Source organism: Podarcis erhardii (assembly GCF_964252035.2).
Source record: "Podarcis erhardii genome assembly, chromosome: 6".
Taxonomy (NCBI): Eukaryota; Metazoa; Chordata; class Lepidosauria; order Squamata; family Lacertidae; genus Podarcis; species Podarcis erhardii.
Window position 1 is genome coordinate 47,590,420 of NC_138510.1, and position 144,179 is coordinate 47,734,598.

Consider the following 144,179-nt stretch of genomic DNA (forward strand, 5'->3'; position numbering starts at 1 on the left):
AACCCTCCCCAACAGCATGTAAAGCAGAGACAGGAATAAATTTGGTTCTGATTCCTGCCATCACAAACTCATGAGCTTTGGCCTGCATAGAATAGCTGTCAGTTCACTGGCGTTAACAGTCAGAACCAGGTACAGGAAAACCTGTCCAATGAGCATCAAATGAGTGACTGATACAGAAGTTGATTTGCATGATTTCCAGGCAGGGCCAACCCATTAGGCAGAGTAATGCAGTTGCCTCAGGTGGCAGATGCCAGAGGTGGTGGCAGCCCTCCATGATCCACTGGAGTCCCCTAAAGTAGCCTATTCTGAACCCCCTAAACTAACCTGCTCCCAGTCTAGTTGGATTCTGTTTAGGGGTTGGTGATGCTGTCATTTCCTTCACCTCAGCCAGCAAAACACACACCTGCCAAGTGCCCTGGAAAAAACGAGACATCCAATTTTTTCACATGAGAGGGTGGCAGCCATTTTGAATGCCGCAATCTCACATGTTCTAACACTGCACTGTCACCCCCAAAAAGGGCTTGGGAGTGGGGCCACAATCTTGCCCAGTGCCCCAAAACATACATTTTTGGGTGCCATGTGAGATCTCACCATGGTAAAAGCACTTTTTCAGGGCAAGAGTGAGACACAGGTCATGTGACTCATCTGGGAGCTTGCCTCGAAAGACATGTGTTCCAGTCTTGGGTCTGAAAAAGTTGGACAGTATGCAAAATATCCTGTACTGACCCTCTTTCCAGGGCCTTGTGCTAACCACTAACTTCACCTCCATTGTCAGCAAATTCCAGGCCTCATGATCATAATATTCCCACAGGGTTGAGATCAGAGCCAAATGGATGCTTCTTCTGGTTCCTGCCTGCAAATCACTAACGAACAGAAAGGAAAGTGAAACTAAATGAAAGCGACTGCTTTACCCCCAAAAGGGATATCTCAAAATTGCTAAACTAAATTGAATTGTTAGAGAATACTCCTAAATTTCCATAATCAACATAAGCACCATCATAACAAGGTCATTTGTGAGGGGGATGCTGCGGGTGGGGTAGAGTGGGGCAACCCCAGATCTTTCGTTTGCCTTCTGCCCTTCCTCCCACCCCATTTTTAATAATAATAATAATAATAATAATAATAATAATAATAATAATAATTAAAAAAATAATAAAAATAATAAATCCTGTTTTCCTTGCTTATTGGTGAACCAGGCATGCTGCAAAGCACAATGCCAGCAAGACTTCACCAACCATCTTCATTTGCTCAGAGGCCTAATTTGGTTTCTATACATATCAGTTAGCATATGCAGGTGCATGTTGTGGGTCTTTAAAGTGCCTAGCCCAGCTTCTTGCCAATCTGGCTCCCTCCAGATGATTTGGGCTGGGGTGATGGGAGTTGGTCATCTTTGGAGCACAAGAAGGCTTGGTGCTTCCTGCTTCTTCAGCTATCTAAAAGGATATTCACCGATGCCAACAAACGCAGCTCTAGATGTTGATTTGACTTACAAATCCCTTTATAAATCTGCCCAGAGCTTTGCCCTTTCACACTTGGAATCCCAGAAGCAATGCAGAACCTCTCTGCCTGGCCTGTCGTTCAGTAGCTACAACTGAGCAGCTAGGAGGTTAATTGTGTTTATTTTTGTATGCTTAAATGTTGATTTCATATGTATATATTTAATGTATCTGTTATATCATCTAGCCCTTGAGAGAGAGTGAGAGTACAATATAAAACCAAAATGGAATAGCTAAATAATAATGAATAGCTGCAATCTCACAATGCTCTTCTCCTGACTAAACCAAGTGACCAGAGAAATGCATATGCACACACAGCAGGGCAGGGGCAGGGGGGGATATGACAACTAGAATCAATCCCAGGATGTCCTGGGGTCACATAATTCTGGAGGTCAGATTGTAGCAAACTGACCAGCTGGAAAAAGTGGCCGACGCTGCTCAGCTTTTCCAGAACTCTCCCACCCCTTGACTGTTTATTATAAACAGCCATTTCACCTCAGAGATTTCCCAGTAGGTTCTAGAGGTCACTGGGAGGCTGCAGGTCACGGTTAAACAGCTCTCAGTTGTAAGGCCTTTAAGCGAATGGCTCAGGTTAATTATTTTAGACCCTGCCCCGGGAGCCACTTTATTGCTCCCCGAAGAAGAGAAAAGGAAAGGCTCCAAATTCTGGGAAATTAGACACTGCGCATGCAGTGTACAATAGAGACCCATCCTTGCAACTCCTTTGGTGCAATCCAGATAAAAGAGGGTGTCTCGAGGTACCATTAGTAGCAATGGAAATTAAGAGCAGAGCTCCTTGTTTCCACCAACTTCAGTGGGGTTTATTTCCAGAGGGGTAGTCATGTTCATCTGTTTGAAAGCCAGCATGTAGGTCATATAGCACCTTGCAGACAAAAGCACTTGCAGACTGTTGCTATTTTTGGGTGGGATTCAGTCACATACTGGCAAATTCAAGTTGCACAATGAAAGTTTATTTGGAACTCTTGCACAACAAACCTACTTCCCCCAAAGATCAGATTTTTAAACGTATTTATTGCAATAAGGAAAGTGATGAGGAAATGCGCTAGACAGTGTGGGGAAATGTCCTATAACCTCCCCACAAACCAACCAGAATTCACAATAAAGAGCCATCAGGATGAATGCTCAATAAACAGGTAATCTGGAAGCAACCAAAGGCTGTAATCCTAACCCCACTTACCTGGGAGTAAGACCCAGTGAGTTCAATAGTACATACTTCTGGTAGACGTGGTTAGGATTGCATCGCAAAACATTTATTACGGCATGAGCTTTCATAGGCTACAATCCACTTCATCAGATACATGAGGCACTTTCATGAGTTACAGAATATATACACTTCAGTTGTGGGGCAGGGGATTGTAAACAGTGAGGTCAGAGGGAAGTGTAATGCAGACATTTCAGACAGTGATAATTATGTTGTGAACAGTACTTATTCACAAAACAGTAGCTGGTGGTAAAACAGACATCCTGGCATTAGTAAGCTAATTACCAAATGTAGTGTGGAAAAAACCCTTTGTCCTGATTCAAGCCACAGTCATGCATCCAATTTTCACTTGATCATGCCCCATGTTTGCCAGATCAGCTGCCCCTGCTACTTCATTCTGTGTGGAAACCACAGCACTTCCACAACACCACCATCCATTACTCCAGCTGTACCTGACTATTGAGTGTTCCTCCCAATTTGATTGCAAGGAGATTGGATAACATTGGCTATTTAATGTGCATTCATTCTGACTGGTTTGTGGGGAAGTTAGATGATACTGTGCCAAAGCAATCCTGCACTTTCCAGCGCATTTTTCGGACACTTTCCTTGTCACAGTAATGTCCGATCTTCTGGTAAAGTGGGTTTGCTACACAAGACCTGCCAATCAACTATAATTGCATAGCCTGTATTTGCCAGTATGTGATGAAATCCCACACAAAACCAGCAATGGTCTGGAAGTGCCCAAAGGCTTTATCATACAGATCCAGAGTTTACAATTAAAAGGAACACGACAAGGTTGCCCAATCTCTCCATTGCTTTTTATATCGGTCCTGGAAGTTTTGTTAAATATGATTAGAAGGGACCAATTGGTAAAAGGTATACAAGTGGGAGCCAAGCAGTACAAATTGAAAGCATTTGCTGATGATTTGGTATTGACTTTACAGGAGCCAGAATCAAGCACTAAAAGAGTATTAGAATTGATTCAAGAATTTGGTCAGGTAGCAGGCTTTAAGTTGAATAAGATGAAAACTAAAGTTTTAGAGAAAAATCTAACTGAGATTGAGAGAGATAAATTTCAGGAGGAGACAGGATTGACACTGGTTAAGAAAGTGAAATATTTAGGGGTTAACATGACTGCCAAAAATGTGAATTTATTTAAGGATAATTATGAAAAATGTTGGACTGAAGTGAAAAAAGGTTTAGAAATATGGTCAAATTTGAAGCTATCGCTGTTAGGCCGAATTGCCGTGATAAAAATGAATGTATTGCCAAGAATGTTGTTTTTGTTTCAAACATTGCAAATTTTGGATAAAATGGATTGTTTTAAGAAGTGGCAGAGAGATATCTCTAGATTTGTCTGACAGGGCAAGAAGACTCGTATAAAATTTAAGATATTAACAGATGCTAGACCTTAAACTTTATTATGAATCAGCCGCATTCTGCAGGCTGAGAGAATGGATGCTTCTTGAAAACACTGATGTGTTGGATTTGGAAGGTTTCAATAATGTATTTGGTTGGCATGCATATCTGTGGTATGATAAGGTTAAAGCACATAAAGTGTTCAAAAGCCATATTGTTAGAAAAGCATTGTTTAATGTTTGGATAAGATATAAGGATTTGTTAGAAAATAAAACCCCAAGATGGTTGTCACCAATAGAAGCAAAGGCTCAGAAAAAACTCAATATGGAGGCTAAATGGGCGAAGTATTGGGAAATTTTGGAACAAGAAGGAGACAGACTAAAATTGCAGAGTTTTGAAAAATTAAAAAACAGAGTGTGAGACTGGCTCCATTATTATCAAATAATGGAGGCATATAACTTGGACAAAAAAATAGGCTTCCAAGTGGAAAAATCAAAATTGGAAACAGAACTGCTAGACTCTAAAGTTAAGAATTTGTCAAAAATGTATAACCTGCTGTTGAAATGGAATACTCAAGATGAAATGGTGAAATCTGCTATGATTAAATGGGCACAAGATGTTGGACATAATATTATGATGGCTGACTGGGAACAGTTATGGATCACTGATATGAAATTTACGGCATGCAATGCCTTAAAAGAGAATTTAATGAAAATGATCTATAGGTGGTATATAACACCAGTCAAGCTTGCAAAAATTTACCATTTGCCTGATAATAAATGCAGGAAATGTAAGGAGACAGAAGGTACTTTTTTCCACCTTTGGTGGACATGCCCAAAGATTAAGGCATTCTGGGAGATGATCTATAATGAAATGAAAAAGATATTTAAATATACCTTTCTGAAGAAACCAGAGGCCTTGCTTTTGGGCATGGTCGGCCAATTGGTGCCAAAGAAAGATAGAACATTTTTTATGTATGCCACAACAGCAGCAAGAATACTTATTGCAAAGTATTGAAAGACGCAAGACCTACCTACCAGGGAAGAATGGCAGATGAAACTGATGGACTACATGGAAATGGCGGAAATGACTGGTAGAATCCGAGACCAGGGAGAAGAGTCGATGGAAGAAGATTGGAAAAAAATTAAAGTATATTTTAAAAAACATTGTAAAATTAATGAATGTTAGAAAGATGCTGGAGTGAATTTACATGGTCTTAGCAGAAAGGTTGTAAAGAATTAAGTTAAAATGGATTGTTAATGGGTTAAAGTGAAAAATTCAAGGTGAAATTGCGTTAAGATAAATTATGGAACAAAATCTGAGAAAGAGGGAAAGGACTTGCTGAAACAATTATGAATTAGAATACAAAAAGGGAGGCGTGAGGAAGTCAAGGAAATAAGTAAATGAAAGATAAAGATACGAAAATACTGGATGTTAGTGTTTTTTAAATGTTATTGTTTAGCTGTATTGTTTTTCTTTTTTCTTTTTAGTATTGTATTTTCTTTTAGTTTTGAAGTATTGTAATTTCCCCCCCTTATTATTATTGTCTATTTTTCTTTTATTTGTAATTGTTAAACCTTAATAAATATCTTTTTTAAAAAAAACAGAGTTTACAATTAAAAATTCTCTGTGGCAGTCCTTGCATTCATGAAAGGGTACTTATCTGATGCCAGTATCTTCAAACATCTCCATACACTTTTAGGTGTATTACTTACAAATCTAAGTAGCTTTGGAAAATACAGCAAGCCATGTTGGCCTGTTAGAGGCAAGAGGGACTTCTAACAGTAGCCAAATATATTTATGAGGATCAACTGAGAGGTCACAAAGTCATGCATAAACTTTCAAGTTCCCTAGAATAGTTCTTCAGGCTGGGTTTAAAAAAACAAACAAACAAGTAGTGAGAAAGGCAGAGAGGAAAGATCCTGCTGGTCACAATGAAAAGTCCTAGTCTGCAGTTTGCAGAAATCTTAGAATAGAATATAGAGGCATTTTCCTGCAGCTGGAAGTTTGATTAGAGCTCAGGTTGCTGCAACACATGATAGGATGAAGGAGCAATGGCAAATAGATTGCAAATATAAAAGACAGCAGTTAAGAGCATAGGAAGAGCCTTTTTAAAGGTAAAGGTACCCCTGCCCGTACGGGCCAGTCATGTCCGACTCTAGGGTTGCGCACCCATCTCACTTAAGAGGCCAGGGGCCAGCGCTGTCCGGAGACACTTCCGGGTCACGTGGCAAGCGTGACGAAGCTGCTCTGGCGAGCTGGCACCAGTGCAGCACTTGGAAACGCCGTTTACCTTCCCGCTATAAAGCGGTACCTATTTGTCTACTTTCACTTAAAGGTGTTCTCTAACTGCTAGGTGGGCAGGATCTGGGACCGAAAGATGGGAGCTCACCCCGCCGCGGGGATTCGAACCGCCGACCATGCGATCGGCAAGCCTTAGGCGCTGAGGTTTTACCCACAGCGCCACCCGTGTCCTTGCTAGATCAGACCAAAGGCCCATCTAGCCTGGTAATCTCTTCTCCCAGGGGCCAACCAGATGTCTATGATAAGCAGGACATCATAAGCACAATAGTCCTTTCCCTCTCATAACGAGAAACCGGTATGCAGGAGAGAGGTAACTAATATGGTGCCCTCCAGATGCTATAGATGACAGCTCCCATCAGCCCCAGGCAGCATGGCCAACAGACAGGGATGGTACAAGTTCTAGCCCAACAACTTATGAAGGACACAACATTGGCTACCTGTGAAGCAGGATATAGCCATCAGGAGCAGTAGCCATTGTTAGCCTCATCCTTCGTGAGCTTGAAGAGCATTGCACTTATCTGAACAGCACAATTTATGCTTCGTCTCTGAGGTCAACAAGGATTATCCTCTTCTGAATTCTGATTAGAAGAACTGATGGGTTGCCAAAGCCAATGAGAGGCAGAAGTAAAGCCAACTCTTTGTAGTTTTGTAGTTCCGCAAGGGACAACACAGAGATGGAGGGAGGAGGAAAAGGACAGGCAGGGCCGCCTCCTGGAGTGGTTGTTAATAGGAAAGCAGGCAGGTGGGAGCTGGCTGAGTGCAGACCAGTGCTGGCCCTTCTGCTTCACCCTGAACAGAGGGGAACCGCCCAGGAGGTGGAGGTGCGGCCACCCCTCAGCTTCTGCCACCTGAGGTGGTTGTCTTCCTCCCTCTCTGCCCAATGGTTGTGCCAGCCCTGGAGAAGGGGAAGGAGAAGAAGAGAGCAGCATGAAATTGCCATGCCAAGTATCACCATTGTGGCAATGTGTGGTGATCACAATAACAAAAAACAACAACATTGTTCTGCAAAGCCTCATGTGGGTTAACTAAGAAGAAATCATCCACCCGGAAGGAGCTGATACTCTGTGCAAAGCAAAGCGCTGGAGCTTATTAATGCTACTGATGTCCATGTAGCCCTGGGGGAATGTGGATGGCGAGGGAAGATGGATGTGTCTGGCGCACTTTGGAGACAAGTTGCTCTTAGGGGAGGGAGAACACTGCAGAGCAGAGCTGCCTGCCCCGTAAGCTGTAGGGCCCTTAACCCTGCACATTTTGTCCCGAGCCGCAGAGGTGCAGTGCCAGCTGGAAGGCAGGCCACGGCATGTTGTGCTGCTCAGGGAGGGAACTTGCACAAGGCTTTTTACCTGCTCATTATCTGTGATTCACCTGTGACTCTGCCTTCCGCTTCCACACTAGGAGATGCTTCAAAGGGATGTGGGTTAAGAGGAAACCTGCGACTCTCTTTCATCCGAAAGTGAGGCCGTCAAGTAAACAGGGAGGCTGGAGTTTCTGGCTGGGTCTGTGACTCCAGGAAGGGGTGGAGAAAGCAATGAGCTTGATTCACCCGCGTGCTGTACCTTAACCCTGTGACAAGCCAGGCACCTGGTGCTCATTTGGATGTGCTCTAGGATGGAAAGAATGCAAAGAGCCCTAGAGGATGGGAGGAAGGAAGGAAATGATTCTTTTCTGCTTACAGGTTCAGGGTGGAATTGAAAATCCCTGCCGCAGACTTACTGTGTGATCCTGGACAGTCACAGATGTTGGCCGTGTAAAAGAATTGTAGACCCATACAGTTGGGAGCAGTCTTGTCTGCCTGACTTTGGGCAACAGGTTGGCAGAAGCTTAATTAGGCGAACCCCCTTCTCAGTGGAAATCTAGAGCTGCAGTATCACCTAGCAGACAGCTGCCTGCCTGAAGACCTCTAGCGAGAGAGAGCCCACCACCCCTCTAAAATGACATATTTTTCTGCCTAATCTCTTGGCAGCATCCTAAAAGGAATGTCATTCACACTAATTCTATGTGTTGCTCTCTTAGGCTAAAGTGGGGATAAGAGTTTTCCATGACAAAGCATCAAACATGTGGAGTCTTATTGCCCAAAGGGCTCTGCTCATACCATCAATGCACGAACACAGGCTTCCCCAACCTGGTGCCCTCCAGATGTTTCAAACTACAGCTCCCATCAGCCCCAGGTGGTGTAGCCAGAGGGTACCAGGTGGAGAAGGCTGCCCTGACATCTCACACTGGGGGCCACTGAATCTGGAGGGTACCTTCTAGCCTATCTCAGCTTAAACCTAGGCCATGACTTTTACAAGAGATGTGGTAATTAAAAGCGAGCTCCCATTATTTGGCATGCACTTTGCAGGAAATTAGTAGAACAGAGATCATTTAAACATAACTTCTTTAATCCTAAGGAGTCATAAAAACAGGCAACACAGCTTATCCTCAAATGACTCTGCCTGAAATGGAGCTATTAAAATCCCAGAGTGATGAGCTTGAGGGGAAATGCTAGCACACCCTGGACTGTATCCATGCAAACATGGTACTGTAATAATAGTTGTTTTTTTAAAAAAAGCAATAGGAACAATAACGTCACCTTGAGGAGCGTCTATGGGTGCTTAATTGCCATACACCTGTTGCTGTTTGTTCATGTTCCTGCATTGCAGCCTGAGACAGAAGCTCTAGGAGAATTTCGACATCCTCAAACAGAGCTGGTTTTGTAGATAGAGTAATGATATGTCCCTATGGTGAAAGGTACATGCTATACATTTAAAGCACACTCAAAACACATTCCCCTCTCAAAGAATTCCAGGCCCTGTACTTTGTCCATCACAGAGTTACAATTCCTGCAACCCTTAGCACCCGGAATTCTTTGGGGGGAAAGAATGTGCTTTGAAGTTATAATGGGTACACAGCCAAAGTGTACCAGTTGCTGGTTAATAATGAATTCATACCTAATACTTGGGCTGTCGTGAGATGTCTTTCTTCACTGCAATACATTTTGAACATTTCTGGATTCTGTGTGGCGTGCTAGAAAAAAATGAAGTGAATGATTCTGTATGGCATGCTAAATACATGCACCCACAGTATCAGTTCTAAAGCTTTCTAAACTGTAGGGTAGGAGTAATCTATGTGGTCCAAAACAGATAGCCCAGAAGCCATAGAATCATAGAATCGGAGAGTTGGAAAGGACCCCAAGAGTCATCTAGTCCAACCCACTTCAAGTCATTAGGACTCCAACTCCTCTCATCATAGGTACCTAGGAAGCTGCCTTATATTGAGGCAGACCTACTGGCTCAGTATTCTCTACCCTGATTAGCAGCGATTCTCCAGGGTTCCAAAGCACTTCTGTAGAGAAATAGATATTTTGAAGTTAATTTTTCCAAATTTATTTGATGGGGAATGCAACTGGAATTCAAACAAAAGCAGCTTGCATGCTACTGTAGCACCAATCCCTTTGTTTACTTAATATGAAACAAGTGTAGCTTGTTTTCCCTGATCAAAAGCTAGAGGTTACATGTAGGAAGTGGTTGCAATTGGGTCAAGCTGCCAGGGATTACAACTTGACTCAGCAAGCTATTTTAATTGCTCTCCTCCTACCATCTCGCCTCTTATTTCTCAAGAAGGTGGCCACCTATTCTTCTGGGCTGGTTCTTGTGCCATTAACAGCTTTGGGATGGCCTTTGTCCTGCATTCCCCATCCAATAACATTGGGGATGCTAACTTCTAAGTATGTGTTACCTTGCTTTAAGATACTGAGTGTGCCTAATCGGAATCCCTGCCCTGTTCCTGTGTACTATATGAAATGGGAGGAAAGCTCCCATTGATGCAATGGAAGCTTTGTTCCTGTTGTGTCTAAAGGGACCCCTGACCATTAGGTCCAGTCGTGACCGACTCTGGGGCTGCGGCGCTCATCTCACTTTGTTGGCCGAGGGAGCCGGCGTACAGCTTCCGGGTCATGTGGCCAGCATGACTAAGCTGCTTCTGGCGAACCAGAGCAGTGCACGGAAAGGCCGTTTACCTTCCCGCTGGAGTGATACCTATTTATCTACTTGCACTTTGAGGTGCTTTTGAACTGCTAGGTTGGCAGGAGCAGGGACCGAGCAATGGGAGCTCACCCCGTCACGGGGATTCGAACCGCCGACCTTCTGCTCAGCAAGTCCTAGGCTCTGTGGTTTAACCCACAGCGCCACCCGCGCCCCTGTCCTGTTGTGTCTAGCAGGCCATGAAAAAACAATTACACACAGCATCACAATGTGAGAAGAGTCCTGCTGGATCAGGCCAAAAGCCCATCTAGTCCACTATATCGTTCACGCAATGGCCAACCAGATGCCTGTGGGAAGACTGCAAGCAGAATCTGAGTTTACAGAACCAGTTGGAAGAGACTCCAAGCATCATCTAGTCCAGCCCCCTGCAATGCAACAATCTCTCTGCTTGTGATTCCTAGCAACTTGGTTTCAGAGACTTACTGCCCCCAACAGTGTATGTAAAGCATAGAAATCATAGCTACTGGCCATTGATAACCTTGTCCTACATGAATTTGTCTAACCCTCTTCTAAAGCTATCCAAGTTAGTGGACACCACTGCTTCCTGTAGCAGTGAGTTCCATAGGTAAACAATGTGCTATGTGAATAAGTGCTTTCTTTAGTTTGTCCCGACTCCTCCAACTTTCCATTTCATTGGATGGCTCAGAGGCATGCCTGGTTTGGCCCTGGGTTCATTATAAGCCTGTTTATACCACCAGTTCTCCTAGGACAGCCAACACTTTCCTTGTTTCAGCTTCTGATTTGTAAGCATATCTGAAGGATGGCTCAGATATTGAAATGAGGAAAAAGGAAATCATCAACTTGGCAATGTATGGCAATGTTCTCTGCTCACCCGGATGATAGAAACACTGTTAGTTTAGGATAACAGGAACACAGCGATTACCAACTTATCTCTCTAATTGTGTAAGCAAGCGCTATGTCAGTCTTCAACATCTGAAAGCTTGTCTCGGATGCTAGCCACTTCCTGAGAAGTACATCAGAAAAGGCTCTGATAGCTACAAATTTAACTAAGCAGGTCAAGCAGATCTGGACTGAAACCAGCCACCAAAAGTACCATATGAGTTGCTTACATTTAGCTCCCTTGAGGGTTTCACTTCATCAGGTGCTACAGACCTAGGAAAGACTAAGGACAAGTGAAAGAATAACAGGGCAAGAAGCAATTCATAAGCCCAACAGGGACCAACCAAAGTTCAACTCCATCTTAAAAAAAACTCCAGAAGGATCTCTTTCTTTCTCTGACTTCTTGCTTGAACTGTGAGCTCCTTTCCTCCAAAGGCTGGTTTAGATACAATTCCTGGGTTGCTTATCCTTGACAGTTCTGCACACAAAAGCAGTAACATTTTAGGTGCTCTTCATTCTGTGTGTCATCCAGTTATGTGCAGAGTGTACTACCTGCCCACATGCTGATGTGCAACAGCCAACATTGCGCATGAAGGGGTGATGCACGTGGCAAGGGGAGTTGTAAACATCACTCCTTATGGGCAGATGGGCTTTTCAGCAGCCAAGCCATAATATCTAAATTGGCCATTACCTCTTGTTGAGTAGCAAGGCCCCTTCCAGCCACCATCCCAGCAGCTGAGCTTTTGCAATTGGCTTGAAGAGCCATAGTTACGCACCCCCCCTTTCTGCAGTAGCAAACCACAACCTGTTCCCAGCTAACTGTATCTCTCAGGAGTTGGGCAATGCCCAAGGCACAGGAAAAGAATCTCAATGCCCCCTCCCTTCTGCCCCCTCCCAAGTCCACTGTTTTCGCTGCCTGTTGTGAAAGAGACTTATCAGAGAAGTAGCGTAATACTCAGAAAACACAGCTTCCAGGAAAGGAAGGAAGCATTGGGTCACCACTTACACTCTTTTCCAGCAAACAAGCAAAGCACACAGATAACAAGGCCAGCGGTATGCACTGTAGAGGAATGTGTGTCAATAGGGAAAATATGTGACCCAGCATGTGCTACTGAACCTTTCGGTTTTTACTAAAAATACTTTCACTCCAGCACAAGCTGGCTGGATCCCCCTGCCTGGTTAATTAACTCATTGCCATTTATGAATGGGAGGGGGTGTAAGTGACCCTGTCTCCCCTGACAGTGAGAAGGAATCTCATTCTATTAAATTAGGAGTAATTCAATTTGGCCTGGTTCTCTGCTCTTTACACCCTCTGCAGATCTGTTGCTTTCCTACTTCTGCTGAAACGAGTCGTATTATGACTACGCATGAAAGGGAGACTGGGCCTGACCCCTTGGCCTTTGTTATGCACATGTTATCCATCATGCCACCCACTTGATTAGACTCAGCGAATGGGGTACATAGAAAAGTAGGTATGCCTCTGTCCTTTATACTCTGTCCTGTATACTTAAGATCCACTGATATTCACGGGACCTGGGTGTGCCTATAGCTTTACCATAACTTCCACTATAGAGCTTCAGAATGCTGATGACAACGTAGTGTGTGCACACTCAGAGGATGTCCTCCAAACCATTCTAAATATCTTCATAGAAGCTTATGAAAAGCTTGGCCTATCGCTCAACAGCCAAAAAAATAAAGAGCTGCACCAACAAGCACAAAACAACCCCTCTGCAGTGCCACAAATCCAACTCAATGTACCGTCGAAAAATGTTAATCACTTCTCCTACCTGGGCAGTTATCTTTCTACAAGGGCCAACAATGATGCTGAAATCCAGCATTGCCTGAGCTCTGCATGTGCAGCTTTCTCCCAATTGAAGTGCAGAGTGTTTGAGGACTGCGACATTCTCAGGGAAACCAAAATGCTTGTTTACAATGCTATTGTACTACCAACCTTGCTGTATGCTTGTGAAACATGGACCATTTATAAACGCCATCCTCAACTCCTCAAAAGATTCCATCAACGGTGTCTCCAAAAAAAATTACAAATCACTTGGGAAGACAGTGTACTGAAAGAAGCAAAGATCACCTGTGTCGAAGCAATGATTCTTCAACATCAGCTTCGTTAGACTGGTCATGTTGTGTGGATGCCTGATTATTGTCTTCCAAAGCAACTACTCTATTCTGAACTTAAAAATGGAAAGCGTAATGCTGGTGGTCAACAAAATAGGTTTAAAGACTCTCTCAAGGTAAATCTAAAATAATGTAGTATAAACACCGACAACTGGGAAACACTGGACTGTGAGTGCTCCAATTGGAGTACAGCCTTTACCATGGGCTTTGAAGACGCTTGAACTCAGGACGAAAGGGAGAAACGTGCTAAGAGGAAGGAAGACTTGGCAAACCTTTACTGTGATCAACTCCTGCCCAGAAACTGTGGAAGGAGGTGTGGATCCAGAATTGACCTCCACAGTCACTTACGGACTCACTATTAAAACCATGTTTATGGAAGACACTCTTACTCGGCCATGAGTGATCACCAAAGAAGAAGAAGATAGTTTTTCAGAGGGCTCTTTTAGAGGGCAAAGGGCAGCAGTTTGGGCAAAGACTGGACCATGTGTCACGTTTTCTGTTATGATCACATCCTAAGCAATTATGTCTGAACCAGAACTCTGCACACCTTGGCTTTGATGTATCAGGCCAGGACTGGGTATGATGTGGTCAGTGTGGTTTTCTCCCACCCTGTTCCTCTGTTCCATTGCTCCTTCCTCTATTTGGCCATGCACTGTGTGTAACTGTGCCATGTGGCTGCTTGCAAGAATCGTCTGGACCACCATGGAGGTGATGGTTGGTTGGTGAAGGACTCTGAGAGGCAGGGAAGGGAAGATCTCCCAGGGAGGGAGGCTGGGAGAAGAAAAAGGAAGCTCCTAGGTGAGAGCTGGGAGGGTCCACCCCCTACTGTGTGAGACAAAGATTAAGCTCTATCTTGGAGAGAGGAATCTGCATTTTCTTTTCTTCTGTCTTTCTCTGTTTTTGTTTCTTTCTAGATTAGTTTCTTTTCTTTTCTTGCATTACGGAAAATGTTTAATAAAGTCTTATGGTGAAAAAGAAAAGAATCCTCTGGGCTGTGCACTTGCATTTTTTGGAATGCATTCAGAGATCTTACTCAGTCCCACAGCATCACCCGTTGCAAAGGGGCAGCATGAATGTGTCTGTGATAAAGCAGTAAAGCTATGAATATGTTTCCCACTCAGGAAATTGCAAGCCTACAAACAGGAAAAGGGTCAGGGGTGCATAGATGGACTGTGGCGCCAAAGAGCTGCTGAAGAGGCTATGTGTCATCAAGAATGCTGATTTATTGAACATTTGCATAGGATTGAATATTTCCACGGCACTCGTAGCGCTTACATATTTATGAGTTGACTTCCTGATATCTTGTTGCACAGGTGCCAAGGTCTGTACAAATGGCCCCCAAACAACCCTTTCATTTTAGGGCTTTTCCAGTGCAGTGTGTGAATTTTAGGGTGAAAGGTAAGGGATTCTCACCTGTTCCACTTTTTTTTTTTAGCTAAGGATGCCATCCTAAAAGAGAATGGGTCTCTTCCTTCTGGAATCGGAGCAGTGCTTTTTTGCAGGGATTGTGCAGATGCTAAGTAATTAATTAGTGAACAGGATTTACATGCTGCTCCATCATCAAAACCCCTTAAGAGGTATATAGGCATGTTTCAGGCAGCATTGCCCCAGCAAGCATTTCCACGGTGGGAACAATGCTTTCGCAACAGCCAAACCACCAAAGTGAACTGAATTGCTGGGAAATGCTGCTTCACCACTTCCTACCTCCACCATCCTTATTAGCACAACCACTGGGTTTGGTGCTAGATGCCCAACTAGCGAAATGGGAACTCCTCCCCCGTCACCATCACTACCTACAGGCATTTCTGATTGCTTTTGAAAGTAAATTATTATTTTTCTAATTGCAATGTGTGGGATTCGTCTAACAAGTCCCATCAGTGCAAGCCCTGCGCCAGCAAAATGGGGCTTTCCCTCCCTCTCCTCCCCCTTCCGCAGTCCCTGCACCCACCCAAACTGGTTCCGGGGGTCAGGAGAACCCCTCACCCTGAACAGTACATGGGGCGGGGAGAGGGAGAAAGAAGAGAGGGGATTGTTCCATCTGGAAAGCTAAAATGCTTGCACTGAGAGGATGTTCTTCCCAGCGTTACACTGAATCATGGTAGGTGGGGTCTCACTATCTGTATGTTTTGTAGTACACCCGCCTGGCTTGTCAACAAAGTAATATTTTTACAAAGAAGCTTTAAATTTTTTTTGGGGGGGAGGGGTGTTGAAGGAAGGGAAAGGTGCAGGAGATCCAGGGCCCAACAGAAAGGCCTTGGCCTTAGGCATCCAGGGCCACACATTAATAACATTCATGGCTATTGGCCCAAGTTCTTTGGGAGCAAAGCCTGCATGGTTCTGGTATATATTACCTGACTAATACATTCAAGACCTGGCTCCTGACCTCATCCCTTGTAGTAATAATAACGATGACTGATGTGAAGAGAGGAAGCAGAAGTCATGAAATGGTTTTCTTCGCACCTTTCTCTCCTATGAACAAATACACAGTGGAATTATTGGCAAGGATTAATCTTTGATCTTATTAGGCCTTGCTTTTCCATCTGCCTTGAATTTGCAATGGGATTCCTCACAACACCACTTTATTAAGGACATGACACCGCCAATCTGTGGAGAAAAGCTGCAAATGTTTTTTTGGGGGGTGTTTTCTCTTTCCCCAATAAATTTTCCCTAAGAGACGAAATTCCCATTGCTAGACATATGCCAACTTCTGTTTGTTAAGTGGGCCTTGTAACATAAAAGCTTGACGGGGAGGGCTCCTCTAATCATGCATTCTAGCAGGGGTTACAAAGAGAAAGAATCATTTTTCTTTAGTGCTGTCTGATCGCTGCAATTTACTTGTAAAAAATAATAATAATCTGCAATTGGAACTGCGGAATGAATTTGAAGTTCCAATATTAACACTCACCTAGGTTGCGACAAATAAAAAATTAGCACAGCAGGATTCACTGAAAAGGAAAGATGCACAAAGCGCCACGTATTTGGGTTAGCAAACTGGTTAAATGTTTGCTCAAAGTGCATCTGGTTTTGCAGTTACCACTTCCAGTATGACCTTTGTTGGTAGCAAGGCTTGGATGTGCACTACATATACATCCAGCTCTCCCAAGATACTGTTGTTGAAAGGTAAATACAGGTTGCAGCAGTTCTCCTGGGTGTAGCCTCTGCAAACTAGTCTGGCTGGGGTGGCTGAATATAAGTCATTATGAAACAGTAGACAGTTGTTATCACCTCAGAAGGAATCCCCCAGGTCTGTGCAAAACAGAAGTTACCAAGGGGACTGGAATGGGTGTGAGGTGATGGGAAGGAGGTTTGGGTTTTTGACCAAGGTGTGCTGGGAAGAAGAAAGAGGAACAGAGGAGCTGTTGGAGAGGCCAGAACTCCATGGCGGGGCTGGAGGACCAGAACCATCTTGGCTGCTGGTTGGAGAGGCTACAACCCAGAGCCAAGCATGGCTGGTTGCTCTAGATTCAAACTAGCCGAAACCATGAGAGAAACAAGAAGAGACCCTTTGGACATGACAACGCTGTAAGATTTGCTACTCCCTCCACCTACACACTCAGGTGTATTTATGCAAATAAACTATATATCTTAAAGTCACTACTGTCTCCACCGTGTCTTGACTCTCAGCAGAAACGCAACACTGGGATGAGTGCCTCCAACCCCTTGGAATCTTGCTACCGGCCAGCCGAGGTTGGGGGTTGGCATGCCACATTGGTAACAATACAGTGGTACCTTGGTTCTCAAATGCCTTGGTACTCAAACAACTTGGAACCCTAACACTGCAAACCCGGAAGTAAGTGTTCCGGTTTGCGAACTTTTTTGGGAGGCCAAACATGCTCCATTTTGAGTGCCACAATTCCATTTTGAGTGCCACACTTCCGTTTTGAGTGTTACACTGAGGTCTGTCTGTTTTTGCCATTTATTTTGTGTTTTTGTTTTTGCGGCTTTTTTGTTTTGTTTTTGTGACTATGTGGAACCCAGTTCAGCTACTGATTGATTGTGTGTGTGGCTGCAGTACATTGTTTATTGCTTTGATTTTATGGATCAATGGTCTTGTTAGATAGTAAAATTCATGTTCAGTTGCTGTTTTAGGGGTTGTTTTTAAAAGTCTGGAACGGATTAATCCATTTTGCATTACTTTCTATGAGAAAGCGCGCCTTGGTTTTGGAACTCTTTGGTTTTGGAACGGACTTCCAGAATGGATTAAGTTTGAAAACCAAGGTATCACTGTATTAATTGCTATGATGATGTGTTCCCTACTGTTGCTGTCTATAATTTGATATTGCCCTGACATAACCCTGCCTGATGCTTTCCTCCTATGACCTTCCTTCTCCCAGTATTAATGCTGACATGGTCTAGGTGGGGCCTTTTCTGTCTACTGCTTCTTCATCGTCTGCAGCTTCCTGGCCTGCAGCAGCCCTGTATTATCTTGAGACACGTTCTTTTGGCACAGTTCCTGGTGCTCAGTCCTTGATACCCAGCTATGCAGGCCCATCTTCCTAAAGGAAATATTGTCAGAACATTCATTACAGGAAGAACGATGAAGCGTAGGTAGCCCATTTCCCCAGATCAGTCCCTCTCTTCTCACCTCCCGCTTCTCTGGTTTTCCTTCCATGGTAAACTCTTTAGGGAAGTACCGGTACTTTCAAAAAGAAAGAAAGATTGGCTTCAAAGAACAAGATTCTGCTTCTCACTGGCCTTTCAGCACCACCATGCTGTTAACTACTTGCCAGTAGCATACTTTCTTTTAACCAGTAAATAAAGGGCCGTGTGAACTCCCCTCTGGGGCCACGTGCTATGGAGACCCAACTAGGAAGATCAAGATTGCTGACATTGAGAAGGCAAGAGCCCTTTACACCCATTGAAATGTGTGTAGTCTAAATACAAGGGAGCATGAGCGTATGTGCCACCCCTCTCCTGATCACCATGCGTTGATCAGTTTTGCATGTTCCATACTATTGCCTTCTGTGATTGGATGTTGCCCTGATACAACCCTGTCCAATATTCACCTCCTATTACCATCCTTCTCCTATGCATAAGAAGCTAGGTTCTTTTCTGACATAATCTTCATTGTTGATTATTTTCCCGTCCACGGGAATTCAAAGACGAATGCACAAGGTCCCATCCAGGCATTGGCCAAACCCTGACTGGCTTAGCTTCAGCAAGGTGGCTGCATCACATGCCCTCAGATTATGTCCTTGGGACATTTGAAAGAGGACAGGGAAGCCACTCTTGCATTGGGAAGATGGGGATGGTATCACACAGGCATCTCTGGGATTTAGGGCTTGGATGAGCACCAGAGGTATATCCATCTCCCTCTTTAAAGCCTTCATGCAAACGTCCTAGGATGTGTCTTAGAAAGGAGGCTGGAACATAAGAAATGTGATCATTTTATTAATGTGGCACTAGCATGTTAATATCATTTCTAAGTATACTGGGGCAGAGAGATGTATCTGTATATACGAAAAAGACAAGGAGTTGCTGTTGTAGCCACCAGGGAAGATCAATTGTATAAGCACGGCCCTTTGGGTAGAAATATGCTGGCAAAGTCAGAAGAAGCAAGGATACTAATGGGTACAGGGGACAAGGGACATTGGCAGTGGAGCAAAGGATTGTTCGTCAAACTGATATTCATTGCCAGGCACAGTCATCAGGACGTTTTGGAGCTCCTGCTCACCAGCAGCTGATTCTGCTTCAGTTATGCCTGGACTCTAGCCTGAAACTAGAAGATGTTGGAGATTTTAGATTGTGCATCTCCACCAAGCTATGTCCACAGGAGGGACCTCCAACATGGCCATCACACCTGTAAAAAGACCCTTGAACATCAGTAATCTAGAGCAGGTCACAGCTTTTTGGTCTGGCTTCCTCTTTTGTCTGAATGTCAAGGGAACTCAGCTTGCTGCTGTCCCTTGCCACGTCTGGGGTATGGAATGATTTTATTTATTTATTTTAGAGCATTTGCTCAGTTTCATCTAAAGGTGCCTCCAGACTGTCAGTGGGAGGGATTTAAGCACATCCTGGAGCTTCAGGTTGGTGCAATTAACGTGGATTAAAGCCCTCTGTCAGCCTAGCGCAACAAGGGACTTTTTGCAGTTTGGAAAGTGATGAGGAAATATATTGAAATGGAAGGATGAACAAAGGATTGACTTGAAGGCATATGAACACCCCACAAGAAGATCAGGACGAATGCAGAATGATTGCTCATTGTGGCATAACCTCCCCACAAACAGAATAAAGGCTCAACTCCAGACATGGTATAACTGCCATGGAAGCTTTGTGTAAGCAAATCAAAATGAATGTGGAATGAATTGGTCATCTGGAGGTGCCTTTATTTCTGTGTCTACTTTTTCAGCCTTGCCTTGCCTTTCACCCTAGGGCTCCTTCATTCCCACTGATTGTGTGGGGGAAAGGGTCTGGCAAACTGAGAATGTGTTTGTGAATGATCCTGGCAAAGTGGAGGTGAGGAGCCTTCTTTTACCAAATGTGTGTGAGCTCACATTAAAGACATGGAGCCTGTTATCACTGCAGAGTGCAAGGCTCTTGTGAGCTACAAGCTTGTGCCCTGAGAGAAGACACTTGCTGCACTGAGAAAGGCAAGGAGCAATGCCCAGTGGATTGCCAGACAATGTGCCAATGACTACTGGCTAATGCCGCATCAGAGCATTCAACTTGCTGCTGACACTCTGAGGAAGCTCTATAAAGGCTCATCAACTGTTTTGCCCAAGCCTGGGTAGAATTTGACCTCACCTTCAGCCTGACAAAGACCAACATATTGGATCAGGATGCCGCCAGCACTACACACATTAGCATTGGTGACCACACGCTTGAGATGGTAGATGATATTGAGCATGCTGCTTTGTGGAAGTGAGTCGTGGGCAACTTATACCCGCCAGGAACGATGCCTCAATGCCTTCCATATGCACTGCATCAGGAAGAGTTTGGCCATCAGGATAGAGTCTCAAACAAAGATGTGCTCTTCCAAGCCCACATTCCCAGCATGTTCACACTTCTGTCTCAACAGTGTCTGTGCTGGCTGGGTCATGTACATAGAATGGAAGATGGCAGGCTCCACAAGTATGAGCTCAATGGGGAGCTTGCTTCAGGCACTAGGCCTGCTGGCAGACCAGCTCTGCTACAAAGATGTCTGCAAACATGACATGAAAGCTGGCAACCCTTGCAGACAACCACAGTGCCTGGAGACAAACAGTCAGGCCATGTATGCACAGCAATGACCAGAGGAGAAATGACCGCTGGGAGGAGCGCAGAGAGAAGAAACGCCATGATGTATCTCCACTAGCAAAACCTGATACCTTCATCTGCAGCTTCAGCTGCAATAAAACATGTCTCTCCCATATTGGTCTCTACAGCCACAGCAGGTGCTGTAACTGGCCAATGGTTTGATTTTATCTCTGATGGCACACTCTTCCTTTGTCTCTCGAGACAGATGGATGCCAGCAACAATGTGTGTGTGTGTGTGTGTGTGAGAGAGAGAGAGAGAGAGAGAGAGAGAGAGAGTAAAATGGCAGCTTCCCCACGCAGAATCTGGAAGACATTCAACAGAGCAGTTGCTCTCACATATTCTGTCACCACCGCAGATGGGCTCTGCTCACACGAGAGAGAAAGTATATCATTAGCACTGCTGAGTTTATCAGGGAAAGAGGGCCTTCAGCTCTTGTGAGTGGGTCATAGGAAAGACGAGCACCAGACCAGACAATGTGTCCAGCCCACACGCACTCCAGTCACTTTGTCTGGACATTCAACATTCAACAAGGTCGGGTGCCTCTCTGCCTGTCAGACTGTGAAAGGCAACAGTGGGAACTGCTTGCACATCAGCATTTGATAGAAATTAAGCCATATGACTACCAGTTTCAGGGTATTCCTTTTTCTTAGCTCTCAGGCAAAATCAGAGGGACAGATTTTCAGGAGGCCTAATGTTAGAAGCACAGTATCAAAAGCAGTCAATTTTCATCTGAACAGTGAATCAAAGGTCATGCCCTGGAAACAGAGGTATTGCTAGCCTAGAATGCCCAAGGCTGTGTGCATACCATGTGTTCAAAGCACATTTTCTCTCTCTATAAGAATTCTGGGAACTGTAGTAGACTCCTCACAGAATTATAGTTCCCAGCACTTTTAACAAACTCTTGTTTCCAGGATTCTTTGAGTGAGCTTTGCATGTGCTTTCAATGTATTGTGTGTATGCAGCCCTGAGTCTTTTGCACTTGGCCCTGAATCTCCCACTCCTTCCCCCTTTTTAAACTTAAAAAATTCTTAATTCTTAAAAAAGCTTAAGAATGCCTGAGACTCCACCCACCATCATGTCTGCCCAGAAGAGGACAACACAGGAAGCTGCCTTATCCCAAGTCAGACCAGTGGACCATGTAGCTCTGGATTGTCCATTCTGACAGGCAGTGACTCTTCAGGGTTTCTGGCAGGGTATGTTCCAAGCTCTACTTATTTATATGCCGCTTTTTGGCCAAAAAGGCCCCCAAGGTGGTTCACAAAGAATAACCAGGGACCTTCTGCATGCAGATGATCTTCTAGTGATCTATGGCCTCTCCCTTAGTAAATTTGTGTTATGCTGAGCCTGTGCCCCCAATCATTAAAATACCTAGAAATGCCTTGCTTGTAAATCTCGCAGCTCCCATTTCAGTGATGTGGATGGATCTTGAGGAAGCTGATTTTCACCTGCTAATTGCCAGACAACTAGGGTTGCCATATTTCAAAAAGTGAAAATCCAAACACAATGTGAGCTTCTTCTTCTTTTGGCAAATTCTCCAGAAATAAATGAAGTTTTTACCATTTTGGGGGGAAATCTAAAAAATAATTTTAAAAAATCAACACTTAACATATGTGCTACCAGATATTTTAGCCGCTTTCCCAAAATTCTGCCCAGACATCATTTTTCAACAGACAAATCCTGTCTATATCTGGGAAATTCCAGACCTAGAAAGACAACCCCTTTCTAAAGGGTAAGTGTGGGTACCAAATAACTCTGGAGCTGTGCTCAGGAACCCTCAAGGGATTCGTTACCTGGAGTGGCATCTGTGCATGTCCCTGGCCTTAATTCTTGATTAGAAGGTCCTTGATATTTTAAGTTCCCAAAGACAAGGATGGGGCACTGTGCTGCTTCGTTAGACTTCTAAAAAATGAGACTGACAAATATCTCCTCTGGCCTTCAGAACCCTTACTTATGAGCTGAGTTAAACCAGCTTAGGCCCAAGTGGACTGTATTTCCTGCAGACAAGGGATGGCCTTCTGTTGACCCTGGTTTCACAGTGACACTGAAGTTGTGAAAGCTGGCCCAGTTGTTCGATGCTTGTTCTGCTACAGCCCCTGTGTGTGACCTTGAGAAAAATGACTCAGTCTCACTGGGTTTGAGGTTCTGACCTTAAACACTGAATAACACCTCTGCATTGCTGAAGTCTTGAGAGGATATTCACATGCTACTCAGATCACAGTTATCCTAAAAGTATTATCAGTATTAGTAGATATTATGTGGGCTGTAATCCTATGATTGTTTGCTTAATTCAGTATATGTTTTTAGGACTGCAGCCTTATATGGCATCATCAATGTACTGACACCTTTACTGCAAAGCATTCAAGCAAAGATGGGTCCCTGCCCCGGGGAGCTTACAATAAAAAGTCTGGCAGGACATAGCAGCATCCAATAATAAATTTAGGCTAAGTCTACATAACCCCGAATAGGCTTTCCGAAAGAAATCAGCTTAGTAATTCTATCAACCACCATCAAAAATTACAGCAAAATAGTTTTCTATACAGATTGCAGCACAGAAAGGAGAGCACTAATTTTCCGCTTCCCCAGAGATCACTTTTCATTCATGGATTTCCAAAGGTGATAAGAGCAGCAAAGGGGGACTCAGGACAGGATGGTGTTGAAGGCAAGTTTAGAGAGGTGGTTGGTGCCCATTAGGATTGGCAGGGAGCCCACCAGTAGGCAGAGCCAGAGCCAATGAGGGGCAGAGAGCCAACTCACACCAGTTATGTTCCCCATCCTCCTGTCTGCTGAGTTCTACAAGAGGCAACTCTGAGACTAAGGGGGATGAGGAGGAAGCTGAAAGGAGGTGCCATTCTCAAGACTGTGGGCAAACTGAGGTGGCAGTGGGGGTGCCCCATTTGGCCTAATGAGCCAGCTTCCCCTGTTGTAGGAATGCTCTTCATCTCAGACAGAAATTATGGTTTTAAAATTGTAAGGGCATAGTGCCTCTAAGCATGTGAAGAGTGCCTCCTGAAGAGCACAATCATGTGTCTTATTTTATATATATATACATTATGGGAGGTAGAGAAATAACAACAAAAACATAGGGCCAAACGTTTTTGTTGCTATTTCCTGACCCTACATCCTTTGTTCTGACAATTGACCAAGAGGATGGCATTCTGGCTGGGCTGGTAAGATTCTGGCAAGTGGGCATCAGTAACTCTTGAGCAGAGAGGATTCCTCAATAGTGTTATGAGTTTGTGGTGTGTCAGGACTCCCTTTTTAATTTCTGGACCCCCGCTTCTAGTTCCTGAATCAGACACTAATCAGACACTGGATTTAGCATGTTAAAATACAGACCAGGAGTCAGCCTGGCAATAGCTTGCTAAATATGAGTCCTTAGTGGGACAAAGGGACAGACTCTGTGCCATAGGGCAAATGGGAGGGGGCCCTCCCTCACCTCCCTTAGTAAGAAAGACTAAAGCCTTTGGAGTAGTTTTTAGAGTTGGAAGGAGAGAAGTTCTTTTGAGGACTGCAGTTGGGGTTGATGCGGGCTGGAGGAAAAATAGTTGCACACTTTTAAATGCGGCAAGCTGAGATGAGGAACTGAGGGCCATGGCTGATTTCTGCTGGCATTCAAGACGGTGGCCATTGGAGAAGCAAGAACCTTTTGGAGTGTGATGCTGGGAGCCCTTCCACCATAGGCTCAGGTTGTATATATGTGTAAATAAACCATATCTCACAAAGACACCACAGTCTCTGCTGTGCCTCATTTCTAAAAGAATCCCAGGTAAGCACGTGGACCCCTGGAAGCTTGCACCGCTTGGAGATTGGGATGGCTTGTAACAATATCAATAAGCTTAGAGGACGAGCCTCCCCTCTCCCCAAACTTGGCCTTCAGCATGATTAACCTTTACCAAGGGAGACACTAGTCTTAATCAAAACTTAATCAAGAGAAAGACTCTCTGTGGTGAGAGGCTTCATGCCAGGCCTGCCTAACAATAAGAGGCCCACGCAGGGCATCCTTCTCGCAATGGTTTCTAACCTGCTGTAGGATGGTTTCATCATCAGAACAAAAGAAGCCGCTTCCTGATGCAACAGGTGGGAGAAGCCTGTGGTGATTACGTTTGTGAGTAGCTGTGGCAGGGAAGGGCTCCCTGGACAGCTTTACTCCCTTAAGGGGAATCCTGAGCACTGCTGCCACATCCCTTCCATCCCCAAAGAAAGCCTAGCTTGTGAATGACTCCCTTTCCCTCTTACTGAATTGCTAGTATTGAACCAGCAGCACTCGGGTCATTAGACACACAGCAATATCCACCCTTCCCTGCCCATGGCCAGGGACGGGCTTGACATCTGGGTCCCTTTTCCTTCTCTCTGTCCAGTCACTGTGAGATGCACACCTCCAGGGTGGGGAAAAGAAAGGAGAGAGAGAGAGAGAGAGAGGAGAGAGAGTCTCACTGTGTGTGTATGTAAAGCAACTGTTATAACACTGCCCTGTATCTAGGAAACCAGGCTGGGGAATAATCTTGTTTTGGTCCTGAGAGCCATCGCTGAGCAAGAGTCATTCTCAGCTAGATCACCTGCATCTCATACAGGTGTCTGTAGCATGCTGAGCATCCAGTTCCCCGCTTGGGGGACAAAGCACTGGTTAGTGGGCTATGTGACTCCAGGACAAGCTGTACTGTTTTGGTACCGCACAGACATCCCAGAACTGGGACATGCTTCAGCGGCGTAACAATAGCACAGCTGTCACATGCACGCAGATACACTCCTCCCTCTCCCTCCCTCCTGCCCTCTCTCCCTCTCGTTCATAGCCTGAGCCCTGAGACTTCTTTCCCAGATCACTCACTAGGGAACCCACTGTATTTGAGAAATTTCTGTTCAGGGAAGCAGTCAAGAAGGAGGAGTGGTAGCCTGGCAGCAAACCCTGGGATGCCACTTGCACATAATCAGCTCTCTCTTGGCTGGCAAAGGCTGTTCGCGTTCCATAGGATCAGATCAGGACAGCAGAACGGGAGCGCGAGGCAGGTGCAAATTGTGCCTTGGAGACGTCACAACCCAATGCCAGCAGCATCTGTACCAGATCACAATGTAACTGACTGCAGCGTGACTATAAAGTGTTGATAGTTACTCTCCAGTTTCAGGATATGGCACCGGTCCGCTTCCTCTCCCAGGCTCACATTCAGCAGCAGGTCAAGCACAAAATGCCCTTTGCCATTCATTCTGTGGCATTTCCTCTTATGGGAACCTAGAGCTGCACCACTTCATACTTGAAAATAGCAAAAAGGAGCAGAGAGAAGGGACAGCCACCCAGAGTGGCTCATTGGTGTGTGTGTGTGTGTGTGTGTGTGTGTGTGTGTGTGTGTGTGTGTGTTGGTTTTCTCCCCCTCCCTTTTCTTTTCTTTTTTGAGGGAGGGTGGGAAGAGAACCCTGGTGTTACTTTGGATTTCTGATCACTTGCAAACTTTTACTTTGAATCTCTTATTGATTGTGCAGCTAGAAACAAGATGGTGGTTTCTTCAGACCCCCTTTCTATTGCACATTTATGATGATTTGTGCTCGTGCGAGTATCAGGATGCTTATATGTGAATCTGCTTTCAATACTGTTTGCCCCTGTAAAAGCTTTGGGGCAGTCATACTGCCTGTAGCAGCTTCCCATGGAAAACCAGTCCCTGTGCATATGCCAAATGTTCTGGATATTTGCTTGCCCTGCTTTTGTTGCACTGCAGTGCCTCTCCAGATGACAATAATGCAGTGACATTGGGCAAGTATCACAGAACAACTAATAAAGTGGACTGGTGCGTGGACAGTCCAATATTAACCCATCATTAATGCACTATTATGAATCAAAGGCATGTTGCAGAGTACACCAAGAAACAAAGAAGCGAACACCCATCTAGGGGTGAGAATCTGGAGGCAGCTGTGGGTTGGGAGAATAGCTATAGGGAGCTTAGCAAGAAGGCATGCCATTGTAGGAGGAATGCTTAATCTGAAATAAACACACAAATCCTTCTCCCTTTAGTCTGAGTCTTTCTCTATCTGGAGTGCCTGCTGTTTACCAACTTTGACATCCTATTATTTAATCTGAATGGCAGATTAAGTAACCTCCCAGGGTAACAAAATGTCTTGAATTGACCCTTCCTATCTAAGCATGAACTTTCCGACTTTTGAAAAACACTGTAAAGCTTTCATTCAATTCAGACATACATCTAACCACCAGGGATTAGCATGTGTGTATGTGCAGACATGTAGCCACAGATGCACATGTGTGTTTGTATTTCTTTGTGGTTTTTCTGGTAGTTTTTATTTCATGTTTTAAATGCTGCATACTTGAATGTGGGTAGTAGCTGATACGGTGTACGGATTATTTCCTCTGGGCCCGAGAGCTTTTCTCATTGTTCCATAGCTGTGCCTTGAGAAAATCTGATCTTACCTGCTGAACTGAAGCTTGGTCAAGCAAAATATCCCTTTGGATTTTCCGCACATCTGATAAGATCTGATTCACAGGTAAGATCAGGTTTTAGCAAGAACACAAAAAGCTCTCGGATCGGGGGGAATTAATTGGTACACAATACGAGCAAATTATGGATCAAGCAAAAGTGTGGATGAGCCCCTTTTGGAGCTGGGCTAGAAAACTGAAAGATACCGATGTCCTGTATGAGAGTTCTTAATGTCAGGCCCTCTTGCATTTCAGAATAGACATCTACAGGCTGCAAATGCATGTTGCAAGATACTTCACTTGCTGCTTAGACATTCTGAAGCTCAAGAGTTCCCTCCCACCATCACTGCCTTCCCACTTTAGTCAAGACTCTATGATATGCACCAGTCAGGAGGCCAAGGGGCAGCGCAAAAGCAGCAGGGGAGAGGAAGTACCACACTTTAAACCACATTTCCCATGGGATGGTTGTGCTGCGCTCAGTCCCACCGAGTGGTTTGGGTCACTAAACCTGGGATGAGTTATAGTTTCCCAAAGGAAAAGCTTTGCTAAGCAGGACCCCAGGCCTCAGCCAACCAATCCCCTTTCCAGAATTGTTGAGCAAAAGGAATGTGTTCCCCTTGTGTGCTTTGGTTTCATCCATGGGGGCCTCCCAAGTTGCTTGCGCCGCTGGATCCATGTAGCAAGAGAGCATGAAAAGATGAAAGACCCTTTTGCTCTTACTTCCTCCTCCCCCTTCTTGATCTCTGGGACCTACAGCTTCCCTACAGCAGAGAGCAAGGCTTTCCCATGGTCAGAGAGGTCAGCATTCCTGCCTGGGCGCTCACAAAGAGAGGAATGCGGGGAACGCACCTGAGAAATGAGCAATTCCTTTCATTCCGGGAGGCGACATGCAGAGACATATAAAAGCTGTCCAAAGCAAGCTCAGCTCCCCTTTGCGCAAGGTGGGAAGAGCTGCTTCTGCGGAGCACTTTGGAAAACATTTAATAGGAAAAGGAAATGCCGTGAGATCCATTCCATCACAACTCAGAGGGTGAAAATGCCCACAGCTTCTCAGCCGAGTATGTTGTATGAATTGATCAGTCCCCACCCATGCTGAGGGCCTTTCCATATGGCTCTATCAAAGTGTGGTCCAGTTGCATAGCAGTATTTTATTTTTATTTTTTTTGCAAAGCAGTCTTGCGACGCCCTTTTCAATGACTATAGAAGGATCATTTCCAGAAGGGTAGCTGTCTTAGTTTGCATTGCAGCAAAAAGAAAAGAAAAAAAGGACAGTGCTCTGTAGTGGTTAGAGCAGGGGTCAGCAAGGTTTTTCAGCATGGGGCCGGTCCACTATCCCTCAGACATTGTGAGGGGCCGGACTATATTTTGAAAAAATAAATGAACGAATTTCTATGCCCCACAAATAACCCAGAGATGCATTTTAAAGAAAAGGACACATTCTACTCATGTAAAAACACGCTGATTCCTGGACTGTCTGTGGGCCGGATTTAGAAGGCGATTGGGCTGGATCTGGCCCCTGGGCCTTAGTTTGCCTACCCATGGGTTAGAGTGCTGGACTAGGACCCGGGAGCCTAGGGTTCAAATCTCCACTCAGCCATGAAGCTCACCAGTCACCTACCTCTCAGGGTTGTTGTGAGCATAAAAGCGGGGAGAGAAGTTTGCATGCCACCTTGAGCTCCTTGGAGGAAAGGTAGGATATACATACATGCATACATACATACATACATACATACAACAGGGAATTTTGTGCACCTTAAAGATGTAACAAATGTTATTATAGCACAAGCTTTCAAGGAGTTCCAGCCGATCTCATAAGATGCATAGAGTGTGATCCTCAGTTGTCAGGTGTAATGGGTGTAAAGGAGTTAAAAATGTAAAGGTTGGATACAAATGGCAATGAAATGCAAATGTACAGCCTGAGACCATTCAGTTAGTGTTTAAATATATGCAACATGACTTCTCAATGCCTGTTGCTGAGCCATGATGCTGAACGCTAACCGCCTCTGACAACAGTATAGTTGGCTTGTGGTACAACGAGGTGATCTTAGTCACTGATCATAACAGTATCAGTGGTCTTATGGGACCCCACTTTAGATCACTATATCTATCACTTCACAGGGACATGGGTGGCACTGTGGTCTAAACACAGAGCCTAGGGCTTGCCGATCAGAAGGTCGGTGGTTCGAATCCCCACGATGGGGTGAGCTCCCGTTATTCGGTCCCAGCTTTTGCCAACCTAGCAGTTTGAAAGCGCATCAAGTGCACGTAGATAAATAGGTACCGCTCCGGTGGGAAAGTAAACGGCCTTTCTGTGTGCTGCTTTGGTTCACCAGAAGCGGCTTAGTCATACTGGCCACATGACCTGGAAGCTGTCTGCGGACAAACGCCAGCTCCCTCAGCCTATAGAGCAAGATGAGCGCTGCAATCCCAGAGTCGTCCACGACTGGACCTAACAGTCAGGGGTACCTTTGCCTTTACCTTTATCTATCACTTCAAACCGTAAACACACAATTAACATTTCTCTCTCTCGCTCCATGCATTACAGCTGCTTCCAAATTCCTGGTATGTTAGAGCAGCAGCAGCAGAGAATTTGTGAATCCTGATGGGGAAAAGGAGCATCCTGAGCATGTGCACTTTGGCATTTAAAAAAAAAAATGACTTCAAGCATGGTGCCTTCATCGACAACAGGAATGAAATGGAGTTTGTGTCTCCTGCACTGATGCTAAATGCAACCACTTGGGAATAAGTCCCATTCTGTTTTGGAGAAGGGTGGTATCGTTAAAAATAATAAAAGGAGCATCTGTAACAATGTACCTACCAGTACTTGGCTGGTTGACCCCTGACTTAGCCCTGAAACAGGTGTGGGGAGTCTGTGGCCCTTCAGATGCTGTCAGATTATGACTCCCATCATCCCTCATCATTGGCCATACTGGCTGGGGCTGATGGGAGTTGGAGTCCAGTTCCATCTGGCGGGCCACAGGTTCCCTCCCCTCCCCTGAAAGCCTGGCTTAAAGCAGAGCAGCTTCTTATCTTTCTTCCCACCCTAAAGGATAAACAAGGGAGCAGCCCCTGAAATGGGCATTCTCTGGGCCTGCTGGGATTCCTTCTCTGGAGGGAAGGGATCAAAGCCAAGGCGAGAGGCAAGCACTTACCACCAGTGCTATATGCAAGCTCCTCTAGAGATGCTTTCTAGGACCGGTACCTCTTTTATAAAGAGAAGAGGCTGATCTCAGAGTGGGGGAAATTTTTTCCCTATCTCGCACTTGCTGATTGTTCGACTGCTGAGGTTGAACTAGAGAGAGAGAGAGAGAGAGAGAGAGAGAGAGAGAGAGAGAGAGAGGAAGCAGCCACGGCAGATCACCCCTCCTCTGTCTCCTCCACACACACACACCCTATGCTCTCCACCCCAATTGCTACTGGAGTCTGGGGTTCCTGCACATGACATCATTTCCCACCAATCACAAAGGGCCATTGCTTCAATGACTGCAAGCTGGGGGCCCCACTTCCCCCTGCTCATATCCAACACAAGTTCAATGGTATGCAGTGAAAACTGACCCGTCCCTGATCAGAGAGGGGTGGAGGCCGCTGGTGAGCTTCTGGTGCGGAGGGCTGTGTGGCGCACACAACTGCACAGCCCCAGACAGCTGCCAAGGCCCCTGCGCAGGAGCAGCAGGAAGACCATCTCTTCCCGCCAGTGATTTGCCGACTCACGCCACTGATCCCCAAGTCCTTGCTGTAGCTCATGCCCTCTAGCCCATGAAACAGCAAGCATCCCATAATTGACAACCACTCCATCCCTTCCTTAGGCAGGATGCTAACAGCCACCGAGCAAAATGCCCCTGTACAAATGCACACAAATGCACACCATTGAGCACAGACGCACATGTAGTGGTGGGGGAACCCACTCCTTTTGCTGTGCTCTTTTCTTATTTTTCTTTTATGCCCATAAACCAAAGCCCAACTCTTGCTACATCTGTGCAACCAGCTCTGCTGATACAGGAGAACTGTATCCTGATACATTGGAACACATGGACTTCCTGGGTATCCTTGGTCAAGTCACCTGTCTGTCTCATATACTCACTGCAAAAAGGGGAAGTTATTGACCAATATTACCGTGTGGGAATCATAGAACCATAGAATTGCAGGGTGGGAATGGTACCCTCAAAGGCCATCTGATTCAACTCCCTACAATGCAGGAATCTGTTAGCATAAGTCTTTCTTGAGAGACAATGGAGTGAGCCTCCGAGGGTGAAGTCAAACTGCTACGTTAGCAGTACTGAAGTGACCTCTTTGGGATGCAAGTCTGGACAGTGTGTATGGAGGTCCTGGGTGGCCCAGACAACAAGACCCCCCACCTCAGCCTTCCTTATGTGGTCCAAAAGAAAGCAGAGTAATACATTTGACACCAGCTTGACTGCAGGAGTTGCCGGAAGGAGCCATACAAGGCACCATCCAACCATCTTAGGGACTCCATTCCAGATTTGTGTAGGGTTTACTCCTGAGCCTTTTCTTCTCCTGAAGATATCCTGCAAGGCAGCAGAGATTTAGGATCAGAGTTTTCCTAGATGGGCTACCTTCCCAGGTTGACAGGCCCCATCTGCCCCTCATTTCCCTCTACAGCATGTGCTGAAACTGCCTTCTTGACCGTTGGACCCAGTATTGGTCTTGTCTGCTCAATTCACCAGAGCCTGTCTTTGTATGCAGGGGAAGACTCTAACTCACCAAGGGTTTGAGCCCCACCAGCAACCTTCATCTGGTTTAGTGGGCCGGTCAAAGCTGTTCCCGGGGTGTGGCCACTGTCACCTACTGACAGCTTCTAGGATCTACAAGTGAGAGCTGAGTGCAGGGTGGGGATCCAAGGTGGACAAACTACCCCAGAAGGAGCACAACCAGGGGTACCACCCCTCCCCTAACACCCTATACACCTCAATGCAGGAATCACAGCTAAAGAATCCCTGTTGTAGTGAATCAACAAGTCTACATACATTTTGCATGGTAAAATGTGCTGTGTAAATAAATAAGAATTAAAAAGAGGAAGGTCATTCTGAGATGGGTGGCGCTCAGGGTTTACTGTGCAAATGCAATCTGCATTTTCCTATTGAACTTTCATTTTCAACCACCTGTAGCTTGTTTTAAGTGGATATGATATTCCAGTTTTCCCTTCTAGAAATATTGATCCAAGCCATGCTTTGTTATGATTTGTTTGGGTGAAATTCCCTGAGATCACAGTTAGTGAAGTGGGGTTTGTGTATGTGTATCTGTAACTCTAGCATAGCACTTGATGCTGACACTCTGATTTTCTGCATGGGCAGAGTCAAGCCCATTGAAGAAGCTGGCCATATCAACATGCTAGCTGGCTCTTTCTGAATGAACTCTGTTCCTAGCAATTGAACCACTCCACCGTCTAGTCTCCACTGAACAGGCAAAGCCTGGAGTGGTCGTGTGCTCAAAGGGGAAAAAAATGAATGGGCAGGCAAGGGGAAAGACATCTAGACCCAGAGGCATCTAGGAAATGTGGAGCTCCCTGTGACATTGAAGGGGGAAGATGCTGGAATGTAGCCGGGAAATGTGGCATGAAATCCAGGCTTAAGGCTTGATGACTGATGATCAAACAGTCGCTATGACTAGATGTAGGAGTCAAAACTGGCTGCTTCCCTTGGGAATTCTCCCAGTGAAACATAATAAAGCATGGTTTGGACCAGTTTTTCATCCAGAGACAATTTTTTTTTAAAGTGTCATATATCGTTAAAACAGAAAAGTGTAAAATAATACGCTTCTTATTTACGTGTAAATCACAGACTTCATCCAGGCAGACTGACAATCCAGCAGATTAAGAGCGAAGAAAGGAGTTCTTCACATTGCCATGGAAGGGTTTTCATCTAGCGACTTGTATGGAAAGACTGGGAATTTTTCTGGGAAAGGGTCTGGCACAAGGCAATATTGAGCGAACAGAAGCCAAAGAGAATGTAGGCTTTCTGAAGCCTCAAACTACTGCTGATGGCCACTGCAAAGGGGACTCTCAGACATTTGCACACTGTTTGGAGCAGCCTTCGCCAACCTGGTGCCCTCCAGATGTTTTGGACTACAATTCCTATTGTTATAAGAATTTTAAGGTCATATATATATAAAAAAATAAATGTTAATAACTGTATATATAAACCACATGTCTGAAACCCCACAGATTAGGTCCTGAAGAAATTGACCTCAAATATTTTTCGCAAGGTCAAAGTGGGAAAGCTCCCCATTGTCTCTTTCCTCACAAATCCTGTCTTAAGGGCACATTCAAGATATGAACAGGGTGTGAGCCTGTGACCTGTGACCTAGATTCAGGAATTAAGTAGTTATCATAACAAAGAGTGGCCAAAACCCAGATAATGCAATCAGGTAACTTGCCAGACAGGAGATAAACAACACACTCAGATTTCTGTTGTAGACCGCCTTTTCTGTGATGTAGGTATGATGTATCTGGGGAATGGTCTTGGGCTACACCCCTTCTGTGATGTATGTATGATGTTTCTGGGGGTGGACTTGGACTCCAGGGCGGGCAATTTAAAATGTCTATATAAGGGCAGGCACACCTTTGTTCTGGGTCCTCCTCCTCTCTCCTGCGTGTGGAGGAGCACCCTGTTGCAACAGCATTAATAAAGATCAGGCTTACTAGCTGCCTTGCTTCTCAATATTCTCTGGTTGGCCTCTGTTATTTTCTCCTACCAAGAGAGAACCTAAAAAGAGGACTCTATATGGGCTCTTGGGTACCCCATAAGGGAAAAAGAGCAGGTTTTTTTTCTTATATCACTATCATCTCCAATCTTGATGGCACCTGTGTCGCAAAGTATATGCCTGAACCCACATCTGTGTGCAGCACTCGTGTGTATTGATTCACACAATACCAAGAGGTCTGGGATTTTTTGCTAGAGTTATGATGCGTGTCCGCTATGAATTTGTGTTTAGCTCCAGTCCCAGGTCCGCAATAAGTTCTTACACAAAAGAAATAAAAAACACTTGGTGTATTGTATGAAATGAAATTGACAGAATGTATAAATGTGTACGACACATACACACCTTGATCTAAAGAGTGAAATAATCTCTACTGTCAAAAGCCTACAGAAAGTGAGTGTGACAATTTTGCCACAGAACCCACACTAATGGCAAATCAAAAGATGAAAAATGGAGGGTAGTGGGTATACCTGTCCTTGGGGCAAAGTGTGTGTTGGTTCTTTGAAAGTGCTGAGTAAGTTCCTTGTTTGAGCTTGGAGAGCTAGCTAACCTTTGAAAATCTAGGGGTTATGTACTAATTTTAGCCAATGCATAGACAAGTAGCTCAGTTGGTGTACCAAGAGACGCTTAACCTCCAGGTCATGAATTCGAGCCCCACATTGGACAAAAGATTCTTGCATTGCCGGGGGTTGGACTAGATGACCCTCATGGTCCCTTCCAGCTCTAGAATTCTATGACTATGATCTTGACTAATGGAGAAAGGAGGGAGCCTTTGAGATGAGTAATCCCTATAATTTCATTATTTCTATTGTTTCTTCCCAAAGTTCCCTACCTATTTCCCGTTTTGTTTATTCTGCTTATTTAAAAGTTGAAAGACTATAATCCTAGTGAGGAAGGACTAAACTGGTTGTCCTTGTTTGCTTCCTGTCTTAAAGTTATTTTGTCTGTATATGCAACCATTCTTTAACAGGAGGTGTTGATTAGATTTTACTGGTAACTAGATTACATGTGCTGATCTTTATACAAGGTAATAGGAACTCAGGATATCTCCTCAGTGCCTTCCAGGATATGTTTGAGATAAAACTGGTAGCAGGATCAAGAAAGTTCATAATGGGGATCTCCTGTCATATTAAGTTATGCCAACCTTTTTACACATCTGAAGAAGTGTGCATGCACATGAAAGCTCATACCTAGAACTAACTTACAGATAGGTAGCCGTGTTGGTCTGCCATGGTCAAAACAAAATAAAAAAATTCCTTCCAGTAGCACCTTAAAGACCAACTGAGTTAGTTCTAGGTATGAGCTTTCGTGTGCATGCACACGAAAAGGTATCTGAAGAAGTGTGCATGCACACGAAAGCTCATACCTAGAACTAACTTAGTTGGTTTTTAAGGTCCTACTGGAAGGAATTTTTTTATTTTGTTTAGAACTAACTTAGTTGGTCTTTAAGGTGCTACTGGAAGGAATTTTTTTATTTTGTTTAGAACTAACTTAGTTGGTCTTTAAGGTGCTACTGGAAGGAATTTTTTAAATTTTCTTTTTACACATGCCATTATCTGCAGTGACACACCCCTATTCACATGTGGTTGATGAAGGCTGGTTTGGAATACATGGGTCGAGCACAGGGACCAAGGGAGCTTTTACTGGACACATGTTAAAAGATAACAGCTGCCCAGACTGGGTCAAACTAATTCTGTGCTTCAGCCTGGAAGCTTTTCTATGATGTTCCCACATATATTTATTTCTCTGCCAAACCTCACACTATGAGTGAGCTGACCTAGATTGCTTCTGGGTCAGCTAGAAGGCAATATGATGAATTTACTTTCAGTGCTCAGATATTCTGAAGAGCACCAATGAGGGTCAATCTGACCCAAGGCAACGTATTTTTTAAATGAAAATTCACAAGATGCAGTCTGTTAAAACAAAACTAAGAGTCTTGTGACACCTTCAAGGCTAACAAATGCCATAATGCATAAGTTATTTTAAGATGCCATGAGATCTTTTTTTGGTATATGTGTAAAGGTACTTTTAATTAAGGGACGTGGGTGGCCGATCAGTTCGAATCCCCATAACGGGGTGAGCTCCCATTGCTCAGTCCCTGCTCCTGCCAACCTAGCAGTTCAAAAGCACGTCAAAGTGCAAGTAGATAAATAGATATCGCTCCAGCGGGAAGGTAAATGGCGTTTCCATGCGCTGCTCTGGTTTACCAGAAGTGGCTTAGTCATGCTGGCCACATGACCTGGAAGCTGTACACTGGCTCCCTTGGCCAGTAAAGCAAGATGAGCGCTGCAACCCCAGAGTCGTCCACAACTGGACCTAACGGTCAGGGGTCCGTTTACCTTTACTTTTAATTAGGCCTGGCACTGAGCACAGTCAGCCCATCCATTAGAAAAATGTGTGCCTCTCAGAATGATGCTCTGCAGCTGGCATCAGTCAAAGAGCTTCTCATGTCTCTTAAGCCTTTACCTGTTTCACAATCTCAGCTACAGCCTAGTTTGATTGGTGCTTTTGTTGAACTTAAGGTAGGAGGAATATTTCTTTTTTTGTAGGTGTCATCATCAATCTACATAAAAACAACAGACTCCTGTGGCACTTGAAACTCTAATAATTTCCTCTTTACTTTCTGAACACCATACTGTTGTTGTTGTTGTTGTTTAATTGATTAGTCGTGTCCAACTCTTTGTGACCCCATGGACCAGAGCACGCCAGGCACTCCTGTCTTCCGCCAGGGACTCCTGCCTCCCGCAGTTTGGTCAAACTCATATTGGTAGCTTCGGGAATCATAGAATCATAGAATTATAGAGTTGGAAGAGACCACAAGGGCCATCGAGTCCAACCCCCTGCCAAGCAGGAAACACCATCAGAGCACTCCTATAGAACACTGTCCAACCATCTCATCCTCTGTCGTCCCCTTCAGCCTAAGCTTCAGGATCTGTCCTTCCAGTGAGCACTCAGAGAGAGGCCTTAGACCTAAAAACTAATGAGGAGGAATGACTGCTGGGAGGAGCACAGAGAGAAGATACGCCATGGAGCATCTGCAGCAGCACAACCAGATGCCTTTATCTGCCCTAGCTGCAAGAAAACATGTCTCTCCCATATTGGTCTCTACAGCCACAGCAGGCGCTGTAAGCTTCCCACAGTTTGACTTCACCACCAAAGGCACACCCCTTCATTGTTTCCCAAGGCAGATGGATAATGGCAGATGGATAATGATCACTGGATGCATTACCTGGCTAGTCTGGGCCATTCTTTTGAAAAGGGAAATACCTTAGTTCTTGAATCCAGGTCACAGGCCTACCCTGCTCATACATTAATATGCTCATTTGGGGAGGTTTTTCCAAGATATTCCCTTCTGCAAAGGAATATTTGGGATCATTAAAAGTCAAGATGGTTTCAGGATTGCTCTCCTGTACTATTTCGGACATATACTTATATACTTATGTATGTGTTTTTACCTTATGGACTTATGAAAATTCATTTCACCACACCCTAGAATTCTTATAAAACACCTATTGCACACCCTCAAATATTTATTTCATCCTATCTTGAAAGATGGCCCATTCCTTCCTATGTATTGAGGATTTACTGTGATTTGTTTGCAGAGAGGTTATACATTGTTGCATGAAGCAATTGTTATCTAACACTTTCCAGTGCATTTCCATCCTTATTGCCTAAAGCCCAGTTTTCTGGGGAAGCAAGTTTGTCACACAAGAGGCCCAAATCAATGCTAACGGTACAACGTGAATTTGATGTTTGTCCTTGCTAACAGACAAACACCCGCCTCGCCCCATCTGAAGCAACTCCACACCAAAAGTGGCCCACTTCGCAGAGATAGGAAGCTAAAACTCTAGAACCAGCCTCTGCAACAAACTCTGATGCAAACTCTGACCGCCATATCTATCTGAGTAAGAGCACCATTATGGACCCAAACAACACCAATCATACCATCGAGGGTTCATTTGCCTGCACATCTTCCATTCAAACTGAACTGCCTCTACACAATGGGCACAAAACAGATGTTAAAATGATAAAATCATTTCAATCCCCCTAGTCATTCAGTAAGAAACAGATTTGCAAGCCACCATACTTCACCATGATGAATGAGATTTCAGTGGGAAACTACCAAGTTGGGATTCATATGCAGATTTGACACTATCAGATCTGGACTGAATAGAAACTGGGTGTGGCTAGGTCATGATGTGTTTATGCATACTATTCATCTTGCTTTAGCTTTCCCTTATCACTTGGGGGTGGGTCACTCCCACTCTTACTGAACCTTTTCTCCTTTTCAGTTGGCCTTGATTGCATTTAACTCTGCATCAGAATGGGGCACACCTATCTCTTGCATTGCTGGCCTGGTCTCAGGGATTTATTTCCTAAAACTCTTTGCCCTTCTCTTTTTCTGACTCTGCTCATGTAACCACCACTCATGTATGTACTGTAAAAGTGACCTGTGAAAGCTAAAGCTACAAAACCAAGGCTACATACACACAAAAATCTGCTGCAAGTGTCACTCTACATTCTCCATAGGACAAACCTCCCAGTCACTATGGAGGACAATAAACATCTACAAATCTGCCATTAGAAATGACATGTAGGAAAACATCTCAAGCACTCAATACACTGTCCTTCTGATCTGAAGGTGACAACACCTGAGCAAAGGAATGTCAAAGGGAGGCTCCAATGCGAAACTGCAAGACAGCTCATCAAGATCTTTTAATTCTATTTAATTAGGCCTGAAGAGCAACAATGAGTTCGGATCACACACTATAGATACTAATTAGCACAGCCTTTTTAAGTTGATTACTCCATCATCTGTCACTTCTTGTCAAAGGTTACTGTGTTTATTTTGTATACATTCCAAGCTTAATTCAATTTTCACTGGATACTTCTTACCTTTTATTTTGTTCTTATTTCACTGCGTACTGTCACACACACCCATACCTGTAAACTGAGTACTTCGTGTATCTGATAAAACTGGAAGCTATTACAGAGTTTAAGTTCTGCTAGCTCTCTTTATATTTTTTTGTAAACCGCTTTGTGAGGCTTGCCTGAAAAGCAGCATATAAATATCTCAAATAAATAATAAAGAAACAAACCGTGCACTCCTATGCATGCCTTATTCCCAGGCAAGTGAGTATAGGATTGCTGTCAAAGCCTGCAAGTCTAGATGCTTTACTTTGATGCAATTCTTATAATTAGCACACAGTTAATAGGATGTGATTGGGTGATACTGAGCTCTGACTGGGCTGATCCAATATTGCACAAGCAGATGTCCACTCATGTCCTGGGACTTCCCCTTCTTCTCTTGCCACCCCTTGCTCTCCTCAAAACTGCTCTGGACCCCTTGGAATAGGTTCAGAGGACATGCAAGGGGAGGGGAGTGAAAGGGGAAGTCCCATTGCATGAGTGGACATCTGCTTGTGCAATATTGGACTGCTTGTGCAATCTGTTCTTCTTCTGCACGGACATGACTGGATACAACCCCAAACCTATAGTCATTTGGTTAGGGCTGGGGTTGATGGGAGTTGGCACTGAGTTGCCACAGGAGAAATACGTAGATGGAGGTGTGTGGTTTTGTGTGTGTGTGTGTGTGTGTGTGTGTGTGTGTACAAACACACGTATATGATACAGATAGGTACGTATGGGTGTAAACACACAGATCCCATTCATTATCATCATATGGGTTTCATGTACAAATCGCACAAGTATGTGTGCCTCTTCCACACCCAGCCAGACCTCTCTTTCCTCACCAGGCTGCAGGAGGTTTTGCTTGTAAACAGCAGTCACTTAGTAACACTCTTAATCGGTTGCCGCTGGACGATTATTCATCCCAGGCTAACCTTAAACCCTGCCCCTTCTCTGCAAGGCACCCTTAGAACAGAGGAAATTCCACAGCTCTGAGGTGATGTGAAACAAAACATGAGCTGCCATCCCAAGTCCCAGCCAAACTCTCTCTCTCTCCTCCCTGTCCCCCCCTCTGACACTTTCCAATAAAGCAGGGCTCTCCCTCTGCATATCCACCCCTTCCCCCCTTCTTCATCCTTTTCTGGTTTAGGCATTGTAACCCGATAGGCTGGAAATGCAGTTTCTTTCATCTTCCATTTCCCACATCCTGAGAGTCTGGAGAGAAGGAGCCCACCCAGAGAAAGGAATTCCAGGCATGTGGCTTCCTTTCCATCCCCCAACCCCCCATGTGGCTCCATTCACAAAGCAGATTAGCAATGGCAAGTAGGCCTCCATTGAGCCTCTCCCCACAACTCTTCCCTTCCTCCTCCCCCTCCCCCTCCCACCCCCCCCAAAAAAAGAGGAGAGGGGAAAAGCACTCTATAGGAAATATCCCAGGTACAAACTATGCCTTTTCTGTGGCATCAGGGCGAAACTTCTCTGTGGTCCTTCTTCCATCCCTGAACAGAAGACTTGGCTTTTAAACTGGGCTTCCCTCTTTTATCACAAGGAATGGAATTCAGAATTCTTCCTTGGTCTGAAAGAAGCCTGAAAGGCAAATAACAAGCATTCTTACACACCAACAAATAATATAGTGGTGGCATCATGATCTATGGGAGATCTCAAGGCATGCAAAAGGGTGGACAACTACAAAGAAGTGCAAGTCCAGAAAGTTCAAACCACAGCAGCAGTACCAGCAGATAATCACTCTCATTAAAAGTACATTGGTTTTTAAGAGCTCAAGCTTAATGCTTGTGCCCCCCCTCACCCCCCACCGCAAAAGAAAATAAGTGCTGTGCATCCATAACTCATGCTGGCCATAGGGAGTTGTGTGTTACCAGCACTGAAAGTGAAAATATGTGGTGGAGAATCTGTGAGTGATTAAGTATGAAGTCTTTAGCATATCATCTCCTTGATCTCAACGTCCAAACAAACATGCCAGATTGGGAGACGGATATTCATCTTCTCATGTTCCACAGACAGAAGCTGAGGAGTAATTACATTTAATGGCTTCAAAAAGTTTTAGTGGTAGTGTTGGGTTCCTGGTCACTTGCTTTCCTTCCCCTGGGCAGCCCACATCTCCTTTAGGTCAGCTGCGGATTGGAAGACTGAATTCAAAGTCTAATATAGGGATGAGGAACATGGAAACACTCCAGGTGTGGAGTTACCAACTCGCATCAGCCCCGGCCGACATAAGCCGTGGTCAGGGATGAAGGGAGATGAAGTCCAGCAACAATGGGAAGGCAATAGGTTCCTTATGCCTGCTCAAGTCTGACAATTGCCCATTCATGAACAGCGCTAATTGAAGCAGGAAAGGAACTAGGATGTGGGGGAACTTGGTGTTCTTCCATGCTCTCCTGCAGATGTATTGTGCCACCTTTAGCCAGCTGCTGCTCAAGAACAGCTCACACATTACTCTCGCATTCACTCCCAGGCAAGTGCATGGTGTTCACTCTGTTCTGACACTGCTCCAGAACGCCCTGAACACAATCTGTTGACATGAAGGCCGGTTGCTCTAAGTCTAAGGCAGAGATGGCCAGAGTCTGTGGTTTTGAGAGGCTAGTCTACCCACCAGAGCATGGTATATTTTGCTGTACCATCTAGTTCTTCTCTGGATGATCAAACTGTATAATAACATTATGTTAACCAAAGTGTTACATATAAGCCAGCAACACACAGTGGAAAGAGCTGGGCTAGGACTGGGGACCTCTAGGTTCAAACTCCCATTTAGCCATGAGGTTCTCTCAATGACCTTGGGCTGGTTGCTCTCTCTCAGCATAGCAGAGTTGTTTTGAAAGCAAAATAGGAAGGGAGGGAGCCAGACATGCTGTCCTGACTTCTTTGGAGAAGTGGAATAGATAACGAAAATCAAACACAAATTTGAAAAACAACTTCCTTTTTTCTGACAGGTTTAAATGGTGGGCAAAACTTTTACCTAGCTTTGGGTCATCTCCAATTAAGTTCTACTCAGAGTAACCCATTTAATGGACCTAAGTTAATCGTGTCCATTAATTTCAGTGGATCTATTCTGAATTTAACTATTGTTGGATACAGTTTGGGAAGTCCGCAGAGGTCTGGATGGCCTTTATGTAGCCACCACTGTTCTAGGGCAATAGCAATAATTTGCTTGCCTCTATCTGGCAAAATGAAAACCTCCGAGTTAGTACCATTCTAATACCTGAATATATGGTCTCAGAACAGAGTACAGTGCAGCAATTACCCCACATAAAGGTGCTGTTAAAGCGGCTTCAGACTTTACCTTTGATATTTAGAAACCAGCTACCCAGTTCAAAATATACATGTGTGTAGATATGCGAATGATGTGCAGAGACATACATTGTGGTTTTAGCCCACGATCAAACTTGAGCAGGGGCTCAGCCCCATTCAGGCAGCTTGTTAATGTGAATCATGTGAGCTGCAAATTATGTGGATGGATGCCTTTCATCAATGATGCGTTTATTTTGCCAGCATACAAAATTGTGGGATGTGTGCAGCTAAGCCCTGCTCATTATACCTACTGAAATGAATAAACCTAAGTTAGTCATGTTCATGAACTACTCTGAGTAGGACTAGCATTGCATACCACCCATAATGTCTGAAATGGGCTTAACCTCTGTCTCTGTTTCCTGTGTACAAGCAGAGGGAGGGGGGAAGCATATTGCCTTTCATTCAGGAACAGCCCAAAATAAACATACATATGTGTTGATATTTCAGCAGCTTCAAACAAATGCTGTGTTATGTACTCACAATCTCCTAGGAGATACAGAAGCATTAACTGATTTTGCTGATGAATGCAATACTACGGATATCGCAAAAAGTAGAGTGACATATGACAGATCACAGAGCAATCAATGATAGTCGGGGGATAAAACATGGATCTTATGGCTTCAGAGAGGATGCACTGACCCTTAGCATGTCCTTCCTCATTTCCATGTGTCTAGCATTTTGGGGGCTCTCAGGCTTGTACTTCAGCTACAATTAACTTCCTTCCTTTGCAAGAGTAAATTAGAAGGAATGATACCCTGGATTGCCTGGCCATGGAAAATCATTTAGAACACATCTAACATGTATTGACTTTTGCTGAATCCAAGGCTCAAGTTTTTATAATGTTATGGTACCAGACAGAATGCTCATATTTTATAGCATGCACGAGCCTGCTTGAATTATTTTTGTTTTAACACAGAATTTAGTAATGAACCCAGCAAGCTCCCAGGACAGAATGCATTGCAAGCCCAGTTCTGACAGCCAAGGAAAGACACTCCAGTTATTTGTGTTCAGTGAATTGAAACCACAAGCTGGTTTTGATACCAACCGTTAAAAAAAACAAAAAACACCCTGATTCACTAATTATAATAGTAGAATCCCAAGAGAAAGAAGGATCTAAATAAGAGGAGGGTGAGAGAAAGTTGGGGAAGAAAGAAATATGCATGTAAGCTGAGTAAGGGACACTGCAGTTCCAAAGGCCCAGCACAACAATCAAGGGATAAAGCAGTAATTAGGCCTGATTATCATGCAAGGCAGCTCTGGTTGGATTGGAATGCAGCTGAAGAGACTGAAAAACTGGATGGATTGTTTGCAGTGCTGGGGACTGACCCTTTGTGCGGAGGCTGCTTCTCAGCCAGCAGAGCACACTCTAGGCCCCTCCAGAGGTCCTTTTTTATTGTGGATTTATGATTATTTGTTTTCATGATGGTATTGGGGTGGTTATACATGATTCCACTTTCAATACCATTTGCCCCTGCAGACGTTTTAGGGTAGCCATGCCGCATCACTTTCAATCAGTGCATGCCCCTTAGCTTCCTGCAGAAATCTATGACTTTGTATACAACCAATGTTCTGGGTGTGTGTGTCCTGCTTTTGCTGCACAATCGTGCAGGAGTGCGCCTCCAGACAGCAATGATGTGGTAACACTGGGGATTACAGAACTAATCCAGCAGAACGAAGTGTGTACGCCCCATTATAAACCCACCACTAATGCACTATTACTGCATCAATTACATGTTGCAAAATAACACCAGTCTGGCGGAATCCAGAGAGAAAAATTAGTTGCAAATGCAAAATGTGATCTTATACGAACACAACATATTGCTAACAGAGCAGGGAGAGGATGCTGGCTTCTGGAATAGAAAAATGTTTTTTCACATGCCCCAGAACCTAACTTTTCTTTTTATCTTTTGTCCCACTCTCTTTCTTTACAGGTTATTTTGTGCTCCTTCTGCCACTCTCAAAGTGAGAAGGGTTCCAGTTTGCACCAGTGTAAAATCAGTTTCCATTGGCAGAGCTCTAGGTGCTTGCTCCAGGTATGAGTCTGAGAGAGCAAGAACTACAAGCAAACTTTATGCACAAGCAAATGAAAGGATTCCTACTGGCAGAAGTGCTGATCTTCAGCAAAGCAGGAAACACTTGCGGGGGTTACAACAAAGTGGTGTGGCTCCTTCCTGCACAACTAGTTCATTCTTTAAAGAGAAACTAGAAGTGAGTGACACTGGATATCTTGCACTACTGACACTGCACTTCCCCATGTGTGGACTAGGGGATCCATTACAAAGCCTGGGGTTCCGCAGGTGTGCTCTGTGGACAAACAGAGAATCAAGGCAGATTAAGCATGGGCACTATGTAGCTTCCAGCTCTCAAGTGCATTGAATGAATGCACACGAGAGCCAAAAATATAACTGCAAAGAAGCACCCTGCAGAAGAAGGTGCTAAAGTGAACTGCAATAACTAATGAGGAACTGATATCCTTGGCAGCTTGTACTGTAACTTGAGGTGATAGTGGGAGGAGGGGTATTTGATATCAACTGGGAAAGTAGGTTACTCTAAACAAGCACAAGAAAGGGAGCAAGTTGGAACCCCCCCTTTCTTTTTTTACATCTGGAGTATTCTAATTGTTTAAACAAGGGAACCATGAAACCCAAAGTGAAACAAGGGAAATATTCAATGAAATCAAATATGCTTTGATTTCTGTAGAAGGAGACATTTACACACAATTGACTCCATGTGGGGAATAAAAATACTTTTTCTGGTAACCACTCTGAAGAAATGCCATTGTATCAGGGACAAGAGACGTGTAACAGTGTGATTTTGCTAGGTCTGTGCCTCCCTCTCCTCATGGATGTCAAGACAACAGAACTTCCCCAGGGTCGCTGACCAATTTGCGATCATTTTTCTATAGTAGCTACTGGGATCAAATTTCAGCGGAGAGCTTTGCTGTCTACCTGGCTAGATGTGGTGTCACAAGCCAGAATGAGTGCTCACTCAGCGTCTTTGTGGGGCGGGGAATATCACCATTTGGTGCCTGTGTGAAAATTGACTTCCTCGAGAGGTTGTTTATGCAACCAGGAATATATCTGTCAGTGTTTCACAGCTTATTGATTTAGGGGGTTATTTTTTCTGGGATAAGCAATGCTGTATCATGTTTTTGGCCATGGCAGTGAATCCTCACAGCAAACAGTGCTTGGGTCCTGGAGGAGATTATGGCAGGGCAGGGGTGGGGAAAGAGTGACATGATTGTAGAGTGGGGGGGGGGGAGAAAGGATGAGAAGAAGGTAGACAGAGATGAGGAGGAAAGAAAGGGATGAGCAAGAATGTGTGTGTATATAAGTATGTGTGCAAGAGACTGAGTCAGTGAGTTAAGACAAGACACAGAGATGGATGGGAGAAAAAGAGTGAAGGGAGAAAGTGGCAAGGGAGACACCAAGATGAGGAAGAAGGTGTGGGGACAGAAAGTGCCACAGGAGAGGAAAAGAGTGCCTCTTATTGATTTGGAACTTAGATGGCAAATGGAGATAGATGCAGGGAGAGAGTCACACACCTCAGAATTTACTAGCCCAGCACACCCTTCAACATTTCTCTGATGAAAGTAAGGCCATCCTATTCCATGATGATGATGATGATGACAACAACAACAACTTTATTATTTATACCCCACCCATCCTACTAGGTTGCCCCAGCCACTCTGGGTGGATTCCGACATATAGCATACTAAAACATCAAACATTTAAAAACCTTCCCTATACAGGGCTGCCTTCAGATGTCTTCTAAAGGTTGTATAGTTACTTATCTCTTTGGCTCAGAGGTCGCATAACTCCATACTCTTCAACATATCTCTGTTGAAAATAGGGACGTCCTACCATACCCTCCAATATTTCTCCAGTGTAAATAGGGATGCCCAAAGGAAAAGTGGGATATTCTGAGATCAAATCAGAAACCAGGACGGCTTCTGTAAATCTGGGACTGTCCCTGAAAATAGGGACACTTGGAGGATCTGGCCCAGATCTTGAATGCAGGCCTCTGATCTTTATCTGCATGGGAACTCCATGCATTAATCTTGCATTCCTGGGTAAGCATGTGGATTTTGATATGCTGCAGTCCCATAACCACCTCACCTGGGAGGAAGTTGGGACATCTGAGCAGAGTTATATAGGATTGTGCTGACAGTGTATTAGCCGCATTAATCTCCCAATAAGAAACCACTGATTTATATGGTCACATTTAAGGAAATTGTTCTCCCTCAGGACAATTATGTATGTGAACAAGCCCTGGGAAATAAAAGCCTGGTGTGAGCAGCTAACCACAGAAAACCTGGCCTTCAGTGAATGGTGGGAATTACCGGTAAATGCACAATTTGCAGTTACTTCCTTCAAGTCGGGGATCAGGAACCTGTGGTCCTTCAGATTTTGTTGGATTATAAATTCCATAATCTCCTACTATTGGCCAAAATGGCTGGGGTTGATGGGAAATGGGAGTTCAATAACATTTGGATAGGCAAAGGTTAGAAACTTCCTGCTTTAAGTGCTGAATTTCAGATTCATTCTGATCTTTGTGCAAACAACATGCAAAGGCTAACATGCTGGGCAACTACTAGCATTGTCTGTTAATGACAAGCTTCTGTACAGCTGCATCTGAAACTCATGGCTGCAGCTGGGTCAATGCCCAGAGGCAATAAGGCCTTGGGGTACACAGACTTCTGCTCTGCCTGTTGCAAGATCAGTCTAACTGCATGTCCTTCAGCACACCAAAGCCCAATGATACCAGCCACAAATTCATTCTAATCACTTGTCTTATTGAAATCACCACTCCGTGTTGACACAAATCAGTTTCGACATATAGATCATGGAAAGAGTCAGACAGCTTTTGGTTGATTGTATATCCCTGCAGGTTAGACGATGCATGTTAATAGGGCAGTTTTGTCCAGTGTTTGTAAACAGAGAAGATTAGATCTAGGGCTGCCAGCTTGGCACCTTATGCCATCAGTTTAAAGAATTCAGCGATAATCCATTCAGAACAGAATGCAGGCTTCTTAGTACTAATTCACATGACTGCTGAGTGCAGCGCTGGACACTTTAAATAGCAGATTGACGTTTGCTTGAGGTGAACGGGTCATGTGAGGCCCAAATCTCCAGAAAGTGTGTGGAGACATGCGTAACTGTGGTGTGGACTAACAGCTGAAACCCCTCTCACAACCCCATTCACCAAGGAGAAAGCTAGAATCTAAGCAGAACTCAAAACAACCAAATCATTCTCGTTGGTAATCAGCTAACAGGGGAGGAAATCTCAGTCAGCAGGGCAGGTCATTTAAGGAAATAAATGTTTATCATTTATGGTTGTACCTTTTCACTTAAGAAAATAGAAGGGGGAATTTGTCATGGTTGAATGACTTTAGCTTTCAGGTTAATTAGTTCTGATCCATTCTTGCTGGGGGTTTTTAACCAGACCATAATGAAAGAAGGGGATGAGACAGAACATCTGCTTCCAAAATGTGTCTGGGGAGACTGTTCCTTTCTCTGTAGGCCATGCACGGTCTCTTCTTCCCCTTGTTTTCTGTATGTCATGCTCCCACACATTAAAAATAATGTTAGAAGTGGGCACTCTGGACCAAGGGGAAAGCTAGCTGCCTGGATCTGTCAGAGCTCCTTTGTCTTTAACAGTTTTTGCCTGTGTCAGGCAGCTGGTGGCAACAGAAATGGAGCCGCTACTGGTAAACACCAAGGTGCAAAATGAACCTGAGAAAACAGAACATTTTCAATTCTTTCATTTACCATTCAGATAGGATCACTTGCCCCCAATCATGCTAGGGACTGTATACAAGCAAGTGAAATACTGAGAAGATTGAATGAATGCTGCTGCTGAATAATACTTTGGGTATTATTCAACTAAATATGTGCAATAAAACTTTCCCTGCTCTCCTCTCCGCATGCATTCCCATATCTGCTCTATAGGGTTGGGGAAACCCTAAGACATACTTGGCAGAGGGAGCAGAGAGAGATAACATTCCATTGTGCAAGGAGAAATGCTTGCTGTCACAAAATGCTCTCCTTAGCACTGCACTGAATACAACCCTTGTATATTATTGCGTTGGTGTTTTCTACAGAGAGTATGAAAATCGATAGCCACTGCTATCTCAGAATATGCTTTACATTGACAACCAAATTTTTATATTTCTAGAAAAAGACTTAGAAGTGATAACAATAAAGCTTGGGAGTGGGACCAACTATTCCCTTTTAAACTAGGCTGATGGGCCAAGGTCAGGCAGGGAAAACAGTTCTCTCTAATGTGAAGTGGGGACTCAACTGAGGTGAGGAGGAAAGATTGACCCCTGGCTGAGCAGGGCTGTCTTCCCATCCATCCTTTCCAGACTAGAAACGCATACATACCATAACTGAGCCTACATACCAGACACAAACCCATTTCTGCCATTTATCCATTGAGAACAGTGGCGTAGCGTGGGTTGTCAGCACCCGGGGCAAAGCAAGTAATTTGCGCCCCCTAACCCTGGATTTGCGCCCCCTACCCCTACCCCTAACCCCCAAATGTTGCGCCCGGTGCGGCCGGCCCCCCCTGCAACCCCACGCTACGCCACTGATTGAGAATAGTTATAATAATAATAATAATAATTTATTATTTATACCCCACCCATCTGGCTGGGTTTCCTTCTTATTACCTTTAGGGTCATTTTCAGACATCTCATTTACAGTTTTGCTAGGGCATGTAATAGGGGGACGCGGGTGGCACTGTGGGTAAAACCTCAGCGCCTAGGACTTGCCGATCGCATGGTCGGCAGTTCGAATCCCCGCGGCGGGGTGAGCTCCCGTCGTTCTGTCCCAGCTCCTGCCCACCTAGCAGTTCGAAAGCACCCTTAAGTGCAAGTAGATAAATAGGTACCGCTTTATAGCGGGAAGGTAAACGGCGTTTCCGTGTGCTGCGCTGCTGCAGTCTCGCCAGAGCAGCTTCGTCACGCTGGCCATGTGACCCGGAAGTGTCCTCGGACAGCACTGGCCCCCGGCCTCTTAAGCGAGATGGGCGCACAACCCCAAAGTCGGTCACGACTGGCCAGTGCGGGCAGGGGTACCTTTACCTTTACCTTTAGGGCATGTAATAGATCTCTTTAAAAGAGTCTTTTCCTGCCCATTGCAAGGCTTTTGATAGACATACTGATCAATGTATTGAGCACTGATTGAGTCATGTCTCTTGCACCTCATTCACACTCTCAAATTGATTAGATTAGAGTTGGGGCAGGCCTTAAACTGTATGCCTGGGGCCCCTTTAATTCCTGGATCCAGCAAAGGTTGAATTCTAAAGGAGGATTCAATTGTTGGTATAGTCAGGGCAGCTTGAGTTAATGGCCCACTAAATTTGGGTCCTTAGGGTAACAAAGAAAGTGCTTTGTGCCAGAGGGCAAATGGGTGGGCCTCCCTCCCTCCCCAGCTGTTGGTGAGAAGGGTCAGAGTTGGCTTAAAAGCAGATTGCAGACAGAAACCTGAGAGGGAGAGAAATATTTGGTTTCTGCTTGACTCCAAGGCTGTGGCTACAGGAGAAGCCAGACCTTCTTGGGGTGTTAATGCTGTGAGACCCTCCACCATAGACTCAGGTTGTATATATGTGTAAATAAACCATATATCCTAAAGACACCACAGTCTCCATTGCCCCTCATTCTGAGGAAACCAAGCACCTGGACCCCTTGGGGTCTAGCACCATTTGGAGTGTGGGGTGGCATGCAACAGTATGTACCTTTGGCCACAATCATAGAATGAGTTGCTGCAATTGTCATTCTGCTTGTTCAGTGTCCTTCCCTTATATGTCCTCAAGTTAAATCTCCCCCCCCCCTTTATTCTGCCCTTCCTCCATAGAACTCTGGAAAGTGTATGTGACAGCCGCTTCCAAATTATCCCATGATGTATTTTAAGCAGAGAGGCAGTGAGATTGGCCCAAGATGACACAGGACCTGAAGTCCTAAGTCCGATATTCTAACCATTACCCCACACTGATGCTCAAATCTCTGGCAGACTGGAGGTAGGGTTTGTCAGGATGCATGTATAACCTGCTCTTTCATGTCCTACAATGAGATTCTTTTGGAATAGTGGATATTACAGGAGAATTATGTTATTCAAGTACATAATTTAACCACAGTTACAAATAACCTCTTTGCTCTTGAATGATTCCAGGACAGGTTGCTGTAAACTAAAGAAATAGCACATGAAGCACTATGCCACTGTTTTCCAGTGTTGGAGAATATGGAATCAGTTCTCTTTGCTCTAAGAATTCATATAAATAAGTTGTCCATACATAAACCAATGTACACAACTTCCCAGGCCACTCTTTTATAGTTGCCATATTTCTTTCCAGTAAGAACAAAAAAGCTAATTGTGTTTTTTAAAGAACTTTTCAGCTAAAAAGGAATATGTTTCCAGAAATAAGGAGTGCATTGAAAGTTATTGGAGTTAAATTTGGCATATGCAGGGCGGGGATCCCTGACGAAATGCAGTGTGGGATGCAAGCATCTTAATGAATGGAAAGAGCACTTCTTCCATTATCTACCTATCACATGTTCTCTCCATTCATCCTATCAGAATATGAGTCACCTTTTATAGTTGCAAATGTTCCAAGAGGGATTATATACACAACAACTCCCAGGAATGACTCTTTGGTTATCTGTGTTCTTGATGACTTCAAAATTATATATAGACGGATTTAAACATTTGCTTCTCTGCCGTACGTAATAGTATATTGATTAGAGACAGAGTGTGGAAAACATTACATCTCCGCTGCATGTGTGTGTTTTTTCACTGTTTCTCCTGAAATCTCTTATGGAACAACAGTAGTGTCTGAGGTTTGAATGCCAAGTTCTGTGTGAATTTGGAAAAATAGTTAGATACTTTCAGTTCACAAGCAGTCTGAACAGCTGCGTGGCCACAACTTAAACACTAAAACTACAATCACTAGAATTTCCAGTAAGATCCATTAATTCCAAAGCAATTCACCTCCCAAGTGTGTGGGATGCTGGGAGCTCCCAGTCTGTTTGGGAGGAGAAAAGAAGAGAACACAGATTGGCGTCTTCTGTAATAATTTAGAGACTACTGGCTGTAGTTCTTTGCTCTAAATGTTAATAGACTTGAGTAATCAGAACCCACTACTGGTAAATTATTTATAATATCTTTGGAACTCAGGAAAGCAACTCATCCAGCAACTTCTATAGAAACATACTGTTGAAAGGTACTTTGGTCAAGAATTCCCGGCTGGAATTTTTACTTTTACCAAGGAAAGAGGGCGTGTGTGTGTTTGGGAGCATGTGCAGATGTAGCTGCCAATGCACATGTTTTCAGGAAGAGATGAAGTCATGACAAGATTAGCAGAAAAATTCAATTAGGGCTGACTTCACCATGGCAGCCAAACAGGTCAAGTTTGGGACGGTGACGAAGGCGTTTGTTATTATCAGAAAGCCTCTAGTGCTTGCCAAAAGTAATGTAACTTCTTGCATTGAAGCCTGGATTTGAGCCAATGAAACTTCAATCTACTTTTAACAGAAGAACTTCTTCAGAGAAGCTGTCAGCCATTTCTAACAGAGAAATCCTATACGGCAACTGTGCTGGGGGCAGAGACAGACTGCTGCTCTGCAGGCAGCACGGACATTGTACGGAGCATCCTTTGCAAGATGGGGGCAAGCCACAGTGCTTGTCTTTACATATGTATGTGGCAATGTGCAGTCACACAGTCACATGCATATATGTATTCTATGCATTTAATAAACTTTCAGTAAGAAAGAATTCAGTTTTTGAAGCATAACTGTGCTTAGAAAAAGTTGTGGGACAGAGACGAAGTGGTAGAGCTTATGCAAAAAGCCCACATTCAATTCCCACCTTTTCCAGGTACGAATGGGAGTGACTCTGTCTCAAACCACTACCAGTCAAATGTAGACAATACCGAGCAAGGTGGACCAGTGGTCTGACTCAGTATATAAAGCAGTTTCTTTACATAGGCGTACCCAGGATTTTTGTTGGGGGCAGGACTTTTGTGGGAGAGGGCAGAACCTACATGATTGGTCAGTTAGTTAAGTATCTCTTAACTAGCTGATAGGGGGGCAGCTGCCTCCCTGCCTCCCCTTGACTACACCCATGGTTTCTTATGTTCTTATGTAGGTTGTGGAGCTCTTTGGGTGATAGAAAAAACACTTGTCATTCAAGAACGTGTTTTTATTTTATGGGTCCAGAGAAGGACAGCATCCCCTACAATATTAGCCCCAAGGGAAGCTGCATGTGAATCGTAGCCTATCAATACTACTTGAGGGTAGCAACCTATATCACACTGGGCAATTGTAATCTCCCTGCTTCATTCTGTCATTTGTTTCTTAGATGCCTTCTGATAAATTGAATTCAGAAGTAAAGAGACAGTAAGTATCCCAGCTATGTTCCTTTTACAAATATTACCACTTGCCTATTTTTGGTTGTTTTATTCCTTTTGGGTATGGATATATACAGTTTTATGACTACAGAATAATAGAAGCGCTGAAAATGGAAACATAAAAACAATATTATGCTATGCCCTCATCTTGCACATTAATTTATCTTTCTTGATAATAGCAAGGTTTGAGGACATTTTATACACATCTGGCTAAAATGTTTAAATAACTGAATATACAATCCAGGAGTAAGTGTTTGCTCTTTTTCTAAGTCAAGCTGCATTTTCTCTTTGAGTTTCATTTACAAAAATTGGTCTGTTTCACTTGTATTTATAGAGAGTTTCACTTTCAGATTACAATAGTTGGCTTCCGAGGAAGTTAGTGTTTGCTTGTTTTTTAAACAGCTGCTCCCTTCCACTTCACAGGAAAGAAAAATGTTGCAAAATGATTTGCTATTTTTAATTATTTCTGCAAGCTTATTTATGGAGAATAAAAACAAGGGCAAAACTTGTTCTGACAGTCACCCTTTAAAGGTCGCATGTTTTTACCTTTGTACCACAATATACACATATCATCCTCTGCCAGAACAGGACAAAGGTTGCAAAAATCTTTACTGGGAACAGTGTCAGCTGTTAAAAGCAGTCAATAAAAGGAACTTCATGAGATTTTCTGCCAGGTGCAATTACAAAATATTGCATACAATTACATTCCAACAGAATTGGAATTCATGCAACATAGCATAGGAATTTATGAAACTTTTACACTTGTACACTTTCAGTGTCACCACAGTGCAAAGTGTATCTAAATAGTTGCTATGCTCTTGTTATGCTAGTTTCTCCAAAATGAAAGATCAAATTTAAACAAACTTCTGTTGACAATGTGACTCGTCCTTATTGAAGTATAGTAATTCCTGTCCTATGGGATATACAGCCAGTATCAGATGAGATGTTAATACCCTGCTGCTTCCAACAGAACACCTCATGGCCTAATTGGCTGCTGTAAGCATGTGTTCTAATCTTACCTTTATCTCTGCTATCATTTAGCACTTTCTATTCCAGAGACAAGTGCGTGAGCTCAACTGATAGTGTATCAGGAGTTACCTGAGAAAATAAGAACATAAGACGAGCCCTATCAGATCAGTTCAAAGGCCCTTCTAGTCCAGCATCCTGGTCTCACTGTCCAGCCAGATAGGTCCTGCCCACAAGCACCCTCATGTTCCCCAATGACTGACATTCAGAGTCATGGTGCCTCTGCTCTGGCAAGTAATACATACAGCCAACATGATCAGTAGTCACTGATAGCACTGTCCTCCATGAATTTGTCCAATAGCCTTTAAAGCCAGTTGCAGCCATCCCTACACCTTGCAAATTCCATCATGAGCTGTGCAAATTCCATCATGAGCTGTATACAGTGGTACCTTGGGTTAAGTACTTAATTCATTCCAGAGCTCCGTACTTAACCTGAATTTGTTCTTAACCTGAAGCACCACTTTAGCTAATGGGGCCTCCTGCTACTGCTGCACTGCTGGAGCAGGATTTCTGTTCTCATCCTAAAGCAAAGTTCTTAACCTGAAGCACTATTTCTGGGTTAGCGGAGTGTGTAACCTGAAGCGTATGTAACCTGAAGCGTATGTAACCTGAAGCGTATGTAACCCGAGGTACCACTGTACTTCCTTTTTGTCTGTCCTGAATACCCCACATTCAGCTTTTTTGAAGGTCCCTGCAACTGAATTCCATTCTGCATATTTGGTAACTTATGTCGGAAGGGTTTGATCACTGGTAACGGCCGATATTTGAACTCGAAACCTCCCGTGCCTCATCAGTATCCATGTTCTGTTGAAACAAAATAAAAAAATTCCTTCCAGTAGCACCTTAAAGACCAACTAAGTTAGTTCTTGGTATGAGCTTCCGTGTGCATGCACACTTCTTCAGATACACTGTGCATCTGAAGAAGTGTGCATGCGCATGAAAGCTCATATCAAGAACTAACTTAGTTGGTCTTTAAGGTGCTACTGGAAGGAATTTTTTTATTTTGTTTTGACTATGGCAGACCAACACGGCTACCTATCTGTAACATGTTCTGTTGGATGTTGTTTTTAATTAATTGCTGGACCAATTATCTTGCAAATGGCCCTGTAATTGTTGTTCATAATGTATCTATCAGTCTCATGATGGAATCTGTCCCTCTGCTACATTCTTGTGTAACCAAGAAATGAACCTGGGAAAGGCTTATGCAAATACAGGACCATTGTTCCATTCATTCCGATGGCAAAAAGTACATGTGTAGCAATGGGGAACATAGAACAATTTTCATTCCTCCCCAGGCCTCGGAGTAACTAAGAGCTGGTTTGGCCACCACGCCACTCTCTCCAAATGCACACCCTAAGCCCATCACATGGCTGCCATTCACTCCTCAGCAGCGGGGGAAGCGGGCGAGGGGGAAATCCTGCATTTCAGCACGCTACTTATTTATTTCGCAGCTTTTTTTTGAACAGCTTAATCATGAAAAAACTGTAGCGGTGGCAACATGATTGGCAGTCGCCATCCTTCCCGCCCCCATGAAGAGGCATCTGTGCTGGAACGGGCTGCATGACAGGCAGATATTTAAAAGGCTGCCAATGAAAATATTGCAACGATAGGGAAATCAGCACCTGCTGAATTTCTGCCTACCATGCAGCTAATGAATGAATGAATGAATGGCGCAGGTGGCAATGGGGAATTATTTCCTTGAAGGAGCCCATCGCATGGGAGATGGAGGGCATATTATATCTGTGGCGAGCAGCGAGTGACTAAGAGAGGAGGACCGCCCTTTGCCAGAGCGGAGCAGCCCCCGGGGAGCCTGTCTGGCTCATTGTCTTCTCCCTTTTTCCCGCCACAGGTCCCGAGCTAGCCTCGCTCCCCTTCGCGCCCCCCCTCCGCCGCCCCCTCCTCCTTCCCCCCTCTCTTTGGCGCCTTTTCCTTCCCGCCACGTCGAGTCTCTTTCCATTCTGACGGAGAGCCGAGGCGCGGGCTGGCGGCTGCGGCGCCGATTGGCCGGCTCCGTGCCGGTGGGCGGAGCTTCGCCGCTGTTGGAGACCTGCCCGCCGGCTCTCCCCGGCTCCGCCCCAGCGCTGCTCCCTCCCACTTTACTACAGGCGGCTGAGGCCGGGGCCGTCGCGCCACACGGGAGGGAGCAGGCTGGCCCGGCACGACCCCGCCCGCAGCTCCCGCCCGTGCCTCGGAGACGCCAACCCAGCAGCAGCAGCAGCTGCCTCAGAGACGCCGCCGCCGCCGCCGCCGGTCCCGGCCTGCTTGGAACACGCGGACGGGGCGGGAATGTTGCTCTCCAAGATCAACTCCCTGGCCCACCTGTGCTCCGCGCCCGGAGGGGACCTGCACCCGGTCAAGCCCCTGCCAGGTCAGCCACACCGGAGGGGGGCAGAGGATGGATGGATGGGGGGGGGGGTCGGGCGGCCTGCAGGCGCCCCTCACGGTCGGTCGGGGTCGTGAGGCGAAGGCGGGGCTGGGGTGGCGGCCAGGGGTTTGTTTTGTTTGGGGAGCGGCTGATGCGGAGAGATCGGGCGGGAGGGAGAGCAGCGTTGCTGAGGAGGCGCAATGGACTGACCTCCCCCCCCCTCCCCATCCCTCGTTTTCTCTCCCTTCGCAGGAAAAGAAAAGGAACCCCTGGAGAAGTTGTACCAGGTGGGCCCGCTGCTCGGCAGTGGCGGCTTCGGCTCGGTCTACTCGGGGACCCGGCTGGCGGATGGAGCTCCGGTGAGTGCTTGGCCGCGGGTGGATTGTGCCCCCATTTGCTCCCCATCGCTCTCCCTCTTCGTTTTCCCCAAACCCCAATTTTCTCCCAAAAAATACCCTTTCCATTCATTCCAGTCCCCCCTCCCCGCCACCCATGGCATTTCTTTCTACCGGTCCTGTTCGCTCAATCCATTTTTTTCTCTCTTTAATCTTCGTAGGTGGCGATCAAGCATGTGTCCCGCGACCGGGTTTCGGAATGGGGGGAATTGGTAAGTGTTTGGGCGGAGGAATGCCCCCGAGTTGCTCGAGAGAATCTCTTTCAGCTTTCAATGATCTGCCACAATGCAGGTCGATTGATTCTCCTATTCATGAATCCTGTTTTCTCTCTCCCCCCCCCCCCCGCCCAAAAAAAATCACATTGCAGCCTGGTGGAACGAGGGTACCCATGGAGATCTTGCTCTTGAAGAAGGTTGGCTCTGGCTTTCGGGGCGTAATCAGGCTCCTGGATTGGTTTGAGAGGCCGGACAGTTTTATTTTGGTTTTGGAACGGCCTGATCCCGTGCAGGATCTCTTTGATTTCATCACGGAGCGGGGTGCTCTGCCCGAAGACTTGGCTCGCAGCTTTTTCCGTCAGGTTTTGGAGGCGGTTCGACATTGTCACAGCTGTGGGGTTCTGCACCGGGATATCAAGGACGAGAATATCCTGATTGACCTGAGCAGTGGAGAGCTCAAACTTATAGACTTTGGATCTGGAGCGCTGCTCAAGGACACAGTGTACACTGACTTTGATGGTGAGTCTTGTCAATTTCCATTCCCTGCTTCGAGCCAGGGAATTTCCTTTTTGAAACACTGTGTTCCCGGGGTTTGAGTGCTTTGCAGCAATGGAACATGTTCTTCCTCTGAGCTGTAGGACTTGTTCTTCTTATGAAATACATTTTATCCTGATTGCCTATTGCCTACACACAGTTTCTGTTGATAGGAGATTTAGCTCCAATCAACTGCTAGACTTTGCTAATGGTTTTTTTTTTTAATGAGCCTGAACCTACTGTCTTATTTGTGGTGTGAAAATAGAAAGTGAAGGAACCAGGCAGTAAATATGTTGTAAATCTGAGTGGCTACTAATTCACTTGTGAGGGAGTGCAGAATTGCAAGGCTGAATGCAAACATGTTTGCAGGCATACTGTTCAAAACCTTGAATGCTAATCAAAATCTGTAACTAAAGGGAAAATCTTAAAGTACGTGGATTGCTATCTTTCTAAAACTGATAGATGACTGAAAGGGTTTTGTAGTTTGTCCCTACGAAGAGCAGAGTACAAAAAAGCGGAGGAGGTAGTTGCTAAGATCTGCTGCCTCTGCCATCTCACTAAATTAATCATTTTAAATGGAAAGTTGCTTTTCGTCATGGCATGAATGTTGTGAAATCTAATCTGGAAGAGATCTGTTTACATTCATCTCACTTTACCTTCCCTGCTAAGAAGCACAAATCAATAATTTGTTTAACAAAATGTGCATGTGGGGGAAAGGAGATTCAAGTATTGAAGATTTGAATAGAAATGCGAGCTGCTCACAGACATTAATTGTTTCCAGAAAACAAACCAAGCTTCTAGCCGTTGCTAACGACTCTTTTCATGAGCTGTTGACTTTCAAAAAATCACGGCTGGCTTTCAGTTTGGTTTGTTTGTGTTTTTTTTTGCCTCTGGGTTCCTGAGTGGCATGAGCTGCCTTGCATTTTTTGTTTTGTTTTTAATTTAACGGTTAATGACCAGGGGTGGGTTTGCTCCTCCCTCTGTTGCCCTCTTTCTTGCACAAATACTCAAGCTTCTGGTGCCCCCTGGTGGATCATGAGGATTTTTTTTACAACCCAAAGTTTGTAAACAAGAGTCACGTGGCTGGAAACCAGACTAGCAGCTCTGACCTCAGTATCCTTGCTTCCTGCCAGCAAGGAGGTGGGTGGGGGAGAGAGATCAGATACTACAACAAAGGGTGCCAAGACCTACTGCAGTGGTGCAAGTAAGCTGCATCTCAGCATTACCACATGCACAACTAAAAGATAAAGCCATCCCATCATACTGTACATTCAGTCTTTGTCAACATCTTAAGCAACTTGTCTTCAGAAGTCCATGCCTGGTTTTTACTAACTGCATTGTCATAGTTGAAAACTAGTTCACTTGATGTTCCTGGTCTTTTGATCAATGTGTCCAAGCACTGAAAAAAATCAGCACTGAGGTGATTTGTAGGAATTTTAAATCTCATGATGAGACCTTCCTCTTCTTTCTCTTCTAGGGACTCGTGTATATAGTCCTCCAGAATGGATTCGCTACCACAGGTACCATGGTAGATCTGCTGCCGTCTGGTCGCTTGGAGTACTGCTCTATGACATGGTCTGTGGTGATATCCCCTTTGAACATGATGAGGAGATCATAAGAGGTCAAGTTTATTTTCGGCAAAGGATTTCTCCTGGTAAGTGTCTGCTGCTCTTATGAGATAGGGGATAACTTAGTGGACAGGGCTTATCCACTCTCTGCTTTGAGAGGCAGTACTTGGAAGTATTTCTGATGATCCCAAACAGCTTTTATATTAGATGTTACTGCTATATGCTAAAGCATGCAAGTAACACTTCAGCTGTTGAGGGGGGAAAACCTAGAATTTGAAATTAAGTGGTGTGTTACCATCGAAATTGCACAAGCAAGTGTTCCTAAAACACTGTTATTGGGCTTCCAGTCAGATTTTGAATCATTCCCTTGATGTCAAACTTGAAGCAAACACACCCTGGTATGAGTAGCAAAACAAACATTAATTAAACATTGTTTCAGCCATGTAAAACAGTCTTGTTTCATAAAGCAGGGTGAGATTTTGTTGCATCATCAGTGTCCTGCTTTGTAGATTCTCCTCAGCAATGCACCTATTCCAACTTTGTCCTTTCTTTTTGCAGAGTGCCAGCATCTTATTAAGTGGTGTTTAGCTCTGAGGCCTTCTGACCGGCCATCCTTTGAAGACATTCTGAACCATTCTTGGATGCAAGAAGTTCTTCTGTCTCAGGAAACAGCTGAGATCCACCTGCACAGTCTACTGCATGAGTCTAGAAAATAGCAGTGTGTCTCATCCTTTTGGGGTGCAAAACAGAATTCTGCCCTACTGATTCTGGCTGAGTGGGGATTTTTACAGGAATACCATCATCTCATTGCAGACACAGGCTGCCTGGAGACATTTCCAAGCCTGAAAAAAACCATCTCTGCTGGTCGAGTGGATTTAAACTCTTTGGGTCCCGCTTTGCAAACCTCCTTGCCACTAGATGACTTGAGCAACTCCATGCGTGTTCATAACCTGCTGAATCCTAGAATATGAAACAAGTGGAGCAGACAACTAGAGCAGACTCTCAGTTGGGGGAATCGGGGATGGGGAAATACCGATTTGGACTGGCCCCTGTCTTCACTGTGTCACCATGTTCTGAGTGCCTTCAGTTGCAACTGAGCTGTGCTGGGGGAAAGAAAATACTTGAGTGTTCCTTCCTTGCTGCTGCCTCAAGATTTACCTGGGTTTTGGTTTGTTCCACCTTCTAAAAGAACTGCTTGAAAAGAGGCTGTGAGTGATCCACTGGCAAACCCTAGCTATGTGCTGTCCAATATGAACTCTGAGTTGGCTCTTGCCGCCTCTCACGTGAAGGCATCCTCAAGTGCACAAACAATGCAACCCAATTAACTGTAAATTTGTACAGATCAATACAGGAACAAAGCTTGGTGTACAGAAGATTGCAGTTTATAATGTTTTTACTCCTGTTTTTTTTAATTTATTTCTAGGGTTTTTTAATGGAATATCCTAACTTTAGGATCTTATTTATTTTATTTATGAATCATGTGGGTTCTTAGCCTACACTTCACCGCTACAGCTGCTGACCTGATATCCTGTCACATTGCCCCCTCCTCCCCTTTCCCAACTTCCTTCCTCCATTGGGTTCTTTTCTGCCTATTCTGCTCTGTTTGATGTCTTGCCACTGTATGGAGTAGCTGACCTGCCACTCAGCCATCTGTAAATAGTTCCAGCTGTGGCTGTTCAGCCTCCCCGAATGTTTGAGACATGTTTTTACAGGTATTGGTGGGGGGAGGGGATGTGTACATAGTACTCTTCTTACTTAAAGTGGAGCAAGATACCCTGGACTTCAACATTGTCAAGCTTCTATAAGTAATTTGGTGTGTAGTCTGCTGGTTTTGTTAATAGCTAATACTGTACAGGGAATTCAGAATTGCTATTTTTTTTATACATGCAGTTTTAAATAAAAATGAAAACTTGATTTTAATCAGATGTCTGGCTCTTCAATGGGCAGTACTAGACTTTGGATGCCCAGTTTGTTTCAGATTCACAACGTTACTGCAAAGTGTTTAACTCAAATCCTTCGTAGCCCTATTTTCAGCTAGAAAATGTCAGCAGAAGCCACAGAAGGTTGCGTTAATCTGCAAATGCTGAGTTAATGGTACCAATAAACTACTTTGGGTATGAATGTTTCAGTTATAGTGCAACATAAATTCTCCAACCTAGAATGTGGATTCTAGTTTTGGGAGAAGGTAGGGGCTAGTTAATGAGTCAAGAGAAAGTTGGGGAATGCCTTGCCTATTTAACCCTATATTTTCCTCACTTGCCCATATCTATGACGATTTCTGCTCTGCCACTACAATGGCCAAACCCATTGGACTGCCCCGTTTTTGTTATTGCATGCATTCATGCATGCATGCATGTGTGACTGGAGTTTTTCACATGGGTTGTGTGTTAGTTACACCAGCAATTGTGTACTATTTAAGTTGCAACCTTAACTCTATTTTGGCTTAGTGAAGTCCCCTGATTACTCCAAGGCAAATATGCACAGGCTTATATCCTGAAGGGTGTTTCTATACCACAATTACCATTTGTTTTGTGAAGAGGCAAAGCTCATTAAAAAAAGAGCACACAATCTTTTGTTCTTCAAAATATTGATAGTTTTAGCTGCAATTCTTTTTAATACATTGACTGCAGGAGATGCTGGAATAAGCTTTCAAATACAGATACTGAGCTTCCAGTGCTTCCTAATTCTCCTGTGAACACCAAACTGGGTTTCACCAAATCTTATAGCAGGGGAAATAGCCTTTATACACCATTTTTCTTTGGAGGCAAACTTTGCAAAATGCCAAGTTATTTGTGAGCTTTTATTAAATTCAAATAAATACTTACTGAGCAGTTGCCTGCTGAATAAGTGGGGTTTTTAACCCTCTGCTGGTGCCGTTTTCCCAAGAGGATGAACTTGCAGTTTCAGCGGGACAATTTTGGGAAAATGGCACAGGGGGAAAAGGGATATTTAGACACAATACCATGGCTCTGAAATAAACTGCAATCCGCTGCAGTTATACAGTATTCCACTTCTTAAAATGTCAGAAGATCTGATCATAGAAATCTCACATACCATGTAGGGTGGCCCTTAAATTAGTTCAGCGATCAACCCCAGCCTGCTTGCCTTCAAACATTTGCCTCCTAAATGCAATTCGTGGAAGCAGATCCTCTGAATTTCAATTAAATTTGCGCTTATGTGTGTTAGTGAGACTGCCATAGGCCCACCCTTATTCCCGTAAGTGTTGGTTGACTGTTACTTATTCTGAGAAAAACTTCCCACAACGGAGACAAAGTGACCAGAAAGTCAAGCTGCACACAGGCTGATCCAATGATAGAAACAAGCCACAGTAGGAAGTTACTATCTTCCCCCACCCTTTGCTATGTCAGTAACGGAAATGACATGAGTCTCCTCACTCAGCAAGGATCCCATGGAAAATGAAATACGAAAATTACAGCACATTGGGCCCTGCACTGCATATGTAAGTAAGTACATACACATTATTTTCAAAAGCTGAGGCCCATAGAAGAGCATGGAAGAAAGCAGGAGGTTTGAAGCGGATTTAACTTTGTGGGTGGTAAACTATGAAATCTTATTTGACAAGTCAATATACGCTTGTGGGAGCAGCACAAAACATGACATTTGGCTCAAAACCTTGCCACAGGTTTTAGGGGGAAAACCAGATTTGGGAGTTTGTAGTTAATTGAGCTTGTTCAAAAAATGGTTGTGGCAGACTTTTGTTGCCAGTTCACTGAAACGCAGGATCAAATGTCACATTATAGGAAATGACCACCACACACTTAATTCTCCATCTTTCCTAAGGTCTGGGATCTTCGGTGCTGTGACCTGACAGCATTCAGCACATCCTGTCTCCCAGCCACAGACAGCAATGTGGTTGCAGTGTGTGTGTGTGTGTGTGTGTGTGTGTGTGTGTGTGTGTGTGTAGATGTTAGGGAAACACAGGACCATGACACAACCTGAATGTTAAAGTCAGGGAAAGTAGACATGCAGCATCTGCTGTCAGCCACCATCATACAGTTAATGTACTGCCATCTTTGGTTTGTGAAGATAATAATCCTACACACCACCAGCCACCCCCCATGCACCCAACCCTCTCTCTGGGTTGCAGAATGCTCATTGTTTTTTAGTGAATTAACCCTGGGGCAGTTGGCCTAAAGTACGAAAGGTTTCCACAACATAAACACTTGACTGACTGACTTACTCATCTTGTCTAGATCATGTGGGCATTCACAGAAACTTCCCAGAATTGTAGTCTTTGCGCTCCAGACTGCAGTGCCTTTATTGCCATTTACTGCCTTCAAAAATCTTAAGGGGTGTCACATGGAAGAGGGAACATGCTTGTTTTCTCCTGCTCTGGAGGGTAGGACTCGAACCAATGGCTTTAAGTTACAAGAAAGGAGATTCTGACTAAACATTTGGAAAAACTTTCTGACAGTAGGAGCTGTTCGGCAGTGGAACAGACTCCCACGAGAGGCGATGGACTCTCCTTCCTTGTTGGTTTTAAAGCAGAGGTTGGATGGTCATCTACCATGGATGCTTTAGCTGTGATTCCGGCATTGCAGGGGGTTGGACTAGATGACCCTTGGGTCCCTTCCAACTCTCAGCTTCAATGTTTCTATTCAGCCTTCTGTGTTGGAGAGAAAAGCTTTGAATAATCATTTGAAGGAGACTTTAACAGGCAGTTATAAGCAGGATTAAGAAGGGGGAAATGTCCTCTCACGCTTTCTCCATGTATGGCAATCAAGGACCAATGACATTGTGTTTGTGTAGGATGACACAATGAACTTGGTTTCTAATTACTTATATGTAGTTCACATCCATATTCAATTCAGATTCAGATTATTTTTGCATCTCTGAATTGAATGAACAAGTTGGAACCAACCAGCACCCTTTAACATGGCATATAGAACCTTAGCAGCGCTTGCATTTTCTCCCTGGGCATCATTGCATATGTGTATTAGTTCTAGCAATGCATTTTGATGTGACAGAAGCAACACTTCCTAAACTGCCCCACTGTCAAATCTAAAAATATGGCTGCTTGCTAGTGTGTGACTTTTAATCATTGGGGGGGGGGATTATGCCCATCCAAAGGCTGGGGCATCTCATCACTGGTCCAGATAGGTGATTCCTGACTCAACTTGTAGCAGTGGGTTGGCTAAGGCAGATGTTGATGGGATGGGATGCTAAAGCCCCTCTCCAGCTCTTGAGTGTTCCTGTGTTCCTGCCACTCTTATAAGACTCATGGAGAAACAGCCCCTCTCAGAAAGCATACTGCCAAACACCACCAGATGCAACTGCTATCACTATGAGATGAATGCAGTTTGTGTTGACAAGCATGTACAGGAAATAGAAGCACCAACATTAGCACCATGCAAGGTGTTTGCTTGCTGTTACATAGCAACTGGTGTTAGGAGTCCTCACATTCCCAAGGTGCTTTGTGAGACATACTCCCATATGTATCATTTTGCTAAGGGCGGGTACCTCATGGAAGGATGTTTGATCTCACAGAGTAAGGGAGGGCCTATGTTCAAAGAAATGCAGTATCTCCTGCTTTGCTTGGGAGATTCTTTCAGCAGGGAAGGAAGAAATGCATGAGCCCAACACTGACTCATACTCCTCCCCAGATCTGTGTCGTTTGAACATTGTTATGTATCATTTGAACAGGCAAAGAGTTATCTGCAATTCTATACAAGAACTAACTCAACTTATTTTCTCAATGAATTGGGAATGGAGAGTGTTGCCCTTTCCCATCTTTGCTTAGTAATCAATCTAGGATGATCAGTGCTGGTTTTATAGAACAGTGGCAGCTGTATATCCATTAAACGAACAAATTTTAAAGAGGACAGTTTCTTAAAATGCCTTTCAGACAAGCAAAATAAGTGCTGGATGAGGACTGGTGTCACCCCACAATGCAAACAGCATATGAAAATTAATTGCAGCTAATGTTTCCAAAACTACATTTCTCATCAGTCAGCACGGCAATGAACCTACTATTCTCAAAGCAGCTTCCCAAATAGGCAGTGTGTCAAATTATATGTGAGAGTTTCATGATTGGACCACCTAATTCTTTTTTATTTTATGTAAATGCAGCTGTGGGTTGCTTGTCAGCTTGAAATAAGCAACAGCACTGGGGGAGGTGATGTCTAACCCTGCGTCATTTTCCTGATCAAAATTCCCTCCTCTGTTGCTATTTCCACTTTCCATAGCTGATTTTAAAACAAAACAAAACAAAAACCAGACCCACCTTAACTTTTTACATGGAAACAGCACCATCTGCTGGCTTCTTATGGAAACATAATGTACGGTAACCAACTTTGGTGCTGTGTGGTGTTTTGCATTATATAGGAAACTTCATAGACAGCCTTTATAGAGTTACAGTACCTTGTGAAGAGAGTGCTAGAGACTTGTGTTTTTATGTATCTGTTTGCTACAAATCTGTAGGCTGAGCTGGAGTGGGTGGGTGGGAGCAGGCTAGTACCCAAACAGACACAGTTTTAAAATCATCACCCCACAATGCAAACAGCATGCATGCATTTGAATTCCTTCATGTTTCTTCTTGCCAGCCAGCTGCAGTGTTTCAAACGGCCAGATCAGTTTCAGTTGTTGCAGCCTGCTCACAGAGACAGAACACTCCAGTGAGGCCAGCTACCTGTTCCCTCCAACTCTGTCCATGATGGCTAAAAACTATTGTGGCAGGGATTGATTGGATGAATCCAGGTATTGGTTAATGTTTCATTATGAGAGGGAATTATGCCCACCACCCAAGGAAAGGTGGTGGTAAGGCTTGTACTTGAAGAGACAAGGGTTTTAAGAAAACTACTAGTCAGTCTCTAATATTCCCTTCTTGAGCAAGGTGGCTGACAGGGTAGCCACTGGCAGGTGCAGTTATGCTTGGAAAAGCAATTATCTAGATTCATTTCAATCTGGCTTCAGCCTCCTTTTACCACTAAAACACCCGGTTCCCCTGACTAATGACAGAATATCAGGAGACAATTGGGACCATAGCTTGTTGGTTCTCCCCAGTCTCTCAAGACTTTTGACACCATTGACCATGGTCTCCTTCTGAACCAGGGGGGATGGAAGTTGCAGGCATTGTATTACAGTGGTTTAACCCTTACCTGCAGAGTCATGACCAGAAAGTAGTACTAGGGGGGTCCTACAAGGTCCATTTTATGTCCTATGCTATCAGACACCTATCTGAAACCTCATCATCATCATTTTATTTGTATGCCGCCTTTCCATAGTTGAAACTATGCTCAGGGCGGCTTACAACATGACAAGATTTACACAATTAGGAAGATAACAGAAGTCATAAACAATAAATAAAGCACATCAAAAAGTACACAACCAAATGGAAACAATTTCCATGTAAATTGTAAGATCTAGAAGTAAAGATACAACAATAATATCAATAACAGCAACAGCTCTCTCAACCCCCTGTAAACAATACTCCAGCCCAATAATCTGTTCAACGGCTAGAGCTTTTGTAGCTGGAGTCAGTCAGCACTCCACTCTCCCAGGCCAGATGGGAAAGGGCCAGCAAGGCAGGGTGCAGGTCTTCCAGTTGAGAGCTGTGTCTAGGCATTTGTAGTACGGTGCCATCAGTGTGCAAATGACACACAGTTGTACCTCTCTGTCTTGTTTTGATGTAAAGGAACCTTCCACAACCTGATCATTGGCTGAGCTTGATGGGGCTAAGGCGAGTTGTAGTGCCTCTGGCATTTGTATACTGCAGTTTGAGGACACATTCCAGCCAGGTGAGAACACACAAGGAGTGAATGGAGTAGGGCCAGTGAGGAGTGGGGCCTGGGAAGGGATGTGGTCTGGTGACAATCCTGGAGGATTGCAGTTGGCCCCCCAGGCCTGAGATTTCCTAGCCATACACTATAGAGTAGTAACTAATAGAGAAACATCTCCCTTGTGGTTATATTTTTGTTTTTTGAATTATGCTCTAATTTCCACAACTATTAAGATGAATTATTTGGGTATGAAACCAAGTTGAACTGTCACCTTCCTATTTTTCAGTGCCGATTACAATATTGGTTTTTTAAACACTGTTGCTAAAATGTTGCCAAATAAAACGGCAGTTGTGAAAAGGCAAGTGGACCTGACTGCCCCAAAACATCATTTGATAACAAAACCATGTCTATGAAAAAGATGGGGAAAATCTATACCTCCAGAGATTGCACCACTGTTCCGCTCCTTCCCCAGCCACACACACACACACACACACACACACACACACACACACACAAATCCGCTTTGGTTAAGGAAATGAAAGAAGCTCAAGAAAAACTACTACTTGACTTACACCAAACTTTGCCAAAGTGTGTTTGCTGAAAAACGTGAGTGTGGGATTGTGAGGTAGGCATTGCCAGAGAAGGAGTGTGTGTGTGTGTGTGTGTGTGTGTGAATGCTCTATACTTCCTCTTCCTACCACTTTCTCCCTGAACTCTCTCTAGGCTGACTTTTCTGCCTCACCAGGTTTCTTTTCAATCTTGGGACCAGCTAAAATCAAGCCAGCTACTGGGGAAGAGTTGTGAGTGGTTAAGCACTACCAACTGCTTCCCCCCTGCAAAGTCCCCATCTCTGCATTTGTATTACCGTATTTTTCGCCCTATAGGACACACCGGCCCATAGGATGCACCTAGGTTTTTTTTTGGGGGGGGGGGGAAATAAAGCACTCCGGGCAAGCAGGCTGCTATCCGCAGCCTAGGGAGCCCTGCGGGAACTCCCGCAGGGCTCCCTAGGCTGCGGATGTCTGCCCAAAGCTCGGGGTGCTCTGCTTCAGCGCGCCCATGCAGCAGGCTGCGGATGTCTGCCCAAAGCGCGGGGCACTCTGCTTCGGCGCGCCCCACGCTCCAGGCAAGCGGGCTCCTATCCGCAGCCTAGGGAGCCCTGCGGGAACTCCCCCGGGCTCCCCAGGCTTGCTGATAGCTTCCTGAAGCCTGGAGAGCGAGAGGGGTGGGTCGCACCGACCCCTCTCGCTCTCCACGCTTCAGCGAAAGCCTGCATTCACCCCATAGGACGCACACAGATTTCCCCTTCATTTTTGGAGGGGAAAAAGTGCGTCCTATAGGGCGAAAAATACGGTATTTAGTAACCTTGAGGCAGTGTGTCATTCTGGCCAAAGAAAGGGAGCAAACACTACTTTAAAAATAATAATCTAGCAATAAATAATCTTCACTGTGACATTTCACATCCAGGCACATATGTTGTTAGAGACATCAGCTTTTTCCACGGAATTTCATGATCCCAGTTTTCCACAGCTATATCATTGTGATTATAGGAGTTAGAAAGGAAACTATTGCCTTGCCCAAATATTCTGATGATACAGTTCACATGTCTTCATAACTCAATCATGCAAAACAAGATTGTGTGTATGTGGGGGGGGGAGGGGAATAATACAAAATACAATGGAGAGGAAATATATGTTTATTAAGGACATCAAGTCAATCCAATAAGGTAATAAGAATTTAAAAAAACAAAACAAAACAAATGTCAAACCACACGCAGCACCACTTAGAATGCATGAATTTATACACCAGATTTGCAACTCTGGCAAGACAAACCCATGTTTTGCGGCCCTGCTGAGTGTTTGACAATCCCTCTGTTCTTGCAGTTCCAGGCAGGCAACAATAACCAGAGGCTTTTAAAGCTCCCAGTGGCCAGCAATACAAGGTTGATGAACTGTACTCATCTTGCTATGTCCCAAGCATTGCAAGCCTGCTAGTTTGCACAAATTACCTGACAACTCTTATTGAACTCTCCTAGCATTGATACCCAGCCTAAACTTGGGAGGCTCTGACACACGTCTTGATATCCGCCTTGTCTTCAGTGACATCCTCCCTGTGCTTCTGCCTTCAATAATCATCAGAAGATATGTTATGATAAAGAGAAGCCAAAAGCAGTCTGTGGGGATTCTGGTGGCCAATCCAAACCATTCCAAGTCACTTATTGAATAAAGAGCTGCCCTTGCTGTTAGAACTACGAGAACAATGTTGGCTAGATCATAGAAGATGATCCAAACAATGTAGATAAACAATCCTACAGTGTCTCGCCTCTGGATGGATAAGAGGAAGTAGAAACATATAGGATAAGTTATAACAGCTAAGCTGATTGCAGTGTAATAGTAATATGGGATGACCCACATCGGTCCAATTGAATAATTTTCTTCCTGATGCAGTTGTATCAGAGTTAGGGAGCGATTTAGGTGACCAGCCTCAAAGATCAGGTACATATTGGTTGTCAGAATCATGTAGACACCAGCTAGAAGAGATCCTGCTTTTGGAGCTACACCACAGATACCACCTGCAAACAGGATGATCATCTTCTCACTTCCAAAAATCCCCTGAAAGGCAATTAAACTGAATTAGTAGTGCAGGATATGGAAAATGTTTCCAGAACTCTCTGAGAAAGTTTAAAGATATGTTCAAACTAGAGATGAATACAAAACATCAGAGTAGGAGAGAATGCAAATATATTGATGCACACCTAGGTTGCTTCCAGACTGTCCTGTTTTGTGGGTGGGATTCAATTGTTTACCAGAAATACATGTTACACAATTTAAGTACATTATGCACTCTTTGTCAACAAATCCACTTACACACTCACCCCTTTTGCTGTAAGGAAAGTGATGGGAACTTGTGGGATAATAGCAGTTGCTTAACACAATGTTGTATAACCTTCCAGCAAAGAAATCAGAATGAATGTGCCAACGAACAGTGGATGTTTTATAACTGCCTCACAAAAATTGTGCAAACAAATCAGGATGAAGGCTCAGTAAGCAGGTCACATGAAGGTGACCTTGGATGCACAAGCAACAGCAACATATGAAATTGCATGTTTGCAGTATGACTTCAAGAATCCAAAAGAGTGCATAGATATCTGCAGAGGCAGAACCATCCCACCAAGTGTTGTAGCACCTCTAAAAATATCCAGCTATTGCTATGATAGCCTGCAACTCAGAAATAAGTTTTGATTTTGGCCTGGAGGGGTCTTCCTTACAGAAAGTCAGGCTCACATATTCCAAACCAGCCCAGTTGCAAGAGCACCTCTAAAATGTATTGTTTCCTTTTAGTGTAAATCTCTGCCATTCTTTATCATTTGTAAATCAGAAGTAAGTAAAAGACCAAATCAAACTAAGCTACTGGCACCCAGCTATCAAACCTCCCACTCTCTCTTTAAATTAGGAAGCAATAAATTTCAATAGTCTGAAGCTTTTGCTTGAAAAGTCCAAAAGATATGTCAAGCTCCATCTCACCAGAGCAGAGGAATAAGATGCATTTCTTGAAATCATTTTGCAAACTTTTTAAAAACAAGCTCTTCCTGGCTTACATAATTTCTTTTTTTTAACACCCATTCACAGTGTTAGAAATTGAGATATGAAAGCTAGGAGCTAAATGGTACCTTAAACCTAGATTATGGGCACAACAATGGAATGTCTAGGTGCACTTTTTTATAACAAGAATACAAAGCTGAAAATGAATGAACAGCAGCTAAAATATTATGCTCATTTTTCATGTGGTCTAGTCCTTCCCCTGCCCACGCACCCCCCTAATACTCCTAAGAGTGTCTCTTCTCCAGTCTCCAGAGAATACGGTAGCTGGAAGTGGGGAGGCAGAAAAAGGTCGTCCTTTCCTTCTACTCTGCAGTTTTAATGTGAAATCTCAGACGCAGTACTGCACCCAGAACTCAGAAACTGATCACAATAATGAAATTCCCTGTTGCAAAATGGTAAAATGGCCTAAAACAATGGGAGTTTCAAACACTGCCCATTCACTATCAGGAAGAGAGAATTTGTTTCTATGCTAATTTTTGAGACTAACTCAGGCATAACAGGTAATGCTTTTCACTTTACTAGCTAGGAATCCTTTGGGTACTAAAGTGATATCACCTCACTGTCAAGGAATTTTCTGATGGACTCCCCCCACGCACCCACTTTTTCTTCCCCCTATCCCCTTTGTTGCTGAAGAGGTACTCTTGCCTTCAACACACTGAACCTCAGGCTCACAAAATAATGAAAGGCATTAAACTTTAGAAAGAAAGCCCATCAGCTGTCCAACACCTCCCTCCCCTTCTACCTTACACTTTGAAAAGCAATCAGACTCCTCTTTCTTGGGGATACCAGTCTCTCCTTTTTCCCTTTGTCACGCTAATTTCTTCCTCCCTAATTTTCTCACCCCAAAAGCTCAGATCTCCCTATGCTCAGTAATCTCAGCCACTGTCCCAAAGTCTTCCATTTTTCTTCTGGTTTTCACCTAAAACTCCTCCAAAGCCCTTCCCAATCATTCCTCTGACCCCCCTTTCTCTCCTGCAAATAAACAGCTCAAGCCAGCTCCCATCCCCACATTCTAGTACAACCATAACCTCTTCAGCCAACAACCCCCCCCCCAACTGTCTTTCCCTGACCACATCATATTTTTCCTATGTGTTCCTAGGAATGCTTCTAAGAATACCTCTTGCATGGTTTTAACTTTCCCAAGCCTCATTCTATTCTTGGTGTGCTGTGTATTGATTTTGTTTAAAATGTTTAGTAAATGTGCTGTTTCCTTTCTGAGGCAATCAGCTAATTCCCTTTTGATATAATAAAATTGACTTTTGATTTATCTCTGTTGCCTGTATTAACTCCTGGGATACCAAACTCTGGAGTGTATCCAGGTCACAACCTCAATAGATTCCTAGAAATGTCAGGTCTAATTTTCCTGTTTCTTCTGTGTGATTTTTAATTCTCTTCTCTATTTCTGTAAATCTAGGTTCTAATTGTTTTACTGAATTTGACAGACTTACTGTTTTATTGATAATCTCCTTGTCTCTTTCCTTCAATTAATTTGTTATAAAGTATTCTACAGCAATCCATTTTCCTCTATAGTTTTTAAAATAGTTTTGTGCTTTTTAAAATAATCACCTTCAAATTCTTTAGTAAAAAAATGTTTTAATTGTTCTAGTACTGAGCATGCCACTTTCTCTATTTTAAAATCTGTTTTACCCATTTTGAAAGCCTGCATTTCCCCCAGTCTTAAAATGTGCTTCCATCTCATTTGTACATTTTCTGCTTTCTTTTCCAGCACAATTGATTATAATATCCAGAAAAGTAACTAATGCAAGCTTGCTGTTATCATTTAGTTATCAGCAAAGAATGTTGAACCCAATAAAAGTTAGAAAGGGAGAAGAAAAAAGGTAAAAAGGGGGGGGAGAAATCACTAAGAAATTCATTAGTCAAATAGGAATTAATTATTAATTATTTAAGCAATTTCATTACTATATTGTTCTTAACAGACTGAAATCTTATTGTTTCTAAGAAGTAGTTCTGGCAGAAAAATAAAAAGGGGACAAGCACAAGGAATACAGCTGAAGAAATGAAAAGGTGCCAGACAGGACACTGTGACAGGATTCTATTCACCTCTGGTGGTGACTGATGCTCTCTTTAGTTCAGTTCATTGAACCTTATTTTCTAAATGGTTGGTTATGTGTTACTGCCTCAGTGCTGCTATTATTATTATTATTATTATTATTATTAGTCCTTAAAAATAGTGTTGCAGTTGCACAGAACAGCTATCAATCACTCTCAGTGGTGCAGCTAGGACTGTGTCTCAAGGCTGAGGTTCGGTGCCCTGCAGTCCAGCCCAGTCCCACTGTGCCCAGTGGCAGATTGCTAGTGTGGTGACAGACAGGCCTTGTATAAGCATCCTTTATTTTTCATTTTTAAAAGCACATTTTATGGCCACAGGATAGGCCGGTGGCCATGTACATGTTTTGAGGTTAATGGGAGATACAGTTCAAAACATTTCAATGGCTTGTGGTTGCAAAGCATAGAATAGCAGCATTGATGGGGAAGAAGATAAATGCTAAAAATGTGTTTCCCAATTGAAGTAATACACATGACTGAATTGTGGCAATGTGGTCACCACTTCCCTCTCTGACAAGCAGTAGAAGTGCACTGGATGAAGAGCACAAGGGAGCAGGTACACAGCCTTAGTATGTTCTGTACTTGCTCTGTACTTGTACTTGCATTGATGTTAACTGCTGCCAAAGGTAAATCATACTGCACATTTCTTCTCACCATTTTGAGTCTGTTCACTTGATCTCTTGTGACCCCAGTTGTTTATCTCTTCCAAGGATTACTGCTGCATCAGAAAACAATGCCACTTATAGCAAGCTTCCTGTGAAGAAACATTAGAGGAGTAACACACTTGGAATATCTGTATGCTGATACCTTATCTGTCCAAGTGGATAGACAGCTGCCTCCCCCCTCAAGTAAATAAATACAAATACTTAACTAAAAGTAGAAATTGTAGAAAATTTTTGACAGATTTTTCAGAACACTTGGGGGCAAAAGGAAATAATTTAAAACAACTTGTCATTGAGACATTTCATTCCGAATCTGCTAGACAGAGCCAGGCAGATGACAGGTTGCCCCTCAGCAACATAAATCCTGACTGTGCCCACGACATTAAAGGAATGAACATGCCAAAGTTAAACAAGTTCTTGCATTCTCTCTCTCTATTGAATAAGCCGGACTCATTTTGATCTGATGGGTGTTCTGTTCGCACCAATGTGCAGTTTAAAATCTATCCTTGTGAAGAACAGCATACCTATATTAAAAGGGAGGGCAATCTGAGGGTTTCTGAGGCGTTTCAGGTAGGAGCTGAAGGTGACTTTGCTGAAGAAAGCACATAAAAGTAGCGCCTCTGCAAAAATTGCCCTCTTTTTCATAGAAGATTCGAACCATCAGTCTCCCAATAATTAATGATTTTTTTTTAAAGTCTGCCTAGATTTGAAAGTGTTGTTTATTATTTTCCTCCCTGAGAGAGGGGGCAGCCCCCAGCCTGCCTTGGTTTCCCTCACTGGATTTCCGCTCCCGCTTCTCCGCGAGGACCGCCACTTTTGACAGTTAAACCGCCTCCCGCTTCGACCAAACTGCACGTGGCTCCCCCCGCCCCCTCGCCGCAGCCTTCCTCCTCCCCCGCCCCTCCTCTGTGCATCACTAGGTGAATCGCCCCGCCTCTCGCGCGTTGCGCGCGGCTCCTGGTCCCGCTCTCCCTTTGGCGGCGCCCCCCCTACCTCGCTTCACGTTGCTTTAGGAATCTGACTCAGGATTGGCCAGCTAGGGGGACTCTGGCTCAGGCAACCAATGGCTGGGCCGCGCCCGCCCGACTCCAAGATGTCGGCGCTGAGGCCTGGCAACGGGGCTCCCGGAGGGAGGCGGTGAAGCGGCCTCGGCCGGAGGCTTTGGGCCCCACCGCTCCGGCTCGTCCCCTCCCTCCCGGAGCCGGCGGGGTGCTCGGCCTCTGCCCCCCAGCCATGGCCGCGGAAAGCAGCAAGCAGTTCTGGAAGCGGAGCGCGAAGCTGCCGGGCAGGTGAGCGGCCGCATGAGGTTCAGTCTCCGGGGTGGGCGCCCACCAAGCAGCCGTGCCCCGGGAAGGCGGGAGCCGGTTGGCGGCGCCGGTTCCAGCGGGTGCTTCCCCGCCGCCATTCATCGCAGGGAGCTGCTTCGTGGGGGCTTGCGGCTCTCCTTCCTGAAGCCGGTTAGCAGCCTCCCCGCATCTAGAGGGAGCAGGGCAATTGGGGAGAGGACCTCTGTGGGTCCCCCGATGCCCGTGAGGTGAAGCTCGGGATTGCGGTCGCGCCACGATTGCTCTCCGCTGCGGCGCCGGCTGGCCCGGTTAGGCAGCAGCAGCAGCTGCAGTCAGAAGCCCATCGCCAGCCGGAGAGGCGAGGCTGGCGATCGTGGGGCAACTGGGCTTTGCTAGGCTCCCATGTTCCTAAACCCGCCGTGGGGAATGACGAGACTCGCGGGTGCCTCCGTCCTCCCTTGTCCCGGGGCCGTTTGTATTTCGGAGCCAGCCAGGTTGCTCAGCGGACAGGTGCATTGGGTTGCTACTTTGCCCAGGAGCAGAAGTCACTTCCTCATTTGCATAGGTTAATCGGCGTGGGTCCGTATGGGCTTCCTTATCGTGCTGGCGCTTACTGCCGCTAAACGCTCTGATAGGAGTGAACTTCAAAACCGGGTGGCGAAGAGAATTAACCAGGCTTTAAAAAGCAAACACCAACTAATTACGCCTATTGCAACTCGGCAACTGAGAATCTTTGCTTTGTTATACTAAGAAAACTCTCTGGAGAACTTCAGGACACACAAGGCTGGCTTTCTAAATATGAAAGCAGAAGTCCTAGACTTCATATTCCGGAGACGATTTCTCCTTAATGTGCCCACCCCCAAAGCTGGTGGACAGGGAGTTTGCAGTGCTTAAATTACAAAGGGGTGATGTGGAGCGTGGCAGGATGCTTCCCATATTTGTTGCTTTTAGCATTGTTTGGGAATGAGTGTGATTTGGTTAAAATGGATGAAGTTAGAGGTAAGGTGTGTGGATTTTATAAAAGGCCCCCCCCCCCCAATTCTTCCATAGTTTAAACCATGATGGTCTGTGCATCCTTTTGATAAGTCTGTCAGTGATGGCTATAACTTATCTCCTGTATCTGAGGGACCATGCGTCATATTCTACTTGTTTTGGAAGACAAATGCTAGAGTATCTTTGCCCTCTTGTCCTGTGACAGCCAGTGTGGTGTAGTGGTTAAGAGTGAGAGACTCGTAATCTGGGGAACCGGGTTCGTGTCTCCGCTCCTCCACATGCAGCTGCTGGGTGACCTTGGGCTAGTCACACTTCTCTGAAGTCTCTCAGCCTTACTCACCTCAGAGTGTTTGTTGTGGGGGAGGAAGGGAATGGAGAATGTTAGCCGCTTTGAGACTCCTTAGGGTAGTGATAAAGCGGGATATCAAATCCAAACTCCTCTTCTTCTTCCTTGGGCTTCCCATAGGCATCTGATTGGCCATCAGGAACAGAATGCAGGACTAGATAGGTCTGACCCTGAAAGGCTTCAGCACCGCTCCAATCACTTTATTATTTGGAAACATGGCTGCTGGGGAAACTGTTGTTGGCGGAGGGTTCTGGCTATTGTTGGACAGGGCCAAGCTGGGATGATCTGCTATCAGCCTTGAAGAGAGATTTCACATCCCACCCATGTGCAAACTCTTATTCTTTTAACACTAATTATATTGGAATACATTCTTTCTCTATATACTTAGTGTTCAATTCTGATTAGGTTTCCTTCCTCACTCATTAAGAAGGCACTTGAAAGCTTGAGGAAACTGCACAATTGTTTGACCACTCTGAATGAGATTGAGTGATAACTCTCCTCTTTTGATGATTCAGGAGCATGTGCCCCTGAAGAAAGTGAGGTAAGACCTAAGAGGTGATCTTGGCCTCAGGTTTGGGATAAAGGCTGTATAATTCATGAGGCTGTTGTATTAGACTTCAAGCTTTCTAGAATACCAAGGTTCACAACCAGAGTTAAGTGCAAAAGTTATACACTTGGGATTAAATAACTCTGAGCTAAGGAATTTGTTTGGAATACCATCCTTCCACACAAAATTCCACTTGTGGTTACCCCCCACCCCACCCTTCAGCAGTGCAATGCAGAATCATTTTGCTGTTCCCATTGTTAAACAATTGGGAGTCATAAATCCTTGCTGATCTACTTCAGATCTCTCAGTAGATCCTAATTTATCTTCTGCTCACCCCTGTGTTATATTGTTCGCATGCTCTCTAACCTCATATTGACTGTGCTGTCCCAAGCCAGTTCACCACCGCGAGGCTTCTGGAATGCTTAGCTGGCTTTAAATCCTGCCAGGCTAGTTAATTCTCTGTTTCTCCCTCTAATGTCATCCATCTCTCCGCCTGTCAAACTCTACCAACTTTCTGGGGTAGTTTGGATGTGTGGGAAAAGTACAGCTAAAGGTCTTATAATACGTACTTGGGAAGAAAAAAAAAAACATTATTTCTGCAAGTGTGCTGGTGCCTCACTATCTTAACTTTCTTATCTCATTGCCACATCCTGCTTGCTCACTTGTGTGTTTCTGCCTCTCTAAATCAAGATGTTGTTTCCATCTATAGCTAATTTAAACAGTGAAGTTGACTAAACCTGGTAAACCGGTTTTGGGAAAAGAAATGATCCAACTTGAACTTCAGCCCAACCAATGAACTTAAGCTTTATTCACTGATGTGTACGTTGCCTGCCAGTCAATAGGCTGCTGTGATAGCTCAGGCCAATGGAAGGGGGAGGTGGGTGCACATACTTTTTTATTTAAATAGCCTGTAGTCTACGTCTTGCCCTCTACCTATTTCTGTGTTCTGAAGCACATGTAGCTAGAAGATGAGTGAAATGAGGGCTAAGTCCTGGGGCCCCCTCCACATAGCTCCCCCCCCCCAGCTCAGTTGTCTGAATTGTTTGTTAGGAGTACAGTTTTCCTAACCTGTGCAAGTAAAGTTGTCCTTGTGACCAATAGCCCTTACGACCCGTTCTTCACCCCATGTGTTGTATAATCCATGCTGAAAAGAACAAGCACTAAGCTTGTATGTAGTCATGTGGTTTGGCCTCTGTTAAGTCTGCAAAGAATGATGGAGATATTTTGACCGGGGCCAGAGGGCAGAGGAAACTCTCAAAGAGCTGCTTATCGAAATGGGAAATCTTTCTCATGTGTGTTCTTTGGACTGGCCAAAGGGGATGCCAAGAAAAGAATTAGGAGGGTGGGTTGTCAACATTGCTTTTGCTTTTCTAGGTAGCAGATTGTGTTTGTTCCTGTGGTTTTGATACCTGGGAGTTATTGACATTGCTTGTATGTGGCCCTTGATACATTCACTGCTGAGGCTAGAATACTTGCTCACAAATCACTTGAGTCTCTTGTTTCCCCTTCAGCATTCAACCTGTCTATGGAGCTCAGCATCCTCCACTGGATCCCCGGCTTACTAAAAAGTGAGTAGCTTCCCTGGTTCTCAGACCTTTAGCACTCATCACCACATGGTGCTGCTTTGCCCTGGAAAGAAGTCTGTTTTGTCCGTCCAGTTATTTTGCTCTCTCCTGTGGATTACCAGCCTCCAAGGTCTCAGTTTAGTTGGTGATCACAGGAGCTATTGCAAAAAGAGAAAAGTGGGATGGAGAGAAACGGAGCAGCACCAAAAATGCTGAAAGTGAAATTTAATAGCTTAACATACACCATAGCTGTCAAGTGTCCCTTATTTGAAGGGACAGTCCCTTATTCCAGCGCCATGTACCGCTGCTGTCCCTTATTGATGGATGTCCCTTAAATGTCCCTTAAATTTCAAAGGAAGCAGCTCCTCTCCCTCCCTCCCTGCCGGCCAGGGAGGAGGGAGGCTCCAACTGTGTTGCTTCGCTGTGTTGCTCAACTAATAAGAAGTCTAAGAAAGACTGGGGGGTGGAGCTTGCATGCCTTGTGTGTGGCTAGTTAATGCAAGCTGAGGGGGTTTTTGAATGCTGGACGCCATTTTGTTGCACGTGCTGCTGCAAACTTTGCAGTGCAAAGCCAGGCCAGGGAGCCATTTTAAGTTGAGGCTGTGTAGGCCTTGTGGTGCATGTGATTCAGATTCTATTCAGTTGAACCTCTGGTTACAAAGTTGGTTGGACAGTGTTCTCGAAGCTACCCAGCCTGAGTTTGACCAGACTGCAAGAGGACAGGAAGACTGGAGTGCCTGGAACAGGTGAGGCTGCAGGTCCCTTATTTTCAAGGCTGCTGGTCCCTTATTTTCAAATCTGTAAGTTGACAGCTATGACATACACTGCTGTGTTTTTGGAATTTTGCTAAGTTTTACTTACAGTTGACCCACTGAAATTAACAGACTTAGTCAGGAGAAGACAAGGCTAAGGAGTAAACCCTATACAAATCTGGAGTGGAGTTCCCAAGACAGTTGGATGGCACCTTGTACTCCTTCCAGCCAAGCTGGTGTCAAACGTATTGCTCTGCGGAGTCTTGTTATCTGGGCAGCCCAGGATCTCCATACGCATTGCCCAGGCTTGTACCCCAGGAAGGTCACTTAGGTGCTGAAAATGCAGCGGTTTGACGTCACCCGTGGAAGTGCACTCCATTGTCTCTTGAGACAGACGGATGCCAACAACAAGTCATGTTCTCTAATTTCAGTTGGTTTACTCTGATCAAAACTTAATTGACTACCACCTAGTGTGTGTGAGCTAAACACAGGCTTTGGGACCAAGAATTACAAACTACACGATGTCCTTTGTGAACTAAAACTCTAAGGAAGAACTTTTTAGAGTAGGAGGACTTGCAAGTATTGCCTCAATGAGGGATGTTTTGTTTAAATGCCTTGGATGCTATTTGGGCCAATAAATTCCCCATCAGGCACCAATTTGAGCTTTACCTGTTTTTTGGCCCTTGAGTACTGGGCATGTAATGAGTTGGTGGCCCCATTATTAAGTCACTATGGGAAGGCATTCCCATCACAATTGTTGCTGTTATATCCCAAGGGATTCATGAGTCATGGAGTCTAACCTCCTTGTCAGTCTCTAGAGGGGATTCCCCAAGGGGGAAAAGGAGGGCAAAGACTTTAATGCTGCTATCCAAGCTATGCAGAGCTACCCTAGTTTATGTGTTGCTTGTCTTTATACATAAGCAACTGTGGCAGTTTACGATTATAAATCTAACATGTGCCTTCCCCTGTGCCGAACATCTCGCTCTCGTCATGCTATTGTGGAGTTTGTAAATACATTGTTCCCTAAATCACAATGTTTGCTAATACTGATGCATTTTGATAGCGGTTTTCAACTGTTGACTATCACAATCCTATATTCATTCAAATCAATGACACTCTAGCCCAGTCTGTTTGTTTTTGAAGGGGGCCATTGCAAGATGAATATAAAATTACAGAACAACTTTGGAGTCATTTGTCTATTATAGATTCTTCTTAGTTAGTGCCAGTTAAGATGGAGGGATATCTTGGGAGTGAAGACCACTTCTCTGGGTATCTTGACTAAAAACCTTTGATGAGAATATGCTAGATTAATTGAGTCTGATCTTAAATTTCTGTTGTTTTAAAGAGTGTATCCCCTTCCTACCTTGGGAGGTGGAGAAGGGGTTTTTGCAATCTGCCAGTGAAGCCCTGTTCCAGGTGCCATCTCTTTCAGGCATTAGATTGTTGTCAGCTAGGAGCAGAGTTTATTCTGGGGTGGCCCCTGAATTCTGGAACACACTCTCCCTTGAGGCCTTGTTTTTAATTTGACTGCTGTTGATTTTAGTGATAAGCTAGGGTAGGCTTAGTATTGTTGCATCTGAGTTCATTCAAGCCTCTTATGCAAATAGATTTTGTCCTGATTTACTACTTCCCAATGTAACTAAAATCCCCTTCATCAGAAACATTACTTTATGAAAGTTTTACCATTTTCAAAGCATATCTCATGGGTCTGAAGATCTCACTGCTCTTTCTGCGTTTGAATGTATGGCTTATACTCATTAATCTCTTTTCAGTGCCTATTTGGACTGACTATATAAATCTATAAATTTAAATTAGTGTTAATGAAACATTCTTAATGTCAGCTTCTGCTGATGATATTTTATTATTTTGGATACATTTGCAAATAAAAATTTTAAGAAAAGGTGTAATTTGGATGTAAGTGGTCCCCTTCAACAAAGACATCTTCAAGGAATAGCATTAGTTTTTCTGTATTACCTTTGTCTGGCTTACCTCTTGAACATGCTGTTCTTGACCAGGCTTTCTGAAGTAGTATTGAGACACTTCCATTTTCTTTGTTCTCAGCTTCTCTCTTGGTCTCCTTAACCTTGCTGGAGTTCATGTGCTTTCTGAGTTTCTTGTTCGGACATGAACTTTCTCTTTATAGCACAAGGACTTTGACTCATTTAACTGAGAACAAAGCAAATGCAGCTTATGAAAGAATAGTTGTGCCTGATTATGCCTCTCTTCTATGTATATGTTAACCTGATAGCAAAGCAGTATGTTATTGTGGCTACTTTCAAATTGTATGCCTGCACTTTTACTGTTCTCCAGGATTCCACATGTGCTCCCTGAAATTGAATCCAGTCTCCTCCTTCGCTTTGCTTGCCAAGCAATACTTCAGACTGGCAACCTTTCTTCATTTGGCAGAAGCATTTCTCCTCACTGTCCCATGTGCCAAGACTGCAAAGCTCACTGGTTCGGACATTGAACTTTGCACTTGGTGGAGAGCTTATAGGAAGACTTTGCATTCCTTCTCTTTACCCTGACCAGACAAGAAAGGAACTGTACCATGGAATGGAGAAGTGGCAGTGGGGGCTTGACCTGCAGAGGAAATGGAATCAAGTACAGTGGTACCTCGGGTTAAGTACTTAATTCGTTCCAGAGGTCCCTACTTAACCTGAAACTGTTCTTAACCTGAAGCACCACTTTAGCTAATGGGGCCTCCTGCCGCCGCCGCACGATTTCTGTTCTTATCCTGAAGCAAAGTTCTTAACCTGAAGCACTATTTCTGGGTTAGAGTCCGTAATCTGAAGCGTATGTAACCCGAGGTACCACTGTAGGGCAAATTAGGTTATAGGCAGGGGAAGGTGAGATGCAGAGCTTGACCACATTGCATTAATGCCAGCTTCCTTTATTTTGTAGCTTCATCAAGGAACGGTCAAAGATCAGCGCGCTACCCATGAAGAATAAGAAGGCCAGCAGTTTTCACGAGTTTGCCCGCGACACCAGTGACGCCTGGGACATTGGGGACGATGAAGATGAGGACTTCCCATCTTTCCAGACTTTGAACTCTAAGGTGGCCAAGGCCACAGCAGCCCAGGTGCTGGAGAACCACAGCAGGCTGCGTGTGAAACCCGAGTGGCCCCAGGTGGCTCTGAATGAAGCACCAACCAATTGTAAGGTCATCAAGTCCAATAGTGAGGCCCAGCTGTCCAGAGCGCCTGGTAAGGGCCCCCTGGCCTTTTTACCCTATGTGATCTTGTCAAAGCTGTGTGGGTTCTACAGGTCTGCACAAGGCTCACTTTGGGAGTCAAGTGCAGAACTGAGCATTCTGAGGATCTTGAATTCTAGCCAAGGAATGTGGATGATCTCTCTCTCATGGCTGAAAAAATAGATTTGAATATGCGTGGTGAATTCCTGTTGACACCTTGAAAGCTGGTGAGGGGTTGAGTTAGTGCTTTATGGAGCTCCCTGTTTGCCTCATTTTAGCAGGAGCAGAATAAATACTGATAATATGTGACTTCTCTTGATTTTCATAACTCTCATTAGTGGACACTGTTGTTGTTTGGTTGCTGGGATAGGTGAATCCTTCGTCTGATCTAGTAGCATCCTTCTTATTCAGCTAGTAGAAATTTGCTTTCGTTGGCACAGACTATATAGGTTACCTTGGTGTAGTTTTACAACACATATACCTTTGCAGAGTATGCACAGATCTGGTATACTTCCATGGGATAAAAGCCTAGTGTCCTGTCAAATCAGGCCCACTATTGGGCAAAGTCCTTATATTACTCTTTTTGCAAGTGATTGGGAAAGCTTTCTATGAGTAAGCCTTCTTAGTTAACAACAAACCAATCTGAATAGGGTTTACTGGATGGGGGTGGGTGGGACCTGGAGGTTTGCAGTGAGGACTTTGGAACAGGCATGCAAGACATACTCAAAATAGTTTAGATAATAAGGACCAGACCTTTTTGTGATGGTGCTAGTGGAGTAAGCAAAGCATACTCTACTTTTTAGCTTTGTGAATGAGCCTTCCTATCACAGAACCACCACCAGATGGCTCCAGAGTCCATGTCTCACCTCCAGTTATCTGCTGGAAACTAACTGGCCACTTGGCATGGAAGTGTCAATGGAATTTGGGGATAGTAAACTGCCTTTGTGTTTTTCTGCTTCCTCCCATATGTGTTGAGTTGTCTGTCCAGCATGTTAGAAGAGGAAGGAAGGAAGGAGAGCATGAAAATTGGAGAAAAAGGATTGACCTTGAGGAGATGATGGATGGAGAGCAGTGAGAGCCTAGCTGTGTTTATTGTTGGAGGACAGGTCAGATGAATCTTTGCCTCAGTAATTATGCTGTTGGAGGACAGGTCAGATGAATCTTTGCCTCAGTAATTATGCAACAAAAATGGTCTGAGAGCCATCCATGCAAACCACTGAGTGATGCCTATTCTGGATAATGTGGCGTTTTCTATTCACCACTGTTTATTAGCCCAGAAAAAGTGAGCAGGACTCCTGGATCACTACTGTCCTGTGCTGCTAAAGCATTGTTCCAATGGAACTGAAAGTCCAAATATTCCATTAATGGTAGGAAATTCTACCCAGGGATTCCTTCTGTTCCACAGAATGTGCAGTTGAAGCAGAGTAGTTTCCCAGCAGGAGTGCATGAGTTTATATTTCCTGCTCGTTGAGGTTGCATTTGTATCTTTTTAATAATAGCGTGGCAGGAAAAAAAATCAGTTGGTGGAACTTCTGTCCCCATTCAGTGATGGGGGAGAAACTTCACAGGTGTGGAGCCTTTCCTTGTCGTGCATGTTTGTGAAGGTGTGCAGACCTTTTTGGGAATGGTAGTGGATTCTGGAAGCTCCAGACAGTGCTTGCCGCTGCCCAGTATGCTCATGGCCTGATGGACCTCTTTAAACTCTTTTAGAGGATGCCTGTGTGCGCAACCCCCTCCACAAACAGCAATCCCTCCCACTCCGACCCATCATTCCGCTTGTTGCTCGCATCTCTGACCAAAATGCTTCAGGGGCTCCTCCCATGACGGTGCGTGAGAAAACTCGCTTGGAGAAATTCCGGCAGCTTCTGTCTAGCCACAACACAGATCTAGGTGAGTCCAGGCAATAAACTCAGAGGGTCCTGTTAGTTTCAGGGATACCACCAGAGGGGAGAGAAGTGTGCTCCCTGTTTGGTTCCTTTCTCTTGTTTAGAAGTAGTTTTGCGTTGAAACTGTACTCAGTAACTAGGATAAGTGTGACACATGTCTTGTTTTGTTGAGTGGATAATAAGCACTGCCTAAATTGGGAAGTCATCCCAGGCATTGCGGAATAAAAAGGTAAAGGGGCCCCTGACCATTAGGTCCAGTCATGGCTGACTCTGGGGTTGTGGCACTCATCTTGCTTTATTGGCCGAGGGAGCCGGTGTACAGCTTCCTGGTCATATGGCCAGCATGACTAAGCCGCTTCCAGAGCAGCGCACGGAAACACCGTTTATCTTCCTGCCGGAGCGTACCTATTTATCTACTTGCACTTCGTGCTTTTGAACTGCTAGGGTGGCAGGAGCAGGGACCGAGCAACTGGAGCTCACCCCGTCGCGGGGATTCAAACCACCGACCTTCTGATCGGCAAGTCCTAGGCTCTGTGGTTTAACCCACAGCTCCACCCACAAATACAGCTCCCATAATCTTTAGTCAGTATGGCTAGTTGTCAAGGGTTATGGGAGTTAAGTATCATGGCATCTGCAGGGCATCATATTGGCTGCCCCTGGTTTAAAGAGTGGAGTGCGACTCTGAATCAATGGAATATATATATATATATATATATATATATATATATATATATAACTTTTCCAGTGCTCCAGGCTGCTTATGCCATGTATTTAGGCCACAATTCTACACCCCTTTATCTGGGAGAAAGCTGTATTGTAATCAGTGAGACTTACTTCTGGGTAGACACATGGAATTGCAGTGCAAGTTACATAAATGTTTGATAAAAATACAATTAAAAACCTATAATTACAAAAAAAGAAAAAGAAAAAAGGAATCATAGACACCATCACCATAGAAACCTACATATCTAGCGAAAAAGTCTTTCTCGTGGTTCTGGAACCTGCCAAGCTGACAGGAGTTGCTTTTCCTCCCTAGTGTAGAAATGCCAGCCAAGATACTGCGTGTGAATAAACTTAACTGCTCTCCATTTGCAGATGAATTGAGGAAATGCAGCTGGCCTGGGGTCCCCAGAGAGGTCCGGCCTGTGACGTGGCGACTTCTATCAGTGAGTGCTGCTTCCCTAAGTTGGGGCAACTTGCGTACATTTGCAATCTATAGAATATATATAAACGACAGAGCTGGACTCTAGGGAAACATGTCAGCTATACTAGGCCCCGGTTGAGTTCTTCAGGTCTTTTTCAGCCTAGGCACCTGGGATCCTTTAACTGGAGAGGAACGTCTCCCTCCCATAAACATGAGAGAATATTACCTTTTAAAAACATCAAACCAATGGAGACAATGCCTGTACATTGTGCTGGTTATACCTGGAAAAAACAAACATGCTGCTGGATTCCAGAAAGCCGCTTCTGCAAAAAGTGAGATATGATGATTGGCTTCAGAAACTTTTTTTTTTTTTTTTTTTTTTGGTAGCAGCAAGTGTTAAAACTAAGGTGGTTGGATTCCATGCAAGGTAGCCTTGAATGTCCCTAAGAGTGATGAGGGGATTCTGGCAGGTGCCACTTCTTCCACCACACTTGGATGGAAGGACTTGCCTTTGCTTAACCTTTTATGACATTCTTACAGGGCTCCAACTTTTCTTTTACTGAATCCTGCACTCCTGGTTAGAACAGTTCTCCTGCAAACTACTTTCAAGCATTCATGTGTGTAGGGAAGTTGAGGACTTTGAGCACAGCAGAGCAAAAGGAGACTTGCCTTGACAGGCTTTTCTTTCTCCTACAGGGTTACCTCCCTGCCAGCATGGAGCGGAGGAAGCTGACTTTGCAGCGCAAACGAGAAGAGTATTTTGGTTTCATTGAGCAGTATTACGACTCCAGAAATGAGGAGCACCATCAAGATACATACCGGCAGGTACCCAGCCCCCTACTTCCTGCTGCCTGCCCTTTCTTTCGCTTAGCATCTGGGGTACATTAGGATTCCATGGCACAGGGCTTAGTCATTCCACTAACAGTGGCAACAGTGTGCTTTTTACCTGTAACCTCGTCTCTTACCGTTGCAGACCCATCCTACACAAAACAGTGTTTGTGGGTGTTAGTGGTCAGAAGTGAGCAGATGTTAACTCTTGACCTGCCAAGAGATCCTAGAGAAGAAATACTTTTAAAATTTACCCAGGTATTTGAAGTGGCCTTTAAAAGGTGTTCTGCTTTCAAGCATTCCAGATACTCTGCTTTGTGTTCTAAATGCAGCCTCTGTTGAAAGGATTTTGGATGATAGGCTAGCATGTTCTTTTTTATTAAAGAAGGAGGAGCAAAACAGTTCTTCGGGATTTCTGAATGAGTCAATATCATCTCTTCCATCTTAAGTCATAGTTCTGCTTTGGCTTGAGCCAGAGAAATATTGCCTCTAGTGCTGCAATTGTGCTGATCAGCTTGGCAACCATTAATGTTCTCTGATACATATATATTTTACAATTGTCTTTCAGATCCATATAGACATTCCACGGACGAACCCCCTCATCCCTCTGTTCCAGCAGCCACTAGTACAGGAGGTAAAAGGGGCCTTTTCTTTTTAGCTTTCCTGCAGTGTGAGTTGCCAGCCTGTGTTGATGGGCAGGAAGTTTCTCCTCTCCCCCCCCCCCCAAAATATCTAGCATTTCCCCCCAGAGTCAGCTGCTTTCTGCTGTATGCATGGGCTTTTCTAAAAAAGAAAGTCATAGCTGATTTCAACCTCAGCAGTGAAATTTTTGTACATTTCATTCCAAAAGCAGAGTTGCCACCCATTTCTTAATTTGGTATCTTGTGCAAATTCTGTGCTCGAGCTGAACTCTCAGATCAAATGCAAGTTTATTTTGCAGGAGCAAGCTCAGTTTGCATGCTTTACTCACAGTTCCCTAGGGGTGGCAGGAACTGCCCTTTCCTGCGAGATCCACACCTATCTGGAAACGACAGAACTAGACGTTAGAGGTGATGCGTGGCTGTGCCTGAGATTCAGCCATGAATCTCATTTTCCCTCTCTTTGGTAATATCTGGTAATAAAAAATATGTGACAAGACTTCACCCCATTATTTTTCCTTATCCCCCTACACATCATTGGATGCTGGTTGTAGGGATGTAGAAACTCATAACATGGTGACAGCATGTCCTATATTTTGTGTTACTAGATGATGCAGGGAACAGAGGCGGGAAAAATGTGGGACTGCTGTTTCCATCTGCAGGTATGCAGTACCCATAATGTGTAATTCTGGGCTCAGTTTCATAAGATTCCACAATTTGAGTTGATGTCTCCTAGGAACAGAGACTGCCAGCCTGTTGCGCCAAGTGTGCTTATGGCAAGAGATCATCTCAGTCCCAAAGGCACACTATCAGTGTGTGTGTTGCAGAGTTGTGCATGAAGTTTCGCAGCAACAATGTGACTTGCCAGAGGCTAAATAGTTTGTTAGTGGCAGAGCCAGGAATGAGCTACAGCTTCTGTCTGAACCAGACAGAATTGCAGGAATTAATAATGAAAGCTGACTTTTGCAGTATAGCTCAAAATCCTTTGACCGACCTAATCCTGTTGAATATTTACTGATGCTTGCAGAGCATGCCAGTTCAGTCAAGTCTGAGTGGACTTAATCCAAGTCCCTTCTGCATAGCGGAGAGGCAGGGTTTGCAAAGAACCAGTAATTGACTGATGTTGGAGTTTATGAAAATTGATGTCTAAAGCCACAGGCCCTGCTATCATGCAAGCTTGATTCACATTTTCTGGTTTTTGGAGCACAGAAGCCCACAGTGTGTCCCATTAGGGGGGGAAACTCAACAAAGTCCTGTGCTGTTGTCTTGAAATTAATAGGTTCATGACTGTTCTGAGCTACATTGTCATTGCTACTGTAATATGGCTTGTTTGCTGGTGTATGCCTCCTTTCTCCTTCTAGCGGACAATGGCTCATAGATTGGGGGTTAAAGCATTGTTCAGCCTGTGGCTTAAAGCATTGTTCAGCCTGAAACCTAGAATGCTTCATTGTTAACGTAGGTGGTAGTGCTGTAAAGCAAACTGTCATGCTCAGAGTATGATTAACGAGAGCTGTCTATTGTAATTGTGCTGAACGCCATTGCAGACCAATCTGCTAAACTGTAAAATGAATATATGCAGGCTCCTTAAAGAATTTTTTCCCCAAGAAGTGTATGTCCAAGGTAATGAGGATGGCACCCGTCCTTATAACAGTTTTGCAAGGTTTTTTTGCAAATAGCGGCAAATGCCCTCCGGATCTGTTCTCTTGTGTTTTGTTAGAGGACAAGTCTTTAAATCTGACATTTTGCTTGCCTGCAAATTTTGATCCTAGTGGATGCAAATGGAATGAGGTGCTCCAGCCAGCAGCCCACCAGTGTTCTGAAGGCAGGGCTCCTCATCTTTTGGAAGTGCACATGTAGGAATTGTATGAAACTTCAACCATAGCTTAGGTTCTTGTGGATTTCAGCTTTCTTAAGTGAAGAACAGCATGTTCCTTGCCCGTGATTGTGGACATAACATTTCAAAAACTGCAAGCCAAGGCAACTAAAAACAAGAAGAAAAAAAAATCCCCACCCCATTCCAGTGTTCAGAATGCACACCTTGTGTGGCTGCTAGTTCCCCATTGCCCGTTCCCCATTGTACCTTCTTACGTTCCATTATCCATAACACTTACTGCTCCTTAGCCATGCCTGATTCCTGCCGTTACAGCCCTTTGCATTCAGATACCCAGCTCAGAATAAAACATACAAAAAGAACATCTTCAGGTGTAATTTTTGTAACTTTGCTGTGATTTGTTCTCACTCAAATGATCTGTTTTCTTGGACTTGTGTTTCTTGACACGTGTGGTAGCAGATGACTAAGGGTTGTATTCATCATAGTGCCAATGAGATAACTCCACCAGTACAACAAATTACTGCTTACCCAACAAAACAATCTCCCCTCTCCTCTCCCTCTGCACTGTCTTGGGGGTTCTCCTGAAGTCCCATTGTGGTGGCTTCTGCTAACAAAGCAAATTAGCTAAATACAGTATGGCCCTAAATATATTGGCAGTGATTTGGTAAGGCTGACTTGCATGCTAGAGGAGGGTGTAGTGTGTTGAACTGGGAACACTGGGCTTACCAGGGCAGACTTTTTATCCACTGGGCATTATTTCTCTGACAGCAGCTCTCCAGGGTTTCAGGCAGAGGTATTTCCCACTACTTGCTTACCTGATCCTTTTTTAAACTGGAGGTGCCAGTGACTGACTCAGTGGCAGATCACAGTGGCATGTAGTCATTTCTCTAGTTTAACCATCTCTCAAGATATTTTCTGCAACAGAGTGGTTTGAATTATAGAAAAATGTGGCATGTTATGTTTAGCAAAATCAGAGGGAGGAAGCCTAGGTAGTGGGTGGATTCATCTCTTGAATCTCGTAAGTGGAAACTGAAACGAGGGCTCCCACTAGCGCAACAGGGCTTTCCCCCCCTCCTCATGTGTCCCCAGCAGCCCCTGAGATTGGCTCTGTGGGTGTCAGGAGAACCCCAGAGCAACATGCAGGGGGAAAGAGGAGGGGACCATTCCATCTGGCAAGCTGTTGCACTGATGGAACACTTGCTGTGATGCTGTGTTGATTTCCTCCCAGTTCCACCTACTAGAAGCACCCTTTAACTAGTTTTGGCAAAGCATATTTAGCAAGCTAATCCATCCAAAAGCTGTAAGGTCTGGCAGCTAAAAGCTGCTCCAGTTGCTGGGCTACGAATAAAACTGCACTTTGAAATCCTGTTTATCCATGGCATTTTTCCTTATGCAAACGGGGATGAACCTGTTGCAAGCGCTTCCAGCTGGAGCATGAGGTCTCAAATAGCCCGTAATTTGGGTAACATCTCACTTGTTCCCTTCAAGCAAGACCACAGATATGAAGGAGATCTTGAAGAAAATCAAATAAATGAAAGCTGGCAAAAGAAACTGTGTGGCATTGTGTCAGGGCAACACTGGAGAAATTTTTATTCTACTTATGCTTGTCACCCTGGGATCCTATGGGATAAAGGGTAGCTTATGAATATAAATAAATAGAAGCTCCCTTTTTACTCTGTGCTTGGATGAACTGCTGCCTGTATGTTTCTCTTTCTTTTTTGTTTAAGAGATGGAAACTTACAATGCTTTCTTTATGCAGAACTGAAAGTTTAAATCTTTGGGAGGGGCACAGGGCTTCCCTTTCCTCCCTGTGGCCACAGTTATTTTGGGGAGAAAGGGAAGGAAAAAAACTTCTGGCCTACCATCTGCCACTATGTGAACATGGTGAAAGCAAAGTTAGATAATCCCCAGACTGCATCTCGTTCCCCTCTGTTTTGATGGCAGAGCAATAAACGGAAACATCTTTCTGCAGTTGTTTTCAGGGCAGAGAGCTCTCATGTAAAGGATGGCAATTCTGATTTCCCACTGGCTACATGCAGCATCTTATGCTGGTTCATGTATATCCTGGCTGGCAAACCCCCAACATGAAGGTGTTACCTAGCTACCCAAGCAATCTTTCTGCCCCCCCCCCAAAGATCCCAGCAGTTTGAGTGGCAGTGGCAAAAAAAGAAGCAACAACCCTGTGTCCTCTGTGTGTGCACGCATGTGGGAGTTTAAGGTGGTCATATCCAACACTGGTCTGTGGTTTTTGGAGAGTTCACCCAAGATTACATGTGGTTCTTAGGCCCCCAAAAGTGTAGCCCCTCTGGTTGTAGTCTATACTTCATACTGGGTCTCTCTGCACCTTAGGCTGTGTGCATTTCTAACTCTTTATCACACACTCTTCCCCCCTTGTGCTTGTCAGCCTTTCCACTTCTGTCTTTCCCCTGGGCATGGCTAACTCGAGCACCTGGCTTTCCTTCTCCCTCTCTAGATCTTTGAACGAATCCTGTTTATCTGGGCCATCCGACACCCAGCCAGCGGCTACGTGCAGGGGATTAATGACCTGGTCACTCCATTTTTTGTCGTGTTCCTCTCTGAATATGTTGGTAAGCGATGCTGGATGGCTGCAATGTGCTCTTAGTGCTTGCTGATGAATACTCAAATTGTCATCATTGGGTAAGCTCTGTCATGCCAGAACTGCTTTGCTGTTGGCTGCTGTAGAAGCTACTAGTGCATATTAATCTGTTCTCACTTCTGCCCTGGATTGGCTTTTGTCAGTTGTATACTGTGCTTAACAGTGAAAACAGGTATGGTTTTGAATGCATCTCTAACTGAGATTTCTAGAAGGGCAAAACAAGCCATTAGTGTCCGAAACGCCACTAAGAGTAATGGCTAAGCTGTGTCAAAAATATTTAAATACTTTGCCAAGGATGCCAGCATCTTTCAATCAGGATGCATTATGCATTGAAACGCCTGCATTTCTGTGGTCCAAGGCAAGCCGTTCTCATTCTCCTGTAATTTTTAGAAAGCTGACAAAATGACATAATGGCCAAGATTATTTTTCATACTTATGCACCTCTCATACTTTCATCCCAGGCATTTTTATATTGTGACACCTGTAGATGTTAACTCATTTTGTCTTGTACAACCACCTCATATGGTTAGCCAGTTACCATGATTTGTCTTAGGAGCAGAATGTGTTGTCTGCCCCCTCCCCCAAAAAACCCAATTAAAGCCATGTTTTTCAAATGTTTTGAAGGGGGGCCTTCCTGTACACTTAACCTTCAGGAACCACTTGTGTACTACTAACGCCACCTTTGAACCTTGCCTTCACATTCTGTTGCAGAAGCAACAAAAGAACATCATAATGTTCGTAGTTAACATCCATTTTCAATGCTAAAATCATTTTTAATGTTAAATCTAGAGGTGTAGGTATTTGAATAGAATTTATACATTTCAACCACCAACAGGATCCTAATACATAAAAGTGTGTTCATTAATAAATATTTGGGCTTTGTTGGTGATAGAGTTATTTTGTGGGAACCCTTATTGTGTTAAGAATTGTATCCTAAAATTTAAGCATGACATGAAGGAAAGGAGTGAATGAGCCTGTCTAGTAACATGTCTTGCCCCACACATGCCCATTCGACTGCTTTGATCAGTGAAACTTGGACTTTTACAAGTGCCACAGAATGTTCGTTCAGCATTTATGAGGACTCTTAATTTTTAGCATGGCAGCAGCTGTGCTTTGGGACTCCCTGCCTATTGACATTAGGCAGGCATCCTTGCTATATTGTCTTTGATGCCTACTGAAAACGTCTTTATTTCAGCAAGTCTACCCAATCATATAATTGAATTACCTATATTTGTCTTGAAGGATTTACTGGTTTTACGTCTCTGTGATTTTTACCTCTCAGTGATAATTAGTTTTTATCTATTTGCTTTTTAACGTTTGTGAGTTTTAGCTGGGTTTTATCTAAAATTCTGTTATGTACACCATTTAAAGAACTCTTTGATTATGTGGTGTGTGAAGCTTTCCAAATACAGTTTAGAAATAAGTTAAAGAGGTTGCATAGCAGTAATAATTTTTGGAAGGGGGAAAGCCTCTGAAAATGAAGGAGAACCTCCATGTTGTGTGACCCACCTACAACCCATCAGAACCTACCTACCTGTGGCTTGGGCTCCTCAGTTTGAGAATTTCTGCTTTAAAGGCTTGAGGGTAGGAACGCTAGATTGGGTTTTGCATCTGAAGCAAGGAGCTGGCTAAGAAATATTGGGACAACAAAGCCATGCTAGACCGGTACTCTTACCCCTTTTGGGCTCGACTGCATGCCATTCCCTGTACTTCTGCTTGTGGGGCTCCTCCTTGACCTGCTAGTCTTGATAGCTGTCATGAACCACCTTCTGCTGCACACAAAAGACTAGCCTTTTATAACCTGGAAACCCAATTTCTGTAGCTTCACAGTGAGAGCAATAAATTATGTATTTTGCAACTATTGTGCAAACATCTGAGCACAAATGAGGCCATTGAATATTGGTAGAGATGAGGATTTGAGGCCATGTTAGATACTCCACCCTAGTTGTAATCAGAGAAGAATATGAAATGGAAATGGAACTTCACAAATTGCTGTTTGGTAAGTAAAGGCAAGGGAGTTGGTAACTTCGGCAAAAACCAAGTTCCATGGTTATTGGTGCAGTTGGCCGTACAGTAAATAGGCACCCTTGTTGATTGCTAATGCTATAAATGTGGATACTAAAAACATCTTCAGGTTTTTATTATGTTCTTTCCTCCCTGTTTTTTATATTGTCATGCTGACTTCACTCATTCCAAATTCAGGGATGAGGAACTCATAACTATCCAGATATTGTTTGACTCCCATCAGCTCCAGCAAACATGACCAATTGTTAGGATTGATGGGAGTTGTAGCTCAGCAATATCTGGAGAGCCATAGGTTCCTCATCCCTGATATAAATGTTGAGAAGCATGGGAGACAAAATAGAACAGTATGGAACCCCATAGCATTAATGCTGTAGGTCCAAGCAGTATCCCCTCAGCACCACCTTCTGGAATCAGCATTCCATATATAAATGGAACCAGTGGAATACTGCACTGACAGGACCCAACTTGGAGAGCCTGTCTAGAAGGATATCCAGCTGCCAAGAGGCCCAGAAGAATTAACAGTCACATTATCCTTGTCTCTCTCCCAATTTGGTCATCATTAAGCAACCCAAGCCTTTCTGTGCTTGATCCGGGCCTGAAACCAGATTGATTCTGTTGATCCATTTTATTCTCATCTAGAGTTGCATGCATAGCATCAGAATTCAAACTGGTGCTCCTAAGTTCTAAATACCAGCCGCTTCCCTGGCAGCTCACAGTAGCAACTTTTTCATTTCTTTTTTTCTTTTGGCTACTCTTTCCTGTAACAGGCTTCCTTAAATAGCTGCTTCTTATCTGTGGTTTGAGCTGTTTCTGTACACATCCATCCCCTAATGGCACAGCCTGTAGCATAGATGGCTGAGTCAGCAAGCCAGCAGGATCTCCCCGGGGAAGCATTTTGTGTGGGAAATGACTGCTTTGTTTGGAGGCAGGAGTTCTTAAGCCCTTATCTCCAAATAAACTCTTGCTTATGCATTTGTGCTGACACCTGTGCCTCTTAATATTGGATTTACTGGTCTCTCCTCAGCAATGCATTAACCTTGGTCTGCCAGGTCACTGCCACTCATTAACCCCCCACTGCTGGGGGTAAGTGTTGTGTTCCCAGCTGATGTCCTCAGCCAATTTTTGTGATGGATTGAGAAGTGTCTCACGGAAAGGTCTGCTTCTCAATACACGTGTATGGCCAACTGTTGCTTTTTGGCCGGGGGGGGGGGGGGGGGGACAGTCATTCAAGAGCCATACAAGGAGTTTGAAGCACACACAGCTGGGCAAAACAGTTCAGTTGACAGAAGATGGCATTTTGGAAAGCACCCAAAGATATTGGTTGTTGTGGAGCTTTTATCAGTAAGATATTCTGCACTGAGAACTGGGCACATCTGGATGCCCTCTTCCAAAAAGGACCGGTGAAGATCCGGAACAAGGCAATGGAGCCATTGTCCTTAGACACGACACACGGAAAGGATTCTAGGAACTTCTGCCTTACAATGTAGACAAGTGGCCATGGCTGCTTTCACCTTTCTGAAATTGCCTTTCCATGATTCCTGGTGAGTCGCCTGACCACTGACCTGCAGCAAACTCTGTCCCCTGCACATTTCCTCTTTCTCTTGTATCCTGCCTCTTCCAAAGGTGAACACCATTTGCTTGCTGCACAAGCCCAGCTGTCTTTGTGAGATGGCAGAGCACTTCTGGGCCTCTGCCAGGGACAGATCTATATATGGAGTGTCTGATGCTCCCATCAGATCAATGGTTTTAGCCGAAGATTGCTGAGCACTGCTTGTTTTAGCTAGTGCTGTCTGACAGGATGGCTTATGGGAGTTGTCAGGGGTGCAGCTGCAGAGGATATTTAGCATCCTACAGGTTGAGCTAGTGCAGGCTGCCAAAGGTCCTAAACCAGCAGGATAGTGGTCATTTGGAAGAGATTTTAGGGTTGCCTTAAAGAGGCATATACAAGTGATCTCCAGCACAGACAGCATCTTGCCCAGCAAAAGCAAGGTAGGCCTGCTTGGATATGTGTGTGTTGGTGGGAATCAAGGACTTGAGTTAATGGGCATTAAAATGGCAAATGGTAATTCACTATAAGCAAGTGTAAAGTAATGCACATGGGGGGGGGGACCCCACCCTTATATTGCATATATGCTAATGGAGTCTGAAGTGGCAGTGATTAACCAAGAACAAGACCTTGGGTTTTCAGTAGATAGCTCAGTTAAGATGTCAACCCATTGTGAAACCCATTATGAAAAAGGCAAATTCCATATTAGGGATTGTTTAAAAAGGGATTTGAAACAAAAGCGGCAATGTCACTATGCAAACCTATGTTGAGGCCACACTTTAAATGCTGTGTGCAGTTCTGATTTCCTTATCTCAAAGAGGATCATGCAGCGTAGGAAAGGGGGCATAGAAGGACAACCAAAATGAGCAAGGGGTTGGAGCAATTCCCTTTTGACGAAAGGTTACAGCATTTGGGGCTTCTTAATTTAGAGAAAAGGTAACTAAGAGTCAACATGATAGAGGTGCATAAGATTAGGCATGGTGTGGAGAAAATGGATAGGGAGATGTTTTTCTCCCTCTCTCTTAATACTGGATGCCAGGGTCATTCAGTAAAGCCAAATCTTGGAGGATTCAGGACCAAAATATAGGAAGTGCATAGTTAAACTATGACATTAGTTCCCACAAGATGCAGTGACAGCCATCAACTTTTATGGCTTTGCAAGATGATCAGACAGAATTGTGGAGCATAAGACCACCAATGGATACAAGCCATAACTGTTTTACCTCTATTGTTGGAGGCAGAATGCATCTGAATAACAAGTGTGGAAAGTGCTATTGCACTCGGCTCCTGCTTGTGGGCTTCCCATAGGCATTTTGTTGACCCTTGTGAGAACAGGATGCTGAACTATAAATGACTCTTGGGCCTGATCCAGCAGGGCTCTTTGTATGTCTTAAAATGTGCCTAAATGTAACACTCACTTAATTCAGCTGTCTGATCCTTGGGGAAGAGTACAAAATGTCCAGGTTTTCTTCCCCCAAAGCAACAATTCAAAGAATCAGGACTCTCTTAATGCCCTTTTAATTTACAATAATTAAATGCCAGTGCAGTTGAGAATTAATGGCTTTTTGTGTGTGGTCCATGTTCCCCTAACTCCAGATCCCATAAATTCTCCAATGTCTCTATAAAAAAAAAGAATATTTGTGACCGCGCAAGATGCGAGAATGTAAAAGAGAAGAAAAAATAAAATAAAAAATTTTCCCCAGTCAAAGTACTATAAAGAAGAGAATGTTGCATTGATTCGATCTTTTGTTTTTGGGTGGGGTGGGGGGGAAGCTGAGGGACACTGTAGTGTATGGAAATTACTTCCTATTATGCATTTCTACCCTCATTGTTACCTCCAGTTTGCTCTAACCACCTAATTGTGTCTATAATTAGAATCTGAGCACTCTTGAATTACATTTGAAAAGTCAAATTCTACTGTCCTTTTCCTCTTTCCGGTGCCTTGGTTGGCACAACTATCTGCTGCTGGTGTACAGGACAGGTATTAATACTAGAATGACAGCTTGCCTGCCTGTATCGCTGTCTCGGTTCCTGCCCATCTGGCAGCATCCTGAGCCATCACTTTTGTTCAGCACTTTTGTGCTGAACTGAAAGTAAACAAAGCCAGCTGAGTTGATGCCTTCAAAATGCAAAGATCATTTTAAAAACAACATACGTATCTGTGGCGATGTCATAGTCTAAATGAGCAGTGGATGCGTTCCCAGTAAGGCAGGAAGAAATACAGTACAACCTTTCTTTGGCAATGCCCTGTATGTTTTAGAAAGCTGGACTCTGGTTCTAGTGTCAGTTAACTCCACTTGCTAGTTCCCAGTATGATCTTTGGGCTTGTTGGTTGAATCTGAGTCCAAAGAGCTTTCCTCTCCCTGGCAGCCATGTACATTGTGAGCCAGAGATGCGGATACTAATTTACTCCTAACCTGGCTGCAGCGTGCCCTGTGATGTGGTGTCAATCATAGCCCCATTAGACACTTCTTCATGCCAGCCTCGAGTGACTGCTGCAAAGCTGTTGGCTGCCTTTCAGCTCCTGTCGGAGCCATATGTTGGATATACAGGTTCTTTATGTGGGACCTGTCGAAGGTTCTTACAGAACAGATGTTCGTGTTGAGCAATATGCTTGAGAGAATTTTCCAAAGCTCCTCATTTGCCAGGACTCTTGGCTCAGGTTTTTCAATGCTGATTGTGCTCTTTGCACTGATGGCCTCTGTTGTGGGAGTGGGGAGCTCAGATGGAAGTGAACTGCAGCATTTGTCTGTCTTCCATAAACATCACTGTCCCTACTTTCAGATTTCACACCAAACCATGGTGGTATATCATGAATAAGGCATCTAAGTGCTGGGTGGAGATTGGAAGGTAAAGACAGTGCCTGCCTGCAGACTTGCAATCTAAAAGACACAATACAAAAAAGGTAGAAGCAAGCAAATTGAGGCAACCTGTTCTGAAAGTAACAAACATTAGCCACTAGCATCCGTTCTGGACAGGTAGATCTCCCTGCCTTTATACTCACATGCACAAACAAGTAGCCCTTGAACCCCTAGCAGATGATAAAGGTCCAAGTTGGCTTCGGCTCTCAAACCAGGGTTTGCAAATGGCTACCAAATTAAGATATCAAGTCATGTTTTGAAGCTGGTTTGCAAATGCTGGTTTGCATGAACTGTGGTTTTCCATTCTATTTGAATTCACAAAGCATTGACAAACCACATTTATGACCCATGCTCTGTCTCGAGAGGCTACTGCATCATGGAGAGAGAGGTGTGAACTGAACAAAGATGCATTCTGAGCAGAGAAAATGAAACCAGACAAGGAGCTCTCCAAGTAATGGTTTGCCTATTGTAAGTTTAGACGCTCAACCCATGAAGTGGGTTTTTAACCACCGTAGGTGTAGTACAGCCATGTACCTCCTTGTTTTGCTGACTACCTCTTTGTACTGATAACTGGTCCATTTATGTTTTTTTGATAGATGATTCCATTGATTAAGATGAAGAAGATGATACTGGCCATGTTTGAATAAGATAGGCACAACATTTTTGCTTACATATGCAGCCCCACCTCTCCTCCCCTTGACGCTTGTAGGAATCAAACCGGGAAGTAATTTGAATCAAGAAGCCCTGGTTACTGGATTTGGAACAAACCAGGATATTAAATCTCCAAGGCACAGTTTGACTACAACTCCCTTCATCCCTGACCATTGGCCATGGTGGGTAGAGGTCTGTGGAGTTCAACAACATCTGGAGGGCCACCTCTGATCTAATGGTTCATTTTCACACTACACATTCCAGTTTCTTTTGTCCTGTTCAACACATTCTTAGATTTAGCTTCTGGGCAGGCATCTTCTAAACTGATACAGGGGATATTTCTTTACCAACTACCATGAGGAATTTTGAATTTAACAGGTGATCCATTAAATTGGGGATGGCCCTCTAGATGTTGTTGGCAGTTGAAGTCAAACCCCTTTCTTTGAGACGTAATACTTTGTGTTTGATACAGCTCTGACAAACTTGAAAAGTCTGGAAGAAAGGGATTCCACATTCCCTGGGAATTTTAATTCATTGCAGAGCTCTCCTTAACAGTTAAGAAGGTTATATGCATACATGCATATCTTTATCTGTCTATGTAAATCTGCTTTATAATTTACTCATTTTCTCCTGTTCACTAGAGCAACATTTGAGAACAATTGTTACCCCTCTTCCTCTGAGATTCTTAAATACTGAACACCCAAGCCACTTTCCTTAACCTTCTTTTGTGTTCTCAGGCTTTCTGCTTAAGTAGTCTGAAAAGACTGTAAAAGGAAAATGGCTTCATTTCTTTTCAGTGTTCTTTCTAGCGCTTTCTCATAGCTGAAACATTTTCAAGTTCTCAACGCCTTTGTTAAACTGTGATCCATTATGGTGAACACAGCACTCCAAATGAAGCCTTAACAGTGACAAATGGAGTGAAGCCGAGTTCTTGAGGTGTAGAAACCATGTTCCTGTTAATGCAGGCTAGCATAGCGTTGGCCTTTTGAGCCAATGCACCATATTGTTGGCTTGTGTCTCCGTGCAAGTTTTTGTTTCCAGGAAAGTATAAAATGCAAAGTAGTAGCAAAGAAATCAGTATGTCTTAACCATTTGCAGCTGGAATGAAAATAAATAAAAATGCTTCTTCTGCTCCTGTTTAAGATGTTATTCCAAGTTCTGAAACCAAAGTTTCTAAGATACTGAACATTTTTTATTTATAGTCACCTCTATAGCTGTATTCTTTGTGTACAAATTCTTAAATAAGGCAGTTCTCTATTTAGAATTAATAAACTGTTGTGTAAACCATAGTGCAGAATATTATAAACCTTGAACATTATTGGGTTTTAAAAATAGTGATTTAGAATGCTCTTAGTGCTCCCTACAACTGCAGCTCAGTAATATTATCCCCATATTTCATATTGGGGATGGTAGTGGTTAAAACTAAGCATGGAATTCAAAGTAGCACTAAGGAGATCACTCCATGCTAGCATTTCTGCTTGTCTGACGGAACTGTCACCACCTCCTCCCTCCACAACCTGTTCTACCAGTTCCGCAAACACTCCAGAGCTGATTTGGTGGGCAGGGGAATCCCTGCTGCGCTAGTGGGACTCGTTGTGCTGGCTCCTGCTAGCACAACGATTTAATTGAATCTGGTCCAAAGAGACTGGTTTACCTGAGATCACCTGGAAGGTTTGTGGACGGGCTATGATTTGAACCAGGGCATCCTAGTTCATGCTTTGCCACTATTTTACACTGGCATGCAACTTTTGTTCACTTGAAGAAGGCTTCATATGATCCAAGCTTCCACCAGAGCTGGACCCTAAAACTCATGAAGAAACAAGCGAATGCGCAGAAACCCTTTTCCTTACCAAATGCAGAGCCAATAAATCCGTTAATTAACCACTGCCTCCACTTTTTGAATTAAGGGAAAGAGATTCTGGATAGGGGTGGACTCTTGAGATTAAGGGCTGCTCCACTTGTGTGTGCGTCTCTATGTATGTAATGTGTGTATAAAGGGTTAAGGAATGTGGCACACATTCCCTGCACACTTGGAGATGCAGTAGATACGCACTAGGGAACTGGGAGCATCCCTGTCAAGTGTTCATGGAGCGTTTGGAGATGCGCAGCATCACTGCCCACCTCCTATGTGTTACTTGTTTCCATGACAAATTCTGCTATACTTCAACAGCCACATAGGGCATGTGAAGCCTATCTAAGCTTTACAGTCCTACTGCCACGGGGCTTGTTAATTCAGGATTGTTACCTTCACTCAGGTTATTGATAAGCTGCACCCCAGCTTTGGGGGTCCCAGAGTAATGTAGCAAGTGTAGGTCCACAGAGCACAGGGGACTTGGAGACATACCGTGTGATTTATTTGCACCCCTGGGGGTCTTTCTCCCCATAGATTGTCAGGACATTCTTCCACACGTCACGTCAGAGGACTAGATGAGAGATGGGACCCCAGAGCGCTGGGTGCATATTGCACAAAGTGCCATGTGGTCCCTGTCACATGGGTTAATGGAATAAGCTATGAGTGTGCATCATCTGTTCACCAATGTCATTCCTTGGCCAATGATGCTGCAGTGAGAAAACAGCCCTTGATTATTTTCTGGCCCAGTTCTAACAGACAATAAATGTGGCAGTAAAGCTGCAGTGGACTGAACTACTTCAGGCTACCGTTGGGCTCACATGATGAAATGCTTGCTCCTTCATTATTTTTTTAAAAAGTTAATATTTGTCAATCATACATAGCATGTTAGAGGTAATATTCCTGGGCATGCTAGCTTTCTCTGTGTAAGGTTTTGCCATTTTATTTTGCATGGAGGGAGCATTCCATCATTTGGTTTCCTTTTCTGCAGTCTGGAATGGTACTGTCCAGACATAGTTTTCCTCTTTGCCTTTAGTTTGCCAGAGCCCACGACTTAACTTTAACCTTGGATTTGCCTGTATAAACAGTTGTGATTGAGTGTATTATTTATTAATTAAATTTATGCACTGCCCTTCATCCAAGGATTACATAACATAATACAAACAAAACAATAATGCACCCCAAACACACACAGTTTAAAAGGCCATAGAAGGGCTTCAGAGAAGAGGAATGTTTTTGCCTATATGAAGAAGGTGCCAGGTGAGCCTTCCTAGGGAGAATATGCCACAAACCGGCAGCCACTGCAGAAAAGGCCCAGACCTTTGGTGGTCATCAGATGATTGCTGGATCTGGGTCGGTTCATATGGGAAGAGGTGGTCCTTGAGGTATTGCGGCCCTGACCCTTTTAAATGATGCTGAATGCCTAAGGGATGGTGGTACAACTTTTTCCTCTTCTGAAGCCCCATTTAGAAGTTATACTCAATTCAAAAGAGCAGTGCACGAAAGTGAGGTTGCACTGAATAGCCTTGGCTCCTATGTTGCATACCAGCTAGTTCCTACCTTTTGGCATCCATGTATGCAGCACAAATGTCTGAAGAAGGGAGCCTCCTGTGCAAAGAGGATGCCTGTGCAAAGAGGATGCCAGGGGTGTGTTGATGCCATGTCATTGTTGGTGTGTATTATGTCAGGCAGTGGGGCTCCTGACATTAGTCCCACAAGTGAGTGTAACTGCTGAGCAGTGCTTGGAAAGTTCGTTTTAAAAATAAATTGGTTCCACTTTACCTCTTCTAAAAAGGAATTAGTTCCCATTCCAGTTCCCCTCCTCCAGAAAGGAACTAGCTTCATTCCCACCCATTTCATAGTCCTTTGCATTTCTTTTGAGCCTATGGAATTTTGCAAACTGTTCTGCTAAAGTCTAAAATATACTTCAGACAAGTAAGAAAGACACTCTGTAATGCGATCAATTGTTTTATTTATTTCACCCCAACAATTAGAATTTTTAAGCTTAAACAGTAGCATCACTTTTCAGAGAGGTATACCAATGGTAATAGCAGCGAGAAGGCAATGAAACTCTTACATATCTAGATTTACAGTACATAAAATTATTTACTCTCTAGCTCAGTGCTTTTTTTCTGGGGGGACGCATACCCCTAAACATTTTGTGAATATTTGTACTTTTGTTCATTTACTGTATTTATTTTCCCCGATTTGAACTATAAAATGGTATTTTCTTGAGTCAAAAAGAGAGTACCCCTAAACATTTTTTTAAGAAAAAAGCACTGTCTAATTACAAAATTTATCAAATACATACCTAATATACCACCTTATAAGTCATTTTTAAGCCACTCTACAGGGAGGCTTACCAGCAGTAGGCCACAAGGCAACTGAGAATCTACTCCAACCTTAAAGGGATAGATACAACAGTCACATCTGCACCATACATTGAAAGCCACTTATATCACTTTAACAGTCATGGTTTCCCCTCAAAGAATCCTGGGAAATGTAGTTCATTAAGGGTGCTAGGAATTGTATTCAGTACTCTTAACAAACATCATTTCCCAGGATTCTTTGGGAGGAAGCTATGACTCTTAAAGTGGTATTAGAATGCTTTCGGTGTGCTGCTGGCATAGAATGATCATTTGCTTCTTAGCCACTGCACTAACTACTAACCTGAGTCTGGCTTCATTCTGCAGGAACATCTGACCAGCAACAGCCAAAGGTCTTGGTCCCAGACTCAACAAGGTGCCCTTAAACCACTGTGGGGTCCTGCCCATTGAAATAATTGAACCAAATTTTAAGATGCCCGAAGTTCTACTTGATAACTAAGTGTGCAAACTTGAAAACTGCAAACACAGAGATCTGTGTAAATTAAAAGCTTTTGCATGATTTCCATAAGACATTTCAGTCTGAAATAGGGCATCACATCAATTTTCTCTCTCATTCACCATGCCAGCTCTCTTTATTTCACAAATAAACAGAGAGGAAACAGTATGAGCTAAGTACAGTAGAGTATAGAGTGTAAACCGAGAATGAGAAACAAAGAAGTTTGTGATTTGCTTGAGATCAACACATAATCGTCCAGTGGGGAAGTTAAGCTTTCAATAACATCCTGCCCAGAATCCTTCTCTGTTAGGTTTTACTACCATCTCCAGCCTTTTCTCAAAAGAATAGGACAGTTTTCCTAAATACTGTTGGTCATTTTCTGTGTTACATATGTAAGAGTCTCCAGTCTCTTAGCTGATTAAAATAAGCCCTGTAGTGTGAAGTTGCCAAAGTTTGTTCCGCCCTAGAATTTTGATTTAAATGGGAGCTTTTTTTAATTAGTCAGAGGGCGTCAATATTAATTGGAGTAGATTTTTAATCCATGGAACTGTAAGCAAAGGGTGCACTTTTTAATTTTGTGAGACCACTTTGATTCAGATATGTTATTGTATTAGGTGATGGAAAAGAAAATATTAAAAATGTCCTTCCCTCCTTAACAGTGAGTGGTAGGCTTTTTGAATGAAATCCTAGTGTATGTTATCTCTCAAGTGCTTCAGCTTTCAAAAGGGCACCTATAGTGCTGTATTGATAATATTAAAAGGCAGTCAACTGATCAAGTGCATTGCTGAATGGCAGGCAGCCGCAAGTTAAACCATCCCACCTACCTCACAGTAGACATGCATTTAGCCACACTCCTTTCTTGAGCTAGCGCTGCTCCCTTTGACTCTGCAAAAAGGGCTCTCCTCTCCTGCTGGGGTCCAAAATTAACTGGAGCTGAAAAGACTTGGAAGAGCCTGTTTCAATGAGATTCCTTTAATGCCGCTAGGCTGGTTGCGGTGAATGGTGCTTTCCTTTCAGGTTTGATGGGGGAAGCGGAGGGGTCTCTATGTGAAGACAGTCCATCATCACTGCCGACACTAATTGCTTAGAGCTAGATTTAACTTTCAGACCTTTGATGGGTAAGAAACTGTTTAAGAGCTGTTACGCTTTTGAGAGTCTGCAGAGTCTTTTCGTGAAGCTGCAATTAGTGTTGATGACAATGTGCGTTTCAAAGACTCAGGGTGGGCTGCCTGGGAGAATCTCCCATCTCTCCTTCCCTGACTGCCATTGCCAGTTAGTCGCCTGCTGCCATCTCCATTACCCTAATGTGACTCATACGCTGTTTGCTGCTGGGCTGCCACAGCATTGGTGCCTTCCTGCTGTTCAGTGATGGCTCCCACCCCCACCCCCACCCTGAAGCTGGAATGGTGGTGTCTGGGAGAGGTATTGGTCTGAGGGTAAAGACAAAAGCTTGTGGCCCTCCATCTACAGCAATTAATACTTTAAGCTCCAAATAGCTTTAAGCTCCAAATACTGCCATCGAGCATCTCTATGCAGAAGACCCCAAGTTTAATCCCAGACATCTTCAGATAGGGCTAGTTAGCGGTCCCTGTCTGAAATCTTGGAGAGCTGCTGCCAGTCAGTGCGGACATTACTGAACTTGATTGACCAATAGTCTGCCTCTATATAAGGCAGCTTCTGACACTCCTATGTTGCTTCTTGAATCAATAATACCGTTGCTCCTTCACGCCATACCAAACTTATTCCAGTTTTACTCATTGTTCCAGGGCCAGTCCTACCGTTAGGCAAGGCAGCCTCCTCAGGTGCTTTGCTCAGCTATTCGCCCTGAACCCCCTGCCCAGCCATATTCTTCTGTAGCTGCACACCCTGTCCTGACCTTCAAATGCAGTGAAATATGCTATCCAAATTGCCAGTGTTGGAAGGAAAATTTAGCTGCCCACCCAGTCGATTTCTGTATATGGAATGGGAAGCTGGCACCATCTTGCCTTTCACAACAGGTAACAAAATACCGTATTTTTCGCCCTATGGGGCGCACCGGCCCATAGGGTGCACTTATTTTTTTGGGGGGGGGGATAAAGAAAAAAAATATATCCCCCCCCCCAGCCCCAAAGAGCAAAGAAGCCATGACAGCAAGCGGGATGGATCCCGCTAGCTGTCCTGGCTTCATTTTTAGCCTGGGGGCTGGGGGTCCCGGAGCAATGGCGAGGTTGCGTGCAACCTCGCCATAGTTCTCGGACCTTGCGGGGCTGGGGGCGGGGGAAGCCCGAGCTTCCCCGAACCCCAGCCCCCAGAACGGGTCCGAGAGCTATGGCAAGGTTGCGCGCAACTTCGCCATCGCTCCTGTAGCTTGCGGGGCTGGGGGCGGGGAAAGCCCGAGCTTCCCCCAACCCCAACCCCCAGAACAGGCTGCTATCCACAAGCCTTGGGAGCCCGGCGGGAACTCCCACCAGGCTCTCCAGCTGCCCCCCCCCCGGGTTTCGGGCTGCAGGCTGCTGTCCGCAAGCCTTGGGAGCCCAGCGGGAACTCCCGCCGGGCTCCCAAGGCTTGCGGATAGCTTCCTGAAGGCTGGAGAGCAAGAGGGGTCGGTGCGCACCGACCCCTCTCGCCCTCCAGGCTTCAGCGAAAGCCTGCATTCGCCCCATAGGACACACACACATTTCCCCTTTATTCTTGGAGGGGAAAAAGTGCGTCCTATAAGGCAAAAAATATGGTACCTTGGCCCAGCCCTGTAAATTAGGTTGTAGGACCTCGCAACAGTAGCCTCACTGACAGCTGCAGGAAAGAGTGTTTAGCTCTTTCCTTCATCATTGTTTGCTGTTTGCCCTACAGCAGGGGGAAACAGAAGTAGTGTATCCATTTTTTCCTAAGAAAGGCAAAAGGTGGCTGGGGCCAGAGCTGATTTAGATGAGCAAAACAGCACAGGAGGGCAAAATTGAACTTCCCTTCTTCCTACACCACTGCGTAGATCAAATTTGAAGATCCCTATGTGGTTGCGCATAAGTAAAAATAAAATGGAAGATCCTATCATGGCTCTCCCATCTAACCTCTTGGAAAGTGTGAAAATTATGGATGTCTAGAAACCTTGCATTTTAGCTACTGAAATGTGCTTTCTAAATAACATTTTATCCTAATGGACTTTCCAGATTAAAATGCCTTCTTCTTAGGTTAGAGGGTAACTAAGGCTATTGAGGAGGGCAGCTTATTTAAATGAATAAAGGTAAAGGACCCCTGACAGTTAAGTCCAGTCGTGAACGACTCTGGGGTTGCAGCGCTCATCTCGCTCTATAGGCCGTGGGAGCCGCCGTTTGTCCGCAGTTTTTCCGGGTCATGTGGCCAGCATGACTAAGCCTCTTCTGCTGAAACCAGAACAGTGCATGGAAACACCGTTTATCTTCCCGGCGGAGCGTACCTATTTATCTACTTGCACTTCGATGTGCTTTCGAACTGCTAGGTTGGCAGGAGCAGGGACCGAGCAACGGGAGCTCACCCCATTGCGGGGATTTGAACTGCTCAGTGGTTTACACCACAGCACCACCCGCGTCCCATTTAAAGGAATAGCTCAATGCATTTCCTCCTGCAAGAATTTTTATTTTTTGAAATGGAGGCTAATCCATTCCAAAACTAACTCCCATGGGGCTGTGAACTCTAATGGAAGGAACCAGAGCCCAAGGCCGACTTTCACAAATCCTGCTCTGATTTCAGCTTGTAGAGTTTGGTGCCTGCCTATCTGCATCCCAAAGCAGCTGCCCTTCCTGGGCTCAGAGCCCTCAATTCCTTGAACCAGAGAACTAGGCCAGTTGCTCAGCAGTAGCTCTTAACACTGTAGGAGGTTTGAATGGCTTGTCCTTGGCTTTTCAAAAGAATCATGGGTGAAGCGTAACCTCCTGTTCAACGCTGCCAGCCAAAGCATCTCTTGCTAGGGACGTTCTGTGATATCCATTAGCAAGGCAGCCACCACTGAGGCAGAGAGTGGCCAGTTGTGTATTCCTCTGCTGCCTTTTAATGGATTTGACAATTGTATCCTGGCATCAGAGAAACCACGGAACGCTTGCACAGATGGATGGAGCAAGAGGGGGTGGGGGTGGGGAGCAATAGGTCTTGATTGACAAGGAATGTCAATTTCTGGCTTGAATCCTGCCCTTAAAAAGTAGGAAGAATTTGGAACTCTATTTTAAAAAACAATTCCAATTCTGTAACTACAAAATCAACTGCTATTAAAAATGTACGTATAAGGATGCAGTATCATTTCACTATGGTGTTTCAACATATTGGTTTGTTTGGATATATTTTTTGGGAGAAGGGGGTACTATAGAATTTGGTTTCAACTACCATTGGCCTACATTCCCACCCCACTCCCAGGCATGAAATGGAAAATTGGAACTTAGAATGTGGAAGGGAAAGGGACCAGCCCTGTTGAGAATCAGAACTGGGCAGTGCTGCTGAATATAATATCTGTCTTTAGAACCATAACATGAGAAGGGTTTATATAGAAAGAGGAGTGGAAAAAAGGGAAGATTATACCTGCCTCATTCATCTCAAAAGAAAGACCTATGCACTCCAGAGTTATTTCTGTAAAACTTGATCTATGTACAGCTCTTTGTCTTTTATCAGGTACATGCAACTTTTATCAGGTACTTCCAGAAACTTATGTAACTCCAGGAGTTCTCATGAGCCTTAAAAAAATAATAATCACATGAGATTTGACTTTATGCATTTAGCAGGAACTGACCGTAGCATTTCAGATTTTGCTTTGTAATCATGACTCATCAAGGCTCAGGCTGGAAACCTGTCATAAATGCCACACTACAATCCTGGAATATGTGAAGTAATAAAAAAGAGAGCCCCTGAACACCTACAGTGTGTTTCCCCAATAGCATTGAGCCAAGCCCATATGCACCTGAAATTTAGGAGGGTCAGATGGTGAGAGTTGTAGGTTCTCTGTCTTTTATTGGAAATAAAAGTTCAGATTCTCCGGATTCCATGGCTGTTGTTTGAAAGAGCGAATATACACAGATGCCATCCTGACCCTTGGTCCATATTCCCCCTATCAGCAGCCTAGGGTTGTCTCACTTTTCTTCATTACCAGTGTGGGAGAGATGACAAGTGCGGAATTAGTGTGTTAAAGAGATTTGGAAGTTGGCAGCAGAGCTGCCCCTGTGAACTTGTTGTGCACTCCATTCTGTCCGCTTCCATCATGGTGATGATGGAATTGGTTTGACCATTGCTGGTACAAAATGCTCTAGGAAGCCATATTGTTGTGTGCCTTAGGGCGACCTTGGTCACAAGTAGGACCATGTGAGTTCTGCGTGTCACAGTGAACCTGGACCTGGAGGGTACATGTTTGAGGAGGTGGCATTTCAACATCACAGAGCTCCATATCTGGGGTCCCTGGAAAAAGGGTGAAAAACCGTTTGGGCTCCACAGGCCAGATCCCTATCAGGCTTGGTCTGGTGAGCCCACCTGTCAATCACCTGACATCACAACAACATCAGGTGTAAAATGCTTTGGAGTTAGGGCTTTATAAGGTGTGTCCCCCCAATTTTATCAGGGGATTCCAGTGCAGACCTCTTCTTGATTCAAGAATCCCTTGCTAAAAGAGAGGAAAAACCACCTTCATTTTAGCAGGGGTTTCCCTGCCTGAGCTTAGTTAACGGATGCAGAAAGATTGGTGCAGCCCAGCAACTGAACAGAGGTATTCCAATAAACAGGAATGCAGGCACATTTCAGGGGAGACTGAGCCCAGTTAATGTCTTGCACCCTTTGTGTGCCCCACTTTAAGTCCCGCAAGACTTTGAGTTGTCTCCCCAAGGGGCATTAAGTGCCATTCTTGCTGTCTCACCTGGTCAGGATGCAGTTAAAATGGCCTCTGCCTGCTCAGCCTCCAGCTCTGACCTTGGGATTAGCCAATTGTAGCTGCAGCACTCAGATACCACCTGAGTCTCAGCCCTCCCTTTTCAAAAAACCCTCCCTTTTGCTCCTCCCTTTCCCTGTATTCACTGACTTCACCTCCCCTTCCAGCTCACACCTAGCTTTTAATCCTCTCTTAGCCTCCTTACTGGTCTCTGTCCACCACCTTTCCCTTTACTCAGGGTTTTCCTTCAGGATCATGCTGTAACTCTGGATCAAACTTCTGGGTGGCTCTCTCAGCTGGCAGCTCATATATGCTTTTTTAAAAAGCAAAGAAGACAGATATTCCGCATTTGGCATTAAGCATTTCATCAGGCTGTGGCAAAAGCAGATATGGGAAGCAGGGCACCTCATTGCTCTTCTGAGAGACCAGCTCCCTTTGGCTCCTCTCCCAGAATTGTTTCCATCCCAGCTGGTCAGTTGCAATGATTAATTTTATTTCCTAAGTTTGTATACTGCCCTTTATCCAAAGATCCCAGGGTGGTTCTATGTAACTTAAAACATAAGCACCCGAGTTTGCTTTCCCCCTGAATATAGTCTTTAAGCCACTCTGCAAGCCTTTGCAGCTGAAGAGAGCCAGTGTAGTGTAGCCTTTCTCAACCTTGCGTCCCCAGGTGTTGCTGGACTACAGTTCCCATCATCCCTGACCATTGGCCTTGCCAGCTAGGGATGATGGGAATTGTAGTGCAACAACCTCTGGGGACCTCAGGTACAGAATGGTTAGAGGAATCAACCTTGGCCCTCCAGATGTTTTTGGCCTACAACTCCCATGATCCCTAGCTAGCAGGACCAGTGGTCAGGGATGATGGGAATTGTAGTCTCAAAAACATCTAGAGGGCCAAGGTTGAAGAAGCCTGGGTTAGAGTGTCAGACTAGGACCTGGGAGAAACTAGGGTCTGAATCTCCACTTGGCCATGAAGCTCACTGGGGGGCTTTGAGCCAGTTACTCCCTCTCAGCCTAACATACCTCGCAGGGTTGTGGTGGGGATTAAATGAGGGGGGCGGGGAGAAGCATTTAAGACACCTTGAACTCCTTGGAGGAAAAGGTTAGACGTAAATAAATAAGAGTGGGGTAGCTATTAAAAAAAAAATCCCTAGGCCTTGCTCTCTCCCCAAAGCCTGCCTCCCTTTGTTTTTCAGAAGAAGATGTGGAAAATTTTGATGTAACAAACCTGTCTCAGGATGTGATGCGGAGCATTGAAGCAGACAGCTTTTGGTGTATGAGCAAACTGCTAGATGGGATACAGGTAAGGAGTTTCCTCTTATGCACCACTTATTTTGCCTCTCTGCATCTCTCCGTCTTTTGATAACTCCATCTTTGCATCCCCCATCATCTCAGTACTAATCATCCCGATCATGTCTCCTTCTCCTCCACTTCAGGAGGAGCATCCAAACATGACTTTTACCTTTGTATAGTACGCTAGTTTCTAGCTCACTCACACAACCCCCCATCCTCCATCCAGGGAAGCAACAAGTATTATTGCTTAGGGATTATTAGGGATGCACCCAGGCCAGACAAAAACACTCAAAGAGGGTCCGCCATAGGGCCAGGGAGGGGTGTGGTCTAGGGAGAACCTCAAGGGCCTCATAGAGGTCTGAAGGGCCATATTTGAGCCCTGGTCCAGAGATTCTCCATCCCTGTTTTAAACCTTCCTTCCTTGGCCTACTTCTCAGGAGTGCCCAAGACACCTCCCTTTATTTTCATTGAGGATTCCCCCTTCCCAGTAAGCTTCAAGCTAAAGGCTCCTGCTTCCTTTTCCTATTTATGCATTCATCCAAATTAAATTTTGCTCTGTGAGCTCTGCATCGTTTCCCTCAAGCTCTCACCAATGTTGGCATTGATTTCCTCCTTCATATGATTGGGCATGTTTCCACCTCAAAATGGCTTTTTCTGAAGCTGTAATGGTTCCCTTTCTTTGTAGATCTAGAGGTCGCTTGCCAACAGAAAAGAGCTTCCTCACTTTCTGATGAGGAATGGAGCTTTCCAGGCAGACTTGCCCCCAAACCAAATCAGCCTTGCCTCTCTCATTCTCCTTCCTTTTATCTTGCTGTGTTACTTCAACAAACTCCTCAGAAAATGGGCTTGTTACTGGAGAGAAAAATGGTTGTCACTGCCCCCCCCCTTTTATTTTTTCTCCTTCAGGAACCACTGCTCCCATCCAAATGGTTCTTTCACCCTGCAGGAGATTTCTAGTACCTGTGTTTCCTAGCTGAGGAAAAGTTGCATGTCTAAGGTCCAGGTTCCACCTCTTGGCATTTCTTGTTGCCCTCAGAAGGCATTTCCACCGTGTACGACACTGGGCTAAGAGAAACAATGGCGCATGTATCTGCTGGACTTGCGCCTCTTAAACTCACCATGTGTTTTGCTGCAGGACAATTACACGTTTGCACAGCCGGGGATCCAAAAGAAAGTCAAAGCACTGGAGGAACTTGTCAGCCGTATCGATGGTAGGTGAAATTCAGGCTACCAGAGGGGAAGTCGAACTTGCCAAGTTCTTAATTGTTCACATCTCCAACCGAGTTGCAACGATTGTGGGCTCACATCGGCGTTGAGGGCGGAATGCATGAAGCGGAAAGCAGGCTTCTGGAAGCTTCTTTAGCCAGGCGGCAGCGTTAGATGGTAGTCAGACCAGGGGGTCAAATCTGTTAGCTTAATGCCATTAAGGGATGTTGGAAATGGGACACTGCTGGGGAAAGGGGGTGGGTGAGAGGCCATGAGCCGAGAGGCACACAAGAGAATATGTGATTCATCAGAAGAAGGGGGCTGAAGCATCTGAACGGTGCCTGCGGGAGGCATTTGGCGTGGGCTTGTTATGTGGGAGGGATTTGGTTGGATGGAACAGAGACTGTGGCTGAAAGTGGAGCTTCCTGAGACGTGGCGTATGAGCCACACTCCATATTCAGACGTGTAAATGGCATGTGCTGTTTCAGAGCAGGTACACAATCACTTTAGGAAGTATGAAGTGGAATACCTGCAGTTCGCCTTCCGCTGGATGAACAACTTACTGATGCGGGAGCTTCCTCTTCGCTGCACCATCCGCCTTTGGGACACTTACCAGGTAAGGGTGGGTTGGCTTGTTTACTGTCCAGCCTTGTGGTTGGAGAATGGTGCTCAGTAGGGATTCTCCCAGAAAAAGTCTTATACGGGAGCAGGCACTACAAACCAGCTTTTGTGTGGCAGCATACTCATGTGAAGGCATAAAAGAGTTCTGTCACATCCATACAGCCCCATAAAACTGGGGAGAAGCCGTGATAAAAAAAAAATCAATGCTAACCATTCTTTTTAACCCCAAGTGTCTTTTCCCCCCAGTCTGAGCCAGAGGGATTCTCTCATTTCCATTTATATGTCTGCGCTGCATTCTTGATTAAGTGGAGGAAAGAGATCTTGGATGAAGAGGACTTCCAGGTAATTCTTCAGAATGCAGCTACATTTGGGAAAGGATGAGGCATAATTATCCTGCTTGAGGATGTATCTGTCTAGAGTCAGGCAACAGATGGCAGCATGAGCAACGCTATCTCTGGCATGTGATTAGGGGCATGAAATTCCCCAATCCAGAGATCCAGGCTTTTAAAAAAAAAATGCTTTCCCTGACTGGGAATCTAGTAAACTTAGTGCGTCACCTGTTAGAGGAAGACCCAAGTATTCTGTGTTCGGATATTTGAAATATACTACATTCTCCCCTGCCTGTTGTCAAAATCACCACTTTTTCTTTCCCCCTAAAGTGAAAATCAGTAAATTAGTAGCTGTGATTCATACTTAATTGAAAGAAGACTGCACAGATATAGGTTTCTGCCATAGCTGTAGAGATCTCAACACGTGAAACCACAAAAGGAACAAAAAGGGCTTTTGCTTTTTTTAAAAAAACAAACAAACACAAAAAACCAAGAGCCACATCTTGCTTCTCTCTGCATACCCAAGTTTCTGTCTTAATTTCAGGGCCTTCTAATGTTGCTACAAAACCTTCCCACGATACACTGGGGCAACGAAGAGATTGGACTCCTCCTCGCCGAAGCCTACAGACTCAAGTACATGTTTGCAGATGCGCCCAATCACTACCGTCGATAGGGGCCAGGGATCCGCCTCTGCTCCCCATCATGCTGGCCCGATCCCAATCACTGTGGCATTGCATCACCCGAGTCCTCGGAGCCACTGACCAGGAGCCACTCTGCTGTAAAAAGCTCACATTGGACCTCTGTCTTAACTTTTGCGTGTGCCTGCCTACCACTCTGTGCGTGGATGTGCCACTCAAACTACCATTTGTGTCCTGTGCTGTGACGGTGACCTGAGCCCAGGGTGCAGGGGGGGCGGGCAGGGGCTGTAAGAATAAACTGAGCCTCTGACTGCCTTTTCAAGCTCCAGCGTGGGTCATCTAAGCCTTGCAGCCTCTTGTTAACCCGCCTAAGCACAGACACACTCACACACTCCCAGCTGGGCCTGTGTTGTTCTTCTCCTTCTTCAGATGCTGTTCAATCAAAGTCCCCAATGAAGATGCCTTACAAAGAGTCCTGCCCAGGGGATGGCAGTGCCGTTGGACACAAGAAGCTCTCAGGGCTTAGCTTCACTCCACATGTCTGAAGAAGTGCACCATTTGAAAAGGTTAACAAGAGACACACACACACACACACACACACACACACACACTACCGTAACACTCCACTCCTGCGCAGTCGCACCTCTCTGCATACGGGGGCTCGTATGTGTTCAAAGGCTGTCTTGTCCACGCACAGTTGGGAATGACACAAGTGATAGGACGCCTCCTGTGATTGACTTGATTGACTGACTGACTGACTGACTGATTGATTGACTGATTGACTGATTGACTGATCTACTGTGTGTGTTGAACTGGAGGGCGTAAGGGTGGGGGAGCTGTGCTTCGAAAAGGAAATCCTTTCTGTGACAATGACATTCCTCCAAGGCATTATGTGTATATTGTGTTCTTGTGTATATGGGTAAAAGATGTACAATATAAGTCTTCTGTTTGTAGCAGATATGATTTTATATTTATAACGTGCGTCCCAAGCGTATAAAGGCTGCCTAGGTTGCAAATAACAGTGGGCCTGCTGCGTCCCCCGGTCACCAGGGTGTCAGAGCTGTCGGCACATCTGCACTAGCTCATTTCCACCCCCAACTCCTGATATAAGCATTTTGTTTCTGTCCAGAAAACTTGACTCCAAAGTGAAGCAGCATTGCACGTCCTCCGGTGCCAAGGAAGTGAAGGGTTTGAAGAGAGAGGCACGTTCTGCTGGAACAGGCACCTTGGACCAGGTGGAAGTTGACCTGAAGGGCACCCACCTTACCCCCTCCACACTCCAGCATGCCCTTATAACAAGCATGGCAGCCCTCTGCTCTCAAGTAGTGCAGCAGCAGCGGAGACCAGTCTTGTACATTGCTGTAGCAAGTCTCCCTTGCACATTGCTGTAGCGAGGAAAAGGGTCCTCGCCAGCACCTCCTGGCTTTCCTTCTTCCAGCCCTAGTGAGAATCTAGTCCTTTGCTTGAGCAGCGGGGAAGACAGATGGGCATCTTGCTGCAAGGCTTCCGAACTGTTCAGAGGAGGTAGGAGATGGCTTCTCTCCTAAGCTCCCTTCCTCTATCTCTCTCCCACCATTGTCTCAATGTGATTTTCATTGGGGAAATGGAGAATGTTTTTCATTTTAACCGTTTCTTCCAGCCAGCAGGCGCAGCCTCATTCGTGCCAAGCCTTGACCTCTCGGGGCAGATCTGCTCCCTTAGGCTGAGGTCCTCTCCTTGCGTTGGGACAACCTTTGCTGTTCTTCTCATCAGGCTTCAGACTGCGCCCACCTCTGTTTTGTTTTGTTTTGTTTTGTTTTTTCCTCCTGGGCCGAGAAAGAGAAGCCGTCCAATGAAGGCACCAGAAGGCATGAGAAGGGTGAGGGCCTTTCCACCATTCAAACACCCAGCAGTGTCTCTCAAGTTGCTTCCCTAACCTGGAATTGTTTTCTCAGGCATTCTGATTTGATTTTTTTTCTTTTGTGTGTGTGCCTTTTGTTGTTTCCTCCGAGACAGCGACCTGGTGGTCATTAGTTTAACATGACTAATTAAAAGAGAAAACCATCCCTTGTTGCTGATCTTTATTCTTGGTGGGTTTGTGGATGAGGAGCGATGAGGCATTTGAGAACTTCCTCACATTCCTGAATCAATCTCCCATTGCTTTCCTCTTTCTTTTTGAGAGGTTTCAGTCTAATTCTGCCCTTTCTCCTGAAGCAGGAATTCCCCAATTTATGATGCTTAGTTCTGTCACCTTTTAGAACATGGATAGGCAAACTAAGACCTGGGGGCCGGATCCAGCCCAATCACCTTCTAAATCCAGCCCGCGGACGGTCCGGGAATCAGCGTGTTTTTACATGAGTAGAATGTGTCCTTTTATTGAAAATGCATCTCTGGGTTATTTGTGGGGCATAGGAATTCATTCATTCCCCCCCTCCCTCAAAATATAGACCAGCCCCCCACAACATCTGAGGGATAGTGGACCCGGCCCCCTGCTGAAAACGTTTCCTGACCCCTGTTTTAGAATTACCACTTTGAGCTCAAATTCTGGGCACTCCAAAAGCACAGTCTGGATGGGAGAGAATTGTGAGGAGAGTAGAAATTCAAACTGCCTTCCCTCACGGGAGTCTTGCCAGGGTGATTTGCATGCGAGGATAGCATCTTTGGAGGCCAGAGGGAAGTCTGGTCTCTCTGTCTTTGCATTAGGTCAGCATAAATTATGCCAATGAGGTGGGTATGTTGCAGAGAAGTACTCAGTATAGCCTGGGGCTTTCCAAGGGTGTGATCTGACACCTCCCTGAGCCAGTCGCTTGGTATTCTCAAGTGATCCTGGACCACAGCCTAGTTTCAATAATGTTGCAGCAGCAAAAGGCCAACTGGCTCCTCAGGCAGGTATGAGATGTTAATGCAACACGTAAAAGTGTTCTTACTAAAGACAGTTCTGGGGCACTGGCGGCCTGGCTGTGGCCTCATTCAATAGGGCCTCTGATGGGAAGGATGAACCCACTGATGGGTTGCCTCTTAAACGTAGCCACTGCAGTTGGTAATGGTTCATTTCACCGTGGATTTCCTTGCTCAGAATAGCAGTTCCCATTGATCTCATTCGTGGTCAGAGATGACACAAAGTATGATTCAGCCAAACAAGAGATCTAAACATCGTTGAACAGATGAACCAGGCAAGTCATTGTTACACTGTGGCAAACCCTTCTGATTTATCACCGTTTAAAAGCCAAAAAGGCATTAGTTTCCTCCTTTGCCCAAGAGGTCTATTCCGATGAGTTCACAGCTAGAATTGGCCATCCTTCCGTTTTTCATGTGTGCTGGGGCCGGGCACAGCAGGTCACTCAAACTTTCTCTCCCCCACCCTAAGTTAATTACTATTAAAATAAAAAGTTCAGTGGAGTGGAACAAACATAATTACTTTTTGGGAGCCTAATTATCTGCATTTATTGCCAGTGCTTTGTTGTAATTGATTGCTAATGGTCTGCTTCACTCTGGAATTATCTAATTAATACCCCCACAGAAAAAATCAGACTCCACTTTGAAATGGCTCTCCCCGCCCCCCAGCAGTCCTGATTGCAATTGTTGCTGGTCGGGTGCCTCTGTTGGGATCTTTTTGTGTATACCTGGATGTATCCTTGGAGTGTTCTGAGTTTGCAGGCTTGATTGTCTTGCCAGCCTAATGGTGGTGTGTTCTATTTTTTCCTGCAAAGCAGATCCTGCTCACTTTCAACCCATTTCATTCCATATCTGTGTCATCTGTCTGCTCTTATCTTTGGTCTCACAAATTGCATTGTCTGGCGATGGTTGCCTACTCTCCTCTTTTAGCCTATCACTGTTTTGTTCCATCTTTAAGGTTGGTCTTCCCAAGCATTCAGTTTTGCTGTTCGAAGAAAAGGGAATTGGGTAAGATTGTGTGCTGCTGTTCACCTACTGAATTTCACCTAATCTGTGACCCTCCCCCAGGCACTACCAGGTCTGCCAGGTATGGGTAGTTCACATGTTTATGCATATAACTTGATTCTTCATCACTCAATGTGCAGCTGAATCTGTGAGCTGACGCTGTTGTGTTTGAGCAACGATGTGGATCTGGTTGGCAGCATCTGTGCTCATACATCTTTTCAAGTTTCCACTTGATGCTGCAATGGTCAAGTGTTGGTCATGCATGTGGGGAAAAGGGCCCACTGGATGCTGAGAAATCCCTTGCTCCGGAGTAGCAAACCATTTAATCTGAAAAATGTGTGGGTGCTTTCTGTCCCTTTTGTCTTACTACAGAGACAGCTATTCTGGGAAATAACTAAGAGGTTGCTTTCCCTCCAGAATAATCTTTTTCACATTGAGCCTAGAAAGGAACACTCTGTAACTTGGAGGAGAACACTCTGTAACTCAAAAGCTTGCTCACCTCATTGTGAACTCTGGTTGATCCTAAAAATATATATAGAACTTTCATTAGGAGTGTTCCATCTAAACACCCATCACACATTGAGGCAGAGTTGAGTCTCCCCTCACTGCCATCTGCCCCCCATCAGCTGTACATTTGATGAGTGTGAGATGGGGGCCTAATAAGGTATGCACATAGAGCTATTCAGTGAGAAAATGGAAGACCAGTTAAATCATGTTCTTTTAATCTCATAACTGATTAGATGTCTGCCACTGCTTTCCTTTGGCATAGCGGAGATCATTTTATAAAGAAAGGATTATTTGTACAAGGCCAGTGTCAGATAAAGAGGAAGTGAGATGAATGCTTTAGAGAGAACAATGTAATATTAATTGTTTATTTGAGAGAGTCAAAGTAGGAGCAAAGACACAGTGACAATTTAAATTGAGTTGCTTCAGAGGAAAGAAGCACAAAGTGGGTTAAGTGTTACTAGGAAAGATCATCAGAGCAGATGACATTAGTTGTGGGTTTGACAACTCCGTATAGAGAAGAAAAGGGATTGTACCATGTAGCAGAATCATGAGCTGAGCTGCATAGACTGGCCAAGGGCCTGTGATCTAACACCTAATTTATCATGTTCCTATGTGGTATGCCCAAGAATGAGTTGGCCATTTCTCAAGGATCACCTCACTTAATGCATCAGGTAATGTAAGCAGATCTGGGGCTAATTCGTGTGATGTGAGTAACGTATGGCGAATACAAGTTGAGTAGATTTTTTGTAGAGTTCAGCAGTTAGTGTTTGCTTCAGTACAGAGATCTACACCTAGATCAATACACAGCCCATGTTTGTCTGGAAGCCAGGCCTTATGAGGAACAGTTGATGGAATTGGGTATGTTTAGCCTGGAGAAGGGGAGACTGAGAGGAGATATGATAGCCATCTTCAAATATCTCAAGGGCTGTCACATAGAAGATGGAGCAAGCTTGTTTTCTCCTGCTCCAGAGGGTAGCACCAGAACCAATGATTTCAAGTTATTGGTTCTGGCTAAACATCACAAAGAACTTTCTGGTGGTAATAGCTGTTTGACAGGGGAACAGACGCCCTTGAAAGTTGGTGGATTCTCCTTCCTTGGGGATTTTTAAGAAGAGGTTGGATGGCCATCTGTCATGTATGATCTACTTGGGATCCCTATATTGCAGAGGGTTGGACTGGATGACCCTTGGGGTCCTTTACAACTCTACAATTTTGTGATTCTCTCTAGTTCTATCCCCTTCTCCCAAAAAAGTATTATGGGGGTGCAAAGGAGTACTCTCCACCTTACAACATGTTCATATTTCTCCTGAAGGACACAGTGAGGTACAAAACACATGGTGATCTTTTTGTTTTATATAATACTTATTTGTGAGTTTGTGGGGTCACACAGAAAGTGTTGAACAATGCACCATGTTGCAAGAAGCATCCAGGTGATGGTAGCCCCTAGCAGTTCAGACTCTGGGTGACAGTAGTAGCTACCAGTTCTGACAACTTCTGGAGGTACCTGCAGAAAACTTCCTTCAAAACCATTGTCATGCCCCATTCTCACAAAATGCAGAAAAGGTGGCGAACCCCTGCTTGGACTGTAGAATTTCAGATTGCAAATGGGGCAATGCAGCTCCATGGGGGGGGGGGGCGGGACATCATAGAAAGCTAGCATGACAAGGAGAAGGCTCCACTATATCCATGGCTATAACCCCATGGTGGGTTAAAATGGTTGGAGGGGCAATTTGCAGTGGGGAGTTGGAAAGGGAATAAGGTCCCCTGTCCTTTTACTCCTTCACTCTGAATTCTCCCAAAGCAGCTTCAACGGCATTAGGACTCTCCTACACATAACTGCTTGTAATATGCATTTAACCCCTTAGGCTCCTGTTGATGCAGTGGTTAGAATGTTAGGATCTGGGAGACCAGGGTTCAAATCCCCACTTGGGCCAGTCACTGCCTCTCAGCCTAACCTACCTCTCAGGGTTGTTGGGATTAAATGAGGAGCTCATTGGAGTAAAGGGTGGGATCGAAATGTAATAAATAAATGCAATAAATAAATCAGCCCAGGGTTTAACAATCACACAGCCACTTCAGTATATTTTTTGTGAACAACAACAACAACAACTCAGGCTCTATCAATCTAGTTTTGTGCATTAGCTGCCATTCTGCTTATTGCCAAGAAGAAAAACCTGGGGGTGCTAAGAGATGGAACAAATTCTCCCCACTAAATTAATTCCCCCTACTCACTGCTCCCCAAAACAGTTGTCAATGGATGAAACATAGCCAGGATTGGAAAATTTATTGCCATCGCATTGGGTTTGCATAGCCATTGATTGTCACTGAGAAAAACATGATGCAATGCATGGTATAAAACAAAATAAAAATGTAATAAGGCAGTTTAAATCCTGTTGGAATGAACAAAATAAGGCAGAAAAGAAAGCAAATCTGCATTACCCTTCAGCTTAATGTAGCCCAAGTAGCACTCTCATTCCAGCTAATGAGACTTGATAGGATGTCATATGTATCCAACTTTATTTTTAATCTCCATTGCCCAGGGAGAAAAACTCACTGTCGGACTTCCGGGTTAGCGCGATCGGTTAATGGCGGATTCCCTCCGAGCTCCGGAGGGAATCGGCTCTGCTGAAGACGGGTCTTACCGCGCCGGCGACGCAGGGACCCTTAGAAACCGCAGGCGCGGAAGCCTGCGGACTTGGTGACTCGGCAGGCACCAAGCGCCTTCCCCGACCCACAAAGAGCCTTTTTAAAGGCTACGGAGAGGGTACGGAGAGCGGCGTGGTGCTGTGAGTAGACCGCTACTTCAGTGGAGCGAAGCCGCGAGCCATGGCTGGAGAGCGCTGACTTTTTTCCCAAAATTTGGACTGGAAAACAAACAACCTGTGAGTAGAATGGAATTTGGACTTTAAAATTTTTACCTTTGAATTCGGCACGACCGGGGGATGTGCTAAAGGGAAGTCCGCACCCCCCCTACCTACAAACGATCTAAAGCAAGGATTGGAGAACTAAGGTGGAGAGATTACTGTCTTTTTGGTGCTAGATAAAAGATATTTCCATGAATTTGACAGAAGAAGTCTTTGTGCTGGAGAGAAAGGGAGGAATTTTGGAAGTTTTTGTGTAACCCCTCCCCCCGAACCCGGGAGCGTCCTGTGTGTGTGCCAGAGGAAAAAGAATAAGGAGTTTGACAGCTGTCAAAGGAGCTGTCAAACGGGCGGTTAAAGTCAAGAACTTTGCTATTTAATAACTCTCTGAACTAAAGGTGTTACATTTGAATTGAGGTGGTTGGAAACAAAGTAGTAATAAACAACAAAGTAACAGATTGTTGGAAAAGGACTATTAAGCAATTGGAATCCCCCTAGGGGGAACTAGAGACATTACAATGGCTGCAGAGGGAAAATTACTGGCAGAGATAGAAAAAATGTTTTTTCTCGTGGGAATCTTGCAAGAGCAGAGTACGGCTATGAACAAAGAACTTATGACCTTGAATTCTAAAACAAACAACTCTGCTGAATGCATAAAGGATTCGACTGATAAAAAATCTGCAGCTGAACCAGAAGAGACATCTTTGGAATTGGCGGAGAGGAAAGAAGGGGTGGAGAAAGTACAGGTGGAAAATACCAACCAGAAGCCTATATCGTCAGAAAATAAAGAAGAAGATCTTTGGATTACAAATCTGCGAAAGATGAGGAAGATGAGGAAGGAAGTCCCTGGAGTACTTGGAATACTGGAATTTAAAAGAATAAAGAAATATGATCGGGACTTCCTCTTTGAGTATGGGAGAGCAGCTGACCTTTTGCAGCAATTGCTTTTAAACATTTTGGATGGAAGAAAATTTGATGTGACTGTGACAGAACTCCTTCGAGACCTGAGGACCAACAAAAAGGATTACCAACAAAATCGGCAGAGAGAGACTAACAGAGAATTGAAGGCCTCGGATGTGAGGAATCCGGGCTAGGAACTGTTTTTGTGGACATTTGCTTGGGAAGGGATGGAAACCGGGATAGGGAGGGAGGGGAGAATAGAATTTCAAAATTTTATGATTTTTGTATTTGGCCATTGTGACCTATAATTAATATAATAAAGGGAGAAATTCGTGGAAGGGAAGTTAGGTCGACCTTAGAAAAAGGATTTAATGTTTATAAGAGAATTGGATAAATTAAATGTGGACAAGTAAAAAGAGCTAAGTTTTAAAAATAATAATAATATGTTTAAGATTATAGATAAGAACTTGCTGAAGTAATTATAGGAATTGGGATGTATGAAGAGGGGGTGGGGGGAAGTCAGGGAAAGAGGGTAAAGAAAGTAAGGGTATGAAATTGTATATGTGTTGTCTTTGTCTTTTTGTGTGTGTGTGTCTTTATAAAATGTAAAAACCCAATAAAAATTTTATAAAAAAAAAGAAAAGAAAAACTCACTGTCCTCCTTGCTTGCTGTCAGGCAATGGTCCAGGCTTTGAGTGCTCTCTGTCTTTGGCCCACAGGGGGCAGCCTTAAGAAGACAGGTTGGTCCTGAGCTTGAGAAACGAGGGGAAACCTTATATATCCATTCTCCAAATACGGATCCGTATGTAACCAAAAACAGAACTATCAATGCACAAGAGAAAGCTATGGGCAGGGCTGGAGGTTCTCCCAACCTTGCAAAAGAACAGTACTGTAAGTCTTTAGACAATGAAACCTTAAAGGAGAGGAACTCTCCAGAATTGCCCAATAAGGTCAGCACGGTCAGTGACCACTGCTGGTTGCCTGTTGGAGGGGTGGGGGAACGGAAGAATGAGGGAAAGGAGAAATGGAGTTTCCTGGAAGATGCCATGGCTGGTTGGCTGGAACATCTTGTTGCAGCCTGCCTCCAAGAAGCTCAGGGTCATGTGCCTAGTCCTCCCCTCTGCCTTTATTTTCAGTATAACCCTGTGAGGTAGGTTAGGCTGACAGTGAACAGTCCACCCAGTGAGTTTCATGGCTGGTATCGCAATCCAGCACCAACAGGGCATTTCGTGCCTTTCCACTCAGCTCCGCCAGCTAAGCCAGACTCCAACGGAGGCCAGAAAAAAAGTCCTTGCTGTAAATTCATGGAAGATAAAAGGCTATCAGTGGCTACCAGCCATGATGGCTGTGCTCTGCCTCCGCAGTCAGAGGCAGTCTGTTTCTGAGAGCCAGTTGCTGGACACTGCAGGAGGGGACAACACTCTTGTGCTCACATCCTCCTTGCAGGTTCTCCACAGGTTGGCCATAGTGACAACAGGAAGCTGGACTGGATGGGCCATTGGCCTGATCCAGCAGGCTCTCTTACAAAACCGGGTATTCTGGTGGGGGTGCCAAACCAGCCCAGTATCTGCTGGATCTTGAGCTGGTTTTGTTGCCGTCACCTGCTGTTTACCAGCAATCGGGCCCAGTCATCCTCTTCCACCCCACCTTCTTCTTCTGCTGCTGCCATGGAAGGTTGGTCTGTGGATGTGGCTTGCTAGCTGGGAGTGGTGCTTTAAAGATGGCGCCCTAAGTAGACTTCGAACTCTGATCTTCCGAGACCATTGCTGTAAACATGTACTGGCTCTGTCGCTTTGCTTTTCTGTGATCTTGTTATAAACCTCATTCTAACAGCAGGTTTTTCTTTTTCCTTTTAACCGTCATCCAACAAAGGAATTTTATATTCAAAAGCAAGAGGCATCAAAGCGATTTACAGGGGCCCAGAAGGCCATCCACGGACAGATCGATGGGCATTTATCCTGAATGCTGGCTCTGAGATGCTTCTTTGTTCCTCACCACTTGGTGTCTCATTGGTGTCCTGCTGCTGTGCATTGCTTGTGCTGCTGAACCTGGCTAAAATGCCTGTTTGTCAGCTTCCAGGTGACCTGTTTATTGAACACCCATCCTGATTCGGTTCGCACAAAGCCTGTCCAGAGGTTATGTGACATCTGTTGTTTACTGGGCATGCATCCTGATTTGTTGGTGTGGCGGCTATATGATCCTGAACTTTTTAGAGCATTTGCCTGCCATTTTCCTTACCATGCAAACTCCCTAAAAAATTAAAAGGTCAACTTGTTGTGCCCAAATACTTTAATCTACATGAATTTTCCGGTATGTGATGGCAGATCCACCAAGCATCTCTATTTTCCAGGGACAGTCCCAGATTTACAGAAGCCATCCCGGTTTCTGATTTGATCCCAGAATGTCCCATTTTTCCTTAGGACGCCCCTATTTTCTGCAGAGAAATGTTGGAGGGTATGCTGGACTAGACAGACCTGTGGCCTTATCCACCAGGACTCTTCTTTCGCTCTTACAATCTGCACGTAGGTAGGTTCTGTGCTGTTTTCTACATGGGAGTGTTTTGCGTGCAGGAAATCCATATTGTGAGAGGGAAGGGAATCCCTCAGGGAAGCTGGCATTATCCTGAGCCAGCCCTGCCACCTACCCAGGTGTCATCACAGGACAAACGGGCACTTCAGGGCAGAATGAGACATTCGGCAGAAGGTTACTCCGATCAAATCAGAAATAAATAAGCACAAGGGGACCCAGGGTGAGCCTGCTCATACTGTATCAAACACTTGTCTTCAGACCGCTGCAGAACACAGGATCAGAGCCCACTTACGTGGCACCAGAAGTCATAATAGCCTTGAAATTCCCTGCTGTGTAAGCTAATGCTCATCTTCCGGGCCTGGAGATGGCAGGTGCCCACCCGTTTCATTCTCCATTCCCATAGCATCACTTCTTTTGCCATTTCGGCCCGCGTCTTCCCCGCCTGCACTTAGTCAAGCAGGCTTGATATCTTCTGACATGCTAAAAATGTCAGCCTTGCTCTCTATTAAAGGTCAGATCCTGATGGGTGGGTTTCCAAATGCCATCCCTTCTATCTGGCACCCTCCCAGGATGATGCTGGCATCTACCTGATGTTTCCATGGCGGGGGGGGGGGCGGTGGTGTAAATGCCTTGGACCCTCACAGGGTCATCAGGGCCTTAGTGGGTTGGCTGAGAGTACCTGATCTCACTCTTGACAGAGCACAGCAGGGAGGACCATATTCTGTCTGCTCAGCAAACTGTTGGCCATCTTCACGCTCTTCCCTCCCTGAAGGCTCCTGCTACGGTTTCAGCGGGCTTCAGTGGACAGCTCAGTCTTGGCTTGTAGCCACTGCCAAGGGCTTCACGCCTAACTTATGCCTGCCTCCCATGCTACTTTTTCCAGCAAAAGCGTTTACAATTGAATGTGCAAATGGATTGCGTGTGAACGATAGTGGCAGCCGCACACGTGTCTCTTTTGCGCCTTGGCTTTCAGGCAATGCATTACCAGCAGGATCCAGTCAAAGTGAAGCATTTTGTCAGATTGTGCCCAGTGAGATTTTCTTCCCCCTTTAATGACATGAGGGCTAATTTTCTTCATTGGAAAATTGAATATATGAAAAGACCAGGAGGGAAAAGCAGTGCTAGCGGAAGAAGGCTATGAAAGATAATACTGATTAAAATAAGCTAATCACTTACCAGGGGAGAAAATGATTGAGATCTCATGATTAGACCTCACAGCAAGCACTGGGGGTCCAGGGATTGCAGGTCTGTGGCTTGAGAGAAGGCAGTTACCCAAATGGCCAGAGAATTGTTCCTTAAAAACATTTAATGTTTATTTTAAATCATGCATTTATATATATAGAGAGAGTGTGTATTGGTGGGGGGAGTGAGTGTCCAGGCTGCAATGCAACAAGCAAATACAGTGGTACCTCAGGTTACATACGCTTCAGGTTACAGACTCCACTAACCCAGAAATAGTACTTCGGGTTAAGAACTTTGCTTCAGGATGAGAACAGAAATTGTGCTCCGGCGGCAGCAGCAGGAGGCCCCATTAGCTAAAGTGGTGCTTCAGGTTAAGCACAGTTTCAGGTTAAGTACGGACCTCCAGAACGAATTAAGTACTTAACCTGAGGTACCACTGTAGCTTCGTACTTTTAGTGATAATCAGAAGGCCTTACATGTGCATTTCAATGGATAAATGGTTCTGCTTAGACCTGAGACACACCTGACTCCAAAAGCTACCCTCCACAAATGTTGTCATTGTGTGGTCTGAGACTGGCTGTAGCCTAATGATAAGGGATCTGCTTTTCATGGAGAACCCCTGGCATCTCCAAGTAGGACTAGGAAAGACTCCCTGCCTGAAACCCCAGAGATGTGTTGCCGGTTAGTGCAGACCGCTAGGTGGACCAAGGCACAAGGCAGCTTCCTGTGTTCCTTTGGTCACCATCCCCAAACCTTATTTTCCTATCTGTGAAGTGGGAATGATACTTCACAGGATTCTCATGAAGATAGGGAAGATAGTTAACTTGAAAACCATGGTTAGCTTGCAAACCACTTGCAAGCTAACCATGGTTTTCAAGTTAACCATGTTGTCTAAACAAGGTAACTGGATTTTTAGTAGTAGAATGAAATGAAACATCATTATTTTCTGGCAACTCTGGAGTTGCTTTAGAAACAGGAGGGGCCCTCCAGATGTTGCTCCTATCAGCACCAGCTGGCCTGGCCAGTGCCCAGGGACGATGGGAACTGGGGCAATCTCTGAATGGGCAGTGGTTGCCCACCGCTGCTTTAAAACAAGAGTTACACCTTCGTTGTGTGTGGAGGTAGCATTATGCACAGGCAGTGATGTTTCCATGGGAACACCACAACTGTCCAGGTTCTCCCCATTTTGCAGCTTCCTTGCAGGCAAAAAAGCTCCCGCTATCCTCCTGGGCAGGAAGGTCAGGCTGCTTCATTAGCCCTTGCCCAACTGTGTTAAGTGGTGCCAGAGATTCTATGAAGCAGGGACCATTTTTTGTTCGGAGGTGAGTCAAGTCAATTATTCCTGAAAGAGACAAGCTGAGAAAATAACTGTTCACACCTATTAATCCCCTGGTCCGCCCCTCTGCGCAGAGTCCGACCCTGTCAAGCAAAGGATAGAGCTCTAGCCTGGGAGCGGTGCCAACATGTGTTTTACAGCCACTGCATCAGAGTCAGGCTGTGTTAGGCTCACAGCAACACTGCGGATTAAGTGTCTGGTCAGCACAAATTAGTGTAACGCAGCGCAGAGCCGGGTTGCGCTCCTGCCGCAGGGAGCTCCAGCCCTGGAAGCTGCTTGTTTTTGCTAATGAGAGATGGGGCAGGTAGCTGGAGATCTCGTTTTGTTTGTTTATTTATTTAGTGTAATCTTTTCTCCCGCTTTGCAGGCAATTATTGTCTCCCAAAGTGGCTCGGATCCATTAGGAGAAAGAGACGGAGAGACAGGCCCTGCCATCAGTCTCACAAAGATGCACAAAGGAAGGAGAATGGAGAGTATAGGTAGAGGAAGGAGATCAGCCCAACTCAGGCCAGAATGCATTGGTGAGCTATAAATGGGCACTTAAATCCATCTTGGGATTCAAGGCAAGGCTAATCTTCCCTTGGCAGTGCTTGTGCCTGAATAGCCTTTGTTGTTCCTGGTTCCTTTGGCTGATCAGAGTGTCCCAGCATAGTTCTCCTCTATCTCCCTTAATCCCTACAACGACCCTGTCAGGTAGGCTGGGCTGAGAGGCAGTGACTGGCCCAAGATAACCCAAAATCTCACATTTGTCTTTTGTTGGGAGCAAGGATTCTTTAACATGCACCCACATTTGTTGCATGTAGCATTTGCAGAAGAGGACATCTTCTGCAGGGAGTAGCTGATCTCAGATGAACCCAACTCAGGTCGCTATGGGGAAATGAAGGGAAAACTAGAAAGATCCCACTAGAAAAGTATGTGGCATTGCGAGTCTCAAGACCCACTACAGATAGACCTGCAGTTTTGAAAATTACGCTATGGGCATTTCCAGACTGCTGGTGGTTTGGGGTGGGATTCCATCACATACCAGCAAATTCAGGCTGTGCAATTCTAGTTCAGGGGAGAGCTTGCTCAGCAAACTTACTCCCCAATGAAGATCAGACTTTTTGCTGTAAGGAAAGTGACAGGGAAATATGCTGGAAAGTGTGGGATGCTGTTGGCTAGCCTCCCTGCAAACAAATCAGAATGAAGGCTCAATAAAGAAGTTGTCTGGAAGCACCCCTGGCGAGCCAAATTGGCAAAGAGCTCCTATCTCGTTTCTGTGCTCAACTTGGAACAAAGCAGTTTCTTATAAGAAATGCTGCCTAAATGGGAGTTTGTCATATTTCTCTTTATCTCTGACTCACATTTACAGGGAAACGAGTGATGTGAAGGCCTTTGGCAACCCCAGAACTGAGGAGTGCTATAGAAAGCTGACGGCTACACAACAAAACTCAACATGCATTCAATCGACATGGTTGACAGGACCCCATTTTTGTTGTTGGCATGTATGTACGTGCGTGTATGTGTGTTTAGTGGAATACTTTGATTCACTCCCCCTCACTCTTCCTCAGATATTTCCACTCTCCTCTGGTAGCAATTTTATCTTGTTTTGTTGTCATTTGAAACCATCGTCTGCTTGGGTTGTCATGGAAACTGGCTTGTTTGTTTTCCTGCACTACGAAGAAAGCTTAACTAACTCTGACACTCCCTAAGACTCAGCGTGTGGCCACCTTGGGGGGGGGTGAGGGGGGTCATCCTGCTTGCAGACCTGGCCCATGGCCTGTCGCCAGACATGCAAGAAGCTTCTCATCTCCTCTCACAAGTTATGCTATTTCATCCCCACACCTCGATTTCTCGGAGTCCCAAAGGCTAGAGCTGTGAACTTTTCATCTCTTGATGGGCTCCTGTTGAGTAATACTCGCTCATGCCTTTTGAATCTTACCTCCCTCTTCACAAAGACGTTCTGGGTCGTATCATTACCATCAGAAGCGCTCCCAAATGTGTCTGTTCCTCATTTACAGGCCCTAAAGTTTAGGATCTAAACAATGTTATACACCCCTGGTTTCTGAGTGGTGAGAAGTCACAGAGCAGGAAGGGATGTGGGATCTATGGCCTTCCAGATGTTTTTGGACTCCAGTTCCTATCATGCCTCACTTTAGGCCCTTTTGACTGGGGTTGGTGATGAGTTGGAGTCCACAAACATCTGGATGGCAACAGGTTCTGCCTGGGATGGATTTAGGTTTGATGAGGCCCTAAGCTACTGAGGGTAATGGGGCCCTTTATATGTCCAGCTGTCCTTTGTTAACAACAATTTGTTTTTTTGTGTTGAATATATGTCATATGGTAATTTATGGACCTAATATGTATCTAAAGCCATTTGCACATTACAAAATATGTATTTTATCAAAGTAATTGTTGAACTTTAAATTTTTTGGGGGGCCCCCAAGAGAGTGGGGCCCTAAGCTATAGCTTGTTTAGCTTATACATAAATCCGGCACTGGGTTCTGCACCCCTGTGCTGGTGACATGCTGCAGGGTTTGGATTCTTTTGGGTGACTGAGTGCTAGAGAGAGAGAGAGTATATTTTGTTTACTTACAGAGAAGCACGACACAGTGGAGGCAAGCAGGCACTCCTTCAGCAGGCAGCAGATCTCCATGGAACAACATAAGCAGCCACATGCACCCAGATGCGCGCACACATGTAGCACCCTGCTTGTGGTTAACGCTTAGCTGGAATGAAATATTCAACGCAGCAATAGAGAAATTAAAATAGTAATTTATTTGTCAGACAAATAAATAAGAGGCACAGTGGTACATGGTTACCAAGCTCTGGCCTGGCCTCCTGCCATTCTGGCCAGCACTTATATTCCCTTAATCCAGCCCCCTTTGCTCCTCCTGTGGCTGCCTCTGTCCAATCAGCCTGGTTGAAATTCCTATTGGCTGTTTGCTAGAACCAATCACAAAAAATACACCCACAAAAGATACACCCATTTCCTTGCCCTTATAAGGGAGACAAAGAGCTATATATATGACATATAAGTAATAATATATCTTACATGGAATCTTAATTACCAGCTCACCTCTTGCCCTTCTTGCCCTATTGCCTTCTAAAACAAATGTTTAATCTTACATTTTTATGTTCAACAGATGTCAAGGATCTTGAGTTTCACATCAACATTGAAAGATTTCCTTCATTTAATGTTTCTAAACAAATGCCTGACAACTATATATCAAGACTGCTTGGATGGCGTCTTCTGTCTGGCAGGGGGGGGGGGGCTAGGCTCATTTGCCCCTCTGGTCTCCTATTGCAATATGACTCTATGAAATAAGAATCTAGCATTCCTTAAATCCTTTACATAATTACATTTAAGCCAATATATTTAAGCTAATATATTTCATACATTTATCATAGGTAGCCTCTTAAAAGAATAAAGCTTTTCAAAGTAAAAAGGAAGAAACTCAGTAAAACAGCTTTTAAAAGAAGCCTCTTCAGTTTAAGAAAGAATGGCTTTAGAAAAAGACTTCCCCAAAAATGCTCTCTTTCTTCTAGCTAAATGTTTTTCTTTCCATTTGCTCCTGGCCGTTCAACCTTAGAAAGAAGATCTGGCTCATTTTACTGGGAGGCACATTAGTATTATCTTACCCAGTGTTTTTTCAGCCTTGGGGCAGCATATGTAATTCTCCCTTTTTATGACTTTGAGAATTGTTTTTCTACTATAAATCAATGGGGCCCTCTTGTCTTAGGAGAATGGCCAAGGTTTTCTCTGCCTGGCATGAAACATTTGAAAATCCTTTTTTTAAGCTCATTTTTAAATACAAGCCTTGATTGAAATATATAGAAGCTTTGATAAAAATGCAGGCTTATGGTTAGGTGCCTCACACACACACACACACACACACACACACACATTTCCAGCTAATTCTAGCTGGAAACTCTTAGCTCTGTTCCTGTACCATATTCCAAACTGTACTTCCTTACCTGCTCAACTGCAGAGCACTAGTCTCAGGCTCCACTCCTGCAGGTAAACTGCCCATTCCTGGGACTGCCCACAGCCATCCAGAAAATGGACATTATTTTGTCAAGAAAGTTGACATTATTTTGTCATGTCCATAATCGAGCTGGCCCAGTTCACCAGCAGTAATACTGACGGTGAAGATATAAAAAGCTGAGATTAAAATCAAACCTCCCTTATCTATTATGTAATAACAGCCTTCCATGTCTGCAGGGTGTGATTCTAAAGTAGTTGTCAGAGACAGTTCAAGGATCAAACAAGCCCACATACTTCCTCAATATGCACAAAGGTAGCCATTGGGTCAAATGTGGTCCGCATTGCACACAAAAACCCAAAAGATTTCCTATTAAGGTTCAATCACAACGGGATTAAATGGGTTTGTGTGAACTTGGACAATACCCAATTGAAGGAATCTTGGAAATTTCCAGGGTATGTTGGAGGAAAAGCAGAATCTGAAATGATGTTTAGAGGGGAGAGAGAGTTTGTGCAAGTGTCATGTGAATATGGAAGCTGAAAAAATACGGGGAGGGCAAACCCTTGAGAAAAGCCTTACGTTTCCAAGCAATTGTTGGAAGGCTGGAAGCCTTTTGCACCCTTGCTGTAGAAATACACCAAGATACAGTTAAAGGGGTGCAATCAGGGATGTCTCCAGTATTACATGTGATAGTTTCAATAACATACAAAAATGTTAGGTTTGCACAGTTAAGGTGGATTAAAGGGCTCGGTCACTCTGGCACATTAAATCCACATTTTAAAAAACAGACTGTTTGCAGTTAGGAAAGTGACATCAAAATACATTGGGGGAAAAAATGAAAATCAGAATACATTCTCGATACAGGTCAGATAGAATCTAATCCCTGTGTAGCTTTGTCCAACCAAATCAAGATGAATGCTCAACAAATGCATTATCTAGAGTAGACTCAGGTTTGTTTCATTAGTTCTGGAAAGCACAACAATTCTCTGACAACATAGGAGGTCAGCAATGAACTTCAAAATATTTGTGGGCTCCAAATGCTTATAGCAGGGTTTTGTTTTTTTCTGAAGATACTAAGGGTATGTACCGACACACCATGTTATGTGCTGTTGGTGCCATAAGGGTGCATGCTTGCCCTTCACAATATGGATCTAGCTTTCTTGGAAAGGGTACGACCTGTTATGGACCCCCCTGCCCAAGTCATTTCACCTGAAAGTGATTTAGATGTATCTTCACCATGAAGACATAGATCAGAAAAAGTCACAAGTGGACCTCACACACAGTCTCATTGCAGATTTGGCTTTAAAGGGGGATTAGAAAAAATCATGGATAAGACCGTGGATAATGGCCATGAATCATCAAGGCTATACCTGTAGGATCAGAGACTGTAGACTTCTGAAAGCCAGTTGCAGGGAACAAGAGAGGGCTATTGCTCTCATGCCCTTTCCAGAGGTATCTGGCTGAGCACTATTGGAAACAGGACGTTGGACTATTCCTGCATTGCAGGGGGTTGGACTAGATGACCCTTGGCTCCCTTCCAACTCTACAATTCTATGATGCTTTGACAAGGGAAGACTTTGGTCTGATCCATCAGGGCCCTTTTTATGTGCAGATTCCATGCTAATACCTGCCTGGGATAATTTGTAACATTAGAAGCAGCTTGCAAAAGTTGTGCCGCTGGGTTAATGGGTGCTTTGTTTGTTCCCCAGATGTGCCCTGATCTGTTGACAGGAGGTAATGAAGTTGACCTCCCACTGAACAGATCATTATGTGCTCTGAGGAACAGAATGGAAATACTTCCATGCTGTGGGCATGCTGTCTCTGGCTGGGTTGCAAATATAAGGCAAATGGTTAATTTGCACTTGGTCAGGTGTCCTGCTTCAGTATCTATCAAGGAGATCTTACTCATTCTGCCTATTCAGTGAAAAGCACCCCTGCTTTGTTCGCCTTTTCAAGTCATTGCAATGTTAATCTTTGCCTCATATCACAACATCCACTTCACGATTAGCTTACCCATATGATCTTGTAAGGGATGCAGGTGGCGCTGTGGGTAAAACCACAGCACCTAGGGCTTGCCGATCGCATGGTCGGCGGTTCAAATCCCTGCGGTGGGGTGCGCTCCCGTCGTTCGGTCCCAGCGCCTGCCAACCTAGCAGTTCGAAAGCACCCTTAAGTGCAAGTAGATAAATAGGGACCGCTTTATAGCGGGAAGGTAAACGGTGTTTCCGTGTGCTGCGCTGGTGCTGGCTCGTCGGAGCTGGCCACGTGACCCGGAAAGTGTCTCCGGACAGCGCTGGCCCCCGGCCTCTTAAGTGAGATGGGCGCACAACCCTAGAGTCTGGCAAGACTGGCCCGTACAGGCAGGGGTACCTTTACCTTTACCTTATGATCTTGCAAAGAGCTTTGGCCACTGTTTTGCAGGATCCTTCCAGGACACACACACACACACACACACCCAGTTCCAGATGCAGCTCTGTCTGTCCGCACAGTTTGGGATATTGATGGGGAAGGGGGAATATCTGGCTTGGAGGGACTTCCTTCACTGGGATTGCCCTGCTGCTGTGCCCGCTTTTATTCCCAAAATGGAACTTTGTCAGCTTAACTTGTGCTAAGGAAGGCAAGGGAGTGTGAAATTGACAAGATCCTCTTCAAATCAGTGGAAATGGATTAGGAAGTGATGGAGTGGGCAGCATGAAAAGAACTTAACTATAACAATGGAAACAATTAACAAAGATCTTGAGCATCAGAGTTTCGTTGCAAGTGGAAACTCAGTGTTGCTGGTGCCTGTCTGTCTCTTTCTTTCTTTCTTTCTTTCTTTCTTTCTTTCTTTCTTTCTTTCTTTCTTTCTTTCTTTCTTTCTAGGGCTGCTTGATATGGCAGAAAAGCTCTTGTGGGGCCCTTAGACCATCACTATTTTGCAGGATGGATTCAAATGTGTACCAGAACTTTAGGTTTGCTCATTTAAAATGGATGAAAGGACCTTGTCGCCATATAGCACAACAAATCCACTTTAACAAAGAGCTGGACATCACTTTCTTAAGTGAGGAGGAAATACATTCAAAAGTGTGGAGTGAATTAATGACTTTCAGGAAGATGTATAAACATGTCACAAGCAAATCAGAATGACTGTTCAATAAAGACCAGGTGTAATCTAGCCCCTGCAAAAGCTTGATCAAGGTGAATGCTGAATAAACTGCCCATCTGGAGGAGCCATCAGGCTCAAATAGGTGGAGACACATAGAGCATAACTTAGGAAATTGACCTGTTTGAAAACACAATTAGGAAAAAGCTTCAATCACTCACCATTGATAATGGCATAGGCACTAGCCAATAGGTGCTCTTCCCATGATACACTAGCTGTCAGGAAGAGAACTGCCTTTTCCCAGGGTCAATTTAATGTGGCTGGGAGAAAAGAAAATGCAGTTTCCCCATGAGAAATTTCAAAGGGGTTCTTTTGGGGGGGGGCAATAGATCCCTGACAGCTACCAAGTGACAAGAGTGCAATTAATATGCTGTTGAAAATCATCTGGAAATGCCCCTAGGTGGTGAAGCCCTGGGAAGCTAGCCATGGGAAAATCACATTAGGTGAGTCTATGGAAACTGCTCTTCATGCTGAACAGGTCTTTGCAGTGTTGATTTATTCCTGACAATAACCGATGCTTCACTGAGTTGAGAGATGTGAACGCCTGCAGCATCACTGCTCTCATCCAAGCGTCTCTTACACCATTTGGAAAAGGTCAGCCCTGAAGTAGGAGCCCACCCTCCCAGATTCCCCTGTCATGAAACAAGCACCTGAAAGAATGAGTGTGTGTCTCATGAATGGGCCTACAGGTACGCATGCACAAAAGAAGACTTAGAAGGGGAGAGTTCTTTGGCACAGGCAAATGTCATCTCGTCCTGACAAATAGTGAGAAGACCTGGCAAAGGCTTAAGGAGAGAGGAGTGCAATAGTTTAAGGGGAGCAAAGCAGCTCTCAGTGAGGGCAGCTGCAGAAATTGAATGGCTGGCCCCAGGTGAGTAGGAGCAGTGTTGTCTGCAGGGCAGCCACGCAGGAGCATGTCAATCACTTGCTGCGTTATGGGAACAAGCGGAACAGCTTGTTTGATTCAGCACCTTTCAGTACTGAGAAAACAAGATGGAACTTTGAAAATGCATGGCTGCCTCCAGATTGTCCTTATTTTGTGGGAGGCGTTCACATCCATACCAGGTTCGTGGAATTAAAGTGGTTTCCCTACCAGAACAAATCCATTTTTAAAAACAACTTTAAGAAAAATGATGCGAAGTCCACTGAAATGTGTGGGATTAACAAATAATGAATGGGAAGATGTGTAAACACCCCACAAGCAAATCAGAGCAAATGCTCATGAGTGTTGTATAACCGCCCCATTAACAAATTGGAATAAATGCTCATAGTCTAACCACCCTGTAAACTTTGTGTAAGCAAATCAGGATGGATGCTGAATAAACATGACGTCTAGAGAAGTCCTGTGACTCAGAGTAATAACAAAAAATGTCCTTAGTGCTCTCCCTCCATTCTGACATTTGAACAGTAAAAAGGTAAAGGTAAAGGGAACCCTGACCATTAGGTCCAGTTGTGACTGACTCTGGGGTTGTGGCGCTCATCTCACTTTACTGGCCGAGGGAGCTGGCATACTGCTTCCGGGTCATGTGGCCAGCATGACTAAGCCGCTTCTGGCGAACCAGAGCAGCGCACAGAAACACCGTTTACCCTCCCGTTGGTACCTTTTTATCTACTTGCACTGGCGTGCTTTCAAACTGCTAGGTTGGCAGGAGCAGGGACCGAGCAACGGGAGCTCACCCCATTGCGGGGATTCGAACTGCCGACCTTCTGATCGGCAAGTCCTAGGCTCAGTGGTTTAACCCACAGCGCCGCATTTAATCCTTAAAGCCTCGTAAGTCTTTAAGGCTGCGATCATACATTCACTTACCTGGGCATAAGCCCCGCTGAACGCAATAGGAATTATTCCTGAGTAGGCATGTAGAGGATTAATCTGTAAGTGTCTATTCTGCCCCCAACACGAAAGATGGGGATAGGTTCATATAGGATTACTACTTTCCCCAAAGAATGTGACTGAACTAACCAGCCACCGATCACTTGCGCAAGTCATTGTTATGAATGCCGCGCAAATCTGTCAGCTAGGCCTGGTCATACCTTTGTCAGGCAAATTGCTTGGCTACTATCCCAGAATGGCTGAAGGGTATTTTTCCAGGAGCCAGGAAATAGCTGGGTCTTCTTTGAATGCAGTAGGGGCATAACTCTCTCCAGCTAGGATGACGTAAGCCAGATCTCTGTATGAGAGGAGCAGTTTGGGGGACAGTGAGAGAAGCCACAATTTTTGAGATGGAGGACGCTGCAGTGGGAGATAGAGAGATAAATCTTTGAGCTCTTGGAAGATACTTTGGGACTGTCTCCCTGGGGAAATATAATGTGGGATAGTGGGTTTGCTGTTTGTAGGAGTGTTATGTTGCCTGTCACCCCCTATAGTCCTTGTAAATAAACTCAGATGTAACACATAAATGCCTTGAATTGTCAATCTCTTATGCTTCCTTGGCTAAAGGAAACCAAACCAAATTAAACCCTGCCCTGGAAACACTAATAAAACAACAACAGCTAGTCTGTTCTGAAGCCAGAAAGATACCAGGCATTTTAATTTAATAAAATTGTAGAGCTGCAAGGAATTCCAAGGGGCATCTAGTCCAACCCCTCCTGCCCACAGCTGTCCCAACCTTATGATTAACAGCCAGACCCATTGCACCACTGGGTTCAGATGGTCATGAATGCTGGCAAAAGCTTACCAAATAGCACCTGCAGTCCAGTGTTAACCAAGAAATGGGGAGAAATGTAGGCGATGGCAATTTTCTGGTGTGAAAGTGGCCTGCGCAATTTTATTTGGTTAACCATACTGTTTTTATGAGCTGATATTGCTATAAAGATTACAGGTGTGCTTTTTTTGGCCCTAGTATTCTGTGACATCGCAACACTGTAAATCTGAATATTTTAGTGATTTCTCTCTCTCTCTCAATGAATAAACAGACACTGGTGCACTATAAAGACATACTATCCTATTTTTTTCTCTTTGGCATGGGGCATGAGGCATCTTGTTCACTGTTCACAATGTTATAGGTGAACCAGGTTTCATGCTGGCACCTAATTAATTCTGGCAGAGCTGCCGGCACCTCAGGATAACCTCCAGCTAAGTAAAGCCAAACAGGAGCACCTGGGACAAGGTGTCCAGCTGCAAAAGGGGATGGGGCTCCTGCAACCTTAACAATTGTTCAGAAGAGGGAATTCCAGCAGATAAAGCATGTCACGATGAACTTCTCCTGCAGATACTCCTATTTCTATGGAGCTTCCTGTTTAAGGTTCAGGAGCCCTGGTTCCTTTTGCACCTGGATTCTCCTACTGAGACTGGTGCATTAAATGCACTTTCAGAAGGAGGTCTTTAGGAGCTGATGGCTCTCTCAAACCAGTGCTGTGGGTGGGTGTATTGTGAACAAGCTAGTGTCTACTGGTAGCAGTTGAAACATCTTTCTTGTGGTTGCTTTTGCCTGTGTGCAGAAATAGCCTGGTGTCTGTTTCTACCAATTACTGTTTTGGGCGAGAACTATTGATGTAAGTTGCTGTATGTTGACCTTGGTGGTCAGAGAGTTATACCTGCCAGTCCACAGGTGCTTGGGCAGTCAATAGCTTGGCATGACTCCTCTCATAATGCACAACTGCAACAACAGCCACAAGGATGCTCATGGCCCAGACCAGAGATGGAAAGATGAAAAGGTCCCATCCAAAGAGGAATGGCAAGTTAAACTGATGGACTATGTTGAGATGGTGAAAATGACTGGAATAATCAGAAACCAAGAAGACCAAGATTTTAATAAAGACTGGAAGAATTTTTTATCGTATTTGGAAGACCACTGTAAACAGCTGAGCTCTGTAACAGGACTTAAATAACACTTGTGAGCTAACAGAGACTTAAGATATAAAGGTTAAATGGAATAAATGGAGGGCATAAAATATGCAGCAGGAAATGTTAAATGTGGAACCCATGGATGGGTAGAGGGAGGTCTAGGGATGCAAGGGAATCTTGTTTTTTCTTTTGTTTATTGTACTTGATTGAGAACGTTAAAAAATAATTGGAAAATCAATAAAATTTTGTTAAAAAACAAAAACAAAATGCGCAACTGTGTCTCTGTTGGGATGAAATGGGTCAGAAAAGAATATTCCCTATGAAGACATTGCCTAATGCTTGGCAAACAGAATATCCCGTAAGCATTATTATTTTTTAATTGCTGATGGAACAGCAGACTGCAGTTTGCGCTTTGGAACACTAGGGGAGCTCAGCAGCAGGAAGAAGGGTGGTGGGGGTCTTTAACCTTTGGCTTAAAAGACCAGTGATGATGCCTTGTCCTCTAATTTAGTGAGTTGGGAGTGGCGGGGGGGGGATCTACAACTGTTCGAGTCTCTGCTTCACATTCCAGTTTATACAAAGGCTCCGGGGCAAAGGAGTTTCCTCTGTCCCCCCCCCCCCAATATCTTAAATTTGCAGTAGATTAAAAATATAGGACACAGGCACTGTTTCTACAAAAGCGACAGGAAGCGTGCCTCCAGACTGTCACAATTTTTAAATGTTCAATTGCATACTGGAAAGTCAGGTTTGCGCAGATACAGCAAATTAAAGTGTTCTGTTGGCCAAAAAGTGTGGGATGAACAAATGATTAGTGGGGAGACATAAACACACCCCGCAAAGCAAATCAGAATGAACGTTCAATATGGATTGGACATCATCAAAGCTTTGCATTACTTTATTGTTTTGTGGAAATGATAGCAGACTCTCCAAATGTCTCTATTTTCCAGGGACGTCCCTGATTTAGAGAAGACGTTGCTGTTTCTGATTTGATCCTGGAATGTCCTGCTTTTCCTTAGGATGTCCTTATTTTCATTGGAGAAATGTTGAAACTTATGGAGTTATCCGAACCCTGAGCCAACTGAAGGCAATCCTGTGTAGGGAAGTTTTAAAAATATTTAATGTTTTATTACGTTTTTATATATGTTGGAGGCTGCCAAGAGTGGCTGGGGCAACCCAGTCAGATGTGTGGGGTATAAATAGTAAAATTATCATCATGGAATGAGAAGTCCCTATTTTCATTGGAGAAATGTTGGAGAGTATGGGATAGCTGCGATGCGTTTTGAGAGGGGAATGTGGGGTTGTAAAATGACATCATAGAATCATAGAGTTGGAAGAGACCACAAGGGCCATCGCATCCAAATGCGATGCGTTTTGAGAGGGGAATGTGGGATTGTAAAATGACATCATAGAATCATAGAGTTGGAAGAGACCACAAGGGCCATCGCATCCAAACCCCCAAACAAGGGCCATCGAGTCCAAACCCCCAAATGCTTAGAGATGACAAAACAATGAATTAGATTTCATTAAGTTTTTAAGAAGACACACAAATTATACGCATTTCAATATATTAATGTTGTTTTTAATGCTGGCCAAGCTGTGGTAGGCATGCAGGACATGCCCTCATTTAGGGAATTGGTGTGGCCAGCATGGCTGAATCTCACCAGCTCGGGAAGCAGTGCTGCTGCTGCTGCTGCTGTTGGCATATAACAATATTCTGCTTTGTGATATTTAGCACATTCGCAGTGCCTAACAACCTCATTAAAAATAATTGCCTATAAAATATAAAACATTAACATTATTAATACCTCTCAACAAACAATAACTCTAGAAGAAATTTGAAAAGCACAGAGCAGCCATCAATTGATCATAAACCATTCAAAAATCAGGATCCACTGCTTGGGAGGTCTGTGGACATACCATACGTCTCAAGCACAGCCTCCCCCCCACCTCAATAATCCTGCAAACAGAGCTGCAATTCCCAGCACACACCACACAGCCCAGGACTCTTTGGGGAGAAGGCTTGCGATTGAAATGTGTGTTGTAGGGGCTTTAAATGTATGGAGTGGATCTGCCATCAGAAAAGTCCTTGTCTCCTGTGTGCAACAGCTACCATGACTCTAATGCCAGGATGGGGAAGATGTCGCCTTCCAGATGTTACTGGACTCCACCCCCATTAGCTGCACCCACCCAGCCAACACAGTCGAGGATGTTGAGACCTGTAGTCCAGCAACACCTTCTAGAGCAGGTTTCCTCAACCTTGGCCCTCCAGACGTTTTGAGACTACAACCCCCATCATCCCTGACCACTGGTCCTGCTAGCTAGGGATCATGGGAGTTGTAGGCCAAAAACATGTGGAGGGCCAAGTTTGAGGAAACCTGTTCTAGAGAGTCCCAGATTCCCCACTTCTGTTTCATAGAATCCGTCTCAGCTTCGCTCTGGCTGCAAACACACCTTGCACTTGAAACACATCGCTTCCCCCAAAGAATCCTGGGAACTGTAGTTTATTAAAGGTGCTGAGAACTTTAAACTACAGTGGCCAGGGGTTGTTGTTTTTTTTTTGCACGAAAACCATGTGCTTTAAATGTATGGTATGTACGCAGCCTCTGCTGGTTCCCTCGGTTTCCCAGGGCTCAGCACAACATCCCTTCCGCACTCTGTGCGCAGAGAATGGAGAAGCAGCAAGCAAACAGCTGCTGAACTCCCCCTCCTCTCCCCCTCCTACAACCCTATGGAGTGCCAGATTGAATTATGGGCCTGAAATTAGAAAAGGAAATGATAAAAGAATCTCCTAATCGCAACTGGGAACCCACTTCCCAAAGTACTTAACATTTGTTGCATGCCTTTCTCTTTGTACTGTCCTTCACCCTGATGCAGTCTGGCTGGGTTTAAAGATCTGCTACTTAGTGGTACAGAGAGAGAGAGAGAGAGAACATATAAATTATCTCCAGAAAGGAATCTGCTTTTATTCATTGCCTCTTCAACAATACAGAGCACAAAACTATCTTTGATTATTTTCTAATGTAGGCTTGCTGGATTTTATGAGGACTGATTCACCATTATATCAGCAGCACAATGTTTGCAGCACTTAAAGCCCATTCAAAACTTAATTGTTCCAAGAACAAAAGCAACCCCCCCCCCACTGTGCAGGGTCCTAAAGGGCCACAGAGAATTTTTAAAAAGTCTTACCTGGGTGTCATAAAGAGTATAGCGTGGTGGTGACATCACAAAGCACGATGGCATTTTGACCCGCTGTTCCCTCCTTCCCCAGAAGCAAAAAGAGCCTAGCTTGCTCCAAAATGAAGCTTTTCTCAGACTTTTCACAGCTCCAAGCATACTACGAGCTGCAGAATCAGAAGGTCACAAAGCAGCACAGAGTGTTCAGAAAAGTCTGAAGAAAAAGAGCAGAACTTTGATCTCTAGAAATCCCACAGATACTTATCTAGCTGGCATCTATCAGTCTCAGAAGACAATGGAGGAGTGCACCTTTGAACTGTTGGATGGTTGCAATGCCTGCTGTGGCTTAGAGACCAATAGAGGAGAGAGATATTTTGTTGCAGCTGGGGCAGATGAAGGCGTCCAGTTGGGCTGCTGCCGGTGCACCATGGAGTTTCTTCTCACTGCCCTCCTCCCAGCAATCATTTCTCCTCTGGTGACTGCTAAGAATACATGACTTGACTGTCTGTCTCCAGGCTCTGCAGTCGTCTGCAAGGGTTTCCCACATAAGAGGGTTGATGTTGCCAGCCTTCACGTCTCATTTGCAGACATCTTTGTAATGCAGAGTTGGTCTGATGCATACACAAGGGAAGCTTGCGATGTTTTGTGGCATGGAGTGAATGACAAAATAGTGCTCCATTCCACGCTGCCCAAGGCAAAGGATGTGACACCACCCCCATTCCACACAGAAGCCAACTAGACTGGCCGCTGAAAGTTACTTCAGCAATGCAATGGGACAGCAGCCATCACAGCACCTGAGGGCAGCAGGCTATTTTAGGGGGTGCAGGATAAGCTGTGTGGCACAGCTAGATCAGTCTTCCGATAGAGGAGCCTCCTGGCCCTGGCATCAGCCACCTGAGAAGTTAACTCACTCTGTGGTGGAGCTGGCTTTGGAAGGCCAGTTAGACTGTGCACACACCAGTCCCTTCAAAGAACCCGGGGAACTTTAGTTTGTTTAGGGTGTAGGAATTGTAGTTCTGTTAGGGGTATGCTAAAATCCCAGGATTGTTTGAGGTAAACCATGTGCTTTAAATGTATGGTGTGTACACAGCCTGACTTCAGGACTAGAGATGGGCTAGTACAGGCATAGGCAAACTCGGCTCTCCAGATGTTTTGGGACTACAATTCCCATCATCCCTGACCACTGGTCCTGTTAGCTAGGGATCATGGGAGTTGTAGTCCCAAAGCATCTGTAGGGCCGAGTTTGCCTGTGCCTGGGCTTATCTTCCACTACACCCAAGGCAGCCAGTTGTTTAAGGGGAACAGAACTGAATGGGGAGCAGCATAAGAGGAACAGCCAAGACGTTTCTACTACTGCCCTCCAATAATCTGTTGTCTAAGGCAACCATCTCACATTTCCAAATGATAGTGCAGCAGAGATCCCAAGAGCTCACACTTCCCCTGCCAGGAACAGGCGTAACCCATCTTTCCAAATATGAGGGATGCTGCCATCAGCCTTTCCTTTTCCCTCCAGGCCTTGAGAGAAGGACAATTCTCGAGGCGACCTTAGTCAGGGAGATGAGGGAACATCCAGTCTGACACCTCTCCCTCTCTGGGGAGCAGGGCAGCTTTCTCTTCTCCAGTTCTCCATAGACCTAAATGACTAGTGTGGGTCCCAAGGATCAAGGCGCAGTGGGGAGAAGAAAATCACTTGTCACAAATGCACATCAAACCCCAGCAGCAAATTTTAAGAATTTATTAAGAGTAAGATTTAAGAGAGCAAAAGGGAAAAGCCAAAATGGTGCATGTAAGAAAATAAAGAAACACTTAGACTGCTTTATGCAGCTACCTACAGATAAGTTTCTGGTCTCAACATGAGTATCATGGCAATCTGGATGGAGGATGAGGGACAAAGTCATGTAGGCAGCATTCTATTTTTAAGGGCTTTTGACCCAGGTGACCTCTGATTGACAAGTGGCTCTGAGCAGCCAATCACAGCACTTACACCTATCCTGGCTGTAACACCATTTTGTGGGGCTAGAGGATGAAGTGATCCAGGTGTCAATGAGAGAGAGATGGAGGTCATCAGAAAGTTAACTACGGCTGGAGTGGTCCAGAGAAATCTGCATCCTGTGTATTCCAGTCTGGTAGAGGAGAGATCTGACCTCATTTATACATAACAGAGGACCAGAGAAACTGGGTTATCTCAAAGGGACAGGCTAGAACAGGATAGAGGAGGACTGTGCCACAGGTAGGACCAGCACTGTTTATACATGCAGCAAGCTCAAATTAGTGCAACTTCCAAAGGGTAGTCATGTTAGTCTGTAACAGTAAATCTACCAGATATTAGAATGCTCAAAATTTCAAAGCTTAGGATACACCAGCAAAGGTGTTAGATCAGTCACTGACCAAATTGTCCTACTGGTCAAACTAATCTACTTTGAAGATATGCTCCAATATTAGGTTCAAATTAAGTACATATTTCTTTGCCCGGTGATAAGAGGTACCTAAGCTACTTTGAAAATGCATTATTTGACCTCATTTAAAGTTTACCAAATATATATATCTTTAGAAAAATATAGCAACATAAGGGACATATGTTTTCCTCTTTAACTAAAAGACTAGAGGTACAATTGGAATTTGTATCACTGATATCCATTGTAACCCTATACTTTCCTGAGCTTTTTTATATTCCAATAATTTGTATTCCCTACCCCCCTCCCCAGTTCTCCAAAAGAAAATTGTACAGCTATCATTTCCTACTTCCTAAATCTGATTATGGCTGTTAATTTACTCATTAGCATCACATTCCACATTCTTTTATCTAAACCTTTCCTCAATCAATGGCCTCTTATTACGCTCCTGGTTTTTATCTCTTAAAATTTTGGCATCTACAAATAAATTGTCAAGCAATCTGCTGTGTTCTTTACTTACCCAATTTCTTAGGTCATTAAATAACATCCCTGCAGACTAAATATAACAACATCACCTGCAATTTCTTGGCTGTTAAGACCGTCTGCTGAAAACATTACATTGCCGTCATATGCTGGCATCTGTATACTGCCAGTGTCAACTATACATTTCCCTTATTCTAGTCAGTTTATAGTACCACACCACTAAAGTAGAATCTTATCGACATTTTCTACAAAACAGTGCTTACAACTCACAAATGTCTTCACTGTTCCCTACCTAGTTAATAAAGCCTTTTCCCATTGTCTTCAGTATTTGTCATTCCTGAAAACGACCAATATCAAACTGTAATAAATCTTTGAAAAGGCATCCTCTTATGTTTTCATATTCAATAGTAGTTGGTAAAAAGTAGTCAGATTTTCATTTATCCCACATCACCTCTGTATTTCCAGATTTTTATTAGCAAATACTGACACAACCATGATGAATGGTCCTACATATTAATTCATTGTTATGCCAATGTCACCCTCCCCAGTTATTGTGTTTCAGAGGTAACAGATATGGTGATCTCAATAATTTTTTGGATTACAGTGGTACCTTGGTTGTCAAACAGCTTGGTTCCTGAACAAATCCGATCCCAAACACTGCAAACCCGGAAATAAGTGTTCTGATTTGCGAACGTTCTTTGGAACCCAAACGTCTGACAGGGCTTCTGAGGCTTCCGATTGAGTGCAGGAAGCTCTTGCAGCCAATCGGAAGCTGCGCCTTGGTTTTCAAACAGTTCCAGAAGTCAAACAGACTTCCGGAATGGATTAAGTTCAACAACCGAGGTACCACTGTACACTCATTCCTGTCCATTAGGCATGCTAGCTGTCACTGATGGGAGTTGGACTCCAAAAACACCTGGAGAGCAGCACATTGTCTGCCCCTGCAGAGTTATTAAATACTGGGTAGGTACTGTTAAAGGTTTTGCAGCACAAACCCCTGTCTCTGGCAGTACAGCCACAACCACTCTTACCTGCTTTTTGAGTTCTGAGTTTGTGTTTTCCAATAGTCTTAGAGGTGTCAACATGGTGGAACTGCAGCTGTTGGACTCTTAACGTTTGAAATAATAAATATTAATCCCTAAACGTGCTTCTCCTTAGTGGATATGTTTGGAATTGCTTATGTTTTGAAGGTGTCCTCAGAAGATGAGGCCAAGAGTAATTAACCAGCTTCCTATGATTGTTTGAAGACATGGTTTGTTTAGCTGTTGCACCCGATATTAGTTAATTAAATTTTATTTTCTCTGCTGTTTTATTTACAACAATGCAGCACGGGAGGAAGCTCCGCACTGGAAATATGAAGTATGTTTCTAGCCAAAAGTTTTCTGCCCCAAATGCAGCTGCACATCAGGGCAATTTGAGTCTGCAAAAAGAAATGAGAACATCCATTAACAACTACAGAATTTCTCTCCAAACAGATTCATTTCTGCCTATGATACTATAAAGCATATGCTATGTTACACAAGCCACTCTCTTTATTTTCCAGAATGGTTAGCTGTTTGGCTGATGATTCATCACAGGGTTAAGAAATAGCGGGGGAACTGTGGCTGCTGCAGTACTGGATGTTTTTAACTATTGAATAGCTGTGCTTTGTTCACTCACATTTTTAAACAGGGCATCATCATGACATCATGATCAAAACATGCTCCACCCATGTTTCCCCTATTCAGCTTCCATCCTCCCTGCAAACACTTTGATAACTACAATGCAAAATTCAGAGAAGTGCAAGTTTCAAAAGATGCCTGCCTTTTGGTTCATGTATTGCTTTGGAAAGTGTGCATCAAGTAGGTTCATCTCCAAACATGAACTGAATTTCTTCCCCCAAGCCTACCAACAATCCAGGCCACCTTTGGGTCTGCTCCAAACATTGTCTATCCAGTTTAGTAGCTCAGTTGGTAGAGCATGAGACTCTTAAACTTAGGGTCATGGCTTTGAGCCCCACATTGACCAAAATATTCCTTCATTGCATTGGGTTGGGGTGAATGACCCTGGTGGTTGCTTCTACATTTCTATGAGTCTATGATTCTGTGCTACTCTTGGCCAAAGAAGCAGACAGCTGTCCAGGATAATAATAATAATAATAATAATAATAATAATAATAATAATAATAATAATTTATTTGTACCCCACCCATC

The 144,179-nt window shown here is 44.5% G+C and overlaps 3 protein-coding genes across 9 annotated transcripts; 2 read left to right on the forward strand and 1 right to left on the reverse strand.

The window, feature by feature from the left end:
* The first annotated feature begins 55,485 nt into the window (after positions 1–55,485).
* Positions 55,486–60,386, forward strand: PIM1 (Pim-1 proto-oncogene, serine/threonine kinase). The gene is made up of 6 exons (XM_081866598.1): positions 55,486–55,757; positions 56,007–56,113; positions 56,311–56,361; positions 56,517–56,883; positions 58,376–58,552; positions 59,025–60,386. Exons 1-6 carry the CDS (start codon positions 55,676–55,678, stop codon positions 59,180–59,182), a joined length of 942 nt encoding a protein of 313 aa, XP_081722724.1. The 5' UTR covers positions 55,486–55,675; the 3' UTR covers positions 59,183–60,386.
* Positions 60,387–67,883: 7,497 nt separating this feature from the next.
* TMEM217 (transmembrane protein 217) lies at positions 67,884–74,259 on the reverse strand. 6 transcript variants are annotated; one of them, XM_081866665.1, is made up of 3 exons: positions 74,237–74,259; positions 72,529–72,624; positions 67,884–68,817 (listed from the first exon to the last, which is right to left on the reverse strand). In XM_081866665.1, exons 2-3 carry the CDS (start codon positions 72,529–72,531, stop codon positions 68,224–68,226), a joined length of 597 nt encoding a protein of 198 aa, XP_081722791.1. In that variant the 5' UTR covers positions 72,532–72,624; positions 74,237–74,259; the 3' UTR covers positions 67,884–68,223. The 6 variants fall into 6 exon arrangements, with proteins under 6 accessions (XP_081722791.1, XP_081722790.1, XP_081722787.1 ...); XM_081866664.1 differs by lacking the exon at positions 74,237–74,259 and adding an exon at positions 73,065–73,404 and having other exon boundaries at positions 72,529–72,628; XM_081866661.1 differs by lacking the exon at positions 74,237–74,259 and adding an exon at positions 73,061–73,404.
* Positions 73,559–113,897, forward strand: TBC1D22B (TBC1 domain family member 22B). Of its 2 annotated transcripts, none has more exons than XM_081866621.1 (13): positions 73,559–73,825; positions 77,220–77,276; positions 80,927–81,228; positions 82,926–83,105; positions 84,197–84,267; positions 84,942–85,070; positions 85,642–85,707; positions 90,016–90,130; positions 108,962–109,068; positions 110,194–110,269; positions 110,753–110,880; positions 111,132–111,227; positions 111,759–113,897. In XM_081866621.1, exons 1-13 carry the CDS (start codon positions 73,770–73,772, stop codon positions 111,885–111,887), a joined length of 1,512 nt encoding a protein of 503 aa, XP_081722747.1. In that variant the 5' UTR covers positions 73,559–73,769; the 3' UTR covers positions 111,888–113,897. The 2 variants fall into 2 exon arrangements, with proteins under 2 accessions (XP_081722747.1, XP_081722746.1); XM_081866620.1 differs by lacking the exon at positions 73,559–73,825 and adding an exon at positions 75,623–75,702.
* The last annotated feature ends 30,282 nt before the right edge of the window (positions 113,898–144,179 follow it).

Excerpts from the sequence above, each read along its gene's own strand:
- PIM1 (XM_081866598.1), top strand. The coding sequence starts at position 55,676 with ATGTTGCTCTCCAAGATCAACTCCCTGGCCCACCTGTGCTCCGCGCCC. Across the intron at positions 56,362-56,516 it reads TTTCGGAATGGGGGGAATTG|CCTGGTGGAACGAGGGTACC; the intron begins GTAAGTGTTTGG and ends ATCACATTGCAG. Across the intron at positions 56,884-58,375 it reads AGTGTACACTGACTTTGATG|GGACTCGTGTATATAGTCCT; the intron begins GTGAGTCTTGTC and ends TTTCTCTTCTAG.
- TBC1D22B (XM_081866620.1), top strand. The coding sequence starts at position 75,638 with ATGAGATTGAGTGATAACTCTCCTCTTTTGATGATTCAGGAGCATGTG. Across the intron at positions 77,277-80,926 it reads GATCCCCGGCTTACTAAAAA|CTTCATCAAGGAACGGTCAA; the intron begins GTGAGTAGCTTC and ends TTTATTTTGTAG. Across the intron at positions 111,228-111,758 it reads TGGATGAAGAGGACTTCCAG|GGCCTTCTAATGTTGCTACA; the intron begins GTAATTCTTCAG and ends TCTTAATTTCAG.